The sequence below is a fragment of the Periplaneta americana genome, chromosome 11 (genome assembly GCF_040183065.1).
Source record: "Periplaneta americana isolate PAMFEO1 chromosome 11, P.americana_PAMFEO1_priV1, whole genome shotgun sequence".
NCBI classification, from domain to species: domain Eukaryota; kingdom Metazoa; phylum Arthropoda; class Insecta; order Blattodea; family Blattidae; genus Periplaneta; species Periplaneta americana.
In genome coordinates, this window is record NC_091127.1 from 77,941,909 (window position 1) to 78,086,087 (window position 144,179).

Consider the following 144,179-nt stretch of genomic DNA (forward strand, 5'->3'; position numbering starts at 1 on the left):
ATAATTTTCAGCCAAATTATTAACTGCCGGTACAAAATTTTGTAGATTGTTACGAACGCCGTAGACTTGTAGAGTACCATGAATCCATTTCGCTCCATGATACTATAAGCGTCCTTTAGATAAAAAGAGTACTGCCACAAAATGTTACTTCTCTAGGAAACCATCACTAATAACAGCTAATAACCTAAGAAAACATTCTACGGTTGATCTATGATCACAGAAACCATAGTGAGTCCCAGGTTATTGGTATTCCACTATTAAGACAGACAGGTATTCACTTAAGATTTTTTGTAACTATACACACACAGGTAGTCAGACAGACCGGCCATGGATGGATCCTTGTTCGAGTTTTGCAACGGCGGAACGCCAAGCAAATGGAAAAACCGAAAACACTATTTTGTAATATTTGTAACCTGATTGGGGCAACTAAAGTTTTCGTCAAAGTAGATATCTAGATTTTTAACAGTCGAGCTACAAGCCTAGGGCAGGCTTGCAGAACTGGGCGACAATTGTGGCGTTACGTCACTCATCGGAATACGTCACTCACCCCTTCCTTCCACTCCCGCGTCATTGATTTGGTAGGGGAGGGGATTTGTATTGAGTGTCCGTCTTATGTGATTGCGTACGGGCCACAGATACGTCATTCAACGCCACTGGACTGTGGACGGTGAACCAACGCTTTCCCCATGATTTCCACCCCTCTCTCGCCAGTTCTGTATCCCTGGCCTAAGATATAGAAATATTGTTAATTGCAACTGATGGGGCATGCTATAGGTAGAAGATAATCTCTTGTGTTAGAGAATAATAGCTTGGGACTTGGCTGCGTTTAATATAAGGCCATATTTTTGACACTAGTAGAATCCACACTTTTGCAATACATCAGAATTTTATTGAAGGAATGTTCTGTAGAATCAGTGCCAACTCTTCATGGCGTAAAATGGAGTTAAATATGTATCTTAACAATTTAGTTCATAATGTTATTTGGATCGGCCTTCATAAAAGGAAATCCTAATTTGTGCAGTCTTAACGTTGCATGAAAACCATGGCCGTGGATCGAATCCCACTTAGAACATGGACGTTTTCTTTTTCTTGTTCTGACTCTAGGAAATACTACGCAAAGCAGTGTACCTTTTCCAGCGTTGCTGCAAATAATATTACGATAAGGTTTCATGTAGAGAAGTTATAGAGGTACAGAAGAGACCAGCTCTATATAACATTATGGAGAAAGATAATAGCATTAGAAAAGTAAAAGCTAAATGTTGGGTTGACATTGGAAAATAAATGTTTACCGATTGATATGAAATGTTCATAGAAGAGAAGAATAACAAAGGTATAAAAATAATCGGGATACTGCGGATTTTAAACATAGTAAAAAACGTTCCTGTCGAAAGTCCCTTACAGTTGTGGGATGAATCCACCATTTTCTCTTCTTTTTCTTTCGAGAAAAACTAATAATTTTAACTCATACATGAGCTAACAAGCGACTTTTACAACATCCAATGTGGTACTGAAACTTAAAATGCAGCGCTATTAACGCAACGTGTGGTTAATAATGCGTTACCAATATCTGCCAAGAAGCAACGTTATTAACGCAACGTGTAGTTAATAATGCGTTACCAATATCTGCCAAAAAGCAATTTTATTAACGCAACGTGTAGTTAATAATGCGTCACCAATGTCCGCCAAAAGGCAATGTTATTAACGCAACGTGTAGTTAATAATTCGTTACCAATATCTGCCAAAAAGCAGTGTTACTAAAGCAACGTGTAGTTAATAATGCGTTACCAATATCTGCCAAGAAGCAGTGTTATTAACACAACGTGTAGTTAATAATTCTTTACCAATGTCTGCCAAAACGCAGCGTTACTAAGCAACGTGTAGTTAATAATGCGTTACCAATGTCTGCCAAAACGTAGCGTTACTAATGCAACGTGTAGTTAATAATGCGTTACCAATATTTGCCAAAAAGCAGTGTTACTAAAGCAACGTGTAGTTAATAATGCGTTATCAATGTCTGCCAAAAGACAGCGTTACTAACGGAACGTGTAGTTAGTAACGCTAACGTGTAGTTAATAATGCTTTAACAATGTCTGCCAAAACACAGCGTTACTAACATAACGTGTAATTAATAATGCGTTACCAATGTCTGCCAGAACGCAGCGTTATTAACGAAAGGTGTAGTTAATAATGCGTTACCAATATCTGCCAAAACGCAGTGTTATTAACGCAACGTGTATTTAATAATGCGTTATCAATGTCTACCAAAACGCAGTGTTATTAACGCAACGTGTATTTAATAATGCGTTACCAATGTCTGCCAAAACGCAGTGTTATTAACGCAACGTGTATTTAATAATGCGTTACCAATATCTACCAAAACGCAGCGTTACTAAAGTAACGTGTATTATACACCTCTTGGGGTGTTAGTAACGTCTGCCAACCCAACGTTTTTAACGTTCGTGTAGTAGCCTATAACTCTTAAGGTACGGTCACACGTCGCTACTTTTGCAGCGCTGCAGTACAAAAAACTGCGCAACTCTTGTACTGCGACGTGTGAACAACGGTGCAACCCGAAAAGTAGCGGCTGCCGAACCTGCTCCCCGCTACTTTTCCATGCTGCGACGTGTGAACAGGGTTCTCAGGGTTGCAGCCGCAGCATTTTTGATATCTGTTTTGTTGAAACTTTTGCTGCGGTTGCAACCAGTGTTACCACCCAAATGTGCCAATGATACTTTTATTGTTTGGATATATTTTAATGTTAAATGTGAAGAAAATAAATTATTTGTAACAGTTATTAAATACACAACACAGTCTGAGCATAATTGCTGACCAGCGTATTCCGAATCTCACCGGTCCGGTGGCATCAATGACGTCACGTTGCAGCGAAATATGGAACAGAACTGCTGGAAGGATCGATGGCTGTCATGGCGACTGTACAAGTTGTTGTCTGTGCTACGCTAGCAAAATTTTGCGAAATTTTCGTACTGCCATCTCGTTCAAAGAAACGATAGCATAAACAATTTATTTCTTGAACCGGTAGTAATAACGGGTCCGTTGACATGTTCGCTCATAAGCCATTAACATATTGTTTTTACGTTGTGCTCATTACAAACAATGCAGCAGAACTAAAGCAGAACACACAGCCATGACACAACAGTGCACGATGTTATTCGTCTGCTAATTCCCGCCCTATACAAGAACCAATCAGATTCACTGATGGCGGCTGATGGAGACTGCCACCACCTCTGCAAGTTGATGGCACCGGTGCGACACCGGTGGAGCATCAATGGCGTCATCGGTGGAATTCGGAACACCGTGATGCCATCGGATTGCTCACCGGTGAGATTCGGAATACGCTCGACGACATAATTCATTTTTTTTTTTTTTTTTTAATTTTCCGTAGCGTAGTTTCAAACAGGAGGGTTACCAACATTGATTACGTGAATATGCTGTTGTTTATCATTTAAGTATATAGGCATTTTTAAAAGCTTTATAGTAAAAATAATGTCAATTTCTGAATACTAGATACGACAGAAAACCAAATAATAGATAAGGAAGCTTTCGGAAGAGTTTCTTAATAATGCGAACATAACCACAAAATGTATATTGAGAAGTCAACACAGAGATGGAAACCTGCAGCATGACTGCGGCTGCAAAAGTAGCGCCTTGTGTGTGAACAGAATCGCAACCTCCAGTTGCAACTTTTGTAGCACTCGGGTTGCGTAGCACGAAAAGTAGCGTGCAGCGCGCTACTTTTGGCTTACGTGTGAACACGACACGCAACTTTTACAGCTGCAGTACAAAAGTTGCGCAGCAAAAGTAGCGACATGTGACCGTACCTTTAGTAGGGATGTAACCTGCATCATATTGCATCATGTTATGGGGGTCTGTATAATGTCAGGTCAAACTATCCCAAAAATGAACTAACAATAAAACGCGATAATATGAATAAAAATATATTAAATACTTGATTCAATGTGTAATTTGTTAAGCCTATGTAGATATTATCAAACACAAATACAACTGTAAGTATGTGCACAAAACTAAAACTAAGACATGAAGGGACAGGAAGGCATGCAGGAGAATTACATACTTTCATGACTTCAACACTACACCCCGAACTTCTCTTTTTATACCTAGGGAAAGACTCGGTACTCAATTTGACAGGACGTTGAGTCGGGTCTGGTATCTTTCTAGAAGTTTGACAACGGGAAAAATCACTAGCCCGTAGCTAATTGCTCTACCAACTAAGCTAACCGACCGCCTCGCACAGTAATTACAAGAATACGTGACAAAGTCTAGGAAGTGGTCATTCGTTGTTGGTGGTAGCTCTAGGGGCTCTCCACTGGGTTCATGGTAACTCGGCATCGGGGTTGAGGGACCGCGGTGAGGCTTACGTGGAAAGTTAAAGGGACCATGTAGGTTGTAGGGGAGTTCGGTGGCGGCGCGAAGGGGGATCTGTAGCTCGGGAGGCCTTAGAGCAAGCACACCATTCTACCCCGGGTAGTACAATGGGCCCACGCGATGAGCCTGCGTGCGAGGACAGACCCAGTTCCTGTTCTCCTCTGAAGAGGAACTAATAGAACGTCTAGGAATAATATAAACTATGATCATAACCACAGGTAGGAAGCTCGTACCAAAACAGTACCTGCTGCCGTTCGCTAAAGACGAGACACAGTACGGTCACAAACAACTCATAGTGGCATTCTGTGAAGCTGTGTAGAGTCGTGAATATTTTTTAAAATATCGTTAATTTATATTAATATTTTTAGGTTCTGAACAAAGTGACCTATTCTGATTGATTCCAAAAAAGTAAACTCATTTTATATTAAGTAATTGTGCAAACAGGAGTATGTAACACGTTTATTTTTTCCCGGCCTATTATTCTTTAATGTTGACGTCTCGTGCTGCTATGCATTCGGTTGTGTTACAGTCCAAGTTCAGCATCGTAATTACGATACGAACTTCCTAGCTGTGATTACAATAGAAATGAAAAAAAAATTCTTGAAAACAATTATACGTTTAATATTATATGCCGCATACGAGATACACTATTAGATTCATAAAGTAGTTATTCAAGTGATGATAGTAAGATATACTGTATCATATTTCAGATTTGCTCCAGTAACGTCTTGTGACGTAGGACGAATATTTTCAGAGTACAAATATTGTTTTTATTTTTTCTGAACATAAAAGGAGTATATCTTTTGATAAAATGAAAATCTTCATTGTTATTTGTTATAATGAGGCTAAAATCATAACTGTATGCCTATATTATTTTTATATGTATTCATATTTTTTAGTTTGGAAATTATGAAGTTTGTAATTACAAGTTATTGTTTTTATATTATATTTTTATATTATTCGTTTTTATATTATTATTTTCTTGTTCTAAGGCTGTGGACGACTGGAGCACATGTTTGGTTAACACCCGGGTGTACATGTTTGTCGTTCTGGGTCAATAACAATGAGAACTGCGCTACTACTTTTAATTCAGTAGAGATATAGTCCAAGCTCACATATGTTGGTACCAACGTCCTAGATCTGGTGATAACTTATCTTCTACGATTGATATGAAATTAAAAAAATTAAAGCAGTATACAATCCTCACAAATGGAAATTTTACGTTCAATATTCAAGACGCAGATAGTATGAAGAATGAAGAAACGAAAAAAATAGCTGAAATTTAAGTCCATCAGTAAAAAGAAAATGTACAGTTTCCCTAGAAAAGGATGAGACGATTGAATATTCCTAAGTCTCAGATGTAAGACACTGCGCATGATCGGAGACCAGAGCACTGATACACAAGATAACGAATGTTGAGTTACTTAAATTCAGGCTATTTGGTTTGTTACTACCATCGTTCCGAAATTCACTTCAAAAACTGCAAAAAAATATGATAATATTACGTAAATAAAAGATAAATATATACATAAATCGTGTAGTTAAATCGACAATGGACCTTCATGACTAGATCGACACTCCGCACACAAAGAAAAGCTTTCGTGTCGTTTCAATAGCTCAGACGCTAAGACTTCTGCGTCTCGTGTAGAAAAGTGCGAGTTCGATTCCAGTCTACACAACGATTTTTTTTGTCTAAATAACTTTGAAATAGCTAAATAACGTTGAAATAGAGTTTTACAAATTCCTCAGATTAAGTGTTAATGATCACAGACAATACAAAATTAGAAGTTATAATATTGTAAACGTTAATCTAATGAGTGCATTTATACATACACACATACAATGTAAATGTATATATATTAAAAACTAACAATTAGAACGAAATTAAAAAATATTCCTAGGCCACACAGACAAACTTTTACAAAGGTTTAAAGTCCTTAGGCTATGTCATTTGTTGAGTAATTATTACAATATTTTATTAGTAGCTTTTCCATTTGTGTAAGAAATGCACTCGCACAAAACACTTTTTGTTAAAAGTGTGGCTTTGGATTATTTCATCCTCATCCCTTCAGTTGATTGTAACTATTTTATCTACGTGTTTGCAATAGTGTTTAATTTAATGTGCATTTAATTTTATTCATGTTATGATTGAATGAAAAAGCACGGTTGCAGTTATTGACTAATTACAAATATTAATACTAATTATTAAATGCATCTGTTAAGTAACCAATTGCAGTATCTTTTGCAATATCCTGAATGTTTAAGTTGTCAATAATATTTCTGTACTATATACTATAAGACATTAAAAGAATTTGCAATAGATTTGGGACCCCTAGTTTATAATCACTGGTTTTAACGAAAAAATATTTTCTCTCCTAGAATATCTTTAAGTTTAATTTTAATAATATTCCGAATAGCTTTAATTACATTATCTGAATGTTGTACTTTTCTATTCAAATATATTCTAGTTCCCTCTTTCATAATTTTTGATAAATTACACCGTACTTCTTGTAGTATTTAAGAACATGAGGATCATTACATTGCAACTCAATACATATAGATTCTTCTTTTTAATACATGAGATTTTTAAGTCCCTGCGTTATCTACATGTTTTTACTTTCGAATTTTTTCACAACATTGAGTGGAGAACATCCATTGAAGTGATTCTGAAATTAAGTGAAAAATTCAATACATTTACTCTTAATATCAGTAGTACCAGTAACATATACGTTTTTCTAATATTCATTTTGTAGACATAAATGTAAATAATCACTAGATACAGCATTTACGACCCTTTCTTAATTTTTAAATTAATATTTTGGAATTCTTCAGTGACATTGGAAACACTTAGAATTTGTTTATCATGTTCAGACAAGCCATTGATTATAGGTTCTGTCGAATAGGAATGCAGTCTAATTCTGTGTACAAAACTTTTATCAATGGCTGTGCTACTTCAGCTTGTATGCTGCGGGAAAATGATTTTGCGACTAAGGTTTCCAGTTTCAAGGAGTGAATTTAATTTACTTTTACGGAAAAGTTCCGAGAGATTTCTAAAGTCTTTTCTTTACAAATTCAAATGTTGGCTATAAATATTAATAAATAATGTAAGAAATATGAATGATTGTAGTTAGAAGTCTGATTTACATTATAAAAAGTAAGAAGTTACATTCCGCTGCAAGATTCGAAATTACGATGTTTGGTCTTGTCGTCCAACGAATAAGCACGAACCTATTCAATGCTTATGTTAATAACCTACAATTTAGCTGTAGCGATGTGGTGTCATAACTTGGGATTTGTTTACTTAATGTAATTAGATTTAATTTGATTAGTTTCGCAACAATTGGACTTCCTGTTATATCCTGTTATTTAGATATTTAATTTAGGGTTGATTTAGTAACTCTTACTATGCAAGATGCCCCTTATTTCAATAATTCTATATCACGCTAAATAGTCATTGTCTACACTAAAGTATTATCGTCATCCCTCATTTCTCATCGTAATGGCGAACCGACGTGACATGAGACAGCGAGTTATAGCTCTAGTTGAGGCTGGATATGGGGCTAGATCTGCTGGCCGTTTGGTCGGTGTTCCTGGAAGTACAGCCGCGAGGGGGTTCATCGTTACAAATTTCAGGGAAGTCGAAAATCGCCCTATTCCTGGGCGTCCGCGGATTTCTTCATTGGAAGAGGATGCTCTCTTATTCGAGATAGTTCGACTGGACCCCTTTCAGACTGCTAACGAAATAAGAGCAGCATCTAACTTTCCCGGTTCTTCATAAATTGTGATCAGCAGGTTGAGGAACCGCGCTATTAGGAGCCGGAGGGCTGCGCAAATGGAAATATTGGGGGAAGCACAAGCTGTCAACCATGTTGCCTTCGCTACCAACCGAGTGGATTTCGATTGGAGAAATGTATGATGTTATGTGGACAAGATTTTAAGCTAACGGGTCTCTTTTTGTTTTTTATGATTTTTGTTTCAGGAACAATACTTTTAACTTCCAAGTAAGATTTATTTATGTTTTGACGAGGTTCAGCCCACTTGTAGACCAAAAAATTGGGCATAAATTATTCCATATTTTTCGACAAATTATACAGTCGAGGAACTCTGAACAAATCAATTGCACCTCAATAAAAAAAAAGAGTTTTACCTGGGATCGAACACGAAACGTTTCGGTTATACGGTGGAACCGACACGCTGCTATATGAGCTACCGAGACAAAACAGTGACAGCAGCAGTCCAGAATGTAGATCCGATAGCAGGCATTTGCCATTCGGTACAGAGAAGCAATTATATTTTGTTACCCGAGCTATGTTGTGAAATTGTGGCCTTAAATGGCAGTCTTCTTCGTGATCCTTATTCTGGTCCTTGTCCTTGTGGTCCTTGTAACAGTTCTTGTTCTATTTGTCATGGTACTTATCGTTATACGTCAATATCGAGTGAACCGCGCTGTAGAACTTTAACTTCCGACAACCAAGAATCGTCTCATTCTTTGTAAGGGTAACTGTACAATTTGAAAGAAAGTGGAGTCAGTACAGTAGACTCTCGCTAATCCAGCCCTCAGTAATCCGCCCTCTCAATTATTCAGCATCCTTATAGTGTTCTTCCTATCACTTCTACTGCAATAGTTTTTTGGTAAATTTGCAACGGAGCCATGTGTTAGAACAGTATTAGGCTACTTATAAACGTATATACTTATATACGTATACACGCACCGACCACATGTGGAACGTTCTAGTTTCGATTTAGTAGTGCAGGTAGAGTGATTGGCGCAGTTTATAACATTAAATTTAATAACATCTTTAAGAACTCTTAGTAATCCGGCACTCTCGCTAATCTGGCACCCCTCTATGCAAGGAATGGCCGGATTAGCAAGAGTCTACTGTATTAGTGAAGGATATATAGTAAACATTCTGAAATAGTTTAAGGGTAGTTCAGGTGAGAAGGATGAAGCAATTTTGAGTAAATGATGGGACATTGAGTTGGAACATCTCGAAGGCTCTAAAACGTGAAGAACTAACAATACTGATAGTAATAAGGACAATGATAATGAAATGAAAGAAACAATGGAAGACCTTGAGAAGCTGATAAACGACTTTTATTTTTGTAGCTGAAGCAATGATGTGTTAATTTAACTAATTTACCATGCCTTAATTGCGTGCATAAATTCCATACATCAATGTTAATGGACGATAGAAGTCAGCGAGCATCGAGAATCTTGTCAGCTCACAGCCATCTAAAGAAGTATTGTCTTTATCTCGTTATTTCTACGGCTTGTGTAAGGATACAGCAATGCTTGGGAACGATTCCCATCAGCACACAGAAGAGAAACAAAAGAATACAAACAATACATGTTGCTCAACAAGGGAGTGGATTATGAGACTCAAGGGACTCAAGCTCGATATCAGATTCCTGACAGATGAATCTTGTGAAAGTAATACTGTAATAAATTAATGAAACGATGTCTCGAAACAGGAAGATGTTCAAGGAGACTTGGAGTTATTGTTTCGTTATGGGATACGATACCTGAGTCCCATGTTGCGTGGAAAAATGAAAACAAACTTCTCGTTCTTAATTAAGTTTCACAAATAATAAATGAAAACTAGAGTGAAAACTATGTAATCTTATAATCAAAAGGTAGTCATTTATGCAACTGCCATTTTATTTAATTACATCTGATAATAGGTTTGAGGTCTGCTTGCAAAATTGAATGTGTTGTCAATTCGAATCCTCTTCTCAAGTTATCCTATTCTGAGGGAGGAAATAATTGAAATTCTCTGTAGCGACTAGCCGTCCTGCAATGTTTGAACATGAGGAGGCAAATAAGACATTATAAACTTCGTCTTATTTCATATGAAAAACTAATCGCAAGACCTGTGTTAAAATCTTTAAGTGGATAGAACATGAAGAGCTGGGAGTGGAGGACAGTGAATATTTTTATAACAGGCTGGAACAAAGACAAGCCCTCTTCTAAAGAGCGAACATCGGCGATTACTGAAATTTGTTGACCTCGACAAACTTGAACCGAATAATAATAATAATAATAATAATAATAATAATAATAATAATAATAATAATAATAATAATTTGGCCTGAGAAATACATGCCGTTATACTACCAGTGCGCTTCGTGCGCCTCTAACTTTGGTACGTCTCAGAGTTGGGGTGAGTTAACGCAGTGTCTTTCGTTCGTTTGAATGCATGCTTATCATCACGGTAAGTTAGTCCTCAGCATTTGGGTGGTTGAAAGCCACTCCTTTGACTTCGAAACACAACTATCTGCTAAAGAAAAATTGAAAGACATAATTTTCTTTGTTAAAGAAAAACTGCACTATTTTAAAGACATTTTATTTTCTGTCTGTAGAAAATACACCTAATACAGTATAACATTAGCAAGTATCAGACTTATTATTTCACTATGTTAATATGATGATGTATTACGTTTTTCTTTTTACATAATTTTTCATTTCATGTATTGTTGCAGTGAATAACAAACCACATTTTCAAATTTTCAAAGGAGAATGATTGCCTGTTGCTAGAAAACACAGCCCTATATCTAGAGAAACCTCCTTCCACTTCTGCAGAAACAATGGGGGCATATTTTAAATATGTTACACAAGCATTATCTATCTCAAAATCTGTATCATTACCCTGTATTACAAATTTCCTCATTTGAAATTGAATCACAAATTTTACGCCCTCGGCATCTTGCTATTATTCTTCTTTACAAGACGTTGAATGTTGCCTGTTACGAATAGCAGTATCGGTCGTAATGTAACCGATCAACTAAAGTTCACTGCTGAACGAAACACACTGATATCCCCCACCCAACGCAATTACGTACTGGTACCTAAAGTCAGAGGCGCATGAAGCGCAATGTAACGGCAAACAATTATTAACTCTAATAATAATAATAATAATAATAATAATAATAATAATAATAATAATAATAATAATAATAATAATAATAATAATTTATTTTAGCTGGAGTTAAGACCGTAAGGCCTTCTCTTCCACTCAACCAGCAAAAAGTATACATACATATGAATGAAATTACAAGGTACAAAGAACACAACAATATGATTTCGATAAAAGTTACATAGCGCCTGTAGTGTAACGACGCTAGTAGCGACATCACTAAGCCGTTTTGAAAATTGTTGTGGGGTCACTGATGGAGGATTGCACCGGCATGAAGATGACGCAATTCTAATTTGTAAATTCCAAGTATGGGCATAGTACAGCGATTCTCAACCTGTTTTTAATGGCGTACCACTATTTTTAACTTAGGAAATTTGCTGTAGCACTAACCAAATTTATTACAGGAAAACATTATGTGTCGCTCCAAGTGTCTTAATAAACCTTTCTATGGTCCAACGTCAGTAATTGATTGGCGTATTTAATTAAGAAATAGTTAATTTTTGAATTTCTTCAATGGAGTCCTTGCATTTAGGCTTATTTGCCCATTCAGCACCCTACACAGGGTGGAAGGAGACCGATGCACCAAAATTTAAGAGGTGATTCTACACGTTAAATATAACAAAACTTTTATTACACTTTTTCTTCGATGAAGTACCGTTAAGCAGGAAGAAAATAGTCTTTGCCCAATGTTTGCAGCGTTCTATTGCGGTTAGTGTCTTGAGTCATTTTTTGCAAATTAAATCGTTTAGCCATGAATTTAAATTGAATAATTACGAAAATTGTTAAAATAAATTTTGAAACGTAGCGCATAGCTCGATTGTCTCAGACTGAGTACAGCAGTGTCAACATTACAGACAAATTCTGTAGGACAAATTGATATAATCTATAATATTCTCTTAGCTAGCAGTGCACAATAACTGCGGATTCCCGGCCAACAAGCACTCAGCTGAGTGCGCTCCTAGTATAATGGCAGTTGACATTGGATATATACGTCAACACATATATGCCTAACTTGGAGTCAGGCCACAAAGGGAAACATCGAATGAGGAGAATTCGATTCGGTGCTGTGGATTGAATTCGGCGTAGCTCAGTGGTCAGAGCGCTTGGTACGTAGAACCAAAGAACCGGGTTCGATCCCCGGCGCTGGATTGAAATTTTCACCTTAAATATTAAATGTTTATAGAGTTTGCATTCTATAAATAAATTTCTACTGAAAGTAATTCTCTGCTTAATACTGCACCGTTAGAATGACTGGACGGTTCTGCACTATCGCTTCCCAAGAGTTTGACTCAGCTCATGCTGCTGCAGGTGACCTAAGTACTGATTTATTTATTTATTTATTTATTTATTTATTTATTTATTTATTTATTTATTTATTTATTTATTTATTTATTTATTTATTTATTTATTTATTTATTTATTTATTTATTTATTTAACTAACTAGCTAGCGAGTACAAATTAAAATTATAAAACAAAAATGTTTCTAGCTACTACAGTAAGAGCTAGGCTCATGTACGGTATGGTCTTAGCCAATACATAAAATTTACAAAGACAGTTTACTAAATAGAGTAAGTAACTTAATTCAAACCCATAAATAACACTCAAGAGCAAAAAAAAAAAAGAAAAGAAAGAGAAAAAGAAAAAGACAGAAAAAACACATTTAATATAAATTGAATCAGACAGAAGCCAGTGATATTCAATAAAAACATGAATATAGTCGACAGAAATAAAAGGTAAAAAAATACACTCATTTGTTAATATTATATATCATGAATCATTTTATAAATTTCTTTTTTAAAAGGTTCAGTTTTAAAATATTTCAAATTTGGAAAATGGTCTGTAATTTTATTATAAAATCTTGGGCCGAAACTAGCACCATGTTTAAGAGCTGCACTTGTATGACATTTAGGCTCAATTAATGGGAAAGTAGACTTTTGTTTTCGAATACGATATTCATGTCGATTAGATTTATGTTTTATTTGATTTCTGTGGTAGTAAGTTAGTAAACTATATTTATAAATTTCTTCAATAGTTAATACTTTAGATAGAGCATTACATCGACGTGCGCTGTAATCACTCTCAAATTATAAATGGATAAACCTATTTCTTTTACATAAATTGCTATTGACTTTAAAACTTCATTTAACAAGTTTTTTACGGTATTTTTTTCTGATATTACTTCTCACAGTGTTAATTTCTTGAATTTTATAATGTACTATTGGAATTTATATGTAGGCTATATTATTTATATATAACCACATATTAAATTTAATAACGCCTAATTATCACTAAGTGAATTATTTCCCTGTTTCTTTATATATTCTTTTTCGATATCTTCTATCATATTTGTTTTTACAATAAAATTGCATTCATACCAAAACTTAATAATTATTTCCAACATAAATGCGTGATTTGAAAACGACCCCAAGTATGATGACCAATTATTTTAATGAGACGTTCGTTAAACAAAACCCAAATAATGTTCGCAAAACAAGCCCAATATTCTTCTCATTCACTACCTGCGCAGTCCCGCGCCGTGGCGTCGCGGTCTAAGGCATCCTGCCTAGGACTCGCGTTACGGAATGCGCGTTGGTTCGAGTCCTCATGGGGGAAGAAATTTTCTCATGAAATTTCGGCCAGTGTATGGGACCGGTGCCCACCCAGCATCGTGATGCACTTGGGGAGCTACGATAGGTAGCGAAATCCGGTTGCGAATACCAGCTACAACGGCTGGGGGGATCATCGTGCTAACCACACGATACCTCCATTCTGGTTGGATGATCGTCCAGCTCTGCTTCGGCATATGGGCGTGAGGCCAGCAGCCGGCTGGTCAGTCTAGGCCCTTCACGGGCTGTAGCGCCACGGATTATTATTATTACTACCTTCACAGTTAACATTGTTAATTATAAGAAGCCGTAAAGAATACGTTGGGGTAGCGAACACTCATTTTCCTGACTATAATTCTATTTCCCTACAGTATAGCAAAAGGGAGAATTATTCCACCAAACCAATGTCACTTTACCAACAGACCAGTTTCGCGAGATTCTGTGAATTTTTGATTTGGTATCGATGCCTGTTATTGGGTATTGAATCACAAAAGTTAAGGCAGATTCTTACGCTAGAACAGGGTTGCCAGACGTCCTGGATTACCCAGAATTGTTCTGGATCTTAATGGTGTGTCCTGTGTCCTGGAATGTCAAAAGACTGGACAAATATAATTTCTTGCTCATTCCTATAAAGTTATTTTTAAAATTCCTTATTCATTCTTTCAAGATCCTGTCCAACCTATGTTTTAACATCGTTTTCAACGTCATCTGGCACTTCCTATCGGGTTGCATTGAAATAAAAACTGTAATACTATAGTATGTATCAGGTATTAAATAGAAATTTTATTCTACATTTTCTTTGGAGATTCATAGGCCTATTATTGATAGGATTTAAACACTGCATCATGCATTTTTTTCAGTACAGATCAGGCTGTAATATGACATTATTTTTTCCGATTTTAACAATAATTTAAAGGAAATTTCAAAATTAAGTAAAAATGTAACAAAATTATAAGTTAGGCCCTGTATAATTAGTCGATTTACATACAGCGAATAAAATCAGTAGAATTGCAAATTTAATTAATTCAAATGTGTAATTACGTTGAAGTACGCAGTATTATCATCTGTTCTGGATTCCTGACGAGAGAATCTGGTAAACCTGCGCTGGAATTAAATACATTCTTGAAGTTACAGAAGCATATTTATTAGAGTAAAACCACCCAAAAACGAAACGCGATCGTTCCAGAATTTTTTTTTCTTTTTCACAGGTTTTCGTTTTACAAAGGGTTGAGTTTTGGCAAAACTAAGAATAGACTACTGCAATATGCTCACTGTAGGAAGAGCACAATGAAGAAATAATTTGAAATAAAAGTAACTACAGTACATGCAAAGTGAATTTTATTTTCATAATTATAACTTACGTAATTGCAGCCTCTCTCTCCTCCTCTCTTTGCGCCCTAGTTTCCTGCCTCCCCCCCCCCCACATTTCTTTTCAAGCTCATTGCCGCGACCTTTTTTCGAAGGGAACGTTGTAGGATTTCCTTCGCGTCCTGCATCTATTCAGAGTGTAAATTGCGCCCTGATCCATCGGTTGTGTAACTGTTCTGGTTGGTGGAAAATAGATTAACTTCACGTTAGACAAATCAATCCTTGGATGGCAGGTAGCATTGTCTAAAAACAGTATGACCTTACGACCTTGACGTTTCATTGCTCCATTAAAATTATGAAGCCACTCTTCCGTGATAGAACTGGTCATCTAGGCTTTTTCTATTAAATCGCACAGTTTTACTTTATTCACACTGTTATTTAACACTGTATTGGTATATTAATACAGAACTCAGAATAAATAAATTGAAATGTGAAACTAAATTGATACTACACTACAATTATTCACAGTTTTATTTTACTCGCACTTCCTTTATCACTGTAGTGGCTTGTTAACACAAAACTGAGAATAAATGAACGAAAATGCAAGAAAGTTGGAAGAAATAACGGTACAGGAGGTCAGTAACCTGTCCGGGACCTTGATAATAATTACAGAATAGTGACATGGTTAGTGAAGCTTCACCCCCAACGCCTGACAAAGAACAGCGAAAGTCTTCCAATCATTGTATGTACAGTGACAAAAAAATATGCCATGCTTCGTACAGTATTATCCTAAAGTTAAAATGGTTTGATAAAATTCAGCAACAATTACGCTTAAAATTATCCATTTTAGTCAGGTTCTTTATCTAAATGGTGCCCAAAAATGATTCCGTTTTCGCGTTAGACAGTTTCTCGTCTGAAAGTATTATTTTACATAGGAAAACATTCCGTTGTCAAATTTATTTTTCGTTTGTGCAGGTTTCCTTTTTATAGAGGGTACGTATTAGCAAGATTTTACTGTATCTCCCTTCAGGATCAGACTAAAGCTTTTTCAATGTGAGAAATCTGTTTCTCTACAAACAGAAATGCCAGCTCTTGATGAGAGGTTCTCACTTACCAAACATCTCAAGAAATTATTTACGATAACCTGCCTCGCATTTGAGCCCCTGTTTGACCTTCGGAATACTAAGTCAACACGCTACCTCGAGGTTACGGCGTCGCGTAGGTATTAGTTTCATCACAAAGACCTGGAAATTTTGCCTTTAAACATCATTAAATGTTAGGCTACTATCCGTGTTCCAATTTTTGTATCTTCAGGCCATGCATTGAAAAAATCTTAAACACATGCATTTAAATAAAAATAACACAAGGATGACAATCGCGTATAACACTGTTTTCAAAATTAAATACTATAATTATTAGGTGAAAATTGAACATAATATCTGAAGAACGTTTAAGAAGGTCATTACCGTTTCCATTTCTCATTGCTGCGTCTAAACTCTTCGCAACGATTGAGCGATGATTCAAACAACATTGGTGCTACCTTGGCCTTGGTTTTATAACACAACCTTGATATTTAACACGATCAGAATTCAAATACGAAGAGCTGACTACTGTACTGTCAATATTCTTTTTTTCACGATCGTGTTTTTTGTTGCATTTACAACTATTGTTGTTAGACCTTGAAAGTTATAATTCCCACACAGAAACTTGTTGCTAGGGAAACCATTCTTCATAACATAAAACTATACTGAAATAGAACCATTACAGTACACTTATTACCTAGTTACCATTACAGTGCAGTTTTGCGAAGGCTTTGGAATAATCTTGCTCTAAATTTTCAATGCAAAATATATTATAGTTGCAATATTAAATGATCATGCAAAAAATGTTTTACAATACACGTTTGTGAATTACATTGCAAAATCTCGGAAATTTGAAAACTCGTTCTGCTCGTTTTTCAAACTTTTCCTGGATTTTGTAAAAAACACTTCCCAACCTTGTATCGTAATATACAGGGACATCATTTTATTTTTACTAACATTTTTAATATTAATCTGGCTATAACTTTGGATTAACGGTTGAGAACCGGAAACACCGTTTGCTACCCCCTTCCACGACTGTAGTTCGATGATACTACGTAAAGTACAAACAAATCACTTTACTAGGTATAGGAGGGAAGAAAAGTTGTTCGTTCATTTACGTAAACTAAGAAATATCGCGATATTGAGCTTGATAATTTTCTTTAGGTTTTTGTTTAATAAAATTACAATACTGTATTAACAATAAGTGTTTTTACTTACGAACTGAGCTATCCATTCGGACGTATTCATTTTGCAGTGTATATTATACTGTCTACAGCACATTAGCGTACAATATAGAGAATGAAGTTAAATTGAAAAATAATCTTAATATGGACATTTAAACACATTTTTGAAAATGATGGCAGTTCATTTCGATACAGGCTTCAGTTCTTTTGTGCATATTATCACACTATAGACAATTGTACCTAATTCCAATTACCAGTTTCGTCCTTCGTTACTAGTAACTCATGTTGAAATAATTCTGTACCTACTCTATAAAAGGGTACCTTACGTACTGTAAATTCAATCTTCACTTCTGCCCAATCCGAAAAGATAAAATTACTCAGACATGCTATCTACTGTCCGACCAAGTAGTTTTGTCGCAGGGTCGTAGAAAGGGGGGAAATCACGTGACAGGTAGTTACTTAACGAGGCCCTTTTATTTAAGTTATTTTAAACAGTTGTATAATATTACGTAGACGTCCAATTCCTAACAGAAATTAATGTTTTCAGAAAAGAGCTAAGACAGCCCAGCCTCTAGCCTTTACAGAGAGGCGAGCAGAAGGGGTGGGGGAAACCGGAATGCGACGTAGGCAAACGGACGACAGTAGGCCTACTTTTGCGAAAATATGATTCAATATTGAAAGCTCTTTCGCCACTGGAAAACGCAAACGTATTTCTGGAACGTATTATATTCACTAACTCAGTACTGTTTACTTTGACTGCATACGCGGTCTTCGTTCTGTATGGAGGAAGGTTGGAAGTTTACTAGTAGAGTAGGGTGGGATTGAAGTACATTCAAAAACTCAGGTACAATAAAAATTGAAATAAAAATAAAATTATGTCCCTTTACTATTTACATTTATCAGTACTTACTCTCCTTCATGAAAGTGATTATTACACTCCCTCTGCTAAGTGTATTTGCAATGCTGGAAAGCAATACAGTCCTGAGTTTGAATCTATTCTATACATGGAAATTTATCAGTTTATTTGTTTTGAAAGTATATTCCTGTGTTGTCTCAGGTGAATGTTCGCAAGGAAGTCAAATTAATGTCAGAACGTAAAAATTTGATATTTAAAAGGCTGTAAGCAGCAATGGGTGCCATTCCTGTTCTATTCCATTTATACACGGTGTAAGTGGTGTCCCTTTTTACAGTCGCCGGGTCGGTCTACAGGATCAAAAAATGTCCATACAACATAAGGTTAAAACTTTTTTATTTTTCCATATAAAAAATATTTCTTTCCTTGTTTTATTTGCGTTATACTGCTTATATTGTTAGTAAAATTACGGAAACAATTCTGTAGTGCTTGGGAAAAGTGACATAAGTCAGTTTCCACAAACCTTTTTTTGATAATTTATTGACAACTTACACTGGTTTATGTCGATTTGATTTTTTTCTGTATGAATTATTGTAATAGGAGATATACTTATGTTTTTTTTTTTTTCCAAGCGACCAGATGTTCCGTAAGTTGTCAATAAATTATCAAAAAAGGTTTGTGGAAACTGACTTATCTCACTTTTCCCAAGCACTGCAGAATTACATCAGTAGATATATCTAGCTAAGAGTTAATATTAGTTAAACAAATATTTGTGTGTTCTATTACATTTTCGTGAAATTAAATAATACATGCTTAAATTTGTTAGTATTCTGGCGTGAGAGAGTTCGCAATGTATTCAGCAGAAATCATGCAAGTAACGTACTCTACACAGACGTACAGCTCACTTGAGTCCAAACTCCCTGTCCATAGGTCTCCTGCCGAGCGGATGACAGTTCAGTACAGGTATTCGATAAACAACTTACAATGCCATTCATAGTTCAGAAATATGGACACAGTCGTCGTAATTCAAGTGCGGTAAGAAGATGTACCGCCAATGTTTTCAGCAAATAAGGTTACCTAATCGGTGAACTTTGGTAGCAGTTTCTCAACAATTATTAGAAGCTGGCAGTCTCTTACCCCATTTCGAAAATCATACAACCAGAAATTTCTTTTAAAATGATACTCCTTTACGGAAGCGGGAGAGACTAAAATTTTAAGAAAAATAATGTGTGATTTTGTGCAGTATACCATTATTGTTTTTTTTTTGACGCACAATAAAAAATGCAGTAATATTGTTAAATAAAATGTAAATTTACCATAATGTTCTATTAATGAGATTGAAAGATTGTACAGGGACATCATTTTATTTTTACTTCAATTTTTATTGTATCTGAGTTTTGGAATGTACTGCACTCTCACCCCTTCTACTAATGAAGTTCCAACTGTCTTCTACACAGAACCAAGACCGCATATAGTAAGCAGTATACCGAGTTAGTATAGTACGTTCCAGAAATATGTTCGCGTTTTCCAGTGACGAAAGACCTTTCAATATTGAATCATATTTTCGCACAGGTACTGTCCGTTTGCCTACGTCGCATCCCGATTTCCCCCACCTGCTTCTGCTCGCCCCTCTGTAAGAGCTGGGCTGTCTTAGCTCTTTTCTGAAAACATTAATTTCTGTTAGGAATTGGACGTTTACGTAATATTATACAACTGTATAAATAACTTAAATAAAAGGGCCTCATTAAGTAATTAACTGTCACGTGATTTCCTCCCTTTCTACGATCCTGCGGCATAACCACATGGACGGATAGTAGATAGCATGTCTGAGTAATTTTATCTGTGCGGGTAGGGCAGAAGTGAAGATTGAATTTACACTACGTAAGGTACTCTTTTATAGAGTAGGTACAGAATTATTTCACATGAGTTACTAGTACGAAGGACGAAACTGGTAATTGGAAATAGATGCAATATTCTATAGTGCGATAATATGCACAAAAGAACTGAAGCCTGTATCGAAATGTACGGCCACCATTTCAAAAATGTGTTTAATTCATATTATGATTATTTTTCAATTTAACTTCATTCTCTATATTGTACGCTAATGTGCTGTAGACAGTATAATATACACTGCATAATGAATACGTTCGCATGGATAACTCAGTTCGTGAGCAAAAACACTTATTCTTAATACAGTACTGCATTTTGATTAAACAAAGACCTAATGAAAATTATCGAACTCAAAATCGCGATATTTCCTAGTTTACGTAAATGGATGAACTACTTTTCTTTCCTCTTATACCTAGTAAAGTGATTTGTTTGTATGTTACGCCAGTATCATCGAACTCCAGTCGTGGAAGGGAGTAGAAAACGGTGTTTCCGGTTCTCTAAAGGTATAGCCAGGTTAATATTAAAAATGTTAGTAAAAATAAAATGATGTCCCTGTATTTGATGCTCGCTTTATGTAAACAACAGTTGTCCTCGTCTGACCCTGCATTAGAACAGAGCATCTGCTTTGTACCAGCATGTCTGTATCCGCTTAAGCTGTACTGTGTACTTGTAAATCCCCTCTCCACATCCAGCAACGTAGTCAAACATCTAATATTGTAAACATTAATAATTAGTTAAATATTGTAATTAGAAAAAAATATAAGGACATTTTTTCTTTCTTATGACATGAATAATCAACAGTTAAAATAATGGCACTTAGCCTATACCCCTTACATCCTGTATAAGCAATCTATAGTAACAAATTTGCAATATTTACAATATGTTTTGCTAATCGTAGGAGAGGAGTATTTCATTCCAATCAGCTATCACGAAATGTTCATCGTTGTTTGTCATGTCTCGAAATTTGGAACTCTGTATGGGGATAAACAAATCCTGTTTTATTATTATTATTATTATTATTATTATTATTATTATTATTATTATTATTATTATTAATTATTATTATTATTATTATTATTATTATTATTATTACTACCGCTACTTATACTTTATACAGAGCGTTAGCCAGGAAACAGGTTTAGTTGAAGCAACTGCCGGCGGTCTTTTACTGTTACAGATCGAACGCGACTGTCAAAGAAACAGTATGTTCATTTTCCATGGGTTGAGCATGGGCAGGTTATCAATTGCGTATTTTGGACAGATAATAGAGGCTGAATGGCTGTCAAGTTTAGAGCATTAGTATACAGGTAACGTCTATTCACCACAGTTCACTTTAGGATTTTACTTTAATTTGGGTGTGTTAAAATAAGACGTCGTGTTTGCTGAAATTAAAAAAATAATTTACTAAATTATCATCAGGTGGGATGAAATTAAACCATGGTATGTAATTTGTTTCTGTGTTTGTTTGTTTGTTTATGATTCCAGATTTCCTTTAAAAGCCTACTAATATTTTAATAAAGCTGTTATTACTCCTATTCCTAGTCCACAAATAAGGTCTTTAGGACATTTAACATCTTTGTTGAAAAATGGCTAATAATGTATTCCTTAAATATCAATTGAGATCCTGACAAGGAATTCAAAACTCGTTAATTAGATATTCTAATTAGATTTTGGAGCTAAATGGCACTTATGATTGATTTTTAGAATAATAGTACATAACAAAAGTTACTTTAAAATGTTTCCGACAAGTTTCATTCAAAGCAAAATTTTTATAGGACCTATATTTAACGAGATATGTGAGTTTCAAAATAAGAATGCGTTTTATATCCGTGCCGTCTCAATTACACTAATATAATAAAATTAAAACAAATTACTCTGCGATTATTTTAGGTGGCCTTGTACAAAAGCGGAAGATTTCATTTAACATTTACTTACTTACAAATGGCTTTAAAGGAACCCGGAGGTTCATTGCAGCACTCACATAAGCCCGCCATTGGTCCCTATCCTGTGCAACATTAATCCAGGATCTATCTCATATCCCACCACCCTCAAATTCATTTCATATTATCCTTCTACTGGCCTCCCCAAAGGGTCTTTTTCCCTCCGGCCTCCCAACTAACACTCTATAAGCATTTCTGGTATCGCCCATACGTGCCACATGCCCTGCCCATCTCAAATGTCTGGATTTAATGTTCCTAATTATATCTAAGCTTCCAGTTCTGCGTTATATAGCTTTCCCCATTCTCCTGTAACTTCATCCCTCTTAGCCCCAAACATTTTCCTAAGAATCTTATTCTCAAACACCCTTTATCTTTCTTCCTCTCTCAAAGTGAGAGTCCAAGTTTCACAACCATACAGAACAACCGGTAATGTATATTTATTCTGCGTTTAATTTCCTCCCGAGTGTAATTTATATTTTACTGTTGCTCCAAGATATCTGAATTTCTCCCCCTCTTCGAAGGATAAATCTCCAATTTTTATATTTCGATTTCGTCCAATATTCTGGTCACGAGACATAATCATAAACACACTTTTTTAAATCATTGAATATACACGATCGAGTAAAACTCATATTCGGGGGCTATACAAGAACAGATACATAATAAGTTGTGCAACATAAATCATAAAGCTACAGTCTGTGAAAAACATAAAATATAACAAGAATTAATTAAAGAAAGAAAATAAATAAGAAAAGTAAGGTATCACTGAAGTTTTAGGGAGAAAGAAGAAAAAGTTGAAACCATAAAATAAATAAACCAACCGAGAATTAAAATAAATAACCCTGCCAAAAATATTTTTTCTTAAACATTTCTTAAATCACCGGGAATTTGGTAAATCTTTATATGCTAATGGAAGTTGATTATAAGTTATTAGAAAATGCTTAATCCCTTTCGTACCATAACTTACTGAGCCATTCTGAGAAAAAAAATATTTGTTTGTAGAAAGTGCAGCGAAGTGCATGGATATATCTATTATTTCATAAAATGATAAAGTAGGAAGAAGCGTGATGTTTCGAACTCGACACAGCAATCTTGACAGGAAAATATAATACAGAATTTCGATTGACTGTCCTGTCATATCTTTATAAGTATGCAATATAGGTTTCTGAACAACCCTAGGTAGATATCGGCCATTTTGTGGTTTCTTTGTTGATAATACAGGAATATTGAGGTTAATCTGTTACAGTGTGGAAAATGAATTGGACAACCCTGGTTGTGGACGTGAGCTACTACAACGTACAAATCCGCTGGGAAATCAACGGTCACATTTCTGTGCTTGAGCGTTGCTATAGTGACTCTTTGTGTAAGTTGAGAGTCCAGAGTTCAGAACCATACAAGCACATTGTGTACGAAGTGATTTCTTGTAACTATTACACGACGTGGATAACTTAACAAATACTACGGATTTGTACAGAGTGTACGTATACAGTGTATCAAGCCGAGAATTTACAATGTAAACGTAAATTAAAATATGCGTATTCTAAGGAACATGAGGAAGTGATTTCAGTTTTCTTGAAAAAACTAGTATTATAAATTCGTTCATTTTGTCCCTAAAGTATGTCTATGTTGCATAGAAATGCTCCGAATAAAAATGAAATTAGCGTGTAAATATAATATTAGACTAATTACTTACTGCAATTTACGGGTATGAATTGATTTTCTGCATACACTACGATATTTATACAGTGTGTAAGGGGTATAAGTGTCATTATTTGAACTGATGATTGTTCATGTCATAAGGAAGAAAAAATGCCCTCACAATTCTTTTCTAATTGCAATATTTAACTAATTATTAAAGTTTACAATATTAGGCATTTGCCAGCGTTGCTGGATGGGGAGGAGAGAGTTTACAAACACAGACCGATTATTAGTCCTGACAGCTCAGCGATCCGAAAGAGGGGAAGTAATAGGAGGAGTGGGGAGAGTTCCGGAGTAGAGATAAGGGCGAGCGGTCGGTAAAGGAATGCAGTACAGCTTAACTGTACTAGAAACATACAGCTCTCCCGCACGCATGACATCCGATTGCTCCGAAGGCAAGCGAGAGACTAACCCAAACACCCCTTGGCGAAACTAAATGGACTCGCCTGACCCAGGCGCACATCTCCGGAGACTGTCAGGGCTAAATAATCGTACTGTACACAGTACAGCTCAAGCGGATAGAGACATACCGGTACAAAACAGATGCTTTTTTCTAATACAGGGGCGGACCAGAACAACTGTCGTTTACATAAAACGAGCAGCAAATACAAACTTTCAATCTCATTAAAAGAACACAATGGTAAATTTCCATTTTATTTAACAATATTGGCAATATTGTTCCATTTTTTTATTGTACATATAAAAATTAGTAATAATAGTTTACAGCATAAAATCACACGAACTTTTTTTTAAATGCAACATTTTAATCTTTCCCGCTTCCATAAAGCAGTATAGGTCGCGCCAGGGATTTTGGCAGATGGATTTTCTTAATGTGAACTGGAGAGCGAGTTCTCACCGCTGCAAGATCGGCTGTTATCTCTGTCGCAGTGGAATGGGTAGGACATAAGAGTAAACATGCACGCCCGAGTATTTGTGCACTATGGACAGACACCTCCAAAAACTAAACAAATATTACAGTAGTCTAAATGTGTCTTTGGTATTCCCAAGAAACTTGTTCGATTAATTAAAATGTGTCTCAATGAAACTTACAGCAGAGCCCGTATAGGCCAATTTCTATCTGATGCTTTTCCAATTCACTGCGGGCTAAAGCAAGGAGATGCACTATCACCTTTAGGCCGGGTGCACACGCTACGCGACACGGCGCGGCGCGACGCTATGTTTTGCTTTACAACGCCTCGCGACAGCTTGAAACTATCTGCTCGCGATAACTGATTTGCTGGCTGTGGGATTGGAAAACTGGCCTAGGCTAGAAAATGGAGTCAATGAAAGAGGAATGTCTATATGAAAAATTCTGTTGTATTTGCTTATTATTTCCTAATGACGCAAGCTCCTAAAAATCTATACGATTGAAAGAGTCTTAAAATTAAAATGTACTGCACAAACGTCATTTTTATGTTTATGACTACTTCACGACTCACAATAAAGAAAAATAATATATTAAATCAATAATGAGTGATAGAGCAGAGAATTAGGCTTACTACAAATTACACTGGTCAACAGTCATTTTGCGCCAGACATAAAACTAACAAATTCTTACTAATTTCGACCTCCTCAATTAAAAAATAACAAGCTAAATGTTCCATCACTTCGGGTTTTCGAGATGCACAATATAATTAATTTTCTATGCATTTTATTTAAAAAATCACCGTATTTCGTGTGTAACTATTTTGTTTTACAAATGTGAAGACCCATTATGTGAAAACATTATTAGTATAAGTAGGGCACCATGTTAGAAGCACTTGTAGAAAGGGAAATTATTTTATTGCCCTTCTACGAGTCTATTTCGGGGGAGTGAAACAGGTTCGCGGTATAAATTCACTTGAGTTTACCTGATTTTACTTGAGATGTGCATTTCTTTCACGGTGAGCTTTAATTACATTACTGTAGTTTATATTTTGCAATATATCACCATGTCAAAACCACTTCTAGAAGCGGAAATTGTTTTATTACCCTTTTCGGTTCCATTTGGAGGGGAAGAAACAGGTTCGCCGTAGGAAAACGCTTCAGTTTACCAGGATATTTCTGTGGTGTTAGTATTCTGTGTAACACGTGTATTTCTTTAAAGTGTGCTTTAATGATAATATTCAAAGTACGAATTGTTTATATGTGCGGATTTGAAGGTTGTAGCATTGCTTTTTGGAATGCGATTAGGCTACACAAAATTTTGCTGCATTCTGTACGAATTGGACAGTCGCGCTCGAGATATTTTATTTTTATTTTATTTATTGGGTTATTTTACGACGCTTTTTCAACGCTTAGGTTATTTAGCGTCGAATGAAATGAAGGTGATAATGCCGGTGAAATGAAACCGGGGTCCAGCACCGAAAGTTACCCAGGTAACTTGCCCCGATCGGGATTCGAACCCGGGCCACCTGGTTTCGCGGCCAGACGCGCTGACCGTTACTCCACAGGTGTGGACTGGCGCTCGAGATAAGCATAATAAAATAAAACGACAATCACTAGAGCCAAGGAAGAAAAATATTATACATCAACCCCTTGTACCTCAAAGCGAAGTAATTTTACCCCTTTTACACAATAAGTTGGGGTTAATGAAGAATTTTGTTAAAGGGATAAATTATAAAACTGAAGCATTTAAAAATATCCAGGAAAAAATTCCTGTTATTAATAATCCGTGGCGCTACACCCCGTGAAGAGCCCAGACCGACCAGCCGGCTGCTGGCCTCACGTCCACATGCCAAAACAGAGGTGGACGATCATCCAACTGGAATGGAGGTATCGTGTGGTTAGCACGATGATCCCCCCCAGTCGTTATATCTGGCTTTCGCAACCGGCTTTCGCTACCTATCGTAGCTCCCCAAGTGCATCACGATGCTAGGTGGGCACCGGTCCCATACACTGGCCGAAATTTCATGAGAAAACTTCTTCCCCCATGAGGACTCGGACCAGCGCGCATTCCGTAACATTTTCTGCTATTAGTGATTCAAAAATAAAAGAGGGAGTTCTCAATAGACCACAAATTAGAGAAATAATGAAGGACAGTCACTTCGAATCTTTGCTGGAAGGAAAAGAGGCACCCGTCTGGATTGCATTAAAGGAGGTTGAATTAATTTTCTGGATAACTGTAGAAGTGAGAACTATGAAGAACTAGTGAAAAATTTACTGTTGGCATATGAAACTAGGGGTTGTAAAATGTCCCTGAAAATTCACTTCCTTCACTCACATCTTGACTTTTTTCCCGAGAATTGTGCGATTTCAGTGATGAGCATGATGAGCGCTTCCATCAAGAAATTTCAACTATGGAAAAAAGATACCAAGGACAATGGAGTACCAATATGTTAGCAGATTATTGTTGGACTTCAGCTCGTGATGTACCTGATGCCCAGTGTAAAAGAAAATGCAGAAAAAGAAAGCTGTATTCTTCTGAAAAGTGAATATTTAGCCTTATTGTCATTATATAAAACAATATTTTGAATAGATACGAATTCCAAAATTTCTCACAAACCGTAACCAACAACTGCTTTTATTGTCATATTCGTATTCAGGAGGCTCAAATTATATAGAAAATATGTATCACATGCCTAGCGCAAAAAAAATGTTAACATTTGTTACGCAGTGTTATTATTATAAATTATTATTCACCTGGTGCTTTCATCTCATTTGCAATATTTTCAGAAACCACATTATTCTCGTGATATTGTTTCAAAGATTGTACAGAATGTATCTTTCCTGTACTAAAACAACTGATTTATCCGCATCGAGCTCCATTATGAATAATGTGCACTACACAACAATAGTATTATTTGTAGATAATGAAAGCGTGCAATCATAGCCACTACTAACGCATGCGCAGTACACTGCAGCTATCAGACAGTCTCCTCGCGACGAACTTCAAGCAGTCATTCGATGTTGTCTCTTCGTGTCTCCTCGTGTCTGCTCGCGACCGTCGCGTCTGATTCTGTGTGCACCCGGCCTTATTTTTTAACTTCGCTCTAGAATATGCCATTAGGAAAGTTCAGGATAACAGAGAGGGTTTGGAATTGAACGGGTTACATCAGCTTTTTGTCTATGCGGATGACGTGAATATGTTAGGAAAAACTCCACAAACGATTAGGGAAAACACGGAAATTTTACTTGAAGCAAATAAAGCGATAGGTTTGGTAGTAAATCCCGAAAAGACAAAGTATATGATTATGTCTCGTGATCAGAATATTGTACGAAATGGAAATATAGTCTGTTATATATATTGAAATATATATGTATATGCAAATATGTTAATCCTTAGTCAATAGATAAGACTGAGTTTTACGAAATACGAACATTAAGGGATGGAAAATGGGAGGCAGTAATGATCAAAATAATTATACAGATTTATTTTGTTTAACCAGCAGACGTGCAGCCTTTAAATTTAAAACAGAGATTCACTCATAAAATTGGGTTAGACTATTCATCTCATCTCTCAGAATTGTTTCTAAAATGTATAAGGAAAGTAAAAAAATTCAATTTCATGTAGGCTACTCCCTTGACATAACTTCTTTCTTTCTTTTTTTTTTTTTACTTCCGAGCAGAGAGGAGAGAGAAAGAAGTCGACGATTTTAAAAATTCACTAAACTATATTTAAGTAGAGACGTAAAATTTAAAATGAAGGTTACTCTCTACAATATTGGTTAAACATTCTTAGATTTTTTAAATACCATACCCTAAGGTACTGATGAAAAGACAGAAGGGAGTGAGAAATCTCATGTCATCCGATCTCGATGAAAGTCAATATCTGGGGATCTTTGCGATCACAGAATACGAATAAGGTATTATTTAGTCCGACTTTGTCCCTTAAGTGGTTGAGTGGGACAAAAATGGGTGAAAAATTAAATTAGATATCTTAGGGGTTTTAGAGACGAAAATTACGAATAATACAATTTGTGCGAATTCAATATGGCAGTTTCAGTACTATGAATTATATTTAAAAAAATTAAACATAGGATATCGCACAGGTAACACATGTACAGTATTTAAGGGGGTATGTAATACCTTTTGATAGTAGGCCTATACATTTAGTAAAATCCAAAGTGTAATTTCTACATATTGTGAATGAATGTTGTACTGGAATTTAATATAGTCATCAGCCAATACCTCTAGATTAATAAACTTTTTAGAATCCATAAAATACAGTATTTATTGTGAATGGTAATTATATTTTTCAATTGGTGCAATTTGTGCAGGGAAAATTTGTTTTCTCCGATTTTTGTACGATTTCGAATATTTTAAAATGCTTTCTTCTCTGTTCTATTCACAATGTGCGTGTGAAGAAATTATTGCCCTTGTAATATCTATTACAATTCTATTTATTATACTCTTATATAAATCTAACTTCCGCAGCATGCAATTTTACCCAATTAACCAAATTATATTTTGATTATTAAGAAGAATCGTAATTTTATTAACTTGAATTGTCGCACTACCAGTAGACGATCCCTAGATTATTACTGGACAAATCTTGTATATTGATCTGGTAAGAGTAGAATTTCCTTTTAATTAAGAATTAATTTAATTTAGAAAATGTAGGAGACGTATTGTAAAATCATTGCGAACGGAAGTCATTTACATTTATTAAAGGTATTCTTTGATTAGGACTGTACCGTGGTGTGTTTCATAATAAGGATATTTGATATGAGCTTCTGTTATGAAAATATGAACGACTCAAAATGTTATCGCATCTCATTCTCGCAGCTTACACAAACAATATTGGCTCGCCTACTGGAAATGTCATCGAGGTCATCTGCCAAAATCAGTGCCTCCGACTATACCACTTTTAAAGAAATATCTGTTTGTGTGATTTTCGAAACGAGGTAAGAGACTCCTAGTTTGTAATAATAGTTGAGAAACCGCTATAAAAGTTCGCCGATTAGGTAACTTTCATTGAGGAAAACATTGACGTTACTGTTATTGCAAGTTATCTTGAACCTTACATCCCTTAAATCTGTCTTTCGAACTGCTCGGTACGGCATGTACTCATCAACGTAATGGCACGGCAAGGAAGCCCCTCCCTCGGGTAACGTGACTCTTTTCAGGAAACATTGATTCTTTCTCTTTACGTCTCTCTACTGTAAAAGAACTGGGTTCAATACAGACATCATCTCACGACACTCCGGTTTTGAGAGGAGAACATAGTTTCATAGCAGGTTTTAATTAACCTGTAATGAGTAAGTATTTAAATATAACTGTGTGTACACTCCTCTCTCATCCAGTCTAGGGACCGGCAATGGCGGAGTTACTACAGCTATTTTTATACATTATATAGGTCTACATGACATACGCCTACAGCTGATATGTACAGTAGCGGCAAAAAAACCGGACCGACCCTTGTAGCTGATTTCAGAGTCTTGTTCACTCCAGAGCACGATAAACAGTTAACTAAGACTGTCGTGGTTCGAATCTTGTCTGGGAAGGAAACATTTTTTTTTTGTTCCTTATTCAAATTTATTACCAATACTTTTCGATTGCAGCGATATTTTACTAATTAATTAACTTATTTCCAGAACTTGAATTTTACCAGCAACGAAACGTATTGGGAATAAATTTGAATAAAGAACAAAAAAATGTTTCCTTCCCAGACAGGATTCGAACCACGAAAGTCTTAGTTACCAGTTTATCGTGCCCTGGAGTGAACAAGGCTCTGAAATCAGCTACAAGGATCGGTCCGGTTTTTTTTTGCCATTACTGTACATATTCTTATAACAATATTTTACAGGTTTACTATTTGAATTTATATTAATTTACAATTATACACAATCCATATCCCTATCATTGCTGCCATCATCGTCATCGTCTTCATCGTTTGGTCTAAAATTAGTTAGTATTTCGTCAATGGCATCATCCATTCGGAATTATCTTCTTAATCGTAGGTACTACTTTCTGAGCAAGATAGAATTCTTCGATTGTATCCCGAATGACATGTTGATCGAAGTCGTCCACTTCAACTTTACACAAGTCCTAATTCTGCAATGAAATAATATGTTTTGTAGAACTATAACACAATAATAACTTACAACAGTAATTCATTATGTCGCTCACAGTGCACACACTAATGTACATAACTATTATAGCAATAATTTCTAAACATTACCTACCTATTCTTTCCCGGAGTAATGTAAGGTTCATTCGGTTGTAATTCAATATTATTCTTAATTCTCTTGACGGAACTAATACTTTTGCCAGAGTATTTAGCCGCTCTCTCATATTCCTTATCAAGAGGTTCCAGCAAACATTTGTTTAATTTTTCCTCCTCGCAACATTTAATTATATTTGCGATAATTTCTCTTTCTCCGCTGTGGATAACTACGTTACTTTTCCTCCGCAGTGGTATGATTTCACCATAACTACTATCCTGTGGTTGCTGCTCCATGTTAACACTACTGGTACGTAGTAAAGGAAGTAGTTCTATGTTTCTTGACAAGAGATTATGATGCGGAGCATGCGCAAACAACTCAGTTGGCTCCACCCACGTTACGATCTTCCTTCCTTCTGACCCTCTGTCCCCTCTCAGGAAGTTCAAGATAACTTGCAATAACAGTACATGTTCTTGCCTCACTTGAATTACGAGGAATTTTTTCCATACATTAATAACCTATGATATTCCTAAACTGTGAATGACATTATAAGTTGTTTATCGAATATCTGGTACCGAACTGTCATTCGCTCGGCAGCAGACCTGTAGACAGGGAGCTTGAACTCGGCTGACTCGTACTTACTTACGTCTGTGCAGAGTACTGCCTGCTGAACACATTGCCACATCTCTCACACCAGAATATTAACAAATTTAAGCATGCATTTTTATTTAGTTTCACTAAAACGCAATAGAACATACAAATATTTGTTTAAAATAATATCAACTCTTTGCTAGATATATCTACTGATGTAATTGTTTTCGTAATTTTACTAACGATATAAGCAGTATAACGTGAAGAAAATAAGAGAAGAAAAATTTTTGTGGGAAAACTATCAAGTTTTCACCCTATGTTGTACGGACATTTTTTGATCCTGTAGACCATCCCCGACGACTGTGAAAACGATGGCACTTTTACCCCTAACACCCCGTATGTTTGCAACCCCTATTTCGAATGAATTATGTATCTATGAAATATTTTCGTACTGCAAATATTAGTAATATCGGAGTAGAATGTCGAATTTACTGCTGAAATAATAAAATACTGTGAATTGAATATTTATAAGGGAGGATGTAAGTGAAGGAGCATAGGTAGAAATAGAGAGAGAGAGAAAACGGAAAAATAAAGAAAGAATGACATAAAAGAGCATAGAAAAACAGATGGAGAGATGAGGAGAAATAGAGAGAAACGGTGGACTGAAAAAAAAAAAACAGAAAAAATTTACAAGGGAAATAACGAAACAATGAAAGAAACAGATGAAGGAAGAACGAAAGACAGAAAAAATGAGAAATTAAAAATGGAAAGAAAGAAAGAAAGAAAGAAAGAAAGAAAGAAAGAAAGAAAGAAACAGGACCAGAATGGAGAACAGGAGAGAGCGAAATTAATAATAGAAGAGAGAAAATATGTAATAAATTCGAAAAGAAAAAGAGGAGTAGAGAAAGAAACAAGAGTGGATTATTAACAAAGTTGTAAACTATAAGTTTACATAATTTAATGGTTTCCATCAATCTTCGAGTTTGAAATACAGCGCACGTTGTCCTTGACGGCTTGGGTCGGTTGCTAATAGGCTATATTTGTAAGATGTGATCGATTACACTTTCTTTCATTATATCATTCTGACAATATGATTTCTTTTGTGACGTGATACACTTGTATTTAAGACTAATGACTATTTATATGAGAAATAGACTGTGAAGTTTGTCTATAGCCCATTAATGCGGACACATGGACCTATCAAGTGCCATAAAATAAATATAGATTGCTCAATATAGATTGCTATCTATCTATCTATAAACAAGATAAATGATATAAAAAAGTTTTAATTAAGAAAGATGAAATAAACATTAATCATTTTAAAAGGTACAATTATTCCAAGCACAATGTTGGCAAACAGAGAAAGAAATGCTAGGGAAGTGATGAAAACAAACAAATGCTAGGAACGTGATAAAAACAAATGCTAGGGAAGTGATAAAGACTGTAAGATAAGCAGCTATGTTTGGTTGAAACACATCGTTCAGTACAGTTTTATTGGTCAAAAGTAGTATGACGTAGTTAAAGGGTAATAGTCAACACAAAAAAGTCTAATAAAATGGGTTCTGAAATGAATCTTCCAATATATGAGAATTTGTTCAACATCATATTATGAGAAGCATTATTATTATTATTATTATTATTATTATTATTATTATTATTATTATTATTATTTAGTCAACTGTCCAACGACAGGTCTGAACCCCTACAAGTGATACCAACAAGGCACCACTCATGAGGCAACTAGGCCAGGAGATAGTAGGGTAGGGTGGCCAGTTCCTTTCCCCCTCCATTGCATACATTGCCGACTAGCTACATATTACACTAGTCAAGCTTCAGATGCATACAAACAATTTTATTGTTCTTCCTCTGACACATATCGTCAAGTAAGATGTACTGGCTGATAATTAGGCTTGTCAACCGTCCCGTTTTTTCCGGGACAGTCCCGATTTCGACCAGTGCGTCCCGCGTCCCGAAATAATTTGCTCATGTATCAAAATGTCCCGATTTCATGGCATATTAGACATTTACAGCCGATTGTCTTTCATATCAGATTGTTGGATTTAGTCTGGATTGGAAGATAATTCCGCACAGTCTCATACAGACATACTTACGAAATGGAGAAATGACTCTAGTACGTATGTTCAAGGCAGAAATTTTAATTCTAGTTGATGTATCAACAGAGTGACAGGTGGAATGATCATAATAATCGTACACAAGTTAGGGCAGCTTTGATCACAGGATACTTACTGAATCATATATTCTCTGTGCTCATCTTATACACTTTGACTTTAGTTTGGCGCCATTTCGTATTATGTCCACTTTGTTCCACTTGATGCGTCATTCATTGGTTTCGGCGGAAAAGTGGAAAAAAAGAAAAACATTTATACGACCACTTCTACCACAGATATAGATTAGATTAGATTAGATATAAGTGAGGACAACAGCAAAGACTTGTAAAATACCTCAGCCCCTCACGTGTGATAAGATCTGATAGGTCTGGTGATAAATCACGTAAACGTCTCTGTATTTTCCGAGAAGAGTGGCCGGAATCTTTTGTGTAGTTAGGTTAGGTTAGTTCGGGTTAGTTAGTTAAGTTAGGTTAGTTGACATTAGGTTAGAAATTACTTCAATAAGATGGTTTCTAGTTTCCAGTTCTTTTATAAGGGATTTATACTGTTTTTCAACTTGTTTTGTGGTAATTTTGGCAAGATTTTTCTAATTTTCTTTACATATAAAATAATGTGGTTGTTACAATATACATATACTGCTCTAAGAGTACTACTGTTGAATATGTGGATTGATAGATGGAAATAATTAGTGCAACAAAATTGTCAGTAACGTTTGTGTCCCTAATTTTTACTTACGAATTGGTAAGCCTACTGATAATAAATGTACATATCAGCCAGAACCTCAATCAGAGGATATATTATTATTATTATTATTATTATTATTATTATTATTATTATTATTATTATTATTATTATTATTGGAGAACTGATAGTTATTTATAGTTCATTTCATTCCGCGAGCTGCGATTCTAACGACATGCATTATAGTCATCCATGACGGTTGAGACAAATATCTCTTTAAAATTCGAAGGATAACGAAGAGTGTATTCTATAGTAGCCTATGTTTGTAATTATAATGTAGGATGTGCACGCAGATCTCCATCCTGTTTACATGTTGTTTCAATTGGTATTTTTTTACTTTTAGTTTTAATTAACTATGTTTATGGTTCGTAGTCCATTTCTCGCTTCCCAGTTCTGTAATCTGTCTCGCAAGGCAGCCGTCATTAGAAATTTAAAATTATCTCGTGTGTACAGTTTCCAATCTCGTTGCGACCTCCTTTCTCAATATCCACGTTTCACTAAGGGAGGGTACAGGGATAGTGTTCATTATCACAACTTTTATTTAAAGCTTTCGCCGTTCGGATGAGCATTCAAGGAGTATCAGAATATATTAATTTCTGCATTCATCAACATAGAGAATTTTCATCAGCAATTACATGCCGTCTTTGTATCCCAAGTTTAATGAATAAACTATATGCGAATTCTGATATTAATATCTAATGAAACATCAGTCTGGCTGGCACAAAGATACGCACAAGAAAATTAAGCATCACAGCAAATACCGAAACAATTATTTTACAGTGTAGGCCTACTTGTGGTAGAGTGGAGTGGGATCATTTCAACTCGGAATTTCACTATTACCGTAGCTGATAGCTGTCGAAGTATATAGTGTATACGAGTTGTACATATTTAAAATTGAAATTAATTTAGTGGAGACGAAGTCATCATATCACTATAGGCTACATGTATTTGGACCATTCGTTGATTTTATCCGGTCTCAATATTGTCTAATAGCTGTTATAGAGGTCGTTGTAGGTTTAAGCCTATAGTATTTAATTACCAGGCAGAGCATTTTCGTTTCCAAACGTACAGCGGATCGAATAGCTTCTTCTGGTAGCTACATCTATTACGTCACGAGGAAGCATAAGCAGGGTAGAATTGCAAGCAGGTACGCATGGGGTCATTAAATAACAATGATGTAATGTATTATAAATATGCCCCTGTAACGTCATATGACGTAGAAACAACATTCTCTTACTTTAAACAAATGTTATGTGATGTTCGTAAAATATTTGCATTTCATAACCTCAGAATATATGTTTTCGTTCACTGCAACGGGATAGGTTTTGATAAAGAAATTAGTTGTATATAGGCCTACTATGTAAAATGTAAATCTTGATAATTTGTATATTGCTTTTTGTTATTATTATTATTATTATTATTATTATTATTATTATTATTATTATTATTATTTTGTCCCTGTAACGTCATGTGACGTAGGAAGAACATTTACTTAGTTTAAACAAATTTATACTGGCAGTTATAGTAAAATATATTAATTTCATAATTTATGAATATATGTTTTTGTTCATCGTAACGGAGTTGATTTCGTTAAATAAATTAATTGTACATTTTATATCTAGAATATTTATAGTTAATGTGTATCATGTTTAGTATTATTTTCTAATTATATTGCATATATTCGTACTAGTTCGATCTAATTATATTTTCTGTAATATGTAGCACTGATATTTTGTACAGAGCTAGTTTCACAGTGTTACTGCGTTTATATGGTTAAAAGTAGCTCGACAGACCATTTCAATTTAGTAGCAATCCCATTTACAGTTGTCATGATCCATTATTATTATTATTATTATTATTATTATTATTATCACTATTATTATTATCATCATTATCATTATTATCATCATCATTATTATCATCATCATCATCATTATTATTATTATTATTATTATTTATCGAAGCTAGGTTATACCTTTCGTAGCGTCCTGACGTAAGCATTTAGGGTCAGCGATTGAAGTCTAAAACTCCAGGATATACTAGTCGACAACTTTCCTAACTTGTTTGGGAACGAAAATGCGCTGCCTGTTAATTATTGTTGATACGTCCTCGTGACATACGTTGGATATGCATTCCTGAATTGTGTCTAAAATGGGGGCGACTTCATTTTATATCTTCATTTCCTTTATAATCCATATTTAGTTTTATTGATGAACAACTTCCTGAATTTACAAGCTGCCATTACTGACAAGGTAAAAATAGTTTCAATAAAAGAAAAGAAAAGGAGACCATAATTAAATATGTAAATAAGATTGATTTTCAAATAATTGCTGGTACCGTAAGTTTTATCGAGCGAAATATTTTTTTTTAGGTATAGAGGTGATTCCTCAGAATTCTAATCGAACCCCGTACAGCCATAATCACTATTTCACAGATGTTCTTCATGGGTAGATCGGGACACCTCCACGTATCCGTGACTGTTGAGGGTAAGATACCACGTGCGCCAACCATTAACCTATTACTTGATGTCCTGAATGTGGTATTTATACGTATAATATGGAATTTAAACTCATATGTTTTTTTTGTTTCTTGGTTTCGCGAAGCTGATGTACTATATCAAATAGTCATGAGTCCACCACCGTGGAGTAACGGTTAGCATACCTGAGGTGTAACGAGCGGGCCCAGGTTCAAATTCTGGTCGGGACAAGTTACCTGGTTGAGACTTTTCCGAAGTTTTCCCGCAACCCATTAAGAGCAAATTCTGGATAACTTTCGGCGCCGAACCCTGGACTCATTTTGCTGGCATTATCACCATCTCCCTCAGACGCTAGATAAAGATAGCAGTTTATAGATAACCAATTAAATAAATAGTCATGATCATGAATCTTTGCGTGTATTTCTCAAATTCTGATAATATAATCGACATTTTTATTGCGAGATTTACATTATTATAGCTACATGCTTAAATTAGCTTATATATGGAGAGAAAGCATTAGTGGGTTATTCAAATGACGCTTAGGTTAAACATCTCCACTACTGATAAATATATAACGTTTAAGATGTTGATACAAATGAAGCGAGTACAATTTAATGCATTCTATTCCTATGAATAAATCAAATATATTTAGTATTAAGTTCAAGCCGACTTGGTAGCTCAGCTGTCAGAGTGCTGACTTAGGACGAACGCGTACCGCAGACGAAATATCAACGATGAAGTAATTTGTAGTATTTGTGGTTGACAAAATCAATTTTTCAAGGATTTTTCTCGAGGTTCTTCCGTTTTTCCTCGTCATTGCACCAAGATTCTCCACAATTCCCCTTTCATTATTATTCCCGTCTCGAAAGATAGGGCACCACTTGTGTTTACACGACGCCGAATCGATCGTCCGTCGTGATGCATATTCGTCCCTATTTGTAAAAAGGTTGGTAGATGGCAGTGTTGGTGTAATCTGAACCACTCATAAGTCTGCACAACAGGCATCGAAAACTCACAGTTTCGTCCTTGCCTGACAGGATATGACGATGCATGTAGATCTGTGAGGTACAACAGATCACTAAATGGTATATTATACGAATCTGATGGCTGTAAGGAATGCGAAATGTAGCGAATGCTTTAGTCGGCTTAATTGGGCAGCACAAACGGCACCTAACTCATTCCATCACGGTTGTACAAAACGCCTATTTGGGCTGACGTGCTTAAGTATGCTCCATATCCCGCCTAAACAGCTTCTCTATACTGCTATACCTACTCGCCCGTAAGACTCCCTCCCTCTTGATTCAAAACGATTGCAATCCTAATTTATTTTGAAACTATGTAAAACAGATACTTTTCGGTGAGAAAATCCAATTTAAACACCCATTCTTTAAATGTGGTCATTAAATTCTCTCCTCTTTCTTCTTCTGCCTTTTGTATTATGTTAGTGAGTCTGATTTTCCCCGTCAGGTCTCGGTGTTATCCTAGATCATATATAGGCAGATTTCTCGGCCTTATAGGCTTCGACGGTAACAACTTGTCAGGTTTACTATGCTGCCATCTAGTTGTTACATAAGGAGTCACGTTAAAACTCCCATTCGAATTGCATTTGCAACTGTACTGCCATCTCGTGTTCGTTTACGGCGGACGGGTGGAGATCCTGGCGGTTGTTTTCTTCAAAGTGCTACCGGTTTTAAAATATGGATGAGCATTCTGTTATATTTGTGACCTGGAGTGTTATACATCAAGGCTTCTCAATCATTGATGATGAAGATGACCAGCTTGTCATCCGCCTTTCACGAGCCGTTCTATAACAAGTCTTCCAATAGAATTCAAATGTCTTAATGTCTCTTTACCAGTCTTATATTTTACAGCTATTATTACTACTGAATTCTACTACAGTTCCAATAACTCACGTTAAGATGAGCCCATTAATAGTCACGTTTTCTCCTGTACTGAATATAATCTCATGTAACTATATACCTTCATATTATTTCATTCTGAATAATATAATCGGAAGTCCGCCTTGTATGCCTTTGAGCACAATCTTAACGTTGCTCTTAAGCTGTAGTTCGAAGACCACCTAAAGATAATATAATTATGTATCTGTACTTCATTAATTTGATATTCTGTATTGTCTCAGGTGGCGATATTTCGTCCTTCCAGGATTTCCACCTTCTATTTGTCTAATGTTACCTAAGTTGAGGAAAAGTAAGAATATGGACCTAAGCCAAGTCCTTTCCGACTACAGCTCCGATAAAGGAGAAAGTTTTCATAAAGTCAAGAATTTAAAATTAAATGGGTTTAATTAGGCTATCTCACTTTCTATAAGCGATAAGCGCTACCAGCTAACCAGTCCTAAAGTCAACAGCTAAATATTTAGGAGGTGCACATAAATTATTTTTAGAGATAATAAAAGAAAGTATAACGATCTTGTTTAAAGTTGTTATTAAACTATCGTTTTACTATTTTCATTAAATTTTAAGATTCAAAGATTATGACTAATTTAAAAAGCATTTTATATTAAAATACCGTTACTATATTCATCAAATTTTAAGATGTGAGGATTAAAACCGAGTTAAAATATCTTTTCATTATCTTCATCAAATTTTAGATTAAAAAATTAAGATTGAGTTAAAAATATTTTCTATTAAGATTTATTTTTACTACCTTCATTACATTTTAAGATCCAAAGATTAAGACTAAGTTAACAGTATTTTTTCCCTTGGCCAGACCATATCATTTCAGAACAGTATGGATAAAGAAATCGATAGACGAATAGCATCAGCATGGAAAAAGTTTTGGAGTCTGTCCTTCACTCTAATGGACAAGAGCCAAAAATTGCAGAACAAGAGGCAGATCTTCAACAGCTGGATTGCACCTGTACTTCTGTATGGGGCGCAATCAACAAGAAAGAGACATTAAAATTTAGGAAGATGTCAAAGAAGAATGGAAAGGAAAATACTCAGAATAAGCTTGAAGGACAGAGTCAGGAACGAAGGTGTACGGCGAAGAAGCGGCATAGAGAACGTGGTCACACTAACTAATAGGATGAAATGGCTTTGGGGAGGACACGTGGTACGAATGCAACCTACCAGATGGGCACACACAGCGACACTGTGGGATCCAAGAATTGGCTGGAGAAACCGTGGACGACCGAGAACCAGATGGGGAGACGAGTTCAAGATGCAGCTAAGAGGACTGTGGTCTAGAACAGGACGCCAAAGAACACGGTGGAGGGACGCAGTCAACCAACTTTGAACAGCAGCAACAACCAGTGCTAGTGCAATTGTGCACAATAAAATTAGGAATGTAAATATAGACCATCAGGTCGGCTCTTCTTATGGTCAAGACTCGAACCACCACTGCCCAAGCAGAAGGCCTTGCCCTACTGGGGACATACGGCTTATATTATTATTATTATTATTATTATTATTATTATAACAGTATTTTATATTAAAATACTCCTTGACTATTTTCATCAAATTTTAAGACGCGAAGTTTAAAATTAAGTTAAAAGTATTTTATATTAAATATCCTTCTGCGAACTTCATCAAATTTTAAGATGCGAAGTTTAAGATTAAGTTAAAAGTATTTTATATTAAATATCCTTTTGCGAACTTCATTAAATTTTAAGATGCGAAGATTATGACCAAGTTAAAAGTATTTAATTTTAAAATACCCTTTTACTATCTTCAATTAATTTTTGGACGCGAAAATCAAGACTAAGTTGGATGTATTTAATTTTAAAATATCCTTTTACTATCTTCATTAAGTTTTAAGACGCGAAGATCAAGACTAAGTTGGAAGTATTTAATTGTAAAATATCCTTTTAGTATCTTCATTAAATTCTAAGATGCGAAGATTAGGACCAAGTTAAAAGTATTTAATTTTTAAATATCCTTTTACTATCTTCATTAAATTTTAAGACGCGAAGATCAAGACTAATTTAAAAGTATTTAATTTTAAAATATCCTTTTACTATCTTCGTTAAATTTTAAGACGCGAAGATCAAGACTAAATTGGAAGTAATTAATTTTAAAATATCCTTTTAGTATCTTCATTAAATTTCAAGATGCGAAGATTAAGACCAAGTTAAAAGTATTTAATTTTAAAATATCATTTTACTACCTTCATTAAATTTTAAGACGCGAAGATCAAGACTGAGTTGGAAGTATTTCATAGGCTATTAAATTGTTTGGTTGTTCGAATGGCCTAAACGCGATTCGAATTTCAGAGTTCACATAGAAGATGGTTAAAGAGTACGTTGATACTATTATTGCATTTTAATTTATTATTGTTATTAATATTACTACCATTATTGCTATAATAATTATAACTATCTTTATTATTAGTATTATGATTAGTACTAATAACTTATTATTGAACTAACATTATTATTATTATTTATTATTATTATTATTATTATTATTATTATTATTATTATTATCATCATCATCACTATTACTATCATTATAATACTAGTAGTGATAATAAATGGCGATATATAAGAAAGGTGAAGTGACAACATTAACACCGTGTGGTGAGTGAACTCGTCAAAACTGGACCATGGGCAACTATTATTGATAGTGTAGTCGACAGAAGAGAAAGGCAGAGCGAACTTGAAAGTGACCACGGCGACCTCAGAGAAGTCGTGAAGTCCTTGTGCGGGCCACTCGCTTTCATCCGACTACTCTGATCTGGTGGAAGACTTGGTTCAAAGTCACGAATGCTTACAAACTTGAGTTTGTTTACATAACACAACACGATTTACTTGCAGCACATTAAAAACAAGGAAGAAAATGAACCTCCTATTGTACTGCCGTTCTTGTGTAGAAACGAATTCCTTTAACTATCGCATTTTATTTTAAAAAATAGTCTGCAGTGATTATAGTTATAAATTCTGCAGACCCGCGTTCTTCCAAATGGTGTTTTATCTTCCTTTCATAGAGACTTTGTATGTATTTTGTCTATTATAAATTTGATTAAAGTCAGGGATATCCAACCTCTGGTCTACGGATCAGATCAAATGCTGTAGCCCTATTTTAAGAGCAGCAAAAGATTTGGATGAAGTTTTAATGTTCTAAGTGCCATCTTCAAGACCAGATCTTAATTCGTTTCAAGACAATATCGAAATTGAGATCTGCTTTAATGGAGATTTCAGGGATCATCAAATTGAAATTACATCTTCAGTGTAACTCAGATCTGAAAATCAAATTCGATTAAGTTAAACTCCTAGAATTTTACCATACGTAAGTAGAAAATGAAAATCTGCTAGTTTTAAGAATGCATTAGGTAAGAATCTTGTATCTTTTTAGCACTACATAGTTGTGTGAAACGATATTTTCCAGAACGAAACGTACAAATTCAAGATTGAGAAGATAGGTATCTTTAACCGTTAATAAAGCAATGTAAATTACAAAGAATGCAGATAGCACTTGTTTTATTGAACGACCCTTAATTATGTAAAGTAAAATGCTGTACATAAAATTTGTCTAATGTATGGAGCGCGACGCATATTATATCTACAAATTGACCCACTACTCACAAAAGTTGATCACCCCGCGTTTAAGCTGTAGCGTTACACAGTGTAGGCTCACAAGGAGATAGTCCCACTACTTTTACCTACGTAATTTATCCTTATACAATCTTCACAGAAATGAAGGTGAAAGATGAAACTAGCGGAAGCAACATATATTTGAAATAATAATTTCGTCTTTAGTGGACTAAAAATTAATATTACACAATATTACCCACGCCTTGGAATCTAACACTGGAACTTTGTTCTTAAACCAAATACTTTTCTGTGCTTTTTTGATTCCTCTATGTATTAATATGTTAGAGGTATTAATATTTTCCAAAGTATACCCTTATCATTCTATTCTAATGGACAATACAAATGAATAAAGATTTTAACAAAATAGAATGACGTATCATCAAAACACTTGATATTTCAATATATCAACAAAATTTAATACTTACGCTACATACAAATGGCTTGTAAGAAACCCGCTGGTTCATTGCCACCCTCACATAAGCCCGCCATCGGTACCTATCCTGTGCAAGATTAATCCACTCTCTATCATCATATCCCACCTCCCTCAAATCCATTTTAATATTATCCTCTCATCTACGTCTCGGTCTCCCCAAAGGTCTTTTTTCTTTCCGACCTCCCAACTAACACTCCATACAGTATGCATTTCTGGATTCGCCCATACGTGCTACATGCCCTGCCCATCTCAAACGTCTGGATTTAAAGTTCCTAATTATGCAGGTGAAGAATTAAATGCGTGCAGTTCTGCGTTGTGTAACTTTCTCCACTCTCCAGTAACTTCATCCTTCTTAGCCCCAAATATTGTCCTAAGAACCTTATTCTCAAAGACCCTTAATCTCTATTCCTCTCTCAAAGTGAGAGTCAAAGTTTCACAACCATACAGAACAACCGGTAATATAACTGTTTTATAAATTCTAACTTTCAGATTTTTTGACAGCAGACTAGATGACAAAAGCTTCTCAACCGAATAATGACAGGCATTTCCCATATTTATTCTGCGTTTAATTTCCTCCCGAGTGTCATTTATAGTTGTTACTGTTGCTCCAAGATATTTGAATTTTTCCACCTCTTCGAAGGATAAATCTCCAATTTTTATGTTTTCATTTCGTACAATACTCTGTTCACGACATATAATCATATACTTTGTCTTTTCGGGATTTATTTCAAAACCAATCGCTCTACTTGCTTCAAGTAAAATTTCCGTGTTTTCCCTAATCGTTTGTGGATTTTCTCCTAAGATATTCAAGTCATCCGCATAGACAAGAAGCTGATGTAACCCGTTTAATTCCAAACCCTATATGTTATCCTGAACTTTCCTAATGGCATATTCTAGAGCGAAGTTAAAAAGTAAAGGTGATAGTGCATCTCCTTGCTTTAGCCCGCAGTGAACTGAAAAAAGCATCAGACCGAAGCTGGCCTATACGGACTCTGCTGTAAGTTTCATTGAGGCACATTTTACATCAAAATTTAATACCCAACATAATAATGATGATTATGATAATAATAATAATAGTAATAATAATAATAATAATAATAATAATAATAATAATAATAATAATAATCCGTGGCCCAGATCGACAAGTCGACTGCTGGCCTCACCACCACATGCCTAAGCAGAGGTTGACGATCATCCAACCAGAATGCAGGTATCGTGTGGTTAGCATGATGATATCCCCAGCCATTATAACTGGCTTTCGTAACCGGATTTCGCTACCTATCGTAGCTCCCCAAATGCATAATGATGTAGCGCTGTCACCGTTCCGTTACACTGGCCGAAATTTCATGAGAAAATTTCTTCCCTCATGAGGACTCGAATCAGTGCGCATTCTGCAACGCGATTTCTAGTCAGGATTCCTTATACCACGATGTCATGGCGTGGGACTTAATACTCAAAACTGAAAATAAATCAGAATGTCTGCGGTAAATAAGGGCTACCCGTGGGATATGTTTTGTCCAATTATTTCGGTCTTCTTGCAACTTTTCTTTCAGTATCTCTTTATCACATTATGTTAAAGAAATGGATTTGAGGGAGGTGGGATATGATGGTAGAGACTGGATTAATCTTGCTCAGTATAGACTCAAATGACGGGATTATGTGAGGACGGCAATGAACCTCCGTGTTTCCTAAAACCATTTGTAAGAAAGTAAGTAATCTCACTAGAGGTTTTGATTTATCTAGAGAAAATCAAAACTCAAGTGGGATTTAATTGACTATTACACGATTAGAAGAAAGTATATAAAGATTAGAAGAAATAAAGTACTCTAATACGAGTACAATAAAATATTAATTGACTTACGAAAATACTAAACTGTCTTCAAATGTATTACTATACCATCTCATCATTACAACTATTTCGCTAGATGGCAGTAGTGTGTTATGATCGGCTATTCTCTTGTTACTAGTTGAGCCAACTATACAATCTTCATTGAACTCTATGGACGATTACTAGCCTAGTCAAGAAGACTATGTTAATTCAGTTTCATTTTTATTAAAACAGTTGCAGTCCACTTCAATTATCAATATATATTAAACAGTCTCTTATACGTGACTACCAATAATCGCATACAGCAGAAGATATAACATAATCTAAATAATATAAACAAGATAAATGATAAAAATGTTTAATTAAGGATGATGAAATAAACATGAATCATTTTAAAATGCACAATTATTGGAATACAATATTGGCAAACAAAGAAACAAACGCTTGGGAAGTGATAAAAACAAACAAATGTAGGGAGGCGATAAAAACAAATGCTGAGGAAGTGATAACAATTGTAGAATAAGCATCCATTATTGGTTGAAACACGTCGTTCCAAATAGTTTTATTGGTCAAAAGTAGTATGGTGTAGTAAAGTATAATAGTGAATATAAGGTAAATCTTGACTTTCATTATCCTATGAAAATTATACTTGGAAACCCATGGTTTGAAACTTTTTGCTAAGTTTAGTAATGTTCAAAATTATTTCGCTTAATTGCACTTCATTTCTTAACTTTCACCACATATTTCGTTATATTTCTAAGCTTTTTCTGAGAAATCTTTTCTGAAACACAACAGTCACTGTAGGCCTCGTTGTTATATACTAACTACTTTAAAACTGATACCTCAAAGATTGAAAATCAACCTATGAGCTGATGCCAGAAGTATTTAATTTGTTATTTTGATTACAGGAATCAAATAAAAACTAAAGCTTGAAGACAGTACGAGGAAATACTAAGATTCTGACTTTAACGCTAACAATGTCAAGATAACTGCATTTAGACTATACATCATTATGACATCTCACAGTGATATCCTGTAAATGCATTATTCATACACTGAAACATGTTTCTGTAAATTTACGATCTATTAACTGCATTTCGTCTATAACAGAAAGACATGACAGATGAGCGAAATTCATCTCTATGACAACACAAATGTCCAGAAAGCCACTGAACACAATAACATGGACTCCACTTCATCAATCTCACTAGCGACATAAAATTTACCTAACATCATAGTGATGAAGTACTGACAAAGGTTTGACTGTGCTGAGTGTAATCACCTTATTCGTGGTTGTTACTGAAACCTATGATTCAATTAATTGTAACATCGCCAGTTTGTCAATCTGTAAATCAGCAACACCGTGAGATGCCAGCTAGAACAAAAGAAAGAAGATTATGTTCGTCTCAGGTGTTTATTCATTCATAATTTTGTAAGATTAAAACCATTACCGATCCTATTATTGTAAATATTCCCTTAAATTCAGGATTATTTTTTCTGGAGCATTATGTGGAAGAGAAGGCCTCATGACCTTAACTCTACATTACTTACTTACAAATGGCTTTTAAGGAACCCGAAGGTTCATTGCCACCCTCACATAAGCCCGCCATCGGTCCCTATCCTGTGCAAGATTAATCCACTCTCTATCATCATATCCCATCTCCCTCAAATCCATTTTAATATTATACTCCCATCTACGTCTCGGCCTCCCCAAAGGTCTTTTTCCCTCCGACCTCCCAACTAACACTCTATATGCATTTCTGGATTTGCCCATACGTGCTACATGCCCTGCCCATCTCAAACGTGTGGATTTAATGTTCCTAATTATGTCAGGTGAAGAATACAGTGCGTGAAGTTCTGCGTTGTGTAACTTTATCCATTCTCCTGTAACTTCATCCCTCTTAGCCCCAAATATTTTCCTAAGAACCTAATTCTCAAACACCCTTTCCTCTCTCAAAGTAATAGTCCAACTTTCACAACCATACAGAACAACCGGTAATACAGTATAAATGTTTTATAAATTCTAACTTTCACATTTTTTGACAGCAGACTAGATGACAAAAGCTTCTCAACCGAATAATAACACGCATTTCCCACATTTTTATTTTGCGTTTAATTTCCTCCCGATTGTCATTTATATTTGTTACTGTTGCTCCAAGATATTTGAATTTTTCCACCTCTTCGAAGGATAAATCTCCAATTTTTATATTTCCATTTCGTACAATATTCTAGTCACGAGAATAAATAAATAAATAAATAAATAAATAAATAAATAAATAAATAAATAAATAAATAAATAAATAAATAAATAAATAAATAAATAAATAAGTAGTAGATAAAGAAGAGATGGAGAAGTAAGTAGATAAAGGGGGAAGTAGATCAAGAAATAAGTAGATAAAGAAGTGAGCAGATAAAGAATTAGATGAAAAAGTAAGTATATAAATAAGGAAGTAGATAAAGAAGTAAGTAGATTAAGAAGGTAGTAGACAAAGAAGGAAGTAGACAAAGAAGGAAGTAGACAAAGAAGGTGGTAGGTAAAGAAGGAAGTAGGTAAAGAAGGAAATAGATAAAGAAGTAAGTAGGTAAAGATGTAGATAAAGAAGTAGCTGAAGAAGGAAATAGATAAATAAGTAAATAAATAAATAAATCATTTTTCGTATAAATGCCACAGAGCATAGATATAAGCGTCGGCTTAAAATAATCTTACTTGTAAAAGTGCAAAGGTATTTCGTTTCATTTGAAAAGTAAGCATTAGTCCAATAGATAGAGGCCTAGTTTTCCATTCCTGGGAATATAGTTCACCACTCTCGGCTGAGAGAGGAATTTGTGGCAGCTTTTCTCGAGATAGTTCTCAGCCATCACTCCACTAATACCCTATCATCACCTCATCAGAATCACATGTGGAAGTGAGCAACTCTATCAGTAAGCAGCAAAATAACTCCTCTCTATTAAGTAGGGGCTTTATGCGTGAAGTGATACTCAGTGGTCTTGCGGTTACCATACTAAGCTTTGGATCAGCATGTCGCTGGTTCAAACTCTGCCGGGGACGATGTGGTAATATTGGGGAGGTATATAAAATCATTAACATAGCTTTATCTGACAATAAAGTAAACCTGGGAATCCTGCGTCGTAGATTTATGACAATAAAAGAATCCTGTTCCTTATAGAAGGCCCCATGTAAAATTTAAGAGTTTTTTTTGAGACGTTCAATGCAGTTCTTAAATAAAATACCAGTATACTTCTTCAAACTTGATAATCATTTATGATGAAAACAAATTCACAAAAAAAGAAAAATATTTTTAAAAGATAGCAAAATATAAAATATATTTCTGATTCGGAAGAGATTTCCTTTATAAAATTATCTTTATAGTAAGCAAGGCGAAACGACATGAAAAAGTGTAGGCCTGCATATGAGGTATATAACATTTCAATGCGATTTCGGTCAGCAAGTGAAAGAAGTATGAATAAAGACCCATAGAAACGTGACCAATTATATTTTGGAAGTTTCAAACGTTGTTGCTGGTTTTACTATTGTTACTTTGTATAGTGGCGCTAGAATCGTTGTAGGCCTGTAAAAAATAGATACCGAAGTACAGAAATTTAAGTACGTACTTTTCTATCATGGACACAATTTGCAATAATGGTGCAAATAAGATATCGTAGAGAGTTCGAACTGCGTGTACGTACATTAAGCAGACGTTGAACTCGGTACCATAGCGTTCTAATCAGAGGTGTGTAAAGTGGTGGATTATAGCGAATAACACAGGGTTTCCATATTTTGGTGCTTTACATGACGAAGGGTCATTTTGAATACTATTTTAAATGACTATTTCATGCTCTCTGCAAAAATGAAACCCGTTTTCGTCTAACAACCACAATTTTTATGTAATTCCTTAAGTTCGCTATAGTTAAATTTCGCGCATAATATTAGACTGCAATCGATATAATCTATCGTAAAGTGATTGAACACGATCGACTGTGAAACAATCAATACTTCTCGAGTTGTCTAGAAGTACGCAGAAGCATTACAGTCATATGATAATAATTTTGAAGTGAAATTTATATTTGTAAACGTTATCAGGTTATTTCAAATCGGTCTAATGATGGCGACACCAACACGAAGATCATGTGCAAGTGATTCTAACATGGTTTATTATATCTGAGGCTCTCTCACTCTCAAAATCCGGAGAGAAAACATAATCTCATTTGTCAAAATAACCTACCTATCTGATTTTGGCATAAAGTTAGGAGACCAAGACAAATTGTTCACCCCACATACTATGTATCATACATGTTTTGCAGGTTTGAGAAAATGGATACAAGTGAAGCAGAAAACTTTACCATTCGGCATTCGAATGCTATTGAGAGAGTGAGTAAGATAGATAGATGGATTTATTGAGGAATATTATACTTACAGATGTACTTTATTACCACAATTTTCTCTTAAATCCAATGCACGGGTCTTTTCATCGTACGTGCTGTGTAAAACAAGTCCTACTTTATAGGTTTGACCCCCCTCACCTAAGATTAGATCCAACCACTGTCCAAAAGAACACACAAAAGAATATAAAAATGGCACAAACAATACACATTATATAATAAATTCCAACCTAACATACAGAAGGCATAAAAGTGTATAATTCAGTATTTAGCATTATCCCTTCGTCAGTTCGCATCACAAACTTCAACAGCTGAAGTTCTAATCTGTCTCGCCTTCAAGAGGAACAATCCAGTCTTTTGTTCGCATTCTCTATTCCCCATGAGGTCAAGACATGCAAGCGAACTCCTATTCTGACTTAGCATCGAGGGTGGTAGATACTTTCTCCGGATATGTTCCGTTTGGACACACTGTAATAAAATGTGTCTCCAGGAGTCCTTTTCTCCGCACAGTGGACAAAGGCGTCCTCCTTCTTCGATGACAATTTTATTACCCTTCCATGCCCCCGATCTTAGCCACGCTAAACCTCCTCTACTGTCTTAGTTACATGAATTTATGTATCACACGTTCCTCATTACGCAAGAGATCTGATTGTAAATGTAGTGAGGATTTTTTCGAACATTGGAGCTCAATCTCTTGCCTCTTGCCATATATTTCTTGTATTATTTTTTCCTTTTTTCCCACACCCACTCTATTCCTATGATGCAACCCTCGCCGCAGTTTATAAACCCACCCTTTTTCCCACCCATCTCTTTATTGAACTCTGTAGCAAATCGACCGTAAAAGCGACTGGTCCCCAAATATAATTTTTAAACAGTATTTTATCACCTTGACTTTCATATGAATTGCTTCGTTTTGAAGCTCAAACTCCTTTAACACCCCGCAATTAGCTGTGCTTCTGCCAATTCCAAATATTCGTTTCAGGAAATCCGTTTGTACCTTATTTAATTTTCCCACATTTTCCCAACCCCAAATTTCCGCCCCATACAACATAGATAATCTGACCACGGCTCCGTATACTAGCTCCGATGTTGCTACAGGAATATCTGGCACTTTAGTGGTCAATTTCAATACTTCTGCGCTCTTTACCTACACTTGCGTTTCGTTATGTCAATATGCTTAGTCCATCTCCCGTTCATTGATAAAGTATAACTCCTAAATATATTACATGTTTCAAATTTTCCATTATGTGCCCGTCGTAAGTCCATGTCTCATCCCTGCTGTATACAGGCCCATTTTTAAAAGTAATTGTCTTGGTCTTGTCTGTAAAAAAAAAACAACAATGTCGATGACTGACATTTTTGTATGGTGAAAGTCGACGAACATAACAAGAAAAGTATGAAATACATTGTCTAACCAAACTTAAAATTAGCAATAAGACCTATATCACATAGTCCCACCATTCCCGTACCTAAACCGTCCCTAGCTTTACAATCATCATCATTATCATCTGAATCTTCAGACCATTAGTACAACTCGACGCCCACAGAAGAACAACCAGAGCAGTTCACACAAGAAGAACTGAATGACTAGGTAAGAGATCTGGTCTCCTCAAAAGAATCTGCACCGATTTTGGGGTCTCGATTAAAAGAAAACCCATTTGCTTACTCAGGGCATAATATTCTACTGGTTTTGAACAAGAGAAATGGAATTTCGTGAATATTTAATCACAGAAGGCTGTCTTGTTTATTGCAAAATTATTCAAGGTGTATTATCAAAATTTGGAGTTACATATAACATTTTTGAATGTAGATTATAGTTTATCGATTCCAACAAAAGGCGCCTCAAGGCTGTACTTCTACACAATGGTAAAAAGTATGCCTCAATACCAGTAGCATATTCTGTGCACTTAAAGAAACATTATGAAAACATGAAGATGTTGTTGAAGGCATTAAACTATTCAGCACACCAATGGGTAATATTCTGAGATCTGAAAGTCATAGGAATGCTGCTAAGACAATAGTCAGACTTTGCAAAGTTTCCTTGGTTTCTGTGCCTCTAGGACAGTCGCGCTCGTGAATCAGATTGGGTTAGAAGAGAATGACCTGCTAGAACAACAATAAATTCTGGGGAGAAAAATATCACTAGAGACTGTCTGGTGAAACAAGAGAAGATCATCTTGCCGCCTCTTCACATTAAACTGGGAATAATGAAACAGTTTGTCAAAGCATTGCATGAAGATGGTGATTGTTTTAAATACATAAGTTCTAAATTTTCCTTTTCCGCTGAGGCTAAACTTAATGAAGGAATATTTGTGGAATCCAACATAAGAAGTTTGATGAAAGATGAATATTTTAAAAAATTAATGACCTATGAAGAACGACTGGCTTGGACAAGATTTAAGAATGTGGTTGACAACTTATTCGGGAATAGGAAACACCTAGATTAAAAAAAAAATTGTAGAAAATATGTTGGTAGCTATGAAAAATTTGGGATGTAATATGAACATTAAAATCCATTTCCTTCATAGCCATTTTGACTTATTCCTTGATTGTCTTGGAGATTATAGCGAAGAACACGGAGAAAGGGTTAATCAAGACGTGAAAGAGACAGAAAAACGTTATCAAGGCAAGTGGGATGAAGTGATGATGGCTGACTACTGTTGGTCTGTGAAAAGAGATAGGCCTAATATGGGGCTGCAAAATAGAAGACAATTTCGAAGATAGAACTTCCAGATGAAGAGAAAGCAGTTTTGAAAAATGAAGTGTCTGCATGAGACTTGGAATGAGTTGAACCTAAATTGTGAATATGAACAAGGTATTGCTGTTTGATTTTGTGTACTGTATAGACATTTTGAAAGATTAATTGATTAATGTAATGACATTAGTTAATATTGCAAGAATGGAACTATACATATGGCAATTTTTCAAATTATTATAAACATTATTTCATACGTTATAGGCAAAATCTGACTTCAGCGCCTTCAACGGAAGTCAACAATTAACCAAAATCAACCTTTGATATTAAAAGCCTTGAACCAAAATTTAATTTCGCAACTCTGTGTAACCTGTAGGATTAGTTTTAATTTCAAGGAAACATGAAAACAAGACTATTTTGCTATTCTGAATAAAGGTAAAGCTCAATGCCTCAACTGTTCAGTTGAGATTTATATGAAATATTACAATATCAGACGGCACTCCGATCTTGAACATAAGAGAGGTTTTGGCAAACAAAAACTTTTAGTTAAGAGTTTAAAATAGGATTATTAAAAATGATTTATATTAATACAAGTGTTGTTACGTGCGATAAAGCAATGTGTTATTTTAATTTGATTTGTTGTGCAGGTTGAAATAGTGAGAATGTTTTTATGAATCTACAGAAATAATATGTTAATAGAAAAGCCAATTCAAAATCACTACTAATTGCAAATGCAGTCCGATCAATTTATTACATTTCAAACACATAGGCGAGTCATAAAGAACAACATCCTTCTTCAAATGACAGATAAAACCGGCAAGGAATTGTATGAATTATTACCTAATGACAAGACTCTTAACTTACATAATTTCTCAACTAAGATGCTGGTAATCATTGAATCCACGTATATCTATGAACAATTTGTTTATAAAATTAAACTGATAAAAATATTGCCCGTACATGTCTAACAGAATATTATCTTGTAACTGCCTCACGTTTATGTATGTATGCATTTATTCACACTGAAAATGGTTAATACACGGTGGCAGTGGTAACTAATTACACTCAACAATTACATTAATAATAAATTCATAATATTAATAACAAAATAATAATAGCAATATATAATAATATAAGGAGCATCCTAAATTAAGCGAAGCACAATCACTTAATATAACATAATCAATTAAAGTAAATCTAATTTATATATTAACCCTAAGTTCGAACTTAAACCCACGAGTCCACACCAGTGTAGTAACGGTCAGAGCGTCTGGCCGCGAAACCAGGTGGCCCGGGTTCGAATCCCGGTCGGGGCAAGTTACCTGGTTGAGGTTTTTCCGGGGTTTTCCTTCAACCCAATACGAGCAAATGCTGGGTAACTTTCGGTGCTGGACCCCGGACTCATTTCACCGGCATTATCATCTTCATATCATTCAGACGCTAAATAACCTAGATGTTGATACAGCGTCGTAAAATAATCCAATAAAATAAACCCACGAGTATACTGTATATGATGTATGTATGTTCATACTTGCATAAGTACCTTTCAGCACGACACTCTTTCGCTATCAATTCACTCACTGTAGCAATAGTATTCATCCTAATATAGACAGACTCGTCCTGACGAAACAGTATAGGTAATGTAGTATGCGATCTAGAGCTTATAAGTGATTATTTATGAGTGATAAGCCATAGTATGCATATATTACGTATTTGACTTCATTTAAAATATTTAATGTAATACTAGACTGAGTGTATGTGTGTAAGTATTCGTGTAAGTGTAGTGTTGGGATGGGTGAGGATGGTGATGAATATGAGGAAGAGAGAAGGAAAATCCGGTGCCGGCAAGTAACCTACTCTCGAATAGTACCAATGGGGGCCGCCAGGCTTAACGTCCCCATCCGACGGACGAATCACTATCAACAGTGACATATGTCGTTTTTTTATATGCACTCCGGAAAGATTTTTTATTTATCCCAGGCATATCTGTGCACAATTCAGTGATTAGAATTTCTGCACCGCCATCTCTCCTAGTCCCGACCCCGGCGGGAATCGAACCCGGGCCGACTGGTCTGGAGGCAGACGCGCTACTACAGAGCTAACTTGGCGGACATGTTTATTTTATTGTCAATTCTGTCTTTACCGTTAAAAACGATTATTTACTATTCTACTTTCTTACATAATTTATTCTGTTATTGTATGAAAGCAGCATATTACAAAGTAAAGTACTTCAATATTTTTTCCAGGTATTTTCTTTTCAAGCATCTGCATTAAAATACAAGTTTAAACTAAAAACTTCTTCAAAGTGGCATACATAACGTAGAATTCAAAAGCGTGATAATTCAATTCAAGTCCTGAGTAAGCATCTCTAAACTTTCTTCTGTAAATGAATGAACTCATAGAAACATACTTACTTAAAAATGGCATTTAAGGAACCCGGAGGCTCATTGCCGTCCTCACATAAGCCCGCCATCGGTCCCTATCCTGTGCAAGATTAAGCCAGTCTCTACCATCATATCCCACCTCCCTCAAATCCATTTTAATATTATCCTCCCATCTACGTCTCGGCCTCCCCAAAGGTCTTTTTTCCTCCGGCCTTCCAACGAACACTTTATATGTATTTCTGGATTCGCCCATACATGCTACATGCCCTGACCATCTCAAATGTGTGGATTTAATGTTCCTAATTATGTCAGGTTAAGAATACAATGCGTGCAGTTCTACGTTGTGTAACTGTCTCCATTCACCTGTAACTTTATCCCTTTTAGCCCCAAATAATTTCCTAAGAGTCTTATTCTCAAACACCCTTAACCTCTGTTCATCTCTCAAAGTGAGAGTCAAAGTTTCACAACCATACAGAACAACCGGTAATATAACTGTTTTATAAATTTTAACTTTTACATTTTTTTGACAGCAGACTAGATGACAAAAGCTTCTTAACCGAATAATAACACGCATTTCCCATATTTATTCCTCGTTTAATTTCCTCCCGAGTGTGATTTATATTTGTTACTGTTGCTCCAAGATATTTGAATTTTTCTACCTCTTCGAAGGATAAAACATGTTAGTAAAGCTATCAATTGACTACGTAATAACACTGTTACAATAAAAGTTACCCACGTGCTTAAAATTGACAACATAAGCGTCATGAGCATTTGTCTTTGTCAGAAGAAGAATGGAGAAATATAAGCTATCTCACGTTGTATAAGTATTGCTGATGCACATGAATTGATTTTTTTTAAAGGGCATAAGTCATCATTTTTGACATTTTCATTTTTATCTTAGTTTCAAAAGTATATTGATAAATCCAACCTTTTTTGTTTGAAAGGACGCCAATAACATTGTTGGTTGGCTTTTTAGAGAAAGTTAAAATCATAGTTTGTTTAAATGGGCAGTATTCAATAACATGCACCGTTTTAAAATTATTCAATTGGCAGTGGTGGTTGAGTGGGAACAGCTGAAAATAAAAGAAATATTACAAAAAGACTGCTGTTTCTGAAGAAAGAAGGGACAAACAAACAAATGAGATACCGGTAATCAATTGTGCAATCTGTAGCCTTTTCCACTTTGAGTATACACAAGACAGAGATGGATACATCAAAGTATCTAGTAGTATCAATTAATTAGTGAGCTACACATGGGACTTCTGCGAGAATCTGTTCCTCCACCAACAAGACCGTCTACCGAGCAGGAAAAGTGTAAATTAAAGAGAAAGAAGTGCAAGACTTGGAGAAAATGAAGCAGTGCATCCAAAGTGAGCATACGGCATTTTATGAATAACATTTCAGCTGGCCTACAGTAATGCAACGTGATAACTGGAAAACAGTACATCACAAGTAAAAAGATTGATTTCCTTTCATCATTCATATTTTCTATTTTTTAAATTTATATTATTATATGGGGTTCGGCAGTGGGATATGACGGTTTTTATAGCCCTGTTGTGGGATACTCAGGACGAAGTAAAAGAAAAAAACATAGCCTATACTGGAAGTAACCTAGTACAATGCAACTTATTAATGTCTGTCCCTACTTTTTAAAAACTACATTTCGTAAGTAGTCTTAATGGCAACGAATACATTTCTGCAATCTGCTATGAAAGTATATAACTCGCCCCAACAAAACAGATTCGATGGCATTAATTTCGTTCCTTATGTTTTGTTTCAGCTGGATGATGGTGCGAGATTTGTCGTGATACACTTTACTTCCGATATAACCTCATAGGAAGTAATCAGCTGCAGTCAGGTGAGGAGATCTTGGCGGCCAGGCAATGTCTCCAAACCGTGTAATTATTCGTCCTGGAAACGTGTTTTGCACACAGTTCATTCAACCATGAGCAGTGTGCGCTCATTACTTCCTATGGGGCTATCTCAAAAATAGGATGCATCGCAACAAGCCTCGCACAAGCTGAAAGAAAACAGAAGGAACGAAATTAGTGCCATCGAACATGTTTTGTTGGGGGAGTTATGCAGAACTTTCATAGCACATTGCAGGAATGCATTCGTTGCCGTTGAGGCTACTTACGGAATGTAGTTTTTAAACAGCAATCAGACATTAATAAATTGCATTGTATTAGGTTACTTTCAATATGTGTGTTTCCCTTCAATTCTTCCTGAGTGTCCCACAACAGCGCTACAAAAACCGTCATATCCCACTGTCGCACCCTACACATTCTGGTTGTTGATTGTGTTAACTTATATTTCTAGTAAAGTAATTCAAGAATAGTATGAATATATTTAAAAATATCTATAGTTTATTTGATTTTACTTGTTATAAAATTGATTTTTTCTAATGGTAGTTTTTTTCATATTTTAAATCTCAATAAAACCTTAAGTATCCCACATAATGGGTATAATTACTTTAAAAACCAACAATTGTAACCTAGACTATTAGCCCACACGTCCGGAATTATATATTTCTAGAGAGTTTTCCTCTAACATACTTTTCTTCAATTTTCCATAAATCACTTTCCTAACTTACGCCATTTCAAAACAAAGTCGATTTACATACGTACATTACCTCTTGTACATAAACTTCAAATAAACGTTTCATTCAACTTCTATTCTTGTAGCAAATGTAAGTCCTATCAGATTCCCTTTACTTGCATCCAGGCTTTGAATTTGTAGTATTTAAAAGTGAGCAGCAGTATGACATCTGTTCAAACAGCTGGAAAGTTCCTTACACTGCATTATTCATTTTTAGGATTCCATGCACTGAAGAATGAATATACCAAAGTCAGATTTCAGAGCTTTTCAGAGAGCATCTGATCTGCAACTATAATTTTAAGCTGAAACTCTAGGAATTATTAATAATTTTCAGTCAAAAACTTTATATTTGACACAGCAAAACTTTTCTTTTCATATTCGTGGTCACTGCAGCTTTTAATACATTTTTATTAATGCTATGGCACTTTTCACTTTTATGAAGCAGTCATATTTTCTACGAGTTATCATGGAGGCTGAAGATGCAACGGTGACCATTCCTTCAAGGTGTTCAGCAACCTCACCTTCTGGTTATTTTCTATCTAAACCACCTTGACGGCAGCAATAAATTGATCGACATGTCTTAAAGTCACTTTTAGCATCTCCAGCGCAAGTACATATGTCCTCAGAAAGTGGAATACAAAAATATAATTGCAAAGGTATCAAAGGTACATCAGCAACGTTCCCATAAGGTGTGTTATCGAATATTATAAAAACAAATTGAATTTTTTTGTATTCTGATATCATTCACGGATTGAAATCTTAAGCCAGCTAATTTGCGAGCAGTGCAGCATCCTATTATACTTTTTTCCTTCAGCTTGCCATTATACAGAGTGATTCAAGAAGTTCTCCCCCGTTTTATGACGGTGATTCATGAGGCTATTTGGAACAAAAAATGTAAATAAATTCATAGGATCACATCTATAATTACGGAGTTACAACGCATTTTCGAAACGCGTCATAGTGAATGGAGCGCTAGGCATAAACAACAATAAGCATACTATTTTCGGGGCGATTATAGTCCGTATGCCACGTTAGAATCTAATTTTCAGTATCAATGTGTGGTGTGGTATTCTGGATGACCATCTGCTGGAACCGTTAATTTTTCCTGGATATTTAACTGAGGAGATATACCTTCACTTTTTACAAGAACAATTACCACAGCTTCTTGAAGATGTTCCTCTGACAAGAAGACGCCAAATGTATTTCCAACATGAAGGGGCGCCTGCTCACTTCTACCGCGCAGTAACAGCTCACTTGGGTCAGAAATTCCCACAGCGACGGGATGGTCGCAGGGGCCCTATCTTCTAGCCTCCTATATCCCAAGATTTAACACCCTTAGATAACTGCTTCGGGGGTGGATAAAATACATCGTGTATCAGATTAAGGTACAAACACGCGAAGAGTTGCTTCAACGCATTCTGAATGCCGCGGCGACAATAAGGAACAAACTTATGAAGCTATGAAATACTACACGAGCGCGGTTCACACCCATGCGGACCGTTGCCTTGAGATTCAGGGAGGCCTTTTCGAAAATATGATTTAAATCCACTCTAAATGAAAGAGGCTGATACATAAACAATCAATTGTTTGTATTGTAGTTATTTTTTGCATTTTTGTTAGTGAAATCCTGAAATGAAAGTTTTTTTCTGCCGTTTTCAAATTACCGTAACTCCGTAATTATGAATGTGATCCCATTAATTTATTTAGATTTTTTCTTCTAAATAACCTCAGGAATCACCTCCATAAACCGGGGGTGAAATTCGTGAATCACTATCGTGACGCTTTATCCATTAAGTCACACCGGATTCCAGTTCCGATGACGGATCGAATCCCCCTCAGTTTAAGTTCTACGTCTCAGGTTTCCCTTTGGTGGCCTACCCTCATGTACTGCGTCACAGAATATGTGACAGTGGCACAATGTCCAACGCACTATGTACAGAGGTGCACTCATTACGAGTGACTAAGTGGTCGGGATCCGACAGGATGAGCGTTGTCTTGAATCACTAAGTGATTATTTACGCATATCATATTATTATGATATACCGAAGTACATATTATATTTCTGTGCAAGAATTCTGCGTTATCATAATAAGATAACGCAGAATTCCTGCACGGAAATATAATATGTACTTCGATACATAATCATAGTAATACTATAAAGGTGAGCTTTTGCTACCGGAAATTAAAGAACCTCTTTTATTAGTAGGCTTTAATATTTTTCAGATGTTGCAGTTAGATCGAACTCACAGTTGGTAAAATTTAATCAATCGGTAAGTAAAAGAAATGATTTGAATGTGAATATAAGTTAAACCCTTTGTGTAAAAAAAAAACGTAAGATAGAGAACATAACTTGTTGCAATACTTCGTCAACACAATGAAAATCCAAGTCACAAAAAGCATATAATATAACACAAAAAGAGTACAACAGGGCTCATCCAGAAAAACTGAATGACAGAGAACCGAAGAAAAACACCCTTAATGTCTACAGGAACCTCAACATAAGCCTTGGAATAGGACTGATTCCATGGTACGACCACAGATAGGAACCAATGATGGGCTTATGTGAGGTCGGCAGTGAATCTCAGAGTTCTACAAAAGCCATTTTGTAAGTAAGTTAGTAATTTTTGCTTAGTATATTTTCATGCATGTTTAAATATTTTATTTTGCATATGTTACCATATAAGCTATGCACATATAGGTACATATTCGCATTTTCCTCATAATATGTCGATTCTTCTAGCATATCGCATTATTTATTTATTTATTCATTTATTTATTTGTTTAATAATAACATATGATAACCTATATAAAAACGCTACATGAAAGTACCCCGAAAGAGCAAAGTTCGTGTTCGGGGACAGTTCCGCTTTCATAAAAAGACTTGAAAATAACATAAAATGTTACATGATTCACAAACTTATCTTTTTCTTAATTAAAATTTAAGATTCTGATATCAGAGTATTAAAAGAGTATGCATAATTCACGAACATAAAAGTCTCTGTACTTTCTAAAATAAAATTTAAAATTCTTATACTAGGATCACATCCTTAAGAAGAGTAGTAAATAGACAGAAACATAGAAACATACATAAATCAAGGATAATGAACCAAGGACTAGGAAGTTCATGAAACTTTAGAGCACATGGATTATTATACGCTACTTCTCGACTGACACTTTCACTCTTCTCCTTGACCTCAAGGTGACTGGCGTGGGGTTGCCAAGACACAGCTACCAGACGGTCCATGTGTGATTGCACACACGTCTATTTCCATCTGTACGCAGAAACATGGTTATTAGCACTATTAACCTGTACCTTGAACTTTCATTACCATAAAATAATATCCAAATCGGAATTTAAAGACGTTTCCTTCATTATAAATAAAAAATGAATGATAATGCAAACACTATAAGGCTTTTTTCTGCGCAATCTAATTATAGTTACAATGACGTTTGTGCCATTCCATAAAAAATTGCTTAAAACCAAATGTCTTTACATAATACACATTTTTAAAGCGGAAGCAAGACTTTTAATTTGAATCATATGAGGAGCTTGGTATCAAAGTTGGACAACTTCACTTTTGATTTTTTAACAGAAGAGCGAAAAACTAGATCCTTGGAAACCAATGTCAGCTTTATACGTATATTTTTTTTAAATATTCTCATGTGTCATAGAAATATTTTTTCAGTCTAAAAATGTGATTAAAATTAATATTCAGGTCGAAATTTAAGTTTAAAAAGTGGAGTTGTCCATCTCTGAAACTAAGTCATGGAGTTGTCTGTTTTTGAAACCAAATGAAGCCATATTTAAACTGGAGTTGTCTGGTTTTAAAACAAAACGAAGCCATATTTAAAGTGAAATTGTCTACTTTTGAATATAAGTCTCTCCTAACCAGGTTTCAAAGCAAATTTACGTAAAATAGTGCTTATTCATCCACAAACCGATTCTACAGAGTGTCCCATTTATCTTATACATCTATTATAAATTATTTATTTGGATAGGTATTGGAATTTTTGTTTTTGAGCGTTATGTTAGAACGAGGGGCTAACATGAGTGTGGAGATTTGGTGCACGTAACTACATTATGGTACAAGATACACGTGACGTCATCAATTTTTCAAATAGCATTACATACTTTAATCATGTTACATTGATTATACACATTAAGACGAGTTCAAAAATGTATCACAATGTCACCTTCCTAATCAATAACAACAAAACGAAACAAAAACGTACTTCTAATGTGATAATGTTATGCTCTGAGAGTCACAGAAGATCTTCCAGATGGTGACCATTCACATTAATGCACATTCGAAGGCGTTCCCCGAAAGACCGTGTGACTGCCCGGCATGTTGCTGGCTGAATGGACACACAAGCCTGTCAAATGCATTGCTGCATGTCGTCTGGTGTTGTCAGAATGTTCTGGTACACACTGTCCTTTACAGTTCCTCACAGGAAGAAGCCGAGTGGCGACAGTTCCGGAGAACGTGCAGGTCACTGTAGTGGATTGTGGCATCGACAGTTGTTGTGGTTTGTTTACATGTTAAGACAGCAAACACATAACACACGATGTGTACGGACGTCAGTCGTCTTATGTTTTGTGTAAGTTAATGCACAAGATGACTGGGGCACCACAACAAACGGCACATTCTGCTGGCATTCACTTTGCATTTTGTTGTTGTTATTGATTGTGAAGGTAACATTGTGATACATTTTTAAACTCGTCTTAATGTCTGTAATCAATGTAACATGATTCAAGTATGCAATGCTATTTGAAAAATTGATGACGTCACTTGTATCTTGTACCACAATGTAGTTACATGCACCAAATCTCCACAGTCATGTTAGCCCCTCATTCTAACATAACTCTCAAAAATAAAAATTGCAATACCTATCCAAACAAAAAAGTTATAATAGGTGCACAAGATAAAGGGACAACCTGTATAAACAATCAGTTATGTTGGATTCGCGATGCGTGATGGGAAAAGGTGGTACGAATGTGGGCTTCGCATTGGCTACGGAAGGAGTTATCCTAATTTGAAACCAAGCCACAGTGGAGTTGTCTACATTTTGATTCTAAAGCGCACAATTAAGTGCTATTTTCGCTCTGTTCTGTCCGTTTTTGAACCTAAACAGTTCCAGAATCCCATTCAGCACACAAAATTATATGAGAAACAGTCAATATTTCGAAATTGCAAATAATTGGAGTTGTCTAACTTTGATACTATGCTCTTCATATGAGACCGTCAATTTTACTCGGAACAAAACTGAGACTGTAATATGTAATGAGTTTGAGAGCTGATGTTATAAAATTAGCAGAAAGGGCTAGCTACCCTTTCTGCTTGAGACGGAGTAGCTTGAGTGTTGTGTTGACTTAAAGGTATATCGGAGATAGCAAAGATACTGGGAAAGTCTCCCTTGCCTGGCAGGTTGAAGGAGAGGGACCAGGCGACCCAACCACGTAAATAATTAATTAATGTGCTACAATCCTCTAAACAAGAAAAATAAAACCGGCTGTATGCAATCGAAGACGACAAGTCTACGAACACAGACATTGAAGCTCAGTGCATGGATTTCAAAAGAACTGTTAATAATTTGGTTAATTTAATTGAAATAGACATTTACAATTTGTGTTTCTTACAGAAACAAAGGAGAAGAATTTCGGTTCGGAATGAAGTAAGATTGCATCCCAGGGTAACCTAAAAATAAGTAGATTATGCTAATAGTGGAGTTATCACTTATAATTAATAAGTCAAAAATTGTTGGCATACAATAAATTGAAAAAAAAAAATAAAGTACAATAATATCAAATTAAAAGTAGACAGCAATTTTGGACGATTATGAAGATCAGTAGATAAATGATCATTGTATAAAAGACGAAATGCAGTAAAAAATATTTCGCGAGTGTGTGTGTGTGTGTGTGCTTTGTAAATTTGCAGTGTTTCTTGTATCGCAGTTTTACTCCTGGTTGTGTTCGAGAAGGCCGTATAGCCTTAACTCTGCCAGATTAAAAAATATTATTATTATTATTATTATTATTATTATTATTATTAAATAATAAGAACAATGATTATAAAGGTGAAGTTACTTTGGTCTGATGTCTTCGAAAATGTTCGTTTCACAGATATTGATTACCAGGGGCAGGATTAGTAGTATTTTTTTTTTTTTGAACTCCTAATGTCTTCAATACTTTACCGAATCATGATCGTAGGAGTCGTATATGCGAATGTTGTTGAACCTAAAAAAACCTAAATTGGACCTTAGTACCTAAAAAAAACCTAAATCATTATTGATAAGCGTTATCCTGCATTTACTGCGTTATATGTTGATTTTTTTTATTTTGAGAGAAATGTCAATACATTTCGAGAGAAAGAGAGAGAGGAAAGAACACTCTCGACATGGAGAAGGCTGCCTCATTCCCTAAGGCAAAATCTGTACTTAGCAGTGACAACATCTATGGCTCCCTTGCCTTCCTCAAGGCACATTTCAGTGACCTTCCAAAATATATTGGGTACTTGGAATCTGCGTCGCTACAACTGAAACATGCAATTGGTGTCATTGACTCTCTTCTACAGAAACAAGTACTAGGACCCGTGGGTGAAGCCGTCACATTAAAACTGAAGAAAGTATAGCAGAGGAATCCAGGGTTTGAAAAAATGTAAAATGTTTGCTCCATTCTCCAGAGGGAAAGCTTCAATTGTCAGTTACTGTGGGTACTAGCTGCAGTAGCAATGATGCAATTTGCACATATGACGTCACGTGCTGTCAAAAGAAACTTTTTCTCCTTCAAATGTATTTTGAGAGACAATAGAAAAAACTTCTCAGTCGAGTATCCTGAAAAGTATTTGGTCATATATTGCAACCAGGAAGAGTACCAGTAAATAACGTTGTTTTGTTTGTTTGTCACTTTTTAAAATAATTCTTGATCAAGGTAAAACAAATTAATTTCAAAAATTGAGTGTGAACTGTACCTTTTACCTATTGAATATTGAAATTTATGTAGTTATATCAAGGCAAATTATATCAGATAATGTTAATTGTTACAGTAAATTATTCAAACTACAAATTTGCAGTGCCTGGGAAAAGTGACATAAGTCAGTTTCCACAACCCTTCTTTTGATAATTTATTGACAACCTACATTGGTTTATGCCGATTTGATTTTTTTCTGTATGAATTATTGTAATGGGAGAAATACTTATGTCTCTTTTTCCAAGCGAGCAGATGTTCCGTAAGTTGTCGATAAATTATCAAAAAAGGTTTGCGGGAACTGACTTATGTCACTTTTCCCAGGCACTGCAGAAATAATGTTAAGGGGATGGAACAAAAATTTCGAATCTCATAAATGTCGGTAAATAGTTCGGTTTTTGAAAGGTCAGTTTCGTGGTCCATATTGCGTTAATAAATATTTATTTATTTTTTAAGAATAACTGTAAGGATACATTTTTAACGATCGGGAGGTTTCTGCTACCCTTTTCACAGGTTGGACATAAAACCTTAAAAAAAACCTATTTCACCTCTTTCAAAAACCTAAAATGGTCTTGTTAAAAACTTAAAAATCCTGTTGCTACTGATTATTGCGCATTTAAGAGACAGAGCAAGAAGTGTTAATTTTGCGCCACCTTTTGTAATTGGATATTTAAATTCCAGAGTAGATAAGAATTTGCCCAAATGCTAACGGAAAACGACTAACCGCTGTATGTCGAAGAAACATACATATATAACCACAATCCATGACATATTGTGCAATAAGAAAGCAAAGCAGCACTTGATAATTAAAATACAGGATATACACTCTTTATTGGAGTCAATAGTGGGTCAGATCACTATCTGGTAACCTCGAAGTTTATACTCCATTTCAGGATGCATGTCGAGCAGGAAGCGCAAGCAGCCCATAATAATGAAAGTGAACTTAATTCCCTATGTCTAGAAAATGACAACATAAAGCTTTTGTATTAATTCTAACCGAATTATAAGTTAAAAGAATATGACCACAAAGGATAAATTACGTACATAATTCATTCATAGTTTTCTGCCCAAGGGCAGGTCTTTCACTGCAAATCCAGCATTCTCCAATCTTAAAGAAATTAAACGAGTTAGCATACGGAAGGTAAGATCAGGTAAAGTGCTAACTTAAAAGGACCACACTCAAATTGGCTAAAATTAAATTTGGAGAAAGATGTATTGATTTTTTATTTGGTTGTTTGACGACGCTGTATCAACTACTCAGTTATTTAGCGTCGATGGGATTGGTGATAGATTTTGTAGTGGTGATTTCGTACTATGAGCTCATTAATGGGGATGGAACAAAAACTCTGATATCTGAAAATACTTACAAAAGCTCATGAATTCATACGTGCTTTATATTTCAGTTTATGTAGAAAATAACTACAAATAGAAAGGTATACCATGAATAATGGAACAGATTTTTAGTAGGCCTACTAAACCTAAACGTTAATAGGCCCTATTGCAACTAGCTACAGTTACACAAAGTAAGCAATACCCGATTCTGATATAAAATAATAATACCTCTGTGTCTGAAATCGGTAGCCAATTTAATGATGAAACTCCACGTTCGCTGTTTAGTTCACGAAGTTCGCGCCACTCCATACGATTGGCCAAAGCTTCCGCTGGCGTAGTCTTGTGGACTATATGGCTTCAGTAGGCAGTACTCTTTCTTTTCAAACACATGTTCAAATGAGTGATCTCAACTGTTATTTATAAACAGCAAGCGCGCTTCACTAGATGCATTCTCCAATCTACTTGACCCAGCTCTCCTCTGTTGTATTTCGGTGAGTATTTTGAACATGTCCTCAAAACCGTTCTAACCGCCATTATATGTACTTAAGTATACTCGGTTTCATTTTACACGATATGAACGTATATTTACTTTATCTTAAAGGCATGCAAAACAATCTATTTTAAAGAGGATCGTTAGTGTTGAAAGACTACTGAAGGTTTCAGTTAGATCTACTCTAAGATGATCACTGGGGGACCAAATAAGAATAGGTCTTCCAAACTTTTAAATCTTGTCAGAAAACGTCTAATATAGGTTCTTGATACAAATGGATTCTCGAAGGTAAAACATTTATACGAAACTGGAAAATATGTGAATTCTTACTTTTCTAGATATAGACACACAAATGACCTGCTAAACATATTATTAGGCCTATATGAATGCACAGTTTTAGCATAGCTCGTATTTTCCGGAGTTTCTTTATGTAAATTAGCTCACCAAGATCAAACTTTACAGTACAAATTTAAAAACCATCTTGGGTCCGATAAGCTCTGCAAATTATCAAAGTTTTTATTGTTAAGACTTATCAAATCACAAGTGTGATAAACACAAATATGCTGTTTTTTTACATAATAGATGAACGTTTTCGGTTACACTGAACCATCTTCAAATCATTAATCAACCTACTAACAACTTATATTGTATTGTAAACAAACAGTGAAAACATAGGTCTTAAATGTGAAGTAGACCGGAATATGTAATAAATTCCGTTGGTGCATATGAAATCACAAGTAGAAGTTAAGTTATGGTTTATTTAACGACGCTCGCAACTGCAGAGGTTATATCAGCGTCGCCGGATGTGCCGGAATTTTGTCCCGCAGGAGTTCTTTTACATGCCAGTAAATCTACTGACATGAACCTGTCGCATTTAAGCACACTTAAATGCCATCGACCTGGCCCGGGATCGAACTTGCAACCTTGGGCATAGAAGGCCAGCGCTATACCAACTCGCCAACCAGGTCGACCTACAAGTAGAATGGATTAAAATGCTAAACATTAGCAATAAAATAATAAAATTGTTAAAATATGCTTTCTCTACACAGTTTCATTTGAATAATCATATTTTCATAATTTTATTCTTTTATTGCTAATGTTTAACATTTTAATCCATTCTACGTGTGGTTTCATATGTACCATTGTATTTTATTATATACTCAGGTGTACCTCACATTTAAGACCTATATAAGTTGTCAGTAGATTTATTGATGATCTGAAGATGGTTCAGTGTAACCGAAAACGTTCATCTATTATGTAAAAAAAGCATATTTGTGTTTATTACATTTGTGATTTGATAAGTCTGACGGTCTAACAATAACAGCCTTGACAATTAACAGTATAAATTAGTAACTTATGTTAAAAGTAATAAGATATTCGGAAAAAATAATAAATTATTACTGATCCTTTCTTTATAACACAATTTAAAAAGTTTACATAAAGATCCAGTTAACTCTCAAATAATGAAGCTGAGTAAGGTAATGGATAGTCATATCAGTGGCTCAAACGATAGAGCGCTGGTGTTCCAGCCAGGCGACCTGGGTTTAATCCTCGGCCAGATCATAATGGAATCTGTGGCTGTAAAATAGTCCTTGCAGAGAGTTTTCCTCTATATCAGGCATGTCAAAATCCTGCACATTGTGCAGTCGCGCACATTGTGCACTGGTCTCTGTGCAATGTGCAGTTCCTATTCCCCTACCTGGAGGGAGTGAATCGGCTTGGAGGGGAACGCGACAGGGCTGTACATTACCTGCAGTAGCAGAAAAGGTTTGGTTTCAGTAACACAGATCAGTACGGGTGTGCTCATTGAGCTGTGATTGTGAATGCGTTATGAAAAATAAAGTGAGGAGTCCACAAATATAACGAAGAAGAGAAATCACGAATCATAATATATAACGTAACTGTTATGATGTTTTCCTAAGCCAACAGTAATTATTTTAAAATGAAAGGCTTTCATCATGTCATGTGGACCTAATAATGAAGTGAGAATTTAAATCAGATTAGTAAAGTTCTCAAAATATGATATTCGCCAGCTCTTATTTCTTAATTAGTACTCTCACAGCAAGACAAACATGACAATGACGTTGTTTTGGAGTCTGTACTAACACAGCCATCAATGGTTAGACGACTTACAACTTTTATTTGATAAGCTGATAAGTGATGAGAATATTGAGTGAAGAATACATGTGAGGGTCTTGAGGTTGTAAGGGAGCGAAGAAAGCAACTATTTGTAAGGCGGAAACATTTTCTGGAAAAATAATACATAATGGCGAATTTTCCATCTCACGTTACTATATTATCTTAATAAACTTACGTTAATAAATCTTTAAACCTGACATAAAGAAAATGTCCTCGTTTCACAGCTTGTGAAGTACTCTTTTAACTCAATTCAGTAACGCTCCCAACTTACTGATACTTGCTCTAAACGTTTTCGAAATAAACTATATATAAATTTAAATTCTAGCTTAATTTAACCAATTTATTAATAATGTGAATTTATATTAATATACAGCAAGAAAAAATGATTCCAGTGTAAAAGCCTCACAATGTCCTATTGCATGTAATTGGGAGTAAAATATTTTCTTTAACATTTGTGCACCAATGGTCCCAATAATGCTTGAGGAACAATGAAAGAGTAATAATAATCAGTACCTACTATGTAAAATGAAATACAGTGTTCGTTTTTTTGTTGTTTCGAAATTACTGCAATATTTATATTTTCTTCAAATACTGTATACAAATCGTGTAAATAAATTATTCTTTACAAACGACTGCTTTGTGAATTGTAACTGAGTAAGTCTATTGTTTCTTGTGTTACAATTATTGTCAAATATAGACACTGCAAATAATTGTGTTTTTCCTTCTGCTAAGTATGTTTATAATGCCCAAATGTTAATTTAATTGAACACTAGATGCAGAATAGATTCTTGTACATCCCTCCCGCTAAGAACTGAAAGGAGCAACACGTGAATGACGCAATCTGCACAGACCGCCGTTCCGCGCACATACACTGCACATGCAGTGTCTGATTTCTGACATTCCTGCTCTATATACTCCCGTTTCCCCTCTATTAGTCTGCGTAGTTTTCCTTTATTTCATCTATCACCTGCAACATTTAAAAATACCCTGGGAAAAGGTGTTGGTGGTAGTACGGATTTCCGATGCTGATATAGAAATGGATTGGGATTCAAGGCCCTGGAGTTTATCAGGTACTCCTTTAAGGGTAGGATCTGGGTCTGTCAGGACTGAGGAAAAATGGCCCACCTGTCAGCATCGGATTCACGAATGTCACTCAAACCACCTTTCGGACCTGGGCAATCATCGTATATATGGGGAGAGCAAGGATCCATGTACGAGTAAGCCAAAGTGCAAGGATCGAGCCAAATACTTTCTCTGTTCGTATCTCAGGCATCTTCGTACAATAAACGGTGCAAATGAAGAATCCTTTCAATGCTCAATCGCCGGTGTAACCGACAACAGAGGTATTAAAACTTCGCCTGCTGTCCTCTCAGCCAAAAATAAAATTACTTTGCTTCTTGTTCTTTTTTAAACGGATGACGACACGTCAAACTTTCCAATTTAATCACCGTAGTTCTCATTTTTAAATGACAACAGTTTCATCTGAAGTTTGTTTAGAGTAGCGGTATAATTTTATAAAAATAAATGCTCTCTTAACTTTAGATCGTTTTATTGCAGCTATTTTTCCCCCCCAAGAAAACCGACATAATAGAACATTTTTATAGCCACTTTCTTAATAAAAATCACCAAATTGTATTACTTTCAAATTAATATTTCTCACATGTTGAGTTACATTTATTATAATACTAGCCGTACCCGTGCGCTCCGCTGCACCTATTAGAAATAAATATAAAGTAATTACATAATTAAAATAGGACACTTGACCCAGGGAACATTCGTGTTTGATAGAAGGATAAATCGTTTAATATGTTACTTAATTTAAATTGTATTCAAATAATTAAAATGCGATCATTTTGGTCCAGAGACTACTCATTTGGTGCAATGACAATTCCTTTAACATGTTTCTTAATTTTTATTACATGCAACCATAGTTTAATGAATATTGACATCATTTAGATTTAATATGTATACTTTATTTTACTTGCTGTATGTTTCCATTGAATTATGATAATAACTTAATTTTAACCCTTGGTGTCTACGTATTCAGTAAATGGCGCTTGGCCCACTATGGTTCTGAACCCTTCAAATAACTTAAATAACTTAAATTATAATATAATATAATATAAAAAGTGTGTTGATAACGGATGTACTCCGATAAGTAAGTTTTTAATTTGTTATGGGGGCTCTTGAATCTCAGGAGAAACAACTTTTACAATAACGCAACATAATCTGCTTGGCTCATTACCCAATTTTTTTGCATTGCATTTAATGCATATGTATTTTATGTATTTTAACACGATTCAATTGAGCATAGTTAAAATTTGAATTATAAAATAATGGAATGCTAAGCTAACATACTATTACTGCGTACTAAATCAACACACTCTCGTTGTTCGTTAATTCTCTGGGATTAGAATGAATGTGTACATAAACATTATTTTAAGAAATACAGGAAACGAATATACAGAAACCTATCAAGTTTTCTGTGCATAAAAAGCTATTTTAATCTTACCTGTTCTCAATTCACCCAGAAGTTACTGTAATAACTAATAACATTATAGCATTATGTCCATCTAGAGAAACTACACTTTCCAATGGCGAAATAATAATTAATTATACAAATCGGTTAATTTAGCTTCCGATATTACTTCGTAAAAACACATAAACATTCTCTGTAGACTTTCATAGCTTTCGATTGTTGTTGTCCAAGCCCCTTATAGACGAAGTCATTTGTTTTTTTATTTCATTACACGGCCTTAGATGGCAGTTATTTTAATTTTAAAACTCATTTACCTCATTAAATATGAGTCCTAATGAAAATTTTTCAAAGAGTAAAACGTATCGGATATGATTTTTAAAGAAACTTTTGTTATGTAATATTTTTCGCAAAAATCAATAATAAGCTAGATATTTCGATTTATTTAATTCAGGCTCCCTTATAACCTCACTTTTAAATAATGTATTTTGAATGCCATATAGCCTAAAATCTAAGTTACAACGAACTTAATTTATATTCCAATTTTCATCAAAATCCGTTCAGCCATTATCGCGTGAAAAGGTAACAAACATCCAGACAGACAGACAGACAGACATACAAACAAAAATGTCAAAAAAGCGATTTTCGGTTTCAGGGTGGTTAATTATATATGTTAGGACCAATTATTTTTGTAAAATCGAAAATTACCAGAAAAGCTTCGGCTACAGATTCATTATTAGTATAGATAAGAAAATATATTCATAACCTTAAGAAATCATTATATCAAGGAGGATGCCACGTCGTACACCATATTTTCGGCATTAATGCATAGTTTTCTGCCGAAAGACAGATCTTTCACTGCACGCCCAGCATTCTCCAAACTTTTTACCTATTTTCAGAATGGTGGGATAATTTACGTGGTAAGACTCATCATGCCATGTTTGCAGTTTTCCTTGGGATGATAAATGCGGTAGCTTCCTGTTGCTTTCCTTAAAAAATTCGTACTTCCGTGAAAATACTCGTTGAATATTTAACTCTTATTTATACCTTGTGAATCTTCTCATTCTACGAATTGGGAAGTTATGCAGTACCGACGTTTTACAGACTGTGCCATAAACACAGTCCCCTGCGTCGTATAACTTTCGGCCGAATTGACTGCTAGGTACCGCACTGAACACGAGCGGCTGGAACCACCTATTTATAGGCAAATTCAATGTCTAGAATGTTCTGCGCATTCAACAGAAAACATGCTTTTCTAGAATGTTTCCGAAACACAGGCAGATTATGAAAGAGAAGTATGTCTCCAGAGTCGTGATTCGAACCCGGACCTGCACCGGGACAATCCAGCGTGTAAACCGTTGCGCTATCACAGCACATTAACACAGGTCAACATCGTAGCCTTATCGGTCGGGCTGGTGAATGCGATGTGAGCACCTGCATTTCGCATAGTCTGTAAAATGCAGGTTTGCCTAGTTACCAATCCGCAGGATGAGAAGATTCACCCTGTTTATCTCTCTTCTGCATCCCAAAGTCCTTCCAGTGCTTGTCGTCATACCCTCATTTCTCCTTTCTTCTATTTTTATTTCTCATTTAATAACTTCCTTTCTTTTCACCTTCCCTTGTCCCTGTCATTAGCTCATTCTTCCTTTTAACACTTTTGATTTCTATGGAATATCTCAACCAATTCTTAACTTTTAAAGACTCTGGAAAATATATTAAACGTGAAATTGTTGTGGTTACCATGGGTCAAAGTGAAATCGACGCTCGACCATTTAAGATAACACAATAGCAATGAGCAAATTGCATGCTCTACGTGGGATTCGAACCCATTTCACACAGCGCTGACATTAACCATTGTGCAAGCTATGAAAGGTAGAATAGCACCTGTCAAGATTTAACAAACACGTCTGTCTTTAGGAGAGATGTGTCGCAAAACGTACGGTCTGTTAACTTCTGCGCATTTCTTGTGACTCACAAATGTTTAACAAGAACAAGACTTCAGATACTTTTGTCCATGTAACGCTAAATAGTGCGAAGTTTGGCTATCCGTTCCTGTAGCCGGTAAGTGGCAATTATTTATTTGGCTTGAGCACGCACTCTGTGAAGAAAGTGGAAAGCGCAGCCAGCGAACGACACTCGCCTATCAGATGCTCGGGTTTAAATCATAAATTCGGTTCTGATCACAACGCGATAATATTTCAAGTGTGCACAGTGTTGCTTGGACACGCTAACAACAAACAGTGAAAATCTGCCTCGACTACTTGTCGCTCTTAATGCTCAACACAGCGTTCAACAAAATAAAACTGAATGCATCCACATATTAATACAGTAGGGCCTACATTGAATATCACAATATACGATAACTGATTTATGTGTATATTATTATTATTATTATTATTATTATTATTATTATTATTATTACTGTTATTATCATAATTACTGATATTATCATTATTATTATTATTATTATTATTATTATTATTATTATTATTATTATTATTATTATTTAAACTGCCTAAAGACAAGGTGGAACGAAATAAGTGACACTAATAAAACGTGTCACTCATGAGGCAACTAAGCTGGAAGATAATGGGGTAGGATGGAGAGTTCTGTTCTCCTCCATTGCTTACATCACGGTCTATAGTAAGATATTGCGCTAATCAGACTTCAGATGTATACAAAAAATTATTATTCCTCTGCTTCAAGGGAGATGTACTGTCTGATAATAACAGACGTACTGTACAGTGAGAGACAGAATTGTTGAGAGGACGAAAATGTTTCAAGATCTATAGCGCGGTTCGTATGAGGCTATAGTTTTAATTCCTCCTCAGCATAGGTAAGTAATTATTTAAACAGAAAAGTGAAGATAATTTCTCGTAAACATAAAACCGAAAACTTTCGGCTCGGAACATGAGCAGTGTCGCATTCATTGACTTAGAAAAAACTCAGAAAACTCGAGTCGCTCAACTATCATGTTCCACATTGTACAGACACATTAACAAAATTTGGGCCGCCTAAATTTTCCAAGTTCCAGTTATGACATACTGCGCATGTTCAGTATGAGTCAAATTTTGTTTCTGGATTTGTACGTATCAGCCTTAGAGGATATTATTATTATTATTATTATTATTATTATTATTATTATTATTATTATTATTATTATTATTATTATTATGAGACAGGGAGAGGCCTTGGCTTGTCTTCTGTTCAAGTGACAAATGATATCGGATATGGAGTGTTTGAAAAGATAGGCAAGGATATGAGGGACGACCACATTACAAGATGGACGAGTAAGTGTAATAATTAAAGAGTCAGGGTACAATAATACATCGAATAAGAAGAAAAACGTTAACAAAACCTAAAAAATGATGGTGTGATGGGAGGAGTGCTTTGGGACACTGCAGAATGAGGATCAAAGTAGGGAAAAATTTAGCAAAAAAGAGGAGTGTATGGCTATTAGAGACTGTACGACGTTGAAAGGGGTTTTAAACCGGGTATACAGGAGATACACATTATTACTCTCATACACATGAAGGAAAGTATTATTTCCATGGAACTGCATCATATCTTGAGAATCCAGAATATACGTCTGTGATTATTTATGAAGCATATTCGCACAGATTCCTACATAAATAATATACATGAATTATGTATACAGAGTGTCCCATTTATCTTGTGCACCTATTATAACTTTTTTTGTTTGGATAGGTATTGGAATTTTTGTTTTTGAGAGTTATGTCAGAACGAGGGGCTAACATGAGTGTAGAGATTTGGTGCATGTGACTACATTATAGTACAAGATACACGTGACGTCATCAATTTTTCAAATAGCACTACATACTTTAATCATGTTACATTCATTAAGATGGGTTCAAAAATGTATCACAATCTCACCTTTCCAATCAATAACAACAACAAAATGCAAAATGAATGCCAGCAGAATGTGCCGTTTGTTGTGGTTCCCCATTCATCTTGTGCATTAACTTACACAAAACGAAAGACGACTGACGTCCGTACACGTCGTGTGTTGTATGTTTGCTGTCTTAACGTGTAAACAAACCACAACATCTGTCGATGCCACAATCCACAACACTGGCTTGCACGTTCTCCAGACCTGTCGCCACTCGACTTCTTCCTGTGGGGAACTGTAAAGGACAGTGTGTACCAGAATATTCTGACAACACCAGACAACATGCAGCAACGCATTCGACAGGCTTGTGTGTCCATTCAGCCAGCAACATGCCGGACAGTCACACAGTCTTCCAGGGAACGCCTTCGAATGTGTATTAATGTGAATGGTCACAATTTGGAACATCTTCGGTGACTCTCAAAGCATAACATTATCACATTGGAAGTACGTTTTTGTTTAGTTTTGTTGTTGTTTTTGATTAGGAAGGTGACATTGTGATACATTTTTGAACTCGTCTTAATGTGTGTAATCAATGTAACATGATTAAAGTATGTAGTGTTATTTGAAAAATTGATGACGTCACGTGTATCTTGTACCATAATGTAATTACATGCACGAAATCTCTACATTCATGTTAGCCCCTCGTTCTAACATAACGTTCAAAAACAAAAATTCTAATACCTATCCAAACAAAAAAGTTATAATAGGTTCACAAGATAAATGGGACATTCTGTATATTTCAGAGTATAGGTCTACATCGCGTACTTATTATGGTGCAGCTCCCAGTAGAGATGCTCAAATAATTTTGAAATGTACAATATCTAAAGCAAAGACTAATTTGTTGAATTCTTACACCCTAATTATTCGTCCCAAAGTTATGGGTCGGCATTTCCCGATAGCGATAACTACGCGCTAACAAGCAAACATTCCCATGTGGATATATTTTTTTCCTCCACTATGTTAATAAGTGCCTATATAAATTTGGCCACTCGAACCCAATTACGAGAGCCGTCAGAAAGTAAGTTTCCCTGGGACCATTTACAGAAAGAAAACACAATTTCATGAAAAGTTTTATTCGAACAGATACAGCAATTGTTCAACTATTTTTGAACATATTCCCTAGACCGGAATTGAGACATTTGTCATACCGTGGAATCAACAGAGAGGTGCAGACGTCTTACATACTGGTTGCGATTCCAAACGGCGAATTTCTATGACATAGGGATACAAAAGTTGATCCCATGGTACAACTGTCTCAATTCTAGTGGGAAATATGTTGAAAAATAGCTCAACAATTGCTGTATCTGTTCCAAGAAATTTGTCCATGAAATTGTTTTCTTTCTGTAAACCGCCCCAGGGAGACGTACCTTCTGGACGGCCCTCGTAATTGCGCTCGAGTGGCTAAAATTTGTATAAACACTTATTTTGACATTATTAACATGGTAGAAGAAAAAAAAACTTTTTTATCTGCTCCTATGAGAATGTTTGCTTGTAAGTGCATTGGGTCTAAGAAGAATCGTAATTTTTAAATGAAGATTGGCATAAAATAAAGTTTATGTTAAATCGAATTTACTGAAGATGCTATACCAAGTATTTCTGAAAAGTTTTTGTTGATCTACAGATACATAGGGTAAAGTTGCCTATTTCCGTGATATCCCTAATCCCGTGATACATTTTTTAAAACTGAATGTCAGTCAAAGCTTTGCCGTTCAACCATAGCGCCAGACATCTTTCTCGAAAGAGTGAATCTTTCACATACTTTTGAGACATCGGTGAACTCCTTAGCAAGATATCCAACCCCGTGACATTCAGTGAAAAAAACGTATCACGGAATTAAGCAACTTTACCCTAGATTGAAACGTTATGACATATACGCTACTTGTTAAAGATCAGACAGAGCTTTATTCTCTTGTGGTTAGTTGAAACCTTTTGCATTTCCTATAGCTGTGTGATGTCGAAACAATTTTATGTAGGCCTACGTGTTGATATCTGTTGGATACTGCGTCTTCGGTGATTAGAAGATCCCACTTGAAAATTTAAGAAAACTTAAATGTGCATATAGTTGTATTTGCTTAGCCAGCGCCATGTTAACAATGGCGAAAAAAATGAGCACCGAAGCCACACTAATGAAGAACAATATCACGGTCACACCAACGTACATGACGAGCACGCGAAGAGTTCGTCAGAAACATTAAGATTGAAAGAAGTCGCGAATTTTTAAAGTACGTACTTCCGCAAGGAAATAGTCTGAATCGAGAATAAACAAGATTAAAAATTTAAGGTAGCGAACTCAGTCACTAGAGTGACATGCTACATTTGAAAGAAAGGAATGAATAATTTTACTAATTGGTAAATATGGTAATAATTATCTAAAACAATGAAGATATAGGCTACAATCTAAATATATAAAAAGAGAAATCTAAAATAATGGCATTCCGCGGAAAAAAAAAACAATAAGACTAAAATAATATTGAATGACACTGTTGTAGAACAAGTTTTAAATTTTAAATATCTAGGCTATAATATGAACACCCTCAAAGAGTTAGATACTGAAACAAAAATAGCATCATTTCAAGGACTATGTGGCACTTTAAAAAGAACTCTTATTCGTAAAGCAAGGAAGGAGACATTACTAAAATTTTATAAAGTAATGCCAGTTCCAGTACTGCTATATGGATCCGAATGTTGGACCTTAACAAAGAAACTAAAAGAAAGAATACAGGTTGCTGAAATGAAATTTTTACGTTCAATTGCAGGTAAAAAAATTCACAGACAAAATCCCTAACGAATATGTCGGTGGGAACTTAATATTTTCAATACGAATGAAAAAATTTTAAAGGAACAAGAAGAATATTTAAATCATATTTTAAGGATGGATGAATCTAGATTGTCACATGACCAATTCCATTACAACTCAAGAAGAGGAAAAAGGAGTACAGGACACCCAGAAAAACGATGAAGCAACCAATTCAATAATTAGTTTGGAACCGAAACCGGCCAACTGGACCAAGCCATGAAGTTGTTGTTGATGATGATGATGATGATGATGATGATGATGATGATGATGATGATGATGATGATGATGACGATGGTAATAATTGAACTGATAATAATATTGTGAAAAGTAATGTAAGTGAACAAGTTAATAGTATTACTTATGTTTAAATTCGTTTGATTATGTTGTTACATGCAGAAATACAGGGCGCTGCATATACGAATTACCGGCATTTCAACGGTCGTAGCACGCATGTTTATTGGGGAGTTCCGACCACTCTCCCACACAGGATGAAGACGAATCGGCGGTGAATGGCAGTGATTTAGATCTATAGATCTGTACAAATATTTGCGCCGATAAATAAGAGGTTATGTTACTTTACGTTTTATCAAAGTATGTGTTGAAAATAACATCCACCTTTCTGGATGTAAGAATCACATCGGAGAAACTTGCAGATATTCAGGCAAGAATACAAGTCCTTGGAAATCTTCACGCCGATTATCACAAGAATGTGACTTGTCACATAGATCAGCATTAAGAGGACTGAAAATGCTGCACTTTTCTCCTCAGAGAGTGACAGTGGATCATCGATTACAGCATGGGCCTGCACCCACTAGCCTAAATTTTTGTGAATGGATGCTACTATCTGTTCATGATGATACTGTTGACATATCTCAATTAATAATGACGGACGAAGTTTAGTTCCACTTAAGCGGTTATGTCGTCTCTCACTCAGAATACAATACAATAGAGTATTGAACATCCTCATTTAGTGCATAAAATTCCTCCCTACGAATAGATCAGAAGGTGTATGGTTGGCATTACTGCACACAGGGTACCGATTTCTTTTACTATACAGGTAACTCACAGCATTATGTGCGAAACGTACTACGTCTTTTTTGTTGTTGCAATATTTACTAAAGATGAAAACAGTATGCTTACTTCCAGTAGGATAACTTCACTGCACATACAGCATTAGAGAAAATGTTTGATAATCGCGTAATTAGTTACGGACGTTCACCAGCTCGTTGCCCGGATTTGTTTGTGACTTTTATCTGTAGGGGAATTTAAAACAGAAAGTGTATGTGAACAATCGAACATTCTTGAAAAACTGAAGAATGAAATCAGGTGAGTGCTATGTGAAATTACGAATAAAGTGTTGTAGAAGGTGTTTCAGAATTTTCTACGGCAATTGATTCTTGCATCCAGAAAGGTAGGCATCATTTTCAATATATACTTTAATAAAAGTTAAGATCAACACAACGGTTTCTCGTTACCTCTTACCGACGCATTACTTGTACGGGACTATAGGTCTAAATCACTGCCATTCACCGTCGATTCGTTTTCCTTCCGCGCTGAAAAACTGTCGGATCTCCCCAGTAAACACGCGCGTTACGACCGGTCATAATAGCGATAAGTTGTATATCCCGCGCACTATATAGAGTTGTTTCCGATCTCTGATAACGAATTTGAATGACATGTGTGTTAGGAGTCACAGACGGCTGAAGTGTGGCGCGAGGTGACAGACCAGCAGTGAGTGATCTCATAGTCAGAGTGCACGGCGACTCACAGCAGAAATTCTCAAGAAAATCGAGCCATCTTGGAAGGAGTACATTACGATCCTTTCCAATGCCAAGTACAGTTAAGTGAAAATAAAAGAAGCCTGCAATGAACGAGGTTTCGTTATTTCAACGAAAGGCATCTTATGTGTACTTAATATCATTGGTAAAACTCGAATGGAATTAATTTGTATCATCTCGTGGGGTCCGGCGACTTGTGGTGGGGAATGGATTTGCTTCCTTTTTCCACTCTGGAATTAATTCCAATTCAGCTCTCGGTGTGATTCCTAACGCACATGACGTCATTCAAATTCGTTATCAGAGATCGGAAACAACCCTCTGTATATGCACTTAAACTATTACAAGGGTCGTCGGAAATTTTACTTATATTTTCTCTAAAATCTGGAGCAATATTACACTCTTTTTCTTACAATTTTTCGAGTATGAGTGCAGTGATGTGTGATTGCTTTTTAAAATATTTATAAAAAATATTTCTATTTGGGAGTTAATACAAAAAGTGTGTTTTTTTCCTACTAAATTCTCAGTTGAACCAACAATAAAATTGTTTTCATGATCCAAGTGTGCTACGTTCGATAATAAAAATTCTTACATACATACATACATTACATACATTCTTATTATGTATCCGCTTAATGGAATTTTAACATTCTCATCAAAATTGTAACGTATATAACTACAAAATCTGCAGATGTGTTTTTAACAGGCGAGAAAGTAGAGTCTTAACTTTCTATGTACCTCGTGTTCTTCCGCCATCTTTATAAGTATTACGAGGCACTCAAATCAATTGCCAATACTTGGCAAATGTTGGGCTCCGATCCTTGGAAGAGTACAAGGAACATTCCAAGGAAATAAATTAATGAAGTAAATTATTATGATTATAATAATTATTATTGTGGCGTCGCGGTCTAAGGCATCCCACCTAGGACTCGAGTTACAGAATGCGCGCTGGTTCCAGTCCTCATGGGGGAAGAAATTTTCTCATGAAATTTCGGTCAGTGTATGGGACCGGTGCCCACCCAGCATCGTGATGCACTTGGGGAGCTACGATAAGTAGCGAAATCCGGTTGCGAATACCAGCTATAACGGCTAACCACACGATACCTCCATTCAGCAGCCGGCTGGTCGATCTAGGTCCTTCACGGGCTGTAGCGCCACGGATTATTATTATTATTATTATTATTATTATTATTATTATTATTATTATTATTATTATTATTACCGAAAGATTGAAACAGTCAGCTAAATATGGATCCAAATTAGCCCAAAGTTATATCATGACAGTGAGGATAACTATGAGAAAACTTTGAAATAAAAGCAGGATTTTCACTGTAATCAAGAAGTTATACTTAATTTCACTTTAGTTAAACAAATGTTCTTAGAACTAGAGATGGGCTAAACTGTTATTTTTTGAAACAGTTTCAAGTGAAACTGTTTCGACAAAGAAACTGTTCCAAAATAACAGTTACAAAAAAAAAAAACAGTTTCGTAAGAGGCATCTGTAGATTTGTTGCGATCGATTTGAGTTCACTGATCGAGGTAGCGTACCTGTTTCAAACGGCCATGTTCCGTGTTATAGTTTCGACAGATTGGGCAAGAAATCCCAACAAACTTCTGAGAAATTCTAATGACAACTGCAACATGTTGAAGCAAGGAATTCCCAAATTTTGAGGTTTTCATTGTTCATTGGCGTACATCTCAAATCACATTTTATAAGTTCGTGTGTAACTTTCACAGCATGATTTATTTAACATAACATTTACGTTTCAGAAAATTATATACAATAATTGGTTGAAATTCGTAGACAATTTCAATGTTTCTTACCGGTACAATACTTGTAGCCTACATTTTCACGACACCCATTCCAAGTCTTCTAGGTTATGTAGCACAAAAATACGTGCTTGAAAGTTGAAATTACAGTAATCGATTCCTCATATTTTTTTCTTTATAATAATAGTTATCTGTTATCGGCTTCCTTCCGAAACTTGCAATGTGTGAACTTTTCAGTGTAATTACGTATCACATTGTTCACAGACTAAGGTTTAAATTGCTAACATAAGAATATAAGCCTAGTAGCATGTAATCCCCTAGACTAAACAAATCTAATCTCACCTGATTTGAACATATTCAGCATAAAAAGACACGCTTACATAAATTGTAACATAAAGACCAGTAAACACCAAATAATATCTGTATAATTACATATCACATCTTGAAATACTAAGGTTTAAACTGCCCATGTACAATAATTACATATTAGGCCTATTACAATACTTATTTCTCAATACGTATATAAAAAATAAATCCAGAATATAGTGGCATGTAACTGTCTACCAGAGGACTATTTAATATTTATAATCTTCTTGTTGTCTACTAAACAAACCTAACCTCATCTGATTTAAACATCAATAATTATTCAACATCAAGAAAGAAAGATATAGGTAGTCTACTTAACTTAAATAAATTCTAACACAAAGATCAATAAACAAATAATACCTGTATCACAGTGTTGAAATATCTTAGATTTAAACTGTTCATGTGCAATAATTAAGTCTAGGCCTACATATTATTACAATTCTTGTAATATTATATAGTAGCATGTAACTGTCTGCTAAACAAACCTAACGTCACCTGATTTAAATGTCAAGAAAGAAAGACATACTTAAGTTGTATGGATTTTAACACAAAGACCAATAACCACCCAACAAACAACAAATAATACTGTATAATTACATATTAACACAGTGTTGCAAAATTGGGCGTACATATTATTATAATGCTGACAATATAAATAGCACTTTAAAAAACAAAAAAGTACAGAATATAGTGGCATGTAATTGTCTGCTAAACAAACCTTGGATAAGCTTCAGAATACGATTGCCTTCTTTCTTCTCTACCCACAAAAAATTCCAACCTTGTGCACAGAAAATAAAATTGGCACAGAAAAGTGCCTTTTGTATAGACATGACAAGGCACATTCGACAAACACAAATACAATTTTTAGTACCTATTTTAAGGTAATTGTCAGTGAGGGAACCATATACTGAAGTTTTCCCGCATTATTTAACTTACAATAGTATAAACAATATTTAGTGTACATCTAAATATATGATTAGGCCTATATAATATCTCAATATGTAATACTGTATTTCTTTATCTGTACCCAATAATTTATTTTCGCGGTATTAATTAATGTTGTTAATGGGGAGGGAATGAAAGAGATTAGTTAAATTGAATTTCGCGGCCTACGAGATCGATATATCGTTTTCAAGCAGAGGTCGAAAGTAGCGCCAGCAAAGCTCGTAGCATGTAACGTTTTACATTATGTTGCATGAAACTGTTTTATGAATATGTTACAAAGAACAAGATGTTTCGTGGAACCAAAGAGTATAAAAAGCAACTTTAATCTGTTTGGAACAGTTGGAACAGGTTGGTACACGAAACAGTTTCATTTCGAAACAGTTTCATTTTTGTAACAGTTTCAAAGTAGCAGTTCCAGAATATTCGTCCCATCTCTACTTAGAACCTAACAATTTCTTATCTCTCTAGTCGTATATGTTATTTAAAGAGCAAATCGAAGTCGTCTGACATTCTCACACTACTGCAATTCCTCAATAATCTCTTCAATGTTCTTATTATTATGTTTCTCATAGCGTAATCAATATATCAGGGGCCTGTTTTACGAAAGTACAATTTACAGGTCTGCAAGTGCACAGGAAACTGCACTGGTAAGTGCAAGTTTCAGGCTACAGGTGTTTCTTAATTTAGTACAGGATTTGTTTGACTTGAAAGGAAAAGAAGTTATTTCAGAAAGCTATGGCTTCTATAATGTAGATCTGGCGATGCTTTTTTCTTGACATCACTTTCCTCTGGATTATTTTAACTGCGCAGTGGTAGTTATAAATTATTAACTGCCGTTGTTGTGAATTGTAACATAGAAATCGATTCTAAATTGGTTATGGTAAAGAAAATTCTGAAGAAAAATAATACTTTGAGGCTTTTTCTAGAAGGCTTACAAAACAAGACAAAGTAATTAATTGTAGGTAACATAAAATTCGGGTTCCTTAAAAGCTATAAGTAAGTAACATAACCTAAAAACGGTATTCTACCCACTAACAGAGATGGGTAAGACTTGTATAATATTTTCACTTCACTAGTAGCCTAAGACTTGCACAACTGTAAAGAAACATTGGTGAACACTGACAAACATGTATGAAATCCACCTGTAACCTGTACTTTCTCTCCTTCACTTACAAGTGCATACATGTAGTTTCCTAATACAGCTGTAAGTTACAAGTTTTACAAATTATCGATATATTCATCTGTAACTTTTAACTTGTACTTTCGTAAAACAAGGTCCAGATCTTCTGGATCCAATTACACAAATTATTCATATCGATTTAGTTTCTCTTCAACTCCTCAAAATTGTCTTCAGTGTTTTACTTTAGAAATACATAGCAGTAATTCTAATTGAATTTTAATTACACTTTTCACATCAAACTAAAATGGGTTTGAAAAACGCAAAACTTAAGACTTGTAACGTTTGGTAGCTCCAACACTGTTGTATGAGGCAATAATAATTTATAACCCACAAAGGTGTGACAGTCACAATAAAGATAATAAAAATACAAGCATGACTGCATGCAATACATTGCAGAGAGAAGTCAATTAAGATCCCTTTTACAAATATTGGACTACTATTTGATTGGGAAAAGAAGACTTGGAAGGCCTCTGAAACACTTTTTAGAGATGGCATTCATTTGTTCAGTTGTTCAAAAAAACGGATCATGTGGTATGACATTCTTGTACTCCTGCTACTGCTACTACTATTATTAACTTCCTTTAAATTATTCTTATCACTTATCTGATCTTACGTCACGGGTGGAAAATATAATGATGTGTTCAGATGTTATAAAGAGCGGGATTTCTATTATCATTATAGAAAAAATATTTTATTAATACATTTATTCTTATGAATTCTGTTGAAGTAATTTATCAACAGTAATCTCACTAGAGGTTTTGATTTATTTAGAGAAAATTAAACTCGTGTGGGATTTAATTGACTATTACACGATTAGAAGAATGTATATAAAGATTAGAAGTAACGAAGTACCCCAATACAATAAAATATTAATTGACTTACGAAAATACAACTGTATTCAAATGTATTATTGTACCATCTCAACATTACGCTAGTTATGATTAGCTGTTTTCTTGTTAGCAGTTGTACCAACTATGGAATCTTCATTGAACTCTGTGGACACTTACTAGACAAGAAGGCTTTGTTGATTCAGTTTCATTTTTATTAAAGCAGTTGCATTCCACTTCAATTATCCGGATCCCAGTAATCAACGTCACTTGACACATAATTTTCAATAAATCTTAATATTAAACAATCTCTGATAAATGACTATCTATAATAGCAGAAGCTGTAACATAACCTAAATAATATAAACAAGTATTAGAAACGTTTTAATTAGGGATGATGAAATAAACAAGAAAAGTTTTAATTAAGGACGATGAAATAGAAAATAAACATGAATAATTATAAAAGGAACCATTGAAAGTATAATTTTAAAATTTGAATGTTTTAGTGGTTGGTGGTACAGTTGATGTTATATTGGATGTGTGCGTAAACGAAGTGGAACTCGTTGATGTACATGGTTTATTCCTCAACTTACTCAGGATTTCCGAATGGTACTCTTCATTTATTTGTAAATAGGGTTTCAGGGAAGATTCATAGCTACGACCAGTGACCTTTATTAATTCTTGTTTTTGAATGCCAATGCGAGTCATATTGGAACTCCTGTGCATCGACTGGAGTGGTTTGTAATTTTCTGTTTTTTTGACGTCGAGACCAGTGCATTTTGAAATACTGGAAAAAAGGAACAAATGCTACGGTAGTGACAAAAACAAACAAATGCTAGGGAAGCGATAAAATTAAACAAATGCTAAGGATGCGAGAAAATTGTGCAATAAGCAGCCATGATTGGTTGAAAGACGTCCTTTCGTACCGTTTTATTGGTCAAAAGTAGTATGACGTAATAAAAGTGTAATAGTCAACATTATCCAATTTCAACTGAAAATATTTCTTTTACATCCGTTTTACTACAATGGCAAACAAACATTTTTGGTATATTTTCTCTGTAAAAGAAAAAATACTACAATTACCAACTTTCAAACAAGAATATCAAGAGTTATTAGCACAGTCGCAATTTTAGCTTCTTGCAAAAACGTTATGAAATATTAAATGATTGATTGATCATTACATTAAACAGCAGTTGGAAAAAATGCGTTCCTTTCAGGTTAGAGTGGATACACACGCTTACGTGCCTGTCTCGTTAACACCACGGCTAATACAAAGTTCCGTGCAAGCAGCTAATATTTCACAACATAACCTGCAGGATTTCAGCCCCGGGGAAAGTCCTTGCTACTAATCGGATAGGATGATGTGTGGGCCCCAAAGGTATTATCAACGTTGCGGCCAGGGAAACTATCTTTGCCTCTGGAAATCGAACATTCCCAGCTGTACAATTTAGTACAGACTGAATCAAATCAACTTTGAGAGACTCGGAATTAAAACTCAATAGCATACGATAATAAAATAGTGAAGTTAAATATACGTAGATTTTTAACCAAACTATTTTCATTAGTTCATCATATACACAAAACAAATCAAGTTATCTAATCTGTATATGGAGAGAAGTAAAGAAGTGAAAAGAAAGATTGCTAAAAGAAAAGAAAGCTTGAAAAAGGAAGAAAAGTACATGAAGGAAGCAGAAAAGAGCAGAAATATGAGGAGGACAAGAAAAAGTAAAGAAGAAATATACTAAAAAGGGTAAAAAAGAAAAGGAGGGGAAAACAAATCAGAAGTTGAAGCAAGAGAAAACGAGCAAGAGTGAAAACAGATGAGGAAGATTAAAATAACTCGAGAAGGAAGAGGAGAAAAAAATAACTAAGAAGAGAAGAAAGCAAAAGAGAAGATTTATAAAAAAATTAAAAAAGGATTAATGGAAGAGAGGAGAAGAAAAGATATAATTATACTATGGTGAAAAAATAAGAACATTACAGTGAACATTATCATGCACACGAAGAAGATTAAGGCGAAGGAAGGAAAGACGACTGAGTTTGAATGAAGAAGCTGCTGTAGAATGTGATGGTACCAGTACTGATGAAGAAAGAATAGTCCAGGTAAAATATAAATTTTTATACACAAAAAGAACTATTTCGCATCCGTTTTAGTCACCAAAAATACCAATAATTTCAGTTTAAATCGCACCTCGATCGCTTTTATGGGAAACTCAAGTTTATATCAAAGATAAGTTTTTTCACCAGTATCACTAACTGCTTCTAGGTCTCACTTTCATATGGGACCTACTTTATACGAAAGGTCCCGGGATCGATACCCGGACCCGGAGAAATTTTTCCCTTTAAATTATTCAAACCTACTTCACAGGGAGCTATACCTGAAAGCCACATTTGCATAATATTGTACGTCACTGTAGGTACGTTAACAGAAAACCACAATTAAGTCACACAGAGTTTGTGTGCACTCAAAGTTGAGTTTCTGGCGTCTTGTCAGCCCACTTGAGGTGTGTGGATGTAAAGGGACGATATCGGGTGCAGTTCCTGGGTAGCTCAGTCGATAGAGCGTCTGGATTTAATGTTTATAATTATGTCAGGTGGGTCAAGCTTATGTTGGGATTTCGTAACAAGCTGTTTTTTATGGTGCTGAATTGTTAGCCCTTCGACCAACTCCTAAGCTGGAGGACCACTCCTTATTGGCTGTCCACCCTCCATATCTGGAGACCGTCTCCACTATCCGCAACCACATGTTTATATTATACTTTCAAAAATGTGTTAGCTTGTTAAGAGAAGTCTTCGAAATCGTCTGCTATCAGTCTACTAGCTGATGGACTTGAAAAGTTTCCAAGCGCGTGAGCAAAGCTTTTTAATATCAGAAAGTTCTGGTATAGCTAATCTCTTTGTCTTCATGATCCGTACCACACTTATCAACTAAAAATGTTTTTTTTTTTTTTTTTTTTCAGGAAAATTAAAAGTGCATAATATACCTGTGGTAAGTGTATGTTCTAGGCCTTCGGGCTGTCACACAAACAGTTAGGGCCCGATTGCCTGTTAGGCCAGGAAATTTTTAATTAAAATATCCATAATGACACTCGTAGTCGATAAGGTCGCAGTTGAGTTTTTGTCCACTTTATGGATCAATATCAGGGAGTCAAGGAGGCAGAATGGTCTAAGCGATGTATACCTTTTAGCAGGTATATATCACTAAAACCTGAGAAAAACCATAACTACTGCCATACACATCCACGTCGTGACCACTGGACAACGTCTTTAAGACGGCTAAAACATGCAAGGGTGAAAAGCGAGACTCTGGCGCTATAATTGGGGCATACTAAGGGAGCAAACCCTGACAGAAGACCGAAGTCCTCCAAAGTAGTGGGGGTTGGACGCTACTGCGTGGAGCTCACGAGATAAGCCCTTGTAGGAATGTGGAGTAATGCCAATTATACATGCAGGCAACAGCCAGCATAATGCCGCTCTTGCTCGCAGGAAACGACATAATGGCACACTACTAACTTACATTACAGTAACCAACCAACATGAAACATTCTATCAACTTTTAAAATATAAACTAACAGTTTTAACTTATACAACACACCCACACAGAGCTAGTCTCAAACTAGTTGATATTTTCAGTATAATTAAACATCGTGTGCTGACAGTAATGTCATCTGTTTAGTGCCATAAGGGTCATTACTCATTACAACTTATCTCATCTCCGGTCGGTTCTAGATGAACGGTGCTCTATTCATCAATACCTCCCCGCACCGCACCTAATAAAAATACACCTCGCAGAGACTTTATTGTCAGCTCCCCACAGTAGATCAGCTTCCGCACCGTAGAAACACAGTCTAGCACAGGCGTCTCAAGGCCAACGCATAAAAGTTGTTATAGAGAGCAAGTATAAATAACATAGTCAGCTGAAGAGATAAGCGCAGTACCCGAAGATAGCCGATCGCTGATTAATGTTACAAGCATGAGCGAGCTAAGTTGTAACTGTCGCGGGAGAAATGCCACAAAGCTGCACTTTTCAGTTGTACTGTCACTATAGACAGTTGTTTTCGGAAGGAATTTCTTAAGTAGTTTGCAGTAATAATAATAATAATAATAATAATAATAATAATAATAATAATAATAATAATGATAATAACAATAATAATACATTTATTTTCTAATTATATACTATCTATGAGTAAAAAGAAGACATCTGAAGCATGAAGAACCATACATGTTACGTAATTATTTAAGCACCAGGAACTGGCCACCTAACTCCATTATCTCCTGGCCTAGTTGACTCATAAGTGGTGCCTTGTTGGTATCACTTGTGAGGTTCAGACCTGTCTTCGAACAGTTGACCAAACAATAACAATATTTCATTTCTAATAAAGGTTTTTGGTATCGCTCTTTTTTTAAGTTTATACTATATTTAATAAAATAAAATTCAATTAAATAATAATAATAAAATTACAATAAAAACTTCTTGGTTGTTAAAGTAAGTATTCTTACGTTACGCTAATATTAATATATTAATTACAATAATAGTTAAATAATATATTTCGTAATGTTGTCAATAATTAAAAATAACCTAAACACCTTAGAAATTCAGAAGCAATTATTTTAAATTAGAACTATTCAAATCTTAAATCTGATCTGAAATTCTTTTCTCAAGTCCTTCAGTATTTCATTATATTTGTTACACTGGTCTTGATTCAAATCAGGTAACAATTTTAGATTAATAAAGTGGTAACAGTTACCCACTGAAACCTGCGTCTCCCACAATTTCGCTTTCCCTATGAAAGCTTTTATTTCTTCATACATTTGCGGTAATAAGAACATTCTTTCCTCGGAGATGGACACAATGACTGACTGTTACATCGTAGCGGTTGCAGATGTCTATTCAAACGTCGCGGTCAATGACGTCATCCGGAGATACACGAACTTCTCCTGCATCTTGTTCCACTCTTACATTGAAAAAGAGAAAGAGGAGGAAGTGCTCTGAGAAGGCCCTATTGAGACGTCAGGTCTAGCATATACAGTCACGCACCGCAATACGTAGTAGATATGCATCCATAGATTGTTGATAACCACTAGGATCCCTAATATCGCCTCATTACAGACAATGCGAAATAGTACTGGCACAATCTTTTGTTCCTAGCATCCTCACAACTCAAGCTTCGTGACTGTATAAGTGTATATACTAGACTGTGGTAGAAAGGTTATCTGCTAAGAAATTTCGGACTGATAACGGACATCGACCTAGGTATAGTAAAACGGAACAAGAATCATATTGTGATTAGTGGAAGAAAATGAAAATTAACAAATGTATTAACTGTGTAGTAGCGAAAGATAGAAAGCAATTGTTGAGAATGCCAAGCATTTAATTATTTAAAGAAGAAGAAGTAGAAGAAGAAGAAGGAGGAGGAGGAGAAGGAGGAGGAGGAGAAGAAGAAGAAGAAGAAGAAGAAGAAGGGTTCAGAGCCATAGTGGGCCAAGCGCCATTTATTAGAACGGAGAAAGTAAGGATTAAAGTGAAGTAAATACCATAGTTTAATGAAGATTGACATATCATTTAGTTTTAATATGTATACTTTAGTTTACTTGCAATATGTTTCTATTGAATTATGGTAATAACTTCATTTTAACCCTTGTTTTCTACGGTTTTAGTAATTGGCGCTTGGCCCACTATGGTTCTGAACCCTTCAATTCGTCCTATCTCCATTCCACGATTCCTCGATCGGCAGCTGGCAACGCATGGAGGGAACTAGTCTTGGGACGAGTGTAGTTGCCCGGCCCGCTCGTCACATGGATTACTCAGCGTACCTTAGCGTAGTCAGCTCGTGTTATTTGTGAATGAAGAATGAGCCTAGCTGGGATAAACGTAGAAGTTCTCTCAGATGGGCATAACGCCAGGATTCTCCCTTCCTCTGAGTCTAATACAAAAAATAATCCATTTTTCAACATTATTTCCAGTCTTAAGAAGAATGAACTTCGTTTGTGAGGGCTCTGTTGGACTCAACTACATGTTCTGTCCTGTAGATCTCGAATATGAAACGAGCTCTCAATTTAGTGCAAATGCAGACAGAGCGAGACACACACTTTCCCACGTTCGCATTCCGCTGCTCACTTGTCGTCGTCATGACAATCCACTTACCAACACACTGAATCCATGCATCAGCTTGCACAACTGCAACAGAAAAACAGACGAACCGCACATTACGAAACTGCACTCGAATTAGTGCGCGCGAGTGATTCACAGCCCTGCATGCAGAGTGCTAAACTGCACTTGAAACTTTATGCAACACTGATTCATTTTATACCCATCAAAACTAGACGGGAAGGCAATATTGAACGGAATGTTTCGGACACTGGTAGCGGCATTTCAAATCTAGCACGGAAAATTGTGGTTTTGTTTTCAGTTGCTTGCATGCAGCCTGTGTATGTATGTATGTATGTATGTATGTATGTATGTATGTATGTATGTATGTAGTGCTTTTTTCTGGAGAAAAATTTGGTGTAACTCCGTGTAGAATATAGCTACTCTAGTGGACGGAGAGATGATTACTGTCTAGTGCACGTGAATTTTTTTTCGTTTTTAACCTCATTTTCCTACAACTTTCAGACTTTCAAGGTCTAAGCGGAATTCAAAGAAAACTTATGTTAAAAACATAATTATTAACACCTTTCTCGGTTCCATAATGAAAAAGACAACAAAAAGGTGCCGTTTCGGCGCGTTCCTCCAGAAAAAAAAACACTGTTTGCAAGTATGTATGTATGTATGTATGCATGCATGCATGCATGTACGCAGAATTTCATGATACTCCGAGGTTAATTTGCGTAAAAAAGAGCTATACGAATATGAGCTTAATTCACATTCGATTCACACTTCTCTTTAACGAGTAATAGATTACTGTGATATAGATTTTGCGCGTGATCGTGCATATTTGCTTGCTTTCCGCACAAAACCAATACGCGGTAAGTGTGAAATACCACATTCAGTATTCCCAATGAAACACACATAACAATTTCCCTATTCTTACCGCTTAAGCGTCATATTCATTTTACTGCTTTAGGCTTTTAACATATTATTTTTAAAGACGTTCAATATAGTAATAATTATAAATTGGAAACTTACCACTGCAATTTCACCTAAATTGCACTGTTAATTATTGTTTTTAAATATTTGCAAAAATTAAGTAAACTCTACAACATCACAAAAGTTACTGCATTTGTAATGCAAGTAACATTAACGAAGCCGTGAAAAAATCAACAAGATTCCAGACTCATCATAGACTGGGGGAAAAAAAAGACAGACGTATATCACGGCCTGCTGGAGTATAGTAAACACAGAAAACATTTTATAGGAACAATGTTGAAGATAGATATATTTGTTTTCCAAAGTTGCCATCATTGAACAGAAACCAAGATGGAGATTTCATTGGAACTAATTAGAAATTCCTCTTTCAGGTATGTAGTAAACGATCTTCGCACAAAATAATGTACGATACACGAGCGGTATGTTTGTTTTCATGTTCTCGGAAATTAAAAAAGCTCAACTACGTTTCGCTTTTTCAATCTTTTCCTCGAACATGAAAACGTCAACATACCGCTCTTGTAACGCATATTACTATTGCGTTTCATGTTCATTCATATGCGCGCGGCAGCGTCGCGGTCGAGATGTTGCGCTACAAGCCAGAAGGTCGCGGATTCGCTTCTAGATGAGTAATAGATTTTTTTCCATTAACCTAAGCACCAACTCGATGCCCTGTGATGTCATCGTAGCCTGCCCTCCCGCCTGCTGCGCTCATGTTTCGCTGCACCGGGCACAGCAGAAGCTTGCGGTGAAGGTTCCTTTTTTTGTGATAATTGTTTCTCATGTTGATCAAATTAAACTTACACTAATGTGAATGCCTAATTATTTGTATTTGTATGTACGAGAGCAATTGATTGAAAAGTTAGGGATGAAATGAAAGCTGAATAAAACTAAATATTGCATTATAGATTTATAATTTTTTTTCTTTCCTAGGCCTATAATATAATATAACATTAGGTGAAGCGTTTTACACACATGTGCTTCACTGAAAAATATGTGACAGAAGAAACTACGTAACATGTCAATTGAAAGTTTATCCCACTGCTGATAATACTATTGAATTCTGTTACAGTGAATTGCACTATGTCTTTTCATTAACTGATATTTACGTATTACTTAAAATTAAACAGACACAAATAAATTAATAGACCATTAGTGAAAATATTTCCTGATCTTCTGTAATGCTAGTTTTAAGGGATTTTTAGATCCCTTAGTTGCGTACTGAATTCCCAATATTATGCACTATGATCTAGGCAGTACATGAACTGAAGAAACTTCGTTTATATGAAATCATTCCATTTTCGATCAATGAAGTGTAATGAAATTTTGAATTCCAACCAATCAGTCAAACATCGCGATACTTTTTGCAGCTAGATTTATTGCTATCAATTTATCGCATGGTCATTCTTTTGTTTAGTCGGTGTCGCCAACTGTTTCCCCGTAAATTGATGAGCATGAATCCATTAAGATGCATATACACGGTTAAACTGTTCTTTCAACTTTACGCATTCAAGCAATGAATGCAAGATGGATTGCTAATATTAATCAATATGCCTATATTTACGCAGTGAAGACTATGTTCAAAACGGTGTGCCATGTAGACACAAAATCTTCATGCATCTTAATTGAACGTACGTTTTAAACTTGATAATTTCAATATTCATCCGAGATTGCATGCATACGAGCATGGAAAACTGAACTGTGTAGATGCAGCTTCAATCCCGTTACACAATACAGCGAGAATGCGTTTGTCGATCTATAGAAAATGCTTTCCTGTAGCACGGAGTAACGATCGAAAAAAGGCACAGCTGACACATGGTCCCGCGCCCACAGGTAACTAACCTAATTGTATACTATAAAATCTGTATTACGTGAATGAAATTAAGCAATTCATAGAAAGTTAGATGTTCAAATTTATGTAACATCAGCGCATATCAAACCCAAAGACCTTGTATATTATATAGGCCTACAAATATGCAAGGTCCTTGATCAAACTTCCTTCTGTATGGCGTAATAAAATACGTGTTTTAATTATTTATACAGAGATGGCTTCACTGTTTACCAACATATATCTCGCTGTAGTGTGAATACATAAGCAATGCTATACAGCTGTTTCCATACAACATTACATAGTTCTTAGTTCTCGGTGTAGTGTGTAATGTAACGACGAAGTGCAAAATAAAGTGTGAAATTCTACTTCCACATCTTCATCTTCTAATTCCATGTCCATTTTAGGCTACCTATCTGAAAAAAATTACACTTCTTCATACCGATTTGGTAACTGCGTTTTCAACAATTCTTCATTTAATTAATGTATTAATCAGGTTATTTAGAATTATATTATAAAATGTTTAAATTACATTATGAGTTCAGCAGAAAATGAAACGTATTTCCATTATAATAATAAGGTAAAAGTGCAGTACATGTAACTAATATTGTTCAACCTGTATTTCGCTTTTCGCAATTGGTATTATTGAATAACATCCAATTTCTTTATTGCAGTAATCGATATTCAATCTATCTCAACTTCGCAATGTCTGAATAGCTTAAGTATTCGTAAATATACAATTATTAACAATTTGTGAGCGAATTTTAGGGATATATTATTTTTATTTTATTCAGGAAATAGTCCTAATAAATATCACTCGAAGTCTGAGATTTCCCAGACAAATCCATTCGCTTCGCAGACCTCTCGTGACATTATTACAGATAATAATGAGATGAATTAGCTTCTTCTGTGGTGAGATTTACTTATTTTCATAAACGAAAACAATGTTCGCATATGCATGTTGATCCGAATATGCACACTATTTCGGAAGCGTGCTGATGAAGCCTGAGATATCTGATTTCTGGAAAATGTGAATAAAAATTGCACAAATGTTTTCATAATTTTATATTTCACCTTCAATTTACTATTATGAATGGCAGTAAATAGAGAAACTGTGATCTCGGAATGATGTTGAGCCTGACATGGAGGAACGGGAGAATCTTGAGAAAATCCGCAACAGCGACCCAGTTTGCAATAAGTGTCACTATTGCTGTTTTAATTAAAAATCACAAGCTTAACTAAGACTCGAGCCCATGCTGCTTGCAAGACAAGCCGAAGGTGTATGTCACTCAAGAAATTTTAATGTCTTATCTTGAATATCAATATCCCTAAGCGTCACTCATGGAGAACAATAACCATTCTTAAACAAGACAACAAACTTGTAAAAATTGGCATACTTCACAATTTTTTTTTCATGAAATCGTAACACGTATCGTTGTACAATCAATGTGTACACTTCATGGTGGTCATATTATATTTTACATTTAATTTAAGATATTTTCATGTATTATTTATCTTAATATTTGTGAAATGTTTGTGATTCATGTTATTAAGTTTATCGAAAAAACAATCCATATTTATTTTATGTTCAGAAGTTGGCCTAATTCATATCATATTATTTATTACAGAAATTATATGTTCTTTATTCATATCGGGTATTAAAATTATTGTAATGAATAAAAGTATGTAGGCCTATCTCTTTTCTCGTGTTTGATGATAAAAACAAATGGATGCAAGAGAAGGATTTGGACAACCTTTACATTGTAAATGCACAGTACCTGGGACAGGAGTGAAGGTACAATTTTAACTGCAGCTATGCGTTGCTTTTGAAAAAAACTTTTATAGGTCTACTGTATATATTTATAATTATGTTTTCCATTAACATTATGTCATTATGTCCAATATTATTATAGAGTAAGTGTGTTTGTATTTAATACCCAATACATGCTAAGTATTGATGAAATGTTTGTGATTCGTGTTAAGTTTATCGAACAAACAATCCATATTTATATGTCCATTAATTGGCCTAATGCATATTATGTTATTTATTACAGAAATTATATGTACTTTATTTATATTGGGTATTGAATAATTTATGAATGAAAGATACAGTATAATATTTTCCCATGCCTGATGATAAAATTGTTACGAATTTAAAGGACTGAACAACTCTTACACTGAACAGTAGCTGTGATAGCAGTGAAGGTCCGGGTTTGTTTCGCTTGAGAGAAGGTACTGCTGCTCTTGTCTAGGTGACATGTCGCTTACGAAAGCGACTGGACTACAATTATTGTAGGATACCTTCTTTTTTTTTAATGAGTAAGTAGAGAAAACAGAAATATATTTACATCAAAATATAATGCAATGTAAGCATTATATATCAACGCCAAAGTATAATATACCTTCTTAAAGTTCAAATGCAGAAATAATTACTAACGGAAAATTTTCTCTTTCGAAAAAATGTGTATTAGGAATAACTGTTCTGGATAAAGAGATTGAGACAAAAATATACAATTAGAAAAAAAACATACGTTAGAAATAATGGTTTCGGAAAAAGGAATTCGGAAATGTGGTTGGAAACGAATAGTATTACGTACAGTACACCTTTTCTTATTCCTATTTCCTACAGACGTAATACACGCAGATAAAAAATCATTTATCCCAAGAACAGTGTAAGTTAAGCTTCACTTTCTTATCAAATCGTTAAAACTAAAGAATCATACTTCAAATAGGATATTGTGGTACTGTAAAAACTGTTCTAACCTTAATGACCATGAGTATAGAAACGTGAACAGATTGGGGTCATGGTTTTATTATTAAGCCATAAGACGGTCTCGTTTGCTGTTATATCGCAGTGTGAAACATATCCTAGCTCAAATACTTACTAGCAGTCTCTTTCTCCCACAATAAATAGTATATTTCTCGATCAGCAATATAAATACAGTTTTGTCTTCCGAACTAGGTAACCCATCGACCGACCAACATCAATTCAGACTTACTGAACTTATCGCTAGAAAACACGCAGTTTCTTTCTCCGTCCTGCACCAAATATATACGTTCACAGATACGCCAAAGTTTTATATCCTTATTAAATGTTATTATTTGACATAATTTATTAAAAAAGTGTATTAAATCCCACCTGTGGATACAAGGTGTCAATATTACCCGTAAAACAACACAATAAATGTTCAAATAGGGCCGAAAAATAGGAGATATTTCCGTCGTACAGAATCTTTGTTCGGCTCTTGCATTAGATCTCATTAGTAAATACACCAAACTGTTCAACTGACCAGCAAATTCAACTACTTAAGAATGAAGTGTTGGTTCATAATTCCGGCATAGACTTTTAATCGGTTATATAACGAAGCTATACAGTAGAGCGTCTAGTTTAGGCAGAGTGAAAACGTAAACAAAGAGCTGGTAACGTGTGGGGAGAGGACGAGCCGTACGATAAACACGAGGGATGCACAAGATTTTAGTTACAACATTTATGTCGAAGCGTTAATTGAAATAATTATTTTCCAAAAACACACAAAACAAAATAACACAAATTGTATAACATTATAATATACACATTTTAACAAACAAGCAATTGTAATGTTGAAATAATTCAATATAACAAATCAAATTTGCTACTTATATGATGTTGCTTTCAAACGGCATTTTTTACGGTCATGAATTTCATTCTCGTATGACTAACATAATATCACCGTCTTCTGTGGCCGGATTAACAAAACTACAGTACTGTAATAATTATGTTTAGGAAATAATGTTGTCACTTCGACCTATACACTGTAGTTTTGTTAATTCGGCCACAGAAGACTGTGATATTATGTAAGCCATACAGAGAGTGAAATTCACGACCGTAAAAATGCTGCTTGAAAGCAACATCATATAAGTAGTAAAATTTGATTTGTTATATTGAATTTTTGAAACATTACAATTGCTTGTTTGTTAAAATTTATATAATAACGTTATGCAATTTGTGTTATTTTGTTTTGTCTGTTTTTGGAAAATATAATTTCATTTTGGAATCCGCACCTAAACGAGTCGATATACTGTATCAACTACGCGGCGATGAAATTGAGATGACGACACGACAACGAGAATTCTTCATGGGACTACCTGATATTCGCCTTGCAGTCGGGGAAAAAGCTCTAATAAAATCGAACCAGCCAAGCGACATTCAAACCTTCCAAACATAACTTGAGATCACGAGTTAAGTTCGCCATCCCTGCACCACACCTAGAGATGTGCATGTACAGACCATGGGCTTCTAATCGACTACCCCTACAGCAGTAAGACCATTAAGCTTGCCCGCGGTCCTGGTGAACTAAAGCTTGAGGCTAAGGCCACACAGAAAGCAGGACTAAGCTTGGAGCAGTAACAAGCTTTTGCAAGAAGGAGAGCAGCACTGAGCTGAGCTGGAACGTAGGCCAGACAGAAAGCATTACTGTGGCAGCATTTCGACAGATAGCAACATGCCGCCCGTGCTATCACGGTTTGCAAGATTGTTATTACTAAGCGACGTTTCCCCAGTGTTGTTTGATGTGGTTGATAATCAGAGACAGTGGTAATTACAAAGAATTACGTAACTACAGTGAACGATTTTTTGAATATCTGCGAATGACTATAGAGACATTTGATGAATTGTTGCATATACTGGAGCCCAGGTTGCAGAGAATGGAATTAAATTACAGAAAAAACGGAGGAGAGGCTTGTTGTTACTTTGAGGTAAGTGAAATATCAGCACTAGTTCTACTATATTCTTTATTAGTTTTTATTGACTGATTGAAGGAACATAATTTTGCATAAAGAAATGTAAAACATTAAACCAGTTATGAAAAACCTAAGTTTAAGATATATTAATATCAATAGAAAGAACTGATATTGTCCATTGTTTTGCATCACAACCTTATTAAATTGGTTATGAGAAAAAAAGTATTAAAGTTCAAGAAAACGTTTCCAATGGAAAAATTAAAACTGTACATTGTTTTGCATCACCTCATTAGGTTCTTCATGATGGGAAGACATTGCCACAGGAGTACTGACTGCAGACAAGGAAGCATAGATGCTGTCCCAACTAGATGGCGGTAGAGGTGTATTATTTCTTATAACTGTCTCATAAACAAGTTTCTGCATATCCATTCTTAAACGTAATTTTTCTGTTCTCAGAAGAGATTTTATGTCCGGCAATAAGCTCTGTAAAAACATCATGTCATCATCTTCTTCTGAGGCTGTTTCCAAAAGCGCAATTCTCTTCCTTTCATTTTCAAGGAACATGTCTCTGAACTCATTGCCATTGCTTCTTTTACGTGATTGTCTCTTTCCTTGACCAGTTTTACAAGACTTCTCGGAAAACTCTGTTTCATTGCTTGCGGATGAGACATCATTGTGGACATATTCCTGCTGCTGTTGTTGTGGTTGTTGACTTTCATCGCCCTGATCGTCTTCATTCACTGAAACACTGTCGACATTGTCGTCTATACTGGTTTGTGCTCCAGTTTCACTGGACTGAAGGCTGCAGAGACGTTTACTATTTTCCAATATTTTTCGTATAAATTCCAGTTGCTTATATGGCCAGGTAGAAGCCTTTTTGGGGGAACCGGAAGAACCTGATTTAGGTTTCTCCAGTCTGTTTACTTCTGATCTGTAATAGTCTTTCAGTATTTTCCACTTATTTTTAACTAGGATTTCTGAAACAGATAAAACGGATGAGTTCTAGTTACGTCTACGCAAAGCATTTTAGTGGGGGTAACAGACCTATGAAATTACTATTGATATAAAATAGTAATATTAAAATAATTAAGTATGTGTGTAAAACATGTAAATATAATACATAATATAAATATTTTAAATTACTGTATATTGAAGTAGTAATATCAATATAAAATAATAAAATTAATGAGCATCTTGAAAAATAATATTATTTATTATTATTACTTAATTTATTTTTATTTGTATATTTATTTTATTATTGTGTTTATTTAATTTTAATTTATTTTTACAGATTTCTTGCTACTGGGATGTCATTTCGTTCTCTGGCTTTCGCATTTCGAATGGGCAAAACTACCGTCATTTCAATAGTCAAAGACACCATACGAGCAATATGAGACTTACTAAAGGAAGAATGCCTTCCTTTCCCTGATGAAAGAATGTGGAGAACTGGAGAAGTATTGCTGATAACTTGCATCTTAAAACTAATTTCCCGAATTGCATTGGCAGCATCGACGGAAAGCATATTAGAATAAACTGTCCGAATGACAGCGGATCCGATTATTTTAATTACAAGCATTACTATTCTGTCGTTTTACAAGCGGTGGCAGACGCAGACTGTAAATTTGTAGCTGTTGATGTTGGTTGTAAAGGGAGACATGGTGGTGGTGATGGTGGTGTTTTCAGAAGTTAGAAATTATTTGAATTGCTGGAAACTAATCGTTTAAATATTCCACCACCAACTGAGTTACCCAATTAACTGATTAAAGTACCTTTTGTACTCGTCGGTGACGAAGCTTATCCTCTTTTAACTTATTTAATGAGACCTTTCTCTCGAAAGTCATTGGACAATTCCAAACATGTTTTCAACTACAGATTGTCAAGATGTAGACAAAAAATACAATGTGCGTTTGGAATTTTAACCGCTAAATGGCAAATTCTAAGGAAAGCTATAGAGACATCACCAGAAACTGCTGTCGCTATTGTACGAGCTGCCTGTGTATTGCATAATTACGTGATACAGTCACAGTTTGAACCTACAGTATCAAAATACTGATCAAAGAGTAATGAATAGAAAATCATGTAATGCATATTCTACTACAGCTAAGTCAATCAGGCACAAGTTTACTGAGTATTTTAATAGCAAAGAAGGGGAACTACCTTGGCAAAATGATTATGCATTACCTGCAAATGTATTGCACAATGCAACATAGAAACACGTAGCCAGAAATAATTTCATGTTTGGTGTTTAATTACTTTACTTTGTTTAATAGCCGCTCTATAACCTCGGTTTAGTTATCAAGTATTTGTAATTTTTATTATTATAGTTCCACTTATTTTTGGTTTAATTGTTATTGGAATTTCATTTTGTGTGTAATAATAGTCTACTGTTTCGTTTAATTCTATTACATTATATGTTAACTCAATTAAAGTATATTCATTTAACTGTAACTTACCTTCATTTGTCTTTAGTTCCCTGCAGACTTCTTTCCATGCTTCCGAGGTAACTTTCCTATCTTGTATTTGTGAGATACTGTACGTCCCACAATACCGCTCTTTTAAAAACCGATGAAATCAGTTCCTCTGTGTCGAAAGACATGACGAACTTGGGACAACACGCTTACAAGTGAGCTGCAAAAATCAAACTGATCTGACTTTCAGCGGCGTAGGGCAGTAAGCTTGTGAGCAGTAGAGCCGGTTCTGCTCTTTGTCTGGCCATGCCCATCTCCAAACATGGATGTGATTCTACTCGCTCAACTGCTCAGGACTGCTAGTTACTGCTTGCTGCTTCAAAATGCTTTCTGTGTGGCCTTAGCCTTAGAGTTCGAGCTCGAAGCAATGAACTCTAGCACGACTGAGCCCGAGATGGATAGTCCGCGGAGGACACGCAGGCCTGCCTGCGGACCGCAGAGATACTGTGATAGTTCTTAGTCGTGACTGAAATCCGAGTCCGTCTCGAAAGAGGACATAGCGTTCCTCTTTCTGTCCTCTTCCATCAATTGATCTATTACTACCTATGTCAAAAGATTCATTTGTATAATATTACCCATTCTTTCTTCAAATAATGCATTACAACACAATATCCCTTTACGTTATGCAAAATATAATATATTTCTGTAATGACAATCTTATCCCTTACCGTATTATTTTGAAAATAACAGTATTACTACATTAAACGATCTCATATTTAAATTAAAAGTAAAATACAGAAAAAACGCTGATTTTATATAACATTACACCAATTCTTAAAACAGAGTTAACGAATAAATTAAATAGCAATTTTCTGACATTACCACCATTCACTCTCATTATGAATTGAATTTTTTTATTTTAGTAGGTTATTTTACGACGCTTTATCAACATCTTTGGTTATTTAGCGTCTGAATGAGATGAAGGTGATAATGCCGGTGAAATGAGTTCGGGGTCCAACACCGAAAGTTATCCAGCATTTGCTCATATTGGGTTGAGGGAAAACCCCGGAAAAACCTCAACCAGGTAACTTGCCCCGACCGGGAATCGAACCCGGGCCACCTGGTTTCGCGGCCAGACGCGCTGATAGTTAGTCCACAGGTGTGGACATGAATTGAATAATAACATAATTTACATTCATGTTCCCAGATTTTTCGTCACATAGTTCCGTCCATTACCTTTCGTCTACACGAATCTTTCCTCTATTGTATTGTAGTATATCTTTCTCCACTTCCTTTTCATCTAACTATATGCTATTGGTTCGTCCACAAGGATTTTTCGTCCATATATCTCATAGCAAATAATAATAATAATAATAATAATAATAATAATAATAATAATAATAATAATAATAATAATAATTTTATTATAATTCCATGTTAAATATATTATTCTCTTCGTCAAAAGATTTTCCTATTCTGTAGTTATTAGGTTCGTTCCAACAAGCGGTTCATGGATCAGTTAATGTACGGTTCCTGTACCATCTTATGCGCATGCGCTAGTTGAGAATCTGCTATGGGATTGAAACTGGACTGGACGTTGTTGGAACGCTTTCGTGGATCGTTATGTACTAAATCGAGAGATGCTGTAACTGTGATCATCTTTGCTAAGAACGGGATGCTTATTATTATCATTTCGCAACTAATTCTAAGTGCAGAAAATAGAATTTCGATAATTTTCTATTAAAAGATGACAAAAAGTACGGAAGGCAAAAATTCCGCTAATTCAATGTCGTGTACTGGGGGAGTCTCATCTAAAAATAGTTCTTTTTTTAATTATTAATTAATGTACGTTATTTATTGTACTTTTAATCAAAGCTGCATGTTGAAATTGTAATTAACTATTTCAATACCCAAATAATTTCCATTCCCTTTCTTTTTGGCGAAAATTTAAATTAAATCTCTAGTTTTATTATTCGTCTGCACTGTCACTTTTCATCTTAACCTCATTGATGTGAACAGTCGATCAAGTCTTTCTTCAGTATCCAGGAGACGTTGGTGAGCTTATGCGCATGAGCGTCTTGCGTACTCTTCCGTACATGCCTCAATCCGCGGACTGTTTCTGACCGTTCCGAACCCGTGTCAAAAGCTTGTTGGAACGCCCGACTGTAATACATGTTTCCGGTTCAAGACTGGTTCGGATTGTGTTGGAACGCTTTTTCTGTATTGCGCATTCTCACGATGGTTACGGACGGTTCCTGACTGTTGTTGGAACGAACCTATTAATGTTCTCTTTCTTCTTGTGATTCTACCGAATACAATTTTTTAATTTCTTAACTTATGATACTCAAATACAGATTAATGCTGTTGTGTTTACAATATCTTTGATAATATCTACCCATAATTTGTTCTAGTTACCTTCGCATCGTGAATTTAACCCGGGCTATGATATGGATGCAAATTAATTATGGCGAAATGAGTCCAGGTACAACGCCGAAAGTTACCCAGCAATTCTGCTTCAATTGGTTGAGGGAAAACCTCGAAAAAACCCAACCAGATAACTTGTTCCAACCAGGATTTGAACCTGTGCTCGCTCGTTTCACTTCAGACGTGCTAACCGTTACTCCACAGTGGTGAACGAGATTGCTTCATACAAACACACAAGCCTCTCTCTTTATAATAATTATATTTTGTTTAGGTACCGGTACCGTGAAAGATACGCCAGCGCCGCGATCCTGGAACTAACATAGAGACATCGCACTGACAATTTATTTGTGGTCTAACACTTCTTCTATCCAGGGAAATTCTTCTATTAGAGAGACCACAGAGATGCACGACTTCACTTCAATAACACGTGAGATATTTAATTTACTTCTTCTTACTACCGGAATCGAAGTGTTATGCAATGTCTAACGAAAATCGATTACTTCTGTTTTTAATAAATATGGAACAGGTCTCTCGTACCCAGCTTTGAAAATAATATTCAGTATGCATCGAAGCACAGTGTCCCGAAGATTTGTACAAGCACTGACGAAACTAGCGTCAAGAACAAACAAATTTATATTGTGGCATAGTAAACAAAATATTAAAGAAACTATATAGGCTGCCTTTAAAAAGAAATATTCAATCTGCAGAACCATTTATTGACTGAACTGGTACCGAGATTAAAGTAGAAAGGCCATCTAGAATATTGTAGATGAAGGTGAAATTCTTAATCGCTGTCACTCAAAGTGGTATGATCAGTTTTAAATCCAATTTTATGGTGGCAGTGCTAGTGATACAGTTATAACAAATGACAGTGAACTGCTGATGTACTGGGGACAGAGATGAAGTTATAGCCGATATGGGATTTCCGGGAACATAAACAAACCTTTCTGACCGTGTTTTTGTTGTAGTGACACCTCATTATCGCACGAAGGAAAGTTAACGCTGATGAAATCAAAACTAGTGTGGTGCAATGTTCGAACACGAGAGGGGATATCAAGATACTGAGTCATTCCACGTCAAATCGCACAGCAATAAAACACGACCTTCTCGGAAATGGCCGAATTTTTTTTTTTCATGAATTCCAGACATCAAATAAGGAGACCCGTACTGTTTTATTTTCACAATTATTAATTATTTGTGTACTTATGTCTATTTGAAGTTACGCAAATTATGCGCGCACTGTTACAAAAACTCACTTAGAACTCTGTGTCTACATATAATTGAGATTTGCGGTTTGGCGCATTTGAAAGACTAAATACAACACTTTTTATTACTTTAGGCCTATCACAAATAAATTTAAAATTTGACCTAGTTTTTTTAATCATTTCTTTTTCAAAGCAAAATTACTACATTATATAACAGCCAATTTAAAAATCTGAAAAAATATAGACTTGTTCGCTGATGTATTATCTGTAAACTACTGCATTTATAAATACATTTGTAACAATTTATTTTCCGGAGGCATGCACGCGCTCGCGATGCCCAGCTAATGAACTGCTTGCAGCCATAGGCTAGAAGGCTGCCCGTGGAAGTTTTACGAAATCCCCCGTTGCATCTGATGTCACCATACTAATCATCAAATGATTAATACCTTAAGGAACAGTAAATATCTTATCTAACATTTTTTTATTATTGTCAGCTCAGCTAAGAAGGGAAGCCCTTCACAGTGCTGTATGTTTATACTGTAATATAGCCAAGTGTTTGATGATAGCAAGGCTGGGTAAGGCAGTAAACTTTATGGCAGTAAACAGATGGCAGGAGACAAAATATAGAAGAGAAAAATAATCAGTTTGGGTTTGAATTTCACGCAGTGACGTGACTTCTATACAACATGAGTGATGGTAAAGATCGCGTAATATATAACAAATGTTTAAATCCATTTACTTTCCTAATCACGCTTTTAAAAAGAAAAGTACACTAAGACGCGTAAGTCGCGACTTATTGATAAAGCTCAATTTAAAGGAGTCTTTGAGTGTGCAAATATGTGATTCGTTCCGTAAAAATCAATCACTTTCCGGATAGGTCAGGTGAAATTATATGTGAAGCCGGTAATTCTTGTGATATTAATAAACATGAATCAAATGAAAGTGCGGACAGAGAAAGTGATTAACCCAGTTCTTCTTCTAGCAGTTCTATGGATACAGTGCTAGAAATCACTAATATTGAGGAATTAAACAAGAGTTTGATGTCAATAGAAACCCCTATCAAGAAAAGAAAGCTACAATAAAAACGATACCCCGTGAAAAGTTTCAAAAAGTAAAAGGCTCCTTAGCATGTAAAGTTTTTCATGTAGAAGATGCATCGTCATCCCTTCAAAAGTCAGCCATATTTTATTTTTGACGGTATGCAAAGAAATGTACAACCTGAAAATTACATAGTTATAGCAGACTTTTCTGAAAATTATTCATTTGTAATACAAGATTCAATACAAGGTGTGCATTGGAACATATGCCAAGCCACAATACAATACAATTTTAATTTTACTTCCTATTTTATTTTATTTTATATTCTCTTATAATAATAAAATAATACTAATAATAATAATAATAATAATAATAATAATAATAATAATAATAATAATAATCCGTGGCGCTACAGCCCGTTAAGGGCCTAGACCGACCAGCCGGCTGCTGGCCTCACGTCCACATGCTGAAGCAGAGGTGGACGATTACCCAACCAGAATGGAGGTACCGTGTGGTTAGCACGATGATCCCCCCAGCCGTTATATTCTCTTATAGGTGTATTAATATTATATCTGAACTGCGACCGAACACAAGCTCATTCGGTCTCAAATTTTGTTAATACTACTGTATCTCCTTTTTTATATTGATTGTATTATTTTATTTCTATTTCTCTTGTTTGTAATTATATTCTTTATTCTGTATATTTAAATAAATAAATAAATAAATAAATAAATAAATAAATAAATACAGAATTTCGTTACAAAAGTATTGTCATCTCAGAAACCATGAAACATGACACCGGTCCCTTTCACTTTTTTCAATCCGAAACAATCAATTTCTTAAAGCAAGAATTCAACGATATGAAAAAAATGATCTACTTTTCCAATAGATCAAGTTCATAATACAAAAAAAAAAGAAAAGAATTTTAAAATAATTGCTTACAGGAAGACGACTATGGAATTAGTACTGAATGACACTTCTTTGCAACGTCGCATGGTAAAGGTCCATGTGATGGCATTGGTGATACTGTTAAAAGACTTGCCACGAGAGTTAACCTATACAAGATCCTATAACAACACAAAACAAAAAAAAAACTGTTTGATTGGTCACAAAAAACATTTCTAACGTGCCATTTATATTTTGTCCATTGAATAAGCACAAAAACCACACTGAAAATTTGCAGGCCAGATACCATAATCTAAAGCCAATAACTGGTACATTAAAATTACATTCTTTCATTCCGTTGTCAAAAACTGAAGATTTAGTAAAACAATTTTCTTTCAAGAAAGAAGGTAGGCGAATGAAAATTTAAAGTGTGAATGAAAAGAAACATTTAAAAAGCATAATGTACAATTATTTGAAGATATAATAAGTAAATTAGCACTGTTTCCTCGAGTGACTTGAGCCGTACTAGGTGTAATGTTGCAACGTTCAATCATCCAGCGCCGATAAACCTGCCAGCGCGCTTTAACACTTCCCGTCCACTGCTGCTGCGCCGACCGCTACACATTGTGTCGTAAGTAATTAAATTTCCATTAAACTATTGGAGATCCCATTCTGATTTTTTCTGGATTATTAAGAATACTTCAGTGCACCTAGTAGGCATTTGTTTAGATTTTTAATAGGGCTATTTCACATAGATAGGCTATATATGTTTTTAAAATTGAATTATAAAAAAATATTTGTAATAATTATATCAAAATTAGTTAGTAAATATTTAATAAAAGACAGTACTTTAATCTTTTAAATGCATTTTTTTTTAATTTAACATCAATATCGTCAGAAATATGATGATTTAAATGTTGCATTGTGCGACATTTTTAAGGAATTTTAACATGTAATATTTTAAAAACATGTGGACTTAGGAGGAAATAAAAATACACTTGTTGGTTTATTAGACCCATAGAGTTGGTAAAAAAAATTTTAACTCAATCAGAAATATGAAGGTCAAAATTTGTATAATTTTGTGCGATTCGACGTGGAATGACTCAAATACAAACTTCGCCCTACTTCATAGGCATCCCAACTGTATGTGGAAATGAAGCATGTAAACTAAAATAACAGAGTATTCTGAAAACCGGTAAGAAGCCTTATGTTCGAGTCATGTTTGCCGAGTCTTTGTGGAACTGAGGCTCCCTTTGCGTTTGTTCAATCTTTCCCCTTCCTTACACATTATCGGTGTCTTTCTTCTTAGATCCACCTCTCCCTGCGCCTTTGTGCTGTAGCTTCATAAGGATGTTAGGCACATACCTTGCGAAGTTACGCACAGTAATTAGTATAGGTAATTTTATTGTTATTAATATGACAGAAATATACGTATAAATAAATCAAAGAAAATATTTATTTAAAAAAACGCTTATGCTCATAGTACAGACTACTTACTATTCTGCGATGTTCGAACATGAGAGAGGCAACCAAGAAATTACAAACTTCGTCTTATTTTGTACGAAAAACTAATCGCAAGATCTATTATAAAACATGAAATGGTGGGAGTGGAGGACAGCGAATATTTTTATAATAAGATAAAAATAATCCTACAGTAAACAATGGCACGTGACTGAAGTGAGGCTTGATTGGCCGCAGTTTGGCACCATAGATTCTCAGTAAGTGATCCCGCCTACTGGTGTACATTCTGTTTCATGTTAAACATTTCCTGTTACTCGTCAAAGTAGACCTAACCTCACTACTATGCATTGGTTTGCTTAGGAAACTGTTACTTTATAATTAATTAATATTGGATTCAACTCACTTAACTTACTACTATATATACATTCAACACTATTTCTTTCTCTTCACTTTATGTTTAGTAACCATAAATACTGTGTATGCAGAAGCCATACTAACACGTGCTTACGAGAACGTGCTCAAGTGACGCCAGAGTATTACAAGAACAGACTACCTTGGTATTACTCTTAGCATTCATCCGCTTACAATGTAAATAACAAAATATAAAAGTAGCTTTTCTTTTACATAGCGGTTTACATATGAATGAAGTTAAATGTTTCGTCGTATTTAATAACTAGAATTCAATTTTTATTTTCAAATAATACAAGGTTGTGGTTTCCAAATACGGAACTATATTTTCCTGCGTCGTGTGAGTGTTTCGACTGGGAGCCAATCACGGGTATGACAGCCATGTGCTTGTATTTACATTAGGATTTTCCTTACATTGAAAAGGGTAGGGTGTCTATAATGCACGTCGCTAATACTTTCATCATCCGTATAGTCATACAAATTGTTACCGAGCAACTGTGATTTATTTGAATATTATGAATGTAATTATAGCTACGTTCTGTCGATAATTGGTATAGTAACAACTGTCACATATTTTTAAAACATAATATGTTATACCTATATGTACGTATATTTTTGTCGATGTTGAATTATATTTTTGTAAAAAAAATTACTAGTCTTACATCTAAATAAAACTTCAGAAGATTTGTTCTAAAATCTTTACTCTGCTAAAAGCATGAAGGCATGCGAGGGGAGGGTAGGAGAGGCCAGCGCAGCGAGCCTCAAGGGTACACATCATACAAGGTGCAAGTTCGAGTGAGGTGCGATAGATCCGCTTCTTCAAGGCAGACTTCAGTTCTTGTCAGACACTCGGCAAACTTGAACCGAACATAAAGCTTGAAATGAACGACACTAATAGAAACAGCACAGAGTGTCGGAAGTATAAGAATGCATGTGGAAAGATATGTTCAGAGGATAAAAATATACTATATTTTTAATCAATTACCAATTAAACTCCTTTAGTATGTCGTGATCTTATTCATACTTGTTCTGTTTTAACAACTTACATTCTTCAATAATATAATGAAATATGTTGTAAAACGTTAGTAATAATATCACATCAAGTATCAAAATATGCTTTGCGTGTAAACATTCTCAATTGATGGACCCTTCAATCCCTGCATGATATATCGACCTCGATCAAAACAAATAACATAAAAATGTCCTGTTGTAGAATTCGGAATATTTAAAAGTTTTCAAATTGCGGTCGTCAATGGTTTAATTACATCGTTTACTTCAAAAACAGTACAGCTGAAACCTTAGACTTTGGCGTACGACCTTGCTCACGGCACCCAGTCAACGATCCACTGTTATCCTGTATGAATGAGTTGCGATAACGCTCTCCGTGTTGTTTATATTTTCATATAGTCCGCGTTTATCATTTTTATGAAACATACAAATGAACCACACCACGGTACAGTCCGAATGGATTCAATAGCTTGCTGTAAACGACTTTCGTTCGCAATGATTTATATTGTAGTATATCTCCCAGAGATTCTAAATTAAAATGGAAAGCATTGCATAGCCAGAACTAAGAAATTATTGCTACTGAAGCGAGAGGCGAAAAATAGGTATGAATAGTGTCGAATTGTGTTCTCAAAGATTCATAACAAACACTGAAAGCACAAGATCCAGTTGCGGAAGCAGCAGGAATCTTCGACACGTCCGATTTCAAGAGCGTTAAATAACTGAAAAAGGCACATAGAAATATCGTCATTCAACTCACCATCAAGAAACCTCATGTTTGGGGGGAAAAAAAAAAAAAAACGGAAATAGATGAATATGAGAACTTACTTCGAAGATTTAAATCACGCATAGCATACGTTTGTAAGGAATGATAGTTCTTGGACAATGAGACGGTCTAATCTATTTTTCGCCACTGGCTGCCCTGTTGTACTATACACTTGGGTCTTAAAGGCTAGAAAATTCGCAACCAAAAGAATAATTCTGTACACATATAATTCCTTAGTCAAACGTTTTTCCGTCGACTTTAACTGCACCATTAGAAGATTGCACGGTGAGGATAAGCGAAGATTTACGAAATATAATACCAGATTTTCGAGGAAATATACCTTTTCAGCATCCCTGTTACGGGAAAAGTGGTTTTCGTCATGCAGTCTCTGTGTAGCGAATTCACTTAACCTTAAGTCGAATTTTATTCATACGAGTATTTCTTCCTTATTTCTGCTGTAATTATATACACAAAATATAATATTTATAGCAACAATTTAATAGGTTTTATTATTAGTTATTGTAAGTGTAATGGCAATTTAGTCCCAACCAAATTTAAAAAAAAAATGTATTTATGATTATTTATATAATGAGCTAACAAATGAGGGGGTGAAGTTGTTCTTGTTCTTGGTCACGATGTAAAATTTTGAAGTGTCATTAAGTTGTAATCACTTAATTATGTGTCTTGTTTAGTCAATATTTCATTGTACTGTATTTAAGCTCCTGAATGTGCATAATAAAGATTTTATATTTAAATATTACCTACTATTAATATTACTACGTTTTATTTTTCAATGTATATTTCACTTCTGGTATTGTGGAAGAGAAGGCCTTATGGCCTCAACTCTACCTGAATAAATAAATAAACTGTCGATCTGAAACAAAAGAGACTGGCGACGCACGAATGGACTGGCCTAGGGACGAGTGGGGTGGCTTGTTCAAAACTTGGGTACTCAGCGATCCTTTCTTTTCTCTTGTACGGAAGAGAGACCCCGAAGGCTTACACTACAGCCTGAGGCTTATTGTGTTTAACAATCCTATTCTGTGAATAACTGTGTAGTCGAAAGGCCGCGCTCTTGTATAAGTACAGCACGCCGCATCGCTAACTTAATCTGGGCTATAGTATGGATGATGACGATATGTGATCGCCGAAAATTACCCAGCAATTCTGTTTCAATTGGTTAAGGAAAAATCCCGAAAAAAAAAAAAAACCAACCAGGTAACTTGTCTTAACCAGGATTTCAACTTGGGCCCGCTCGTTTCACGGTCAGAAGTGCAAATCTTTACTCCACAGCGGACCTTAGTGTTTCAGCCTGTGTGGGTTTGGGAATGCGCCTGGCTTGAGGGTTAGCGCAACAGATCGTAAAAGGTCGCAGTGCTGGGTCATAGTGTCCCCCTCCAGAAAATTTCATTCCATAATTCGATACGATTTATGCAAAGTCACGTAGGACAACATAATACTTTAGTTCTATGATTAGCGATATGTGCGTAGTTTTTTGAGACGACTATCGATGTTCATGAGTACTCAAGGCTCGGGCTTGTTTACTCTTGCTACTGTCGCTTCAGCCTGATACACGAGATATCAGCCGATCTGTCACAAGTGAGTAACTCGCTCTGAAGTCCAGATTAACAAAATCCATTTGTCAAAGTTGGTGGTGCGCACTGTGGTACGTAAATGAAGATCACCGCAATGATAATGATAATAATTATTGTAATAGTGGTGATATTACTATAGGTCGCGCAAGGAACGATTACCGAAAAGCAATGGTGGCGTTGCTGTTTGTTTTGACGTGTGTATGTAGGCACGCCGAGGGAGCGAGAGGTACGGGGCAATAGAAATACTGCCTCTTCCAAGAATATGAACAGATAGGAACATCACCTGTGGAAATAAAGAGCGTAGCAAGAGAACAATCCGAAACGAATTAAACGCACAACATATGTTTACGAATAAAATAATGATAACCTGCGAGGGGAACGCTCCATCACTATAAAAAAAAAAAGGTCTCGCAAGCACGGATTACCTACGGAAGGAATGCGAATCAAACACTGCGATAAGGATGAGCGGGAGAGAGGAAAGGTCACAAGATAACTTGAATAATATTCAAGAGTACAGTCGGCAGAGAAATAACATCGATAGAATGAGTCTTGCGTTGTGATAGTTACATTACGACTTTAGTTTGTTCCACTGCATGTGAATGCATGTCTTGTATCGCACGGTATTATTATTTCATTCGTAAACATATGTTGCGCGTTTAATTAGCTTCGAATTTTTCTCTTGCTACGTTATTTCCACAGCGATGTCCTCATCTGTTCATCTTCTTGGAAGAGACAGTACTTCCATCGGCTCGCTCCTCTCCTCTCTCGGCGTGCCTACATACACACGTCAAAACAGACAGCAACGCTACCATTGGTTTTCGGTAATCGTTTCTTGCGCGAGTTATACACATTATAATAAAATAAAAGCACTTGGAACAACACACGTATTCACATGCAGTGGAATTGAATAAAACAGTAATGTAACTATTACAACGCAAGAGTGATTCTGTCGATATCATTTCTCTTCCGAATGTACTCTTGACTATCATTCAAGCTATCTCGTGAACTTTCCTATCGCCCGCTCTTCCTTATCGAATTGTTTCGTTCGCATTCCTGGCGTCGGTATTCCCTGCTTGCGAGACCTATACCTATGATTATTTTATGCTTATATCTAATTTTACTTTGTAAGGTAAGAGGGTGTAATTACTACTGCCGTAATGAAAACTTGTTCGCATGTCCACTAACGCAAAGATCATTTCCCCTTTGAAGTGAGATTTTATCAATAAGCTGCCCTATTTATTGACTGAAAGCCGCATCCAATGATAATATCGCACATTTCTTCAGTTTAACTATCAAAACAAATAAACATCATCGGTATAAAAGAGTTGTTAAATAAATATTTTCCAATAATTGCTGTGCAAGATCGACTTAAATAAATGCAGAGTGATTTGTTTGATATTTGTTGTTGTTTAGCCAACTGTCCAAAGACAGGTCTGAACCTCACAATTGATATCAACAAGGCACCACTAATGACGCAACTAGGACAGGAGATAATGGGGTAAGGTGGCTAGTTCCTTTCCCCTCCATTGCATACATCGCCGATTAGCTACATATTACACTAATCAAACATTGTTCTTCCTCTGACACACATCGTCAAGTGAGATGTACTGTCTGATAATAGTAAATGTACATATCAGCCAGAACCTCAATCAGAGGTAGTTTGATCTTTATTGCTCGTATCCGACTGAAGCGGCACTGACATAAAAAGCGTTGCTATTTTAAAACTCATATATCTCATTAAATATCAGTCCTATCAAAATTCTGCATAGAATAAAACTTGTCGCAAGCATTTTTAAAGCAACTTTTGTTACGCAAAATTCTACTAAAAATCAATAAGTGAGATATTCCGATTTATTCACTCCAGGACCTCTTATAAACCCCCTTCTAAGGAAAATATTTTGAATGCCATATAGCCTAAAATCTAAGAGAGAACTAACTTATATTACTTATCATTTTTTTTAAATAAAAATCCGTTTAGCCACTTTCGAGTGAAAAGGTAACAAATATAGAGACAGACATAAAAACAAAAAATTGAAAGATTATTAAACATGTTTCATCTAACAGTGACTTTCAGAAAATACTTCACGTTGGCAACAGAAGTAGACCTTTATTATTGCTGTCAAACACCAACTTCATTAATTATTATTATTATAAGTATTTAACAGAACTTTATTCATTATGAATTTACTGTAGTGTAAACTTACCGTCTGGCTTCCATTTAAAGAAGGCTGTATAGGTCATTCGTCATCTCGTGAAACCAAATGCATTCGTGGGCCGTAGTAGACCGGATCATGGTAGAAGAGACTGGATCGGGATAGGCTAGACCAGATCGGCTGGACTAGATCGAGTCAGAATGGACTGGACCGGGTTGAGATAGGATCGAGGTAGACTATACCGGGTCGGAATGGGTTAGACAGCTTCCTAGTGGACTAGACTGAGTGGAATGGACTAGATAAGGTCCGCATAGACTAGATTGGGTCGAAATGGACTAGATTGGTTCGGAATGGACTAGATAGGGTCGGAATGGACTAGACCGGGTCGAGGTAGAATAGAGCGGATCGGAGTAAGCTAGACTGGGTCGGGTGAACTACATCGAACCGGAATGGAGTAGGCCGGGTCGGGGTAAAATAGACTGGGTCGGAATGGACAAGACCAGGTAGGAATGGACACTAGATCGGGTCGCGATAGAATAGACTGGAGCGAGGTAGACTAAACCGGATCGAAGTGGACCAGATCGAGTGGGGATGGACTACGCCGTGTCGGGATAGAATAGACCGAGTCGAAGTAGACTAGAGTGGGTCGAAATGGGCTAGACTGGGTCGGAATTGAATGGACTGGGTCGGAATGAATTAGACCGTATCGGACTGGACAAGACTGGATGTGTTGTTATCTAGCCTGATGAGTAGGGCTAAGAATTGTATGCCGTTACATTGCGCTTCATGCGCCTCTGACTTTAGGTACCAGTACGTAATTGCGTTGGGGTGAGGATTTCAGTGTGTTTCGTTCAGCAGTGAACTTTAGTTGATCGGTTACATTACGACCGATACTGCTATTCGTAACAGTCAACATTCAACGTCCTGTAAAGAAGAATAATAGAAAGATGCCGAGGACGAAATTTGTGACTTATTTTCAAATGAGAAAATTTGTAATAGTGATGCAGATTTTGAGATAGATAATGCTTGTGTAAAATATTTCAAATATGTCCTAATTGTTTCTGCAGAAGTGAAACGAAGATTTTCTAGCAATAGGCAATCATTCTCCTTTGAAAATGTGAAAATGTGGTTTGTTATTCACTGCAACAATATATGAAATGAAAAATTATGAAAAACAAAAACGTAATACACCATCATATTAACATAGTGAAATAAAAAGGCTGATACTTGTCAATGTTATATTAGGAGTATTTTCTACAGACAGAAAATAAAATGTCTTTAAAATAGTTCAATTTTTCTTTAACAAAGAAAATTATGTTTTTAAATTTTTTTTAGCAGATAGTTGTATTTCAAAGTCAAAGGAGTGGCTTTCAACCACCCAAATGCTGAGGACTCACTTACCGTGATGATGAGCATGAGTTCAAACGAACAAAGTGGCGTTAACTCACCCCAACTCTGAGACGTACTCAAAGTTAGAGGCACACGAAGCGCATTGGTAGTATAACGGCATCCTATTTCTCAGGCCCACTGATGAGACTCAATTGTATTGTATTGGTTTAGACTGGATTGGATCTGACTAGACTGGATTGACTGGAACTAGGCTACATTTTATTGGACTAGATTGGATTGCATGGAACTAGGCCACATTGGATTGAACTATAATGGAATGAATTGAATTAAACTCTTTTAGATTGAACTAGGCTGGTTTGGATTGGATTGGACTAGACTGATTAGGATTGGATTAATTGAATTGAATTGGACTGAACTGGACTGAGCTGGATTCGATTGAATTGAACTAGACTCAAGTGAATTAGACTACATTAAATTTGATATTACATTAGACTGATTTAGACTAAACTGTATCGGAATAGATTCATTTCATTTTACTACATTTTTGTTGAACTGAGTTAGACTGAATTGTTTGGATTGCAATGAAATAGATTACATTGGATTGACTGTCATTTAATGAGACTAAAGTTAATAATTGGATTGGACAGATTAGATGGATTGGAGAATTTGTCTTAGATTATCTCGAATAAAATGAGATTAGAGTGAACAAGTTATATATAACATGGAAGATCGAATCACAAGACCTAATCCTATTAAGGTTATTGAAGTTTTCGCGTGTTACTGTGAAATGTTCCACTTTTCGGGCGTCGGACTGTATCACGCTGACACTTCACTTATCATAGTAGTCCCATTAAGTGTTCAAGTTAAAGTTTTAACGAAATGCCTGTAGGGATAACGTCTGGCAAGGGTGAATGTCTGCACACGGTACTGACTGCACTCTCAGGATGTACGATCGTGCCTTCCAGCTGAAAAACTTTCCCACAATGACCGAGATGAAAGTATAGTCTCACGATTTGCAATTAAATCTGCTGATCTCTTCTCCAGTTCATCAGATCGCTGCGGTACGATATCTGATTTAACTCCTTCAACTCAACGTAAATTGGATAGAAATGTATAATTATCAATGCGACAAATTCGCTGGTGGGCGGGAAAAATTGTATAAGTACAAAATTGTGAAAAATTAGTTAAGCACACCTTAGCACTCATTGGGATAGAGTGCACATTTTTTGTGACAAAAGGAATAAAAAATTTCATGTTTAACACATTTCATGCTTTAATGAAATCTGATATAAGTGCGGATCGTTTTGTGCGAAAGGGTTTATGCAAATTATGCCATTATGAACTTCTTACTTTAATAGTGACGAAGTGAACAAGTCGTGTTATGTCCGTTTACATTTTATATTTTTCGGAGTTACCTCATTGTGTACTACTAGTGCTGAACTATTTCCCGTGTTATGATTTTATGTATTTGCTGAATAACTTACAAACGAAAAATGTCACTTGTATTAAATTTTAGAACTAGTATTCTGTAAAACACAAGCAATTTTGTTTGTTTGCTGGATTTTGATTGTTTGCTGGACATGAAACAATGTCATTAATATTAGTGAAAAAAGTGGTTTCTGATTTCTTCATTGCTGCAAGCTTTTTATTGGTGTCCTTGTTACTACGCATCGCGCGACGATCCTCTGATTACTGTACAACTATACGTAGCTAATTCTTGCTGCAAGTAATTTGATTTTGTGTTCATTCTCATTCAGCGGTATTAATTAAAATGAAGATATCTAGGAGAATGGTATTGCTAGCAATAAAGTGGTTCAGGACGACAATGTATGTAAGATAGATGTCACATTCATATTAGTATTAATAGGGGTACGCTACAAAAAAAAAAAAAAAAAAAAAAAGGAATTGAGTTACTGACAAAGTAATAAAAATTATTATATTAGTAAATTACACTTTAAACCAACATAGATAAAAATTTCTTAAAATAACAAAATAAAGTGTCTGAGAAAAAGATTATCATGATAGGATAAATAATGTAATTTAAAAGTACATTTATTACTTTTAATAGAATTAAACTATTACCTAAAACGTAAAAAGTATTCTTATGTATAATTTTATCTTGACAAGATAATATTATGTAACTAATATTTTTTCATCAGAAGTAATTGCCTAATTATTACTAGGCTATTACTTATTTCGGTCATATTATTATCAATTTGTTTTTAAAATTCAATTGATAAAGTTGTTTGTTGAAATTCTTTCAATTGCAACAGGTGCTCCTATTATACTTCCGAGGGTTTTTTTCGATCTCTAATAACGAATTTGAATGACGTCATGTGCGTCAGGAATCATACCGACATCTCAATTGCGGCGAGAGGTCACAGACCAGTAGGCCTAGTGAGTGAGTTCATAATCAGAGTGCACGGTGTATCACAGTAGCAATGCCCAAGAAAATCGAGACTTTTTGGGAGGGGTAGGGCCTGCATAACTCTTTCCGATGCCAAGTACGTGAAAATAATAAAGCCTGCAAAAAACGTGTTTCGTTATTTCCAAGAAAGGCATCTTGTGTGTACCTAATAAGACTGGTAAAGCTCGGATGGGATTAATTCCAGAGTGGAAAAAGCAAACAAATCCAATTCCCGTCACAAGTCGCCGCATCCCACGAGATGACACAAATTAATTCCATTCGAGCTTTACCAGTCTTATTAAGTACACAGAAGATGTCTTTCTTGGAAATAACGAAACCTCGTTTATTGCAGGCTTTTTTTATTTTCACGTAACTGTACTTGGCATTGGAAAGGGTCGTAATGTACCTCTCCCAAAAAGGCTCGATTTTCTTGGGAATTTCTGCTGAGAATCGCCGTGCACTCTGACTATGAGATCACTCACTACTAGTCTGTCACTTTTCGCCACAATTCAGCTGTCGCTGTCGGTGTGATTCCTGACGCACATGATGACATTCAAATTCGTTATCAGAGATCTTAAACAACCCTGTATAAAGTTCCAATATCCTTACGGTTTGTTAGAAATATTCGTGGCGTAGTTGGTTAATGTACTGAACACAACAGATGCACCATGTAATAAAATGAATGTAAATAATATTAATTTCATTAAGTTAATGAAGGAATATCTCCAAAGTATTTTAGTAGAAGGAGGGATAAGTCAATTTAATCTGGAAGTACTACGGATATGCAAAAAAAAAAAAAATAGTTTTACATATTTTTTTCAGCACTATATTCACCTCAAGACATAATACAAAACAAGTTTTCATTTAAAACGAGCACTCTTACATAATTGCTTTAACATATTTTTCTCTCTACAAAAAATGATTAAAATGGGCTTATTCCCATTTTCCCGGCCATCAGCGAATTGGTTCTTAGATGTGATTCAGGCGGAATGTGTACAGGCTACGAATGCAGTGAGTGAGTGAGTTCGTATTCGATTTCAGATGAGAAAGTGGAAATTTAACTTATCCTCAGGTCCTGATTTGTCTTAAGGGTGGTCTTGCACCATTCAAACCACATAATCAAGGTGTCCTTTTACTTCAGAGTAGTAGTAGCAGTGGTGGTGGTGGTGGTGGTGGTGGTGGTGGTGGTGGTGGTGGTGGTGGTGGTGGTGGTGGTGGTGGTGGTTGTGGTGGTGGTGGTGGTGGTGGTGGTAGTAGTAGTAGTAGTAGTAGTAATATAATTATAAGATATATAATTATGACTCCAGTATTATAATGATATTGAAAATCGTATACTGCATGTTCTGTTGTTTGGAATGACCAAATGTAACGACCCCAACAATTTAGGCGATCAATCTGGTTATATCTGCTCTGATAATGAACCTGTATGTAGTTCCGAAACATTGGAAACGAGAAGTTCCAGGACCTGTGGATTATCCAAAAGCCAAATTCTGATCATATTCGCCCCTAAAATCTAAAAACACTTATTAACATGAACATTTTCGTGCTGTGTGCATCTATATAAACTACATCTTCAATCTCTTTCAGAAAGTCTGCTTTACAATAAAATCATCTTTGTTTGCTCACATATTCCTTTAGTGAGAAACACTCTGATGAGGACTTTAGTTTTTAGTTAATACATAGCTATTCGGCGGCATAATATCTCGATTATTCCATGACTAAGAAATTTGTAAGTTAATATATGTTTCCTTGTTATTCTTCTAGCTGAAATCGTATGTATTATCACAACCTTAGTTTTTAAAATTAAAATTAAAAATTAAACAATTCAATATTTATTTCTCTTGTATTTAAGGGGAGAGTGTGGTATTTTTTGGTGAAAAATGAGTAAATTAAAAAAAAAAATCTTTAAATGTGTGGAATGCATTGCATAAATTTTGTGGGTATTTATGCCCTTATCGGATGTTGAGACTCCATTTTTAAACTTCCTACGCTATGGATTTTTAAATCACACGCCCATTTCATTGTTGTTTCCGGTAACTTCATTTTTAGCTACGTTGCCAGACAAAAATGGATATAATTTCTGAACATGAAATTTAGAACATACATTTTCTAGACTATTAGGAAACTTTTCTCTATAACAGAATTTTTTTAATTGATTTCATTTTAAAATATGTCTATCTGTTTGCGAAAAAGGAAATAAAAAGGTGTTATTAAATTTTAATTGTTTATTATTCAAATATAGGGACTAATATCAAAATTCTGTTACAGACAGTTTGAAGAGCATGTTTTTGCAAGTACGCTGCAAAAGCACTGATTGAATCTATCTTTAAAAATGGCTTAGATATATCGGTTTTAGTAAAATCCTGCATCAGGTACATTTTTTTTTTTCAAATCTGGGCTCCCAAATTATTTGTTTTCAAAATATTTATATTTGGTTGAGTTTCTACAGCCATCAGCTCTCTACATACAAAAAACTAATATTTTACACCAAATAGGAAAAAAGTTAAAAAAAAATTGCGTCTTCTCCCCTTAATGACATATAGCAACAAATGCTATTCACTCTGTAGCTACACAATCATAAACGTGCGAGTTTTCATTTTACTTCATACGTCACTCATGTTCTTCTCTCTTCTCTTGTGTATAGAACTTCACCACACATAATTTCGTCATCTAGTTCGTTGCAATTTTGCATTTATATAAAAAAAAACAGTGAGCCGATGCTGGAAGGTTAAGACACATTTTCCAAGCAAAATTTGTTCTTCACGACTTGAACCGGAGCAAGAATATATGAGGCGTTCAGAGCTAAAGTGGATCAAGTCCATGAGAGGTAGTTTTGAGATAATAGGACTTAAAGTTAACTTATTCTAGTGGATTATCTAATTCAACTAGCATTAATTTATTGCTCCATTCTCAAATTCTAGATTTATAAAACATAAACAATTGTGATGTTAATTGATGCAACGTTTTGGTGACTGGATCCACTATGGTTCAGAACATCGTGAACAAATAATCTGAGCCGAAAGTGACTGGTGTCACCTGCTTGGAATTAAGACTTGATCCATTACTGCTCGGAAAAGATTCAACTTCATATAATCAGAAAATGAATTTATTTATTTAAATTCAAATATACAGAATAAAGAAATATAATTACAAAAACAAACAAAGAGAAATACAAATAAAATAATACAAGCAATATAAAAAGAAGATACAGTAGTATTAACAAAATTTGAGACCGAATGAGCAGCGCTCGTGCTCGGTCGCAGTTCAGATATAATATTAAAATAAAAAATAATAATAATAATATAAATAAATAAGTAAAATAAAATAGAAACTAAAATATAATTACAGCGGCAATGGAATTAAGTATATAATATAATATTAACACTAGAGAAGAATAATATCGCACGTGAAAAGTAGGATTAATATATATTTCAAAATTATAGAATACAAATATAATATAGGTTGATTAATTCATACACATAGGCTATAAATTTATTTAATCAAATTGAAGATATTAACACGTTTCTAATTTTCTTGTTATATGTTAGTGGGTTACATGTTAGAAGTTCTGGGTGTAATTTAGTTAAAGCATTGTACAACCGAGGGCCAAAATTTATGCTATGCTTTAGACCAGCAGATGTGAGACATTTAGGTTCTACTAATGTTGAATTAATATTTCGTCTTGTGTCATAATTGTGTGTCTGTAATACAAACTTATTACGATTTTTATGATAAAATTTTAACAGCGTATACTTATAAATTTGTTCAATATTAAATACATTAAATTCAGAATAAATTAATTTAGTTGGATAATCGAAACGTTTCTTCAAACAAATTTTAATTATTCGTTTTTGTAGTAAATTTAACGGACCTAGATTAATTTTTGTACTTCCACCCCAAACAATTATACCATATTGAATGATAGACTGAATAATGGCCAAATAAACATTTCGTAAAACTCTAATAGGTAAGTAATTAAACTCAGTTTATGAAAATTTGTAACTTGAACCACTTTAGCTCTGAACACATCATATATTAAATTCTTCTATAAAAGTGCATTTTCAGATATGTTTTATTTCCTGTCTTCTTAAGATATAAAGGGGTGAGAATGATACAGTCCTAAGCCACACAGACAAAATTTTAAAAGAGACCGTGTTAAAGGTTTAGAGTCCAATGCTATTAGGTGCGGTATCATAATTTCTTTGGCGTATACTTAGTCTATGTTATTTGTTGAGTAATTTTATAATATTTTAAAAGTAGCTTCTCCATATATGTAAGAAATGAACTCGCACAAAAAAAAAACATTTTTGTTAAAAGTGTGGCTTTGGACTATCTTATTCTCACCCTCTCAATACTAACTAATACAGCACGTGGGGTACGTGTACGCCAAAGATAATTGGTAATGGCGGACATTAAATCTTGTTCCCTCGCGCCATGCAATATCTGGTAATACAATTAAAGATAAATGTGAAATTATTTTAAGTATTTCACTTAATTGTAATCTATTCATTTTGTTAATACAAAATTTTCTACAATTTTCTATTTGACAGTATAACATTATAAAACACATGTTAATGAAATAACCATCGAAGTTATTAGTGTTCATTATATTATTATTTTCAGAAAATTGTAAAAGAAAATATGCTTTTCGCCAAATTTACTTTTATTATTTTAAACTAAAAGAAACTAATCTAGACATACAAATTCGTTTTATTTCATTTTATGTAAGTGGTGTAGTAAAGAAATGGTGTGGGGGGAGGTTAGGGCTACAGTATTAGTAAAAGTCTCGTTAAGAGGTACGAAAGGCAATAAAGGTTGGGGACCACTGTACTGTAAGTAACTTATAAGTTTATATTATCATTGCTTTATTAGTATGACTGCCTAAACATTCGGTTTCAAACTGAGGTATTGCTGAATGAACATTATTTTGTTCATCTTCATGGAAACGGCTTCATAAATGTTCTATTTACTGATTCTTTATAAAAGAAACTGTTGCCCATATCTTCCATTTCCTCTCACTTTGTAAGATACGGACGGTTCAGCGTGTCTACACAAGCATTTCATTTCTATCTCTATATTTCGCGCCTGCATAAATGAAGTGCTTCAAGCCAGACATGACTACCCCACAATATCATAAAAATTAAGTTTATTTTAATTACACCTTCTTATCTTAATCTACTTTGTAGTAACCACGAGTAACTGTTTCCATAACTGCTGACATTTGCAATTATGAGATTAAATTTGACAGCATAATATGGACTTAATCGTTAGTAGTTGAACTTAAGCCTTGAATATCTCTGATACTATTCCATATGAAATAGTTAGATCTGGTTTGAAATCTTTCAAATATCTTATTATTTATTAGTGTTGTAATGAGTAGTATTAACACTGAGCGAATGAGGTAATTAGGCGATAATGTTCTTTTTGTATTTATTGTGTTTTTTTTTTCTATTTGTTTGTTTTCTTTATTGCGTGTGTATATGTTTGTTATGTATTACTTGGATTATTTATTGTAGTTTAAATAAGGAATTGAATTGTTTATATGTATGTTTCACTGTGTGTTTTTTTTCTTTCATAACTTACATTTTATTTTTATTATTTTTGTGGAATTTGGTGTGAAGTTAGATTAGTGGTAATTGTGATAATTAATGATAACTGTATTAATAATAATAACTGTTGTTTTACTATTTTATTCGTACGGGCTCGTGCTTAGGACCTTGTGTACACGAGTTTGTATAATTATGTATCAATAAATGCACTTCATTCATTCATTCATTCATTCATTCATTCATTCATTCATTCATTCATTCATTCATTCATTTTATTTCCTGTGTAAAACAACATGAGTGAATAAATTTTTTTATTTGAAATTTCATTATAAATTTTAGCTACCCAAGCGCTTTCCTACTGTCAAGGCTAGGCCTAATAGTAATAAGAGTCCACTGCTACTGGGTAACGGGTGACATGTCTGACCGTGAACGATCGGGCCTGGGTTTAATCCTTGTTTGAGACAAGTAGCCTCTTTGGGGCTTTTTCCAAGATTTTCCCTCAATCAATTGAAGTAGAATTACTGGGTAACTTTCAGCGTTGGACTTCTGACTCATTTCGCCATCATTAATTCAAATACCATCATCATCATCATTAGCTTAGCCCGGGTTAAGTACATGGTGCACATAAGTAGAACACTACCGTTCGGTAACAAAATATCATTCGCAGAACAGAAGTGGTAAGCACAGTAAGCCCCAGGCTGCGATGCAAGAAGGGTTATAAAACATCTTGAAAATTTTATCTGCCGTTTTTGAAGGTATATACATGTGATAAAATACTGTCGCGTCAATGTTTTATTTGCTCCTTATTGTTAAGTATGAATTCAGAGTATCTTTATAAAAGTTAAAATTACTTCTAAGAGTTTTGTTTAGTATCATAATTGACTTTTGTTTCTCGTATTCTTATTATATTATTAACAGTTAAGGATACTTCAGTAGCGGTCTCCTGCAAGGTAAGTATGTACAATGCCCTTTGTTATGCCTTTATAAAACAAGGCTACATAATTGTGTTATTTACTATATCTCAGTTAAGGTTGTGTATACGTTCTATTTGTCGTATCTTTATCAGGTACAGCTATACATTTTTCTGTTCCATAGCCAAGTACATGCCTTTGTTATCTGTTTGCCGGGGTAATTCTGCATGCAAGCTTTGTTTGTTGTCCCTTCACGTTCTTGATTTTGAACAATTGGAACTAAGCGGTGAGAGTTTCCGCTAAGAAGTGATGCAAGTTTGGCGGTGTGTACAGATGCTGCTGGACTCTCACAATGTAGGCCAGAGTGCGCCCTGGGCTACAGCAGGCATCATGAAAGTTGCGAGAGGTGAAGGAACTGACTGGGCAGGTCAGTGGCGGACCAGCTGTAAAGTCGAAGACACGGTGAAAGAACCTTGAAATCAATGTGAAATTCCTTAGCATCGTATTATGTATACAAACCCCCAAATATCATGACGGTCAGGAATCCTTCAGTTGTCATTATACAACGAAAAATAAAAGTTATTTCGTGACTTGTTTCTCAGAACTAACAATAATTATTTTTGTGAAAGGAGGCATATTGAAAAACTACATAGCTTAGCAAGTTTAGATAAACCAAGTGCTATCCTTTTCTTAATCTATCTTTCTCTGTCTGTCTGTAATTATATTACTTAAAAAATTGAGAAAAATAACTGCATTACGCAGGATATAAAATAAGACGTTGCAACTTCCATTATAGGAGTTTCTCTCAACGAGAGATTGCTGATACAGATTTTCTATGGAGCAATACAAATGCCACTGCGGGATATTGCCATAAATACAGTTGATATTTTATTATATTCCCAATTCAAGTCGTGCTTAACCATATAATAATTATCGTGCTATTATCAGAATACAAACACGTATAGCGGGTTCAAGCTCGACCAAATGTGATGAATTCTTTGGTCGACAAAATCGAAAATATGGTTTCTATCGGGAACGTAGTAAAGTTGGACTTCTTATTTCACCCTAATTTGTGCCATATAAAACATTGCTATATCCCGTCAATTCATTACGTAATAAAAGTTCTCAGAAATTATTTATACTCTTTTTATCGTATAAAAAAAAAAGGGCCAATTATTCTAGTCGCACTCATAGCACATCACACTCTGAACTTAGGATCATATAGTGGACTTTGATGTATGAGTCTTGGTCTTATGTTGACCAATACCGATTATGTTGACTCTTCACTCAGCCCTATTTCTTTTACAAAGTAATTAATGGTGCCTGGTACGTATCCGTAATTTTTGAAAGTTATTTTTCTCACTTTACTGAAGAACAACTAAAGCATGGTGAGTTTCAGCAAAATGGAGCTACAGCTCATACAGCGCAGACTTCATTGAGTGCGATGCTGGCGGTTTTCATGAGAGAGGAATCATTGCAGGGTTGTGGCCCGGTCGATTCCCAGATCCACCACCTTGCGATTTTTATTTGTGAGGAATTTTAAAAGACATAGTGTACAAATCAATTCTGCGAACATTAGATAAACAGCAAAATAACATACGAGAAGAAATAGCCTTCATTTTTCAAACAGAGTTGCAACGTGTGAACAAAAATTTCTTACGACGTTACAACTTCTGTCCCGAAGCACAAGGAGAACAGCTGAGGCGTTCTCTGGAAGAAGAACATAACTACAGACTCTCGAATTTGAGATACAAAGCATCAAACATTTAAGATCTGGTATAAGAACATTACGCAGTACGACAATCAAATGTTTCTAGTGGCTGGTATGTTTGTTCGAAGGAAATAATATTTTTTTCAGGAGGAAGATATGTCATTTAGAGTCGGGCAGACTGCCTCATATTATCGCCCGTTCTCGGTTGCGTAATCACCTCAGTCTCGCCCAGTGCGCGAGTACCTAACGTAGCCAAATTACTCATTGATAGAGAACACGAGATTCTCTTGCTCCCGAGATTACCGATACTAGATCACTCCCGACAGTCTCGGAGGTCTAGGCGGGACTGTAGTACTGATAAGCAAGCAATATCGCTCGGGCCCTGCTCCTATAGGAAGCATTGGCTTATACACTTCCCGGTTCTTTAAATATATATAATGTCGTAGCTCCTAAAATACTTAATCAATCGCGCTGTAATTTTTTGGATTGATAGCTCAATGTCTAAGGAAGGCATAGAAAAACAAATCGAACTGAAAATCTTTTTTGGAAAGTGAAAAAAATATATATTAACTTCGATGGAGATTGATCTGTTCTGACTTCACCGCTTGTAAGCGGCAAACTTTTTTGTTTTTCACGTTAGATGGGGGGCAAAGCGAGAGAAATGTTGAGAAAGGATGGAAATTACTTTTAAAAGTGATGGCAACTCAAAATTTTTACTGGTTCTCGAATAACGGCGAGTTAACCTGTTAGCGCGGGACTCATGACTCAAACGTTTGTTCCGTGAAATTTGTACGGAACCCTTCAACGCTTGAAAACTCGTTATTGTACGGATGGTATTAAATGATATTTTAATACCGGTAGTTGAAAATGAGGCTATATAGTCCAAGATGGTTTACACTTTACAGTAATTAGGCTATCTTTTATAACAACTAAATAAAAAAATAGTTTGTAACACAATGATATGAAACATGAAAATATTAAAAGCTGGTTCACAATAAACCGAGAACGGAAACGGCAACGAGAACTAGAACGGAAATATTGTTAAAATAAATGTATTTAAAGGTAAGCATTCACAATTAACTATTCTGAATGCTCACATTTAAATACTGTACATTTATTTTAACATTATTTCCGTTCTCGTTTCCGTTCCCGGTTTATTGAGAACCAGCCTATATTATAGAAAACTACACTTTCTATTGGTGTGCACGTTATAAATTATTGTTACAGAACAATCATTATTGTATTCTAGCCATGTTACAATATAAAATTATATAGGCCTATATGGTTTATAATAATTATCCTATATGTTATAGGAACGAGAATAACAAATTAAGAATTAATCAGATTTCTAATACTTGTACCGGTACCTAATGATAACTTACAAGACAGTAATAAATAATAACCATCATAATAATCCTGATAATCATAATCTTAATCATCCTAATGATTACAATAATGATGATGATAACAGTAATACTAATAATAATGATATCATGATGATAATAATAATAATAATAATAATAAAAATAATAATCGCTGTAGAGTAACGGTTAGCACACCTGACTGTGAAACGATCGGCTTCCGGTTCGAATCTTGGTTGGGACAAGTTAAGACTAGTTCACAATAAACCGAGAACGGAAACGACAACGATAACGGAAATATTGTTAAAATAAATACATTTAAATGTGAGCATTCACAATTAACTTTCACGTTCCCGTTTCCGGGCTCCGGCAATCTTCTCGTTAATTGTGAATGTTCACATTTAAATATATTTATTTTAACATTATTTCTCGTTGTCGTTTCCGTTCCCGGTTTATTGTGAACCAGCCTTTACCTGGCTGAGGTTTCTCGCCTCAACCCATTGAGAGCAAATGCTGGGTAACTTTCGGCGCTGGACCCTGACTCATTTCGCTGGCATTATCATCTCATTCAGACGCTGGATAGCTATAGCAGTTGATAAAGCGTCGTAAAGTAACTAGGTAATTTAATAATAATAATAATAATAATAATAATAATAATAATAATAATAATAATAACCCTCTTTTATTCTCTGTTGTTATGATAAAGCAAATATAAATGACACTCAGGAAGAAAAGCAGAATAAATATGGGGGGGGGGGGAAATGCCTGTTATTATTCGTTTGAGAAGCTTTTGTCATCCAGCCTGCTCTCAAAAAACTTGAAAGTTAGAATTTATAAAACAGTTATATTACCGATTGTTCTGTATGGTTGTGAAATTTGGACTCTCACTTTGAGGAACAGAGGTTAAGGGTGTTCGAGAATAAGATTCTTAGGAAGATATTTGGGGCTAAGAGGGATGGAGAACGGAGGAAGTTGCACAACGTAGAACTGCACACATTGTACTCTTCACCTGACATAATTAGGAATATTAAATTCAGAGGTTTGAAATGGGCAGAACATCTAGCATGTATGGGCGAATCCAGAACTGGATATAGAGTGTTAGTTGGATGGCCGGAGAGAAAGGACGTTTGGAGAGGCAGAGACGTAGATGGGAAGCTAATATAAAAATGGATATGATGGTAGAGACTGAATTAATCTTGCTCAGGGTAGAGACCGATGGCGGGCTTATGTGAGAGCGGCAATGAACCTCCGGGTTCCTTAAAACGCATTTGTATTTTAAGTAATTATGATCAATTTGTGAAAGGATCTACTCTATTTCGTAATTCTGTCCTTCCCCTTGCAAAAGTGTTTCCATTTCACATTCAGCATTTTATCAGTTGGGAAACAAAAATATCTTTTGTCAGAGTCTTTGGTCCTTTATAATAATATAAATAAGTATTATTTTATTTCGTCCTTACGCAGCGCAATAATTACCCATGCTGATGAAGATGCCCTTGCATAACAACGAAACATCCAGATGTGAACGCGCAATATAATAATAATACAGTAGTGTGATATCCATTACTATAGCGTATACAAAACACTATCGAAAGATTAAATATGGAATGTCAACAAAATGCTGATAGCGAGAAAGTATATCATAGCTCCAACCATAACTTGTTATTGTTTTAGACTAGCTTAGGATTAGGTAACGGCTGAAAGTGCTGCATTATTTTGTTTCTCCGGAAAGGCAATAAATAGTTCATTAAAATAGTGTGACTTCTGTAAGAATGTCGACAATCATAATGTGCTGTATTATTTATTGCATACCACACTGCTGTGCCTTCTTAAATTACTTTATGAACATTAATATTTCAGAAAGAGTCACGAATTGCAGTGATGAGCGACAATTAAGCCGGCAGTCAGTGTACGCATTTCATAACGATAAGTCGGCCGTGCGATAACAGGCCGGGACCCGGTATTCCTCGTTCCCAAGAGTGCCAATCTCGAGAATACGATTCTCGGAACTGGCGTTATCGGCCAGCTACAGTAGTCTCGCCTACGAGAACGAGCGGGAGTAAGAGGCTGTTTGCCCGACTCTAATGTCATTCAGGATTCAATGTGTGCTGGAAATGGAAATATGACATAACGTACGTTAAGTTGCTACTCCAAGGAACGCATCAATTTCAATAGCTTTTTTGAAAAAAGTAAGCAAAGGTAGACAAATTCTTAATTTTAATTCGAAAAATAATGGTACTAAGTTAGCCTTGTCCAAACATCCGATTTATCTTGTTGCATAACAATGTGTGTGTGTCGCGTCGGTCCCCCAACCGTGCTGGGAATGGAGTTATTTTTTAATTCGATATTTTACGACGGTTTATCAGCTGCTAAGTTTATCTAGCGTCTGAATGAGATGATAATGCCAGCGAAATCAGTCCAGGGTCCAACGCCGAAAGTTACCCAGCATTTGCTCCTTATTGGTTGAGGGAACCCCCGGAAAAACCTCAACCACATAGGCTTAACTTCTCCTAACCAGAATTTGAATCTGGGCTCGCTCGTTTTACGGTCAGGCATGCTAGCCGTTACTCTACATAGCGATGGACTACGGGACTGGAGTATCGGCATGCGAGAGGTGTGAGTCTGCGGCCACGATGCCTCTGAAGTGAGCCCGGGTAAAATGATGCCCCGGTACAAAGTAATATCTACAAAGAAACCAACACTTCACGACCACTCATTATGAAGATACAGTATTGAGTACGTATGTCAGTCAAGTGGGGCATTCAATCCAAATAAGTTAGGTGAATTAAAACATACTTTTACTTGTCTACATCGGCGTACAGAATATCTTTCTGATGGAGTAAGTGTCAGCCAGGGGCGTATTTTGCGGGCTACCGGGGCTACCGGCGGTAGCCCAAGGAAATTACAAAAGAAAAAGTTTATAATATAACATAATGTAATAATTTTGTATTATTAGTTTTACCATAGTAATTAAAATTAAAGTAATTGTTAAATATATTTTGTGTAATAATAGGGTCAGCGGTAGCCCAAACCCTTTAACCAGTATACGCCCCTGGTGGCAGCAGTCCTTTTGCAGTAAAACAGAGTTTCAGGTTGGCAAGAATATTTCGGAAAGTGGCGAGCGGACTGGAAGCGAACTGTGGAGTTATGACGCAGAACTGCAGTAGTTTTTATCCTCGCTAGCTATAGGAGCGTAACTTGAGAATGAAATGTCACATAAAAATGCAATCCCCCTTGTTCTCCTTGTATGCGTTTTGTTTTCGTTGCATTTCATTTCTTCTCGTTGCATTCCCCTTCTTTTTGTTGCTTTTCTCTTCTTCACGTTGCATTCTCCTTGTTCTCTCTGTATACTCTTCTTCACGATGTATTCGTTTTCTTCTCCTTGCATTCCTTTTCTCCTTGTATCGTCCTTGATCTCCTTGTATTCCCCTTGATCTCCTTGTATTCTCCTCATTAATAACAATAATAATAATAATAACAACAATAATGGAACGAAAGCATAATATTAAAAACGAAAGTTATGCAGTTTTGCGGTCACCTATAAATCCCGGAAATTGTCACGTGAATGCGGGGAGAACGGAAGTCGTGAGCTAATTATGCATGAAAGTTGGAAGGTAATTTAACAAGAAACTGAAAACAATAAACCTACAGCAGCGTTCCTGCTTCCGGAAAGGGCTCATCTTTTTGCAGCACGTATGACATTCCAAAACAAGAAAGGTGCTGTTCGAACCAGTCATCATACAGATACGTGATTTAAGTCAAACACAATCGATCGTGTTTATACACTGATCTTTCTCTTCTTTCTGTCCTTTTACATCACATCTTGGCTCTATGCGTAGCTTACGTATTTTCCATACAAGCGGTCAGAGGTTTCATTGCTGGCATGGACAACAGAAGAGATTTATCTTCCGTCTACAGGACTGGACATTTGTTCCTTGTCGTGTGCTATCCTGTGTTGTTTCGATGTTGACCCTGTGCCGTGATCATCACACGACCCGGGCGTCTGCAATGTGAGCTTTCCTTCAGAGCCGGTCCTAAGATATGTATCTTCTCTTCACTGCATTGGATTGTTAGCCTGTACTGAAAGAAGGAGGGTAAACAGTTGAAGCAAAAGAAGACCATAATTCTTTCCAAATTGTATGAATTGAAGTAATTTATTACTTTATTAACGTGTTTTCCGTTAAAATCGTCTAACCAATCAAGCTATATCCAAAAATAAATTATATTTCTGACGCTATTCGCTTGCATAAGAAGAGTTTACATATTTTTATGTTCACAATATTATAAGAGGAATAAGGATAAGAACAGCTCATGAAATCCTATTAGTGCAATAGCATTTTGTAACTCCTATTATAGGGCTAGTTGAATTACTCTCAAGAGGCGAGCCAATCCAATTGAGATTTTTGCCTGCTATTCCTGCCTGTCTCTGATTAATTACTTTCTCTCCGTTTGCGCATTCGGTTTTTACAATAAATTCCACCTCCAACCTACATATTCACTATAAACATATCGCCGGCTAACCGCCAAAAAGAAAATTTTTCAAGGAAAGCAGATAACTAAGTTTAAATTAACTCTGAAACTTTAGGACCAAATCCAAAGTACAGATGACATTTGTACCTATACTTTGTGTTTGGTCCTAAAGTTTCAGAGTTAATTTAAACCCAGTTTTTTGTTTCCCTTGTAAAATTTTCTTTTTGACGGTTAGCAGGTTTACACTCTAAGCCGACGATATAATATTCTTATACATTATCTATATGAAGCACACAGCAAATTCAAGTACTGAGGGAACCTTTGGCTTCGTCTTGGCTTTACGGGGGCTGGCCCCGGGACGGCTCCGTAAACTTAGACCCACTTTGGCCCATTGTGCGTCCTAATATGCGATGATTGTCCAAGTCCGACAGGTAGCCTTTGTGACATTCGTGAATCCGATGCTAATAGTTGGGCCACCCTGCCTAAGCTCCTGACAGAGCCAGGTCCGTTTCGCGGACGAGTAGCTTGATAAGCTCCAGGATTCCTTTATCCCAAGCCTTTCCTGTCATCAGGAGACGGAGATCTGAATTCTCTCTCTCTTTCTCTCTCAGCACAACATAATATGACTACGCCGCAGTGCGCCGGTATTAGCTCTCGCCATATACAGAAACTTTGCAGCGGAATCTATCATATTTTCATCATTTACTAATGTGTTTGAATAAATTTGCATTCACAATCGCAAAAATGCTTCTAATCACTAGATTGTGCACCAATATGTCTGGATTAAATAAAACATCTCCCCGCAGTGCATATGAAGAGAAAGTATAATACGTCACCATCTGTCGGACGGGAACGTTAAGCCTGGCGGTCCCTTTGCTGCTATTCGACAGCAGTAGGTTACATACCGACACTGGGTTTCCCCTTCTCCCTTTCTTATCTTCATCATCATCCTCACTCAATTCCCTACACTACATTTAGGCCTACACATACACTCACTCTAATACACGATATAACTCTCCACAGATACACATGAAGCACAGGGTGGCCCTTTCTAAGTCGTGTGCAACTAGAAAATTGGTCACAGTCCTGTCATCTGCCCGCAATATGCGGAACTCGAATCATGCAAGGGAAGTGGGTAGGCATTGGATACACAAACACACTAATTAACAAGAATTCGTTTATTGATGAAATAAAAATTAATAACTATAATTTCACCCTTCTGAATAACTAACTCTCTGTCTCTCGGCACCAATATGGAAAGGAGAAGAATTCTAGAGATGGAGCAATTTGTGAGAAAGTTCCGATTTTGGACAGTTAGAAGAGAGACTTGTATTACAGTAAAATTTCAATAATCAAAAATCGTATTATACGTTGTTTTATGTTTTAAACTTAATAATTGTATAATTTTACAATTCATTTTGAGGATTTTTTCAGATAAGTCGTAGTAAATTCAATTAAATGGTTTTATTATTTTCAGTCTATGACTTATCATACAAATATTTAAGGAGTAGTTCCTTTATATTACATATTTTGCTGTTTGTATTAACGTTTTCATAGTGCCTGCGACATCGTCAGATACAGTCTTACATTTTCCAATAGGTTAACCTCATTTTCAGTGTGCACGAGCATAATGCATATCAAATACCAGTAAAACAAAGGTTAAAAGTTAAAATTAAAAAATACAAAGTAAAAACATTTAAAATATGTGCTACGAGCTTCACTTACATGTTTGCAATTATTTCGACTTGTGTATGTGATCGATCATGCAGAATTTGTATAAGTTATTAATTCATTAATTTTATTAGTGTGAGTGAAAACTCGTTTACTACTTTTAGATTACAACATGTGAAATGTATAGACTATGTTACATGTCGTATTCATGTTCGTTAATTCGAGTTTTAGTGTGGTATTGTTTTATGGTTTAATATGTGGTTGCTCTGATGTGTCTGTGTGGTAAGGTTGATATTTGGAATTATAGGCCAATGTATCTGATGATGTCGCAGGCACTATGAAAACGTTAATACAAACAGCAAAATATGTAATATAAAGGAACTACTCCTTAAATACTTGTAAGATAAGTCATAGACTGAAAATAATAAAACCATTTAATTGAATTAATAATTGTACCCGAAATTTTTATTCAACATTACAATATTTTCTTTAATCGTAGTTTTCACATTCATGCATAAATTACATACTTTTAACACATTTATTCGTCCTTAGATTCCAGTTTCATTATTATGTTAATTCTTGTATGTTATTGTCCTATTAAGATGACTGTCTCAAGATTTCTTAAAGGAATATTAATAACAAAAGCTTTAAAAGTATTACTGATACCACTAATCTTAGCCCTGTGATATGTTGTATTGGAGTACATTTGTTGAACCTTTTGTCCCATTCTCAGATTATGTAAGATTATGTCACTTACAGAAACATATTACTTCCAAATAGTTTCAGATCGCTTTCGCGCGTATTGCCTCTTCAAAACAGAAACAGATAAGTTTCCAATTTTGTTTTCCTTAGTAATATTGGAAATAGAGTGATGCAGTTCGCCACTGCTCAGCAGCAAGTGAACATCGGTGTAAAACAATCAAAGGCATTGTGTTCCTTGTGGTAGAGTTTTGATGTGTCCGTCCGTCAAAGTGCTTTCAGAATTAAGTTTTCACTTGCGGTCAAAGAACAGTAGCTACTGTATTACTATCCCTCGGCGTGTACAGTCAACATCATAAATTGTACACATTTAAGGTTACTTACTTAGTTACTGGTTTTTAAGGAACCCGGAGGTTCATTGCCGCCCTCACATAAGCGCGCCATCGGTCCCTATCCTGAGCAAGATCAATCCAGTCTCTATCATCATATCCCACCTCCCTCAAATCCATTTTAATATTATCTTACCATCTACGTCTCGGCCTCTCCAAAGGTATTTTTCCCTCTGGCCTCCCAACTAACAATCTATATGCATTTCTAGATTCGCCCATACGTGCTACATGTTACAACTATTAATTATATCGACAGTGATTTCGGCCACAATTTTAGGGGACGTTGATTGAATTTCCTGTAAAATAAATGCAGGTTTAATGTTCCTTCCAGAACTGGGTTTGTGATTTTTATCGTGTACTTTGTACTGTGTTGTCTTGACAGGTGGTCTTGCACTATGCCGATCACATGACCAAAAATTCTTGCTATATATTAAGGTATATTATTGTTCAAAATCCTCATATGAGAACAGTTGGAAAGAAATCAGTTTTGAAGGCTTGTAAATAAGATGAAAATGACAACGACAATGATAAAGATGAGTATGACAATAATGACTATGACGAGAATTGTAACTGTGATAATTACGAAGAGAAGTATGAGTGGTGACAGTAATGATGGGAAAGATGTTATTGACAATTTGAACATGGGTGATAATTATGATAAATTAATTGCACAGCATGAAAACAAATGCCTATTACAGACTTCTACGATGTGTAGGTTGGTCGGAGTCAATCAGGTTTTGACAGTACTTTGTGTCCAAAACTTTCTATTTCCATCCTTTGCCTGAACATGTGACGCCTCATAATGATTCAATGATTAGGTAACATCATCTTAACACTGTACTTTGTCCCTATCATAACTTTTTATTTTCCTATATACGATACAATCGTCCGCGAATAAGCAAACTCTGGGCAATATATTAACTGGCAGATCATTTACAAAAGCGAAGAATAGAAGAGGCCCCAAAACACTCCCCTGTGGGACTCCGGAAGTAATTTCTATTGGGCTCGATAATTCCTCGCCCACCCGTATTCTCTGAGTGCGACAAGTTAAAAATTCCTTGATCCACTGGAGTACACTGAAGTAATTGACTCTCACATGAGTAGCCCCCCCCCCCCACGAAACCCATGCTGCCTTGCAGTTCATAAGGCTTCACTGAAACACACAACATGTAACGTACTTCTCAAGGAAGAGTTTGTATTATCTCACATTACAAAATCAGCAGTCCATACAACAGACTTGCATTCAATTGCGGTATTTCATTCCTTTATACAGTTTAAACTTATGTCATATGTTACACGAACAATTTTATACCACTTGTTTTTTAACTTCGATGCCATATAGGCCTACCATATGAACAACTAGTACCTCAATTTTAACTTATTTTAATTATCATACGCCAATTATTTATAACTATGTTATTTTATTCCTAATAATTGTAAAGTGTTCATATCTTGTTATTAATGGTTCTTACGATCTGATGAAGGCATATCATGTCGAAAGCGTTCATCTCTTATTGCTTTCCATATTTTGTGATGTATGTGAATAAATAAATCACATGTAATTTTGATAACATAAATAAGACTGCAAACATAATCGTCACATATGTAACTTTTAGAAGAGGTGAGTTTTCATAAGCGTTCATTATTTCGAGGGCAATGCATAAACATTTGTTGTTCACGATGGCATTGGAGATACGAGATTTATAAGAGCGTCAAGTGATTATTTTGAAAATTATCTCAAAGGCCAGGCCTTCTCCGGATATAGAAATTTATAGAGAGGTTTCGTATTTCAAATGGAACGTATGGAGGGAAAATCATAGTAAAAATCCATATCACTTGATGAGCTTTCCTTGTGAGCTAGACGAGATGAGAAGAAACATCTAGCTCCTATGTAAAGAAATGTATCCCTACTTTGACAAAGGAAATAGAACTTAGAACGTCTTAATTTTTACCTAAATGTGTTATTGGCGCACTCTCGACATAGATGTAATAAAGACAACTGTACAAATAAATCGTCCTGGCCAGAAAATGCAGATTCCAAAATGTGCGTCAGAAATTCTGAAGGTTGAGATACAACAGCAAAGCTTAAATTTACCTCCTAAATTGTGAACAATAACATTTCAAGCCTCATGTTATGCAGTTTCCGTAGAAAGAAAAAAGTCATCCCTTTTCCTTTCCCCCGCTCGACTGTAGGCATGAAATGTAGGCAGCACATTAAATTTCCCATGGGATAAGTGAAGCCGTTGTTCTGGTATTTTCTCTGTGGTGTTCCATCAAAGCTAGCCGTATATCTAACAAATGTACACTTAAAACGTCTTCCCCTGACTTAAATATTACTCAAAGAAAACTCTCTTAGGAACTGTAGACATTAAAGAAATATAGAGACAGTATTACTAAAAATTAAATTTGACTTTAAACTTATTCCTTGTCTTCATCTAGATAATTCCCGAAAAGTGATAAATATTAAAATGGTCATACATTTAGTAGGCCTACCCATAGTAATAAGATATGTCCCGCGCCGTGGCGTCGTGGTCTAAGGCATCCTGCCTAGGGCTCGCGCTACGGAATGCGCGGTTCGAATCCCCATGGGGAAGAAATTTTCTCATGAAATTTCGACCGGTGCATGGGACCGGTGCCCACCCAGTATCGTGATGAACTTGGGGAAATATGATAGCTAGCGAAAATTCAGTTTCGCAAACCAGTTATAACGGCTGGGGGGATCATAGTGCTAACCACACGATACCTCCATTCTGGTTGGATGATCGTCCACCTATGCTTCGGGACATGGAGGTGATGTCAGCAACCGGCTATAATAAATGCTACAGTATTAAACATTTTAACATAACTGACACGAGAACTCTGTCACATTCCCGCCCCCAATTATCATAAAACTTTCACAGAAGTTAAAAATTGGTAGGAAAATACCATATGTTGCGTATTACATTTCGCAGTCGTATGTAAGACACATTAATTTGTTTTAATTGTTCACGTTTTATGTACTATTAATGCTCGGCACTTATGCAATTCGTCAATCATCAATGTACGGCGTGACGCCTGTACATACCAATAGTCTTGAATTTTCAACATTAGAATCCTCTGGTGCCGTTGCAATTGTGGTAGATCTGCTAAACTCTCTTGAGACAACAGTGTTAAAAAAATGTGTAGTACAGCTATGGCGAACAGACGATGCGGTTACAATCCCTACGCTATTGTGAAACTTCTGAAGAAGAAAATTTCACGTGATTTTGAATTCGTCGTTATACAGTCATCCGGTTTTGATAGATGCATTGCTGAACAGTTTTATGACATCTTTTTGCTTTATATACAAATGGAGGACGAAAGCAACTGGCCACCCTACCCCATTACCTCCTGGCCTAGTTGCTTCATAAGTGGTGCCTTCTTGTTATCACTTGTGAAGTTCAGATCTGTCTTCGAACAGTTGACTAAACAACAACAACAAGGTAATTACTCGGTGAGTGAAGAGCAGAGCTTTTGGTGTGCTAGTAGTGCAATACAGAGCAGCTCTTCAAATACAGGAGAAATATGTAGTGTAAGAACTTCCGGAGAGGAGTACCCAGGTGGTTAAAGTTCTTACCATAGGTCTCCTTCTAAACATTCATGGCGAAGTATAAGTGAATGGTTCTCAGAAAAAAAAACAATGAATTCCGTATACATAGCTGTGAAAGAACAAAAGGAGATTATAAATGTGACTGCAAGGAAATATAACATTTCGCGAGAAAAGGTGCGTCCAATTATAGACTTTATGGATAAATGTGGAAACAAGACAAATACAAAAATAGAAATAAAATAAAACATTCATGTTTTCAAAGTTCAAGGAGGTAGCCGGTGGAACGGTCCGTTATTGGCATTTACGAAAATGGGCAAAAGAAGGCGATACGCGAGTGGGACTGATAAACTTCAAAGCATGTAATGTATTTATAGAGTCTTTGAAACGGCGTTTTAAAATAACATCGAGAAAAATTCTCATAAACAATTTTTGTTCCAATTTCCCTGACATGGTCACAAGCGGCTGAATTGCATAGGAATGTGTGGTAGATGCAACCGACTCCGGTCACTGATGTGCAATGGCAGTGAGTTCGTACTCGAAACGACTCTGATTGGTGTTGAACGCAGAGCCCTCTTCAATGTCATTGATATCAATATACTGCTGTATTTTTTTAACAAAAACACGAGCTCTGTTTATGATGGTGACGTCCTCTACAACTGCACGTTTCACAACGAACTTCGTAATTTTTCTCAATGTTATTTTAAAATGCCGTTTAAAAGACTCTATAAATGCATTACATTATTTGAAGTTTATCAGTTCCACTCGCATACCGTCTTCTTTTGCCCATTTTTGTAAATGCCAATAATGGACTGTTCCACCGGCATCATGTAGGCCTACCTCATTGAACTTCGAAAACATGAATATTTTTTTTTTACAGTGGAGTCGACTGAACAGAATTGAAAGTTCAGTTCAATAAGGGTAGTGGGTGTGGCAGGTGAAATGAATACAAATTCTTATTGGTTATTTCTCTACAAATACAGTACTGTACTTGCATTTCCTTCCCGCTCCGAGACTTGTGTATGCGCTCCTAGTACCACATTGTGTCTCAAATAGAAAAAGAAGAGTTCATTAATTTAAAATCAATGTTTAAATATGGATGTCCTAATCAAGATAGATAGATGGATATATTGAGTAATATTATACATACAGATTTTTATATTATCATAGTTATCTCTAAAATCCAATGCACGGGTCTTCTGACCGTACGTGCTTTGTACCTAAAACAAGTCCTACTTTGTAGGTTTCACCCACCCCCCACCCACCTATGATTATATCCAACTACCTCTAAAAGAACACACATATTAAAATGAAAATAGCACACAAAACATATTATATAATAAATCCTAACCTAAAACAAACATAAAAGTGTATAGTTGGGTAGATACTATTATCCCTTCCTCAGTTCGTGTCACAAACTTCAACAGCTAAAATTCTAATCTTTCTCGCCGTCAAAACGAACAAGCCAATCTTTTGTTCGTATTCTCTATTCCCCATGAGGTCAAGGCATGCAAGCGAACTCCTATTCTGACTTAGCATCGAGGGTGGTAGATATTTTCTCCGTACATGTTCCAATTCGACGCACTGTAATAAAATATATTTATAGGAGCCCTTTTCTCTGCAAATCGGACAAAGGCGCTCTCCTTCTTCGTTGACAATTTTATTACCCTTCCATGCCCCTAATCTTAGCCACGCTAAACCTGCTCTGCTATCTTTGTTACAAGAAATTATGCAGTCACACCTCCCCCAGTTAAGCATGAGATCTGATTGTAAATGTAGTGAGGACTTTTCCGAACATTGGACCTCAATCTCTTGCCTCTCGATATCAATTAATCGCATCTTCACATTACGCCAGTCCTAATCAATAAAATATTCTGTTTTCCTTTAACAAAAGTATCACTAGAAGACACAGAACCAATTCCCATTCAAATGGCAAACCCATTTCTTACTACCCGTATAGGGGCGTGTCTAATTCTCCAACGTAATCAGTCGAATTAAAGGATGTTGAACTTGATTACTGTCAAACATAAGAGTTTCCACTGTATTTACTTCTCTTGTTTCCACCTTTATCCATAAAGTCTATAACTTGACGCATCTTTTCTCGGGAAGTTTTTTTATTTCCTTGCAGTCGCATTTATAGTCTGATTTTGTTCTTTCACACCTATGTACACGGAATTCATTGTTTTTTCTCAGAACTGTTCACTTATACGTACTTCGCTATGAATGTTTAGAAGGAGACATATCGATGGATGAGAACCAGATTGTTCTAAGTTCAACTTTTTATAAGAAAGAAATCTGTGTTTCATTTTGTTCCAGTTCTTGTCTGCATATATGAATCGAACAAAACTGTAAATATTACTCTCCATAAGGTTGATATGAAGCTAATTGTTTCAGGAATCTTTGAATGTCAGGAGCTTAAAATAGCTCTCCTGAAAAAAAAAATAGTAAAATGGACTTGGAACAGTCTGGTTCTGGGCTATCGATATAGTAAGAACTTGAGCTACCTAGGCACTGCTCTCCGGAAGTTCTTTCTCTGCATTTTTCTTCTGTATTTGAAGAGCCATTCTGTGTTTCACTACTGTCACACCAAAGCACTGTTCTTCAGTCAGAGTGCAATTACCTTGTTGTTTAGTCAACTGTTCGAAGACAGGTATGAACTTCACAAGTGATAACAAGAAGGCACCACTTCTGAGCCAACTAGGCCAGGAGGTAATGGGGTAGGGTGGCCAGTTGCTTTCGTCCTCCATTTGTATATAACGCAAAAAGATGTCATAACTGTTCAGCAATGGATCTGTCAAAACTGTATGACTGTACAACGACGGATTGAAAATCACGCAAAACTTTTTCTTTCAGAATTTATACAATAGCGTAGGGATTGTAACCGCTCCTTCTGTGAGCCATAGTTGAACTGCACGTTTATGTAAACACAGTTGTCTCAAGAGAGTATAGCAGATACAGATCTACCGTGACTTACCACAATTGCATTGGCACCAGAGCATTCTAGTGTTGAAAGTTCAAGACTATTCGTATGCACAGGCGTCACGCCGTACATTGATGATTGACGAATTGCATAAGTGCCGGACATTAATAGCAAGTTGCACAAAACGTGAACAATTAAAACCAATTAATGTGTCTTATATACGTCTGCGAAACGTAATATGCAACGTATGGTCTTTTCCTACCAATTTTTACCTTCTATGAACGTGTTATGGTAATGGAGGCGGGAATGTGACAGAGTTCCCTTGTGAGTGAATATTGTAGTAACTGACAAGAGAGGTATTATATAAATATCTGGAAATTTTATTTTCGTTCTTATTCCATTATAACTTCATTATTGCTAAGCAATCGTATCGATGCGTTTAACTAATATCTACAGTTCAAATGGATGGTTCAATAAATAATTTTCAGTTTCATCTGCCAGTTTCTTTCCACTATTACTCCATTATTTTTGTTGCACATCACAGTATCTCAATAAAATTTCTAGTTGGAAGGGGAATTTTATTTAAAAAATTATTTTCCTTCCATTTTCATGAAATCATTGTTTCATGATTGCTGTATCATTATCTGAGCGTGTCTCAATAAACCTGTAGTTGGGAAGAGACCTTGAGTAAACATAAACGTTACTTCAGTCTTTCAACCTTGCTCCACTCTCGTGTACCAACTCATCCGATGGCCTCTGTATTTGAAGGAGAATGTTGGATAGTAGATAAATGTCTATTTTCCTACGTTTCTCCTATTAATCTCACTCCGACATTTCTCCATTATCGTATTATAAATGTAAATATAAATATCTGTAATTATAAAATGGCATTTAACAAAACATTGTAAATTTCACTTCGATTTTCAGTTCAACGTTCATCTATTATCGTTGTACTACAGAGTGTTCTCCAGTAAACACTTTTCGTCGTCGGCCTTTTATTGTTAACGGCATAAATCCAATGCGACTGTGAGGGAAATAGTGTATACATTTCCCCTGGATAGAGAGCGGAAAGGTTTCGTCAAATACTGTAGATACTAATACCGTAAAGCTGGCTCTCATGTGCGACATCGACTACCAGCGCTCCAAGCGGAAAGGTTTGAATAAGTTGAGAGGGTCGGCCGTGCGAGAGGAGATTGAAACATTTCTTGTGTTGCCTGCAGCGAGTTAGAAGCACAGTCTACATAGACTGTGACAAAAGTAAGATACAGTACTACCTAATATAACCTATGCATTCTACAAAGTCACAAACTTTTAAGCAAGCCCTGATTGTTGTATTTTTATTTTCCTGGCCCTAATATCGTAATTGTTATTTACTAGCAAATATGATTACAATATAATATGTTTCGAAATATAATACTGTAAGCCTTATAAAGCACAAAATTTATCTTGTTACAGATAACTTGGAGAATGTTAGATCTCCTAAAAGAGAAAAAATTTCGGCTGAGAAAAAAATACAATTTCTTACTAACAAACTAAGGAATGCGCAGAAAATTATGTCAAAACAAAGGAAACTCATTCAAACCCTAAGAGATGACGTACAAAAATTGAAAAAATCTCATTCGTCTTTAGAATGTGTTCAATCGCTGGTAGAAGATTCATTTCTTAAATCTCATTGAAGCTAAGAAAAAGAAAACCTATGGGAAGGCGATATACCGAGTATGACAAAAATTTCGCACTGGTATTGCATTATGCTTCACCGAATGCATATCGATACTTGAGGAAGACTTTCTGTCTGCCAACTATTCGCTCCTTACGTAATTGGCTGCAACAGTTGGGGTTGGTCCAGGTTTTAATGGGCCAATAATGCAACTGCTTAAGATAAAATCGAGAAGTCTGACACCTGCTCAGAGAGTTGTTTCCATTGTACTTGACGAGATATCTTTGAAACAAAGTTTCTCGTATGATGCAAAATCAGATTTATTCGATGGCTTTGTAGAATTTGGACCGTACGAGAGTCAAAATCAAACAAAAAGTGAAGAATTGAAACCCGCAAATCAGGCTTTAGTATTTATGATTAGGGGCTTGCAAACCAACTACAAGCAGATAACAGGATATTTCCTATCTAATAATTCCACGCCCGGTGATGTTCTAAAGGATCTTCTTTCCGAAGCCATCCGCGAGGTTAGGAAATGTGGCTAATTTCCTAAAGTAGTCGTTAGTGACCAGCCAGCCAGTAATATTAGAATGAAAAATTTATTGGGATGCGAGGTTGATAAACCATTTATTGAAATAGATGGAGAAATTGTGTAGGCCTACTTCTTGCATGACACACCACATCTCCTAAAGTCAGTACGAAACAACTTTAAGCGGCACGACCTTTCGTACAAAGATGAAGTATACAAGTGGCAACATGTTGTTGAACTGTATAATAAGGATAAATATATGAATCCTCGATTATGCTCAAATTTGAGACAAAAACATATAGAACTTCCACCTTTCTCGCCCATGAGGATTTGTCTGGCTGCACAGGTGCTAAGTCATTCAGTCAGCAAGGCCATAAAAACTCATGTGTCGTTTCAGTCACTACCTGAAGACGCTCTTCAAACAACTGAGTTTATAGAGCTAGTGGATCGTGGATTTGACTGTTTTAATTCATCGACTATGAACGATGCTAAATCCTCACGCAGGGCTTTACAAACTACTACTTGTCATTGAACGACTCTACAAAAACTGGAAAGTCTATTTTCAAAATTAAAAATTCTGAGCGAAAAAAAGACAAACCCACCTTGCTTTAAGGGTTGGATACAAAATATAATAGCGCTACGTCACTTGTGGATAGATCTGGAACAAAATTTTAACATTCGGTTCCTGCTTACAAGACGTATAACACAAGACTGTATTGAAAATATTTTCTCTGTCGTGTGTTCTAAGGGTAGTAATAACATTATCCCTTACAGCTGTAAATTCAAGTCTGCCGTCAGAGGAATTATGAGTTGCCAGCTCTTAACACCTTCAGAGAAAGGCAACTGTGAAATTGAAGTCAGTGATTTTTTTAGTTACGAAGAAGGAGATTGAAGAAAGTTCATTTAGAATCTGCAGTGATTATCCAGCAACAGAAAACAGTTTAGTAGAAATCTCTAAACTTGAAGAGGACAATCATGATCAGTGTATGATTCCAGATAATGCATTAACATATGTGACAGGGTGGGCTTGTAGCAGAATGCCACATGAGATTTGCAAACTGGAACTAGCTAGTTTCAAATCTGAAAACTTGACAGGCATTTATCAGCATATTGCAAATAAAAAGTATGACAGTGCTAATTTTCTAATTCCCACAAGTTATTTAGTTTCTTTATCTAAAATTATTCGATCAACATTTCACACGCACTTTAGAAAAATTCTTTCATCAAGCAGACAAGGTGTAAAAACCAAGTTAATGGCACTTATTTTTAAACAAATAGATCAAACTAATTCAGTATGTAAAGATTGTAAACATGTTTTCGTTAATAAGTTCCTTAACGTAATGATCAATTGTTTTGTAAAAAAATGAATGTGACAGAGTAAGTTGTAGAACAGTGACTGGAAAAAAGAACAGAAAGGCTAAAATAGTATTGCATCAGTAACCTGGAGAATAGAGTGTTAATGGGACAATTAAGAAGTATATACAGTAGCTATACTGTAGCTTTAATGTTGTTTTTCACCAATGTGATATCTCTTTTAAAACATCTTATAATATTATTATTATCATCATAATGTTCGTTCAATAGTTATGACAATTAAATTAACGAGAATGTAAATCTGACCGTTCTGTACTGATTTCTTTAGCTCTCATGTAATACTGTATAGGCCTACCACAATTCCTCCCAACCCCTCCTAGATATGTACGCAATCAAATACAGTAGAGAACTTCGTACGGTATTTGAAGCAATACATATTGGAAGCATTGTTCAAACCAAGCCGCTAGAAAACGCTAGTGTTCTCGTGTCGCCGCCCGACACCATGTTAATCGTGTTGCTTTCCGGTATTAGCTCTCTATAGTATTTGGTTTCGTGTTCCATAGTATGGACAGACAACACAGGTTGAATCAGACATCAACGTTATAACATTAGTATACAGCTGACTTCCAGTCAGTGCATTTCAATCTGTTCGTGGCAATGCAGTGCGAATTATTAGAACAGCGAGTCTTCATTTACGAAATGAACAAATCTTACGAATAGTTTTGCGCTATAGGTATTTCTAAGAAAATATCCTGGCATTCAACAATCATCTGATTCAACAACCCAGAATTTAGTGAAAATAGTGAGAGGAACTGTCTCATTTTAAATATGAAAGAAGGCGCATAATCGCCTTCTGACTGAAGGAAAACTATGCCATAGGCTATAGGCTATAATTGTCTCCCACGAAATCGTTAAGAACGTTAGCTCAACAGGCAGGCGTACAGAGACATCAACT